General features: G+C 40.9%; 1 protein-coding gene, 2 long non-coding RNA genes and 1 other non-coding gene across 5 annotated transcripts; 2 read left to right on the top strand and 2 right to left on the bottom strand.

Moving 5' to 3' along the window:
* Positions 1 to 63,257: 63,257 nt before the first annotated feature.
* Positions 63,258 to 63,330, top strand: trnar-acg (transfer RNA arginine (anticodon ACG)). Its single transcript has one exon. It is a non-coding gene; the product is annotated as a tRNA-Arg (tRNA).
* Positions 63,331 to 73,910: 10,580 nt separating this feature from the next.
* On the bottom strand, positions 73,911 to 136,819 carry LOC143417078 (uncharacterized). Its single transcript, XR_013097303.1, has 3 exons — positions 136,543 to 136,819; positions 74,970 to 75,084; positions 73,911 to 73,970 (listed from the first exon to the last, which is right to left on the bottom strand). It is a non-coding gene; the product is annotated as an uncharacterized LOC143417078 (long non-coding RNA).
* LOC143416513 (uncharacterized) lies at positions 89,273 to 91,211 on the bottom strand. The gene is made up of 2 exons (XM_076881777.1): positions 90,728 to 91,211; positions 89,273 to 89,839 (listed from the first exon to the last, which is right to left on the bottom strand). Exons 1-2 carry the CDS (start codon positions 90,985 to 90,987, stop codon positions 89,569 to 89,571), a joined length of 531 nt encoding a protein of 176 aa, XP_076737892.1. The 5' UTR covers positions 90,988 to 91,211; the 3' UTR covers positions 89,273 to 89,568.
* Positions 136,436 to 141,952, top strand: LOC143417077 (uncharacterized). Of its 2 annotated transcripts, none has more exons than XR_013097301.1 (4): positions 136,436 to 136,568; positions 140,519 to 140,763; positions 140,892 to 141,023; positions 141,115 to 141,952. It is a non-coding gene; the product is annotated as an uncharacterized LOC143417077 (long non-coding RNA). The 2 variants fall into 2 exon arrangements; XR_013097302.1 differs by having other exon boundaries at positions 136,442 to 136,568; positions 140,622 to 140,763.
* The last annotated feature ends 2,227 nt before the right edge of the window (positions 141,953 to 144,179 follow it).

Genomic DNA, 144,179 nt, shown 5'->3' with positions numbered 1-144,179 from the left:
GCCCTGAAATGCGTCCTTCATTTCCCTGAATTTTAAGGCTGTGGCCCAACATATCCCAGAATGCACAGCGCGGCGATGGGTGTGGATAAATTTGCAGAAAAAAACGGCGGATGAGGGGCGCCCGAAGAGTAAACTTTAAGTACTGAATATTATGTCACTTATTTATGTGCAAATGTTTACTAGCGAAGAACATTAAACATTACTGTTGGCCACATGTCGGCAAAGTTATGTGACATTAGTGACGTTTGTACTAACTTGGTTTTAAAGCCTTTACTTTAAAATATACGCCGTTCAGTAGCTGAGCTTAATCTTACAGAGAATGATCAAAGCTCGTGTAGAAACAAACAAACTAATGAACAAAAGATTTTCTCCTTCATTTCTGTCAAACAAAGCTATGACACGTTTCCAGTGGTTAGTATTATGGTTGCTAGGCAACCTGGGCAGCGCAACGGAGGCTTTTTTTTGTTTTTTTTAACTTTATTGACAAACAACAGTATCAGCGCAACGGAGGCTAGACCGTCCCATTACACAAGCCTCGCACTTCCGGCCTTAGCGGTCTTTGAGTACGCGGCCCTTGAGGATCGTTGAGGCTGCGTACTTTAAGGCTGTAGACCCTGAATTGGGATACAGCCTAGGTGTAACTGGGAAAATGACTGAAGCCTACGGTGGCCCTGAGAGGCCAAACGGACTGCAACTTAAGAAAACAAGAAAAATGCTGCAAAAGAACACAAAACACAACAGAAATAGGAAAAACGACAACAGATTTTGGGGGGAGGGGACAGAATTAGGAAAAACAAAAACTGTAATAGGACAAAAGAACAGAAGTACAAGAGAAGTGTTTCTGGGGAGACAATAACCCGACGGACCAGCTGCAGGAACCAAAACATGCTAGGTAAGTGTGTTTTAATCTCATTATTCATATATAGTGATGAAGGATTTGTAGGCTAGAAGTTAGGCTAACACACTTACTTCACATCTTTTCTTTCCTCAAAAAAACTATAGATCCTCCACTTCTTTTAAGTGTCTCTCAGTTCAAAGTCTCCTAATTCTTAGCATAAATTTCGTTTCTGCAACTGGTCCGGCGGGTTATAGTCTCCCCAGAAACACTTCCCTTGTACTTTTGGAAATCTGTTTTTTCCTATTTCTTTTTTCTGTTTTCTTTTTTCCTATTTCCGTTGTGTTTTGTGTGCTTTTGCAGTGTTTTTCTTATTGCTGGCGTTTTCTTAAGTTGCAGTCCGTTTGGCCTCTCAGGGCCACCGTAGAAGTCCCAGTCACACAGGCCTACAGATGTGACAGTGATACCCTTCACTGCTTTGGTCGCTAGCATGCTCCTGTGATCGTTTGCAAACACTGGCCAGCTACCCTGTGAGCTGCAATGAAAATGTGAAATGTTGCATTCTTTGAAATATGTTGGTTGCAGTGCTAAGGCACAACAACTCTTACTCTGAAGGCAGTTTTTGAAGCACTTTATTAAATTACACTGCCACTCATTAGTAGTCACCAAGCATTTCCAGACGAACAAGAAAAACTTCCATCAACTGTGGCAATCTGCAACCAAAGGAACTACTTGAGAGTTTTTGATGCACCAGCTTCTTTCCAACCAATTTTATTTTAGCAACAGGTATCTCCACCATTACACACAAAGCTTTTATATACTTACTACAGATCGGACAGGTTTCTTTAAAAAAAAAAAACACCTAAAAACCTGGTGTAATAGTGACATGGGCAGTTTAATATTGGCATAAGTAAGAAAGTGTATAAGGGCTGAACACTCCAGCTCTGTCAGGACTGCAGCTACCTACTGTGTTTTTTTGGGAAGCAGCCAGCATCACACTTTCCTGAAAAGCCTAAATCAGTTCCTAAGGCACTTAAAATCTTAAACCTCTCAGATTGTGAGGCGAGGAGCACATAGCATGATAATCTCAGTGTTTAAACAGAGGAAATGGACAGGCAGTTTTTGATCCGGGCAGAAACGCTGGAGCCATTTATAGATAGATGAAAAATAAATGGAATGAAGTCAAAGAAACATTGTATGTAGCAAAAGGTACGACAACTGCCTCCTTAGCCCCATGAGATGAGAAGACGGGGAAAAAAATCATAATGCTCAAGTTTGAGTCTTATTTCTTTTCCTGGCCTTGATATAAGACATCCCCTGTACCTGCTGCTTTCATCGTTTCTAAATAACAGCTCAGGCTTCTCACTCTTGATATGATTTCTGGGTTTTGCTTACTTCACTGCAGCACTTGGGGTATGCACATAAGAAAAAACACACTCAACTTGTAATCTCCCTTGTGCCAAGAGCTGTGATGTGACCTTAACAGTACAATATATTTGAGTTTGGAAATCAAATTACATATGCCTTTCACATAAATATACATTCAAATCATGGGCAGTCTGGGAGAAAAGAAATGGGTAATTTACATTTACTGTATTGATTTCCCCAAAAGTGTCCTGGCAGCAAATCAACTTCTAAGCTCATATACTTTTCTTCGCCGTGTCGCCACTTACAGACAAAAAAAAGCAAACTGTTTTGCACTCTCGCTTTTATTTCATTTTGGATTCAGCATTTTTATCCAATTGGGGAAAAGATATTTCAATGGTGCAAAAAGTCATTCTGAAGAGTCAGTCATCTCTCAGTCCTCCCGCCTTCATCCCTGCTTTCTCTCTTGCTCTCTCTCCTCCCTGGCAGTAATTGTGTCCAGGGCTAATAGGTGCTTACATTAGCATGTTTATACATTATTCATACGTCTCTGTTGGAATGCACTGTACTGCTGATGTCTTATGAAATCAACATAACATATACTTCTAAACTCTACCTGAATTTGATTAACATATGGTTCGGGCCAGATAGGGCTAGAAATTTATGCTAGCTGGTGAAAAATAAACTTGAAAAAAAAAGAAAAAAACTAATGGAGAAAATAAATCAATTGGACTTTGGTAAGAGGCCGAAAGAATCCACCTGCCAAGCTCGCACTTGACGACATGAGTCCAAACCCCGTGTCCGTGTCCGAGTGTATTTACATTAGCACGTACATCTGTACACACGCGCTTGTGAAGCACCCCTGTCCCAGCCTGTTCGCTTGGTACGACACGTCTGACCTTGGTGTCCTCTGCGCTTGGCACTGAGACGAGAGCCCTGTCTAATCACACTGAGCCATGCCTCAGCTCCTGCAGGATTTGGCTCGCCACCACCCTGACAATTTTTGACTCCACATGGCCCTTCTGTGGCTCGACAGCTAAATACCAACACATGCTGCCATCAATAGCGTTAAATGCCAATTACATGCTCTCCCCCAGACTTTACTGGCAATTAATGGCATTGGAGCAAAGCTGTCCTGTTATAGCTTTAATTGATGTATGCTCCGTTCTGTTGTTGTTGTTGTTTGTAACCTTGCCACAGTCACGTTGACCTTATATTTAGAGGCTTGGACAGTACAGCTAGAGGCAGGATAATTAAAGATGAACTATTATACTCATTTCCACCTCCATATATATTTACTTGAGAGCTGTACCAGGGTAGCTTTGCATGATTCCGTGTTGAAAATAATCCCTATTAATTTGACGCCATGACTTGGTTCTGCCCCTCAATTCATCTACTGTCTGAAACAAGCCATTGTACTGTCCTTCCTTCCTACTATTTTAATAGTATATGCAGTATATGAGCAACCTATGGGACAGGCGTTCTAGGCATGTCCTACAAGGAAAAAATCCCAGGACACATCATCAGAAGAGAATACATCATTCAGCTGGCCCGAGAACGCCTCAGTGTTCCCCTGGAAGAGCTGAAGAAGGTGGTTGTGGAGTGAAGTTTGGGCTTCTCATTTCTAGGCAGTAGAAGATGGATGGATGGATGGATGGATGACATAAAATAAGGAAAAGGATTTGCCTTTTCATAGGCTCCAGTGCCCTAAAATTGGATAAGTGGAAGGTATTCTTATATGTGAAAGATATCAAGCTTGTGACCAGGTGGAGACACAAATCCCATCTGAGGGAGGGGTCATCAGCCAATCTACAACCAGTACGAATAAATACAAGGGTTGCATGAGTGTGAAGTCTGCTGTGGTGACCATTTGGGGAATAAGGGAGCAGCTGAGAGTCTCTTCTTTAATAAGTCTCCTTTAAACGTAATATATCCTGGATGATGGTGTAGTTCTTTTAAAACAAAACACTTTTACCTTTTAATTGACTTTTCAAATTCCCAACAAATCACACTGGAGGAATAACAGAACATGTTGCATGAGTAAAACGCTAAAATATGCAGAGCTGCTTTCACAAAAGAGCTTGAGCTCTCCTCCTCTTTAGGAAAAAGAAAAGCTGCGTACCATGCACCTTCCGGATAAATTTGCATTCGCTAAAAACTGTTTTTGTTTTCTTTAAGCATTTACACTGAAGACTTGTCCCATTTTCACTATTATGGCCATCAAATATAGGTTTTCCGAATGAAATTATATAAATGCATTTCTCTATTACAATGTGATTGTAGCCAGCCTCTTTAATGTGCCCTGAAAAAAGGATAAAATGAAAGAAGATCCTTTTGTTTCACTGTGAAACAATGCAGTCCTCCTGAGATTGATCTGATGCTAGAATAACTGCAGGCACGACAAATGGGTAACAGCTTATTTCCCCACATGGTCAGTAAAGATTGCACTGGACCAAGAGCGTCCGCACATGACGAAAGACACGTGTGTGTGTGTGTGTGTGTGTGTGTGTGTGTATTTGGCTGCCTCAATTGAATTCTACTGGAAATGTTTCCATTGGTTAAGATCAGATTAATGGGAGGCAGGAAAGGAGCAGTGGAGTAGAGCTGACAGAGCTCGAGCAGCTGAGCTAATACAGTGATTTGAAAAGTGCAGGGAAGACAACATTATGCCATGTTGGATGAAAAATCCAGTGCGTGCGCTGATGCATTTACCTATGCTTCACTTGTCAATAGAGTAGTGCATGAAAGTAAATTGAAAAATGCTGAGAATGTACTGACCAACTCACCTGGAAATGTTTTCTCAGCACTCGCACTTTCATAAATTTATTACAAAATATCTTTCAACCATGCATTATTTAACAGCACATTGATTTATCTGCACCTTCTTTTCAACGATGCAATCTGGAAAACTAACCAAAGCTGAGGCGTGCCTCTGTGCAATCTATACAGTTTGTCATTCACTCAAAACTGGCTTGATCCAGGCATTCACATAACAATGCCAAACACGGTATGCTGGGTGGGGGTGGGGGTAGAGACAGCTAGGAGACAACCGATGAAAAATATGGGCAGTAATAAGGAACAATAACACATGCTGGAAGGTGGTGCAGACTACACTGGCAGCCAACCTCCACTATTTGCTCGGGGGCCTGGCCGGTCCACTTGCCAACTTATTTTTCTGTCTGTGTTTGGGAGAGAATATCACGTCAAACTTTCTGCCAGAATTTGATGATTTAACACGTCCTCTGTTAGCAGAAAATATGGTTACTTGTAAAACAATGAGTGCTGTTTGATTTTCTGAAACAGACAGAGATAAGAAAACAGAAAGTGCGGGTGATCATTTTTGTCATCCAACACTGATTCCAAGAAAAGATGGAAAGTGGGGAAAAAAAGACAGAATGAAATGATTTTGACTCTGTAATTAAATTAAATTAAAAAGAGTGTTCAGAAATGTTTTTGCTTTTTCAAAATACATTTAAATTTGGTGCCAGCGACATGTTTGAAAATGGCAGAGACAGCTGCATGTTGCATTACCTCTTCTTTAACAATATTTTCTAAGCATTTGGGTTTCAATAAATTGTCACACCCATTTTCGTTTCCCTAACACACTAAAGAAATGATAGGTAGCTGAAGTCTTTTGCACAGTGCTGCAGCACAAGTTGGCCAGTTTTAATTATAAGATACGAAAATTATAAGCTTGAGTTGTCAATGAATGTATATACTAGGGCTTTAAGCGGTAATTAGGGGTGCAACAATACTCATATCGATATTGAACCGTTCAATACAGTGCTTTCGGTTCGGTACGCATATGCATCGAACAATACAAAATTTTTAATTTATTTTATCAATTTTCCTTCTGACAATGCTGTCTGTGTTGAGCGTTCAGTGGATCTGCGTTCGACTACTCCGCCTAGGCTGCACTGTCAAGTGTCACGCTACCCGAAATTGAGCCTCCCCCACCCTCATTCAGATCTGGCGTTTGGAACTATCTTGGTTTTCATGTGAAGCACGACCCTGATGGTAAGCACGTCACTGTTAACACGGTTATCATGATTAACACGATTAACATTTTTAACTCACTCGACCCATCTTTAATGCAGAATTGACGAACTTTGGACAAACTGTCCGAAATGCGTTGACAGAGACATTTCAGGGATTTTGAGCCAGTCTGCGCGATGGGTTCATTGTAAATCACGTTAGTTGTGATGACAGCATTAACGCGTTAATGCCGAGTAACCCCTTAAGTCGTTAATGCAGATTTGCCCATTTTAATGCGTTAATGCTGACAGCACTAGTTTAGACCAAATTTTACAGTAATGTGTATTTGACTGTAATCGAAAATTTAGTGTCTCTTATTGAGTGTCCACACAAATGTGATGCTATGACTGTGTTCTCTTGTGTATACAGTATGTAAATCAGATTGCATCAGCAGGTTTAGAGTAACATCACAAAGTTGGACTTTAATGTGTCTTTAACAGAGCTCTTGTAGACCTAGAAGTAACTTATTCTTTTAGTGACACAATCCTATTGTCTTTCAGAGAAAATGTTGCCAATAGCCGGAATGATGTAGAGCTCAGCATTTATAGAAAATACAGTGTATTGTGGCACAGAACTATCTGCAGGAGGTTGTTTGTGATTGTACAGAAGTGCTGCTCCATTTTTATCTCACAAGTTCCTCCAAAACAGCAGTGCCATCTGTCTTATTAGCACATGTGTGAGTTGGGGTGTGGATTCAGAGGAGAATCCACTCAGCAAGAAAATAATGGGGATCACTTTCTGCCTTCTTAGAGATGTTTAAACTCGGGGTAAAACTATGGAAATATCATACAATTACAGTGTGACATCCTAAAAACACAAAAGTACCAAAAAGACAAGACAAGCTGCAAGCTATTAGAGCAGCACCTGCAACTCTAATAGCTTTGACCTGCAGTGCAAATTAGCCAACTTCAAAACTAGCTATTTACAGCGCCAGGCTTGCTGACATAACTCATATTTGTTCTTAGGACGACAATGAGAAGAACAAGATAAGGAGAGGGAGTTAGGAAGTCGAATCCGGATTGTGCTTTTCCACTTGGTGAGGGTAAATTATGGAAAATCAGCTTACAGTAATCCCAGCACTCGTTGAAGGGGGGATCATCCCAAGCGACTTGACACCATTGTGCACTTTTGAAAATGATGTGCTTGTTAGTGAGGAGGCATGAAAAACAGTCAGTCTCGTGTTTGTACCTTCATAATCATTTGACCATATTTCTAATACTTTCTGCCTCACTGGTGTTTATTATGAGCGTTCCACTCATGGGCCACGTTGTTTTCCCCCTCCCTAAAGCTAAAGGTATTGAGCACACGCAGTGCATAAAAACAAGCGATTATTATCCACAGTGATTGTTTGTGTTAGTTGCCATCGAACCCAAATCAAGCAAACATCTGATTTCATTAGCTTTTGCAGCAATGAATGGACAACCTGTGTAAAGATGGCTGCCTCCTGCGCTTCCCCACAGTGCGACCAATAATTCTCAGTCTCCCTAATACCTTCTACCAGATGTTGACGCTTGCTCACAATGAGGGGGGTGGATTGCTGTGTCACATTAGAAGCCCACCATATGTCTACAACTAGGGCACATTTTCACCTGGTGTGTTTAAAGCACTTTGCTAAAAAGCAGCAGCATTAAGAGGAATAATCACTGTTTTGGTTAGAAACATGACAACAGTGCAATTTAAACTTTTGGCTAAACAGTGTAAACACAATGCGGAGTATGAACTAACATGACTGTTGTCCTACGTTTTAATTTACGCTCTGATATATATTCATGTCAATGGCATTCAATCAGGGCAAGCAAGGCAGACACTGCTTGCCCAGTGAAACCTAAAAACAGACATCAATTAAACTGTACCCCAAAAAGCATTCTTGCTCATGTCATTTTAATTCAGCTGTGATATTTTTATTTTAGAAATATATTTAATATAGTTTTTTAATCAACATCTAGTCCTGTGTTTCTTAGCACATTAAAAGCTATTTATTTAGATAGAGCTATCATTTTATAGATTATTATTAAATTCAACAGAGTACAAAGTATTTCAAATGACCTCAACATTAAATATCTGTAGCAATAATAATCACATATGACTGTTAGGGAACATTTTTCTGCAAAATTATAAAAATAGTTGCACTTCTGATATTGTATGTACCATGAGTAGTGAGGTCTATTCGTAGTATTTAACGAATACTTTCACTGCTAAGGAATAATTCTAAAGAATTCCTCCACCACTCATCATTCTCAACTAATAGTAAATATTTTGATGACTTCTGTATCTTGAATATTTTGACTTGATTTTATTTCCTATTTTTCTTTTGTTTCTATCGATTTCCTCTTGCCTGATTGTGGCCACCTGCTCCCCATTGGCTAATATTGTATGTCTGCATCTGTGAGTTTTTATTTACTGTCAGATATCAACACTACATATACCATGAGCACAAAAACATAGTAGGCCTGCTGACCTTCCCTGGCTTCTGTTACTCCTAGCCTACTGACTGGCGCTGCCCTTGAGCTGACTAAACTGAGGTCTGCTACCTGTCTCCCTGCTCCATTTGCTCAGTTAAATAACCATCGGCCTACTAGCTACTTAATTACGCCAAAAAACCAACTTTGAGTCATTTCTTTCCTTCTTCACTAAGCAAACAGTTGAGCTTCTTCAGCACAAGGTCCTTGGTTTCCTTGCTTTGTAGTCCAAAGTTGTCCCTTGTTACCCTGTAGTCAGGCTGCTACCTAAACCTTTGTAGTGATTCCAGTTGCTTGGTTTTGTTCCCTGCATTTTTATTCATTTTTTAACTTTGTTTTGTTTTTTACAGCCAAGGCTGACTGCAAAAGAATAAAGAACAAATACAAATATAAATGATATGGCAGTAACATGATATTGATCCCTGCAGACCTTCTTATCGGTGTTCAGTTTCAGTGCTTTAAGGAGTGATTAGGTAAAAATACTTTGCTTTTGCGCTGTAACACTATACGAAAAAAGATCTAAAACTATAATCTGTCAGTAAATCAGCAGTTGTCCATCCTTTGTATGCTTGATTTCTACTGGCCTTGCCTATTGCATCTTCCTTCAAGCTCCAGTGTCATTTTCTTTATGTGATAAAAGCTACACACCATCAGCATTAACACACAGACAGCTTTTTCCCCTGAGCTGTTTAATCTACCTGCAAAGTGTAAAGATAACAGAAGTCATTTCAAACCACCACTTTCATACCAGGCAACGCTCTGAAGCAATTGCTCCTGTTGTTAATTTTGATTTCTAACTACATAGTGCACATAGTTTGAAGTAGTGTGCTCTCATTCACTCAGATGGTACTTTTTTATCAGTGGCACAATACACTTTAATTTCACAAGGAACAGAGATTAGCACTGATTTAAGAGGGGCCAGTGAGCTATTGAACGCTTCTTTTTTTGTGTGTTTCCAAAAAGTGAACTAAACTATTGCAAGTTTTCATTTTCTTGCTTTACCCTCTGAGAGGGAGTTTTAGTCAACGGTAATTATGCCAAAAAAAACAATTGAAACAAAACAAGGGGACTCTGAGAGCATTTAAAAAGCCACTCTGCTGAAAGGTACTAAGTGTCAAATGTCTAATTACAAGAGAAGAATGCTTCAGTAAAATCTCTTGACCATAGCCTTGAAGTAAGTGCTAAAGACAGAAGAAACCTGCAAAGTAAAGCATTTCAATCCAGCATGATGTTAATGAAAATGATGTATAAACAAAATGCATTTAATTACTATAGCTGGGAAAGCACCCAGCTGTAAATGGTATTAAATCCATTGATGCAAACTTTGGAGGTTTACAATTAGAAACGACTGTCAAATGTATATCAGTAGTTCTGTGTCTGTTGTCCAAGTTTGGGCATATTTATCATATCCACTGTACTGTTTGATCTGCTTTTTGTTTATTTCAGATTGAGTTACTGTCTTGTTCTTTTCTTCCCCAACTGCGCTGTTTACAATTGTTCACTGAAAACAATCCCAGATTAAAAAAAATAAAAAGCTAAGCTAATTAAAAAGAGAGCAGATTCCTGGAATGCTTTTTGGGGATAGGGGAGCAGTGAATGTGGGCCTTTGGAGGCTGGGAATAGGAAGAGGGATTTCCTGTGGGTGTGCAGGCTGTTCTTTTGAAACGCCAGGATGCACAGTTGACATTGAGGTTCTGACCTTCACCGGGATGTTATGGAGGCAGTGCAGGTGAATTAGCTATTGTTAAGAGTTGTGATGGCAACTGTTTATATGGCTTGTGTAAGATTTTTCTAAAAGATGTTTTCACTTTCAAAATTAAAGAGATATTTTTCAAGTCTCTTTCAAAATTGTGAATAAAAGCTATTTAAACCCATGCAAACAGGTGTTAAAATATGCAGATTTACTCATGCAAATCCAAAGAAGATCTTCATATGATCAAAATGTTTTAGAATATACATTTAAAAGTTAAAACATATTTTATCTCATGTTTGAAATGTAAGTGATTTAATCAAAAACTAAACAGGAAGAGAGCTGGTGATAAATACTTTTCCTCTTTTGCATGAGCAAAAGACAGAAGTTACGTATATATATAGTAATATAGAGGTCTTTTGTGTATAAACCATTGAAAACAATATACCAAAATACATTATATATAAAGCTGCACTTTTTTTAGTGATCAGGTATAGGAAACTATTCCGCGTGTTGATAAAACAGGTCCGCAGCTCCGAACCGTAGTAAAGGGACCTCTGGCTAATACGTCGGGTCCCGTGTCGGGCTCGTAGCTGAAAACTAGCTTTACTTTGTTGTCTGGGTCAACTTCGCTAGCAAGAGACAGATATATATATATATATATATATATATATATATATATATATATATATGTATATATATATGTATATATAGAGAGAGAGAGAGAGAGAGAGAGAGAGAAGGCAGAAATATTTGATAATTTAGCTAGCCGCTAATACCCAATGTAGCTAGCTGCATAAAATCGAGTAAATGCTAGCATGTTGGTGTTTGTGGTTTGATGTCACTCCTGGTTTTTTCTTCCTGTAAAACCACTACTCCTTTTTCCCATTAGCTAAATATAACAGTTTATCACATATTAATCTTTCAAAGGGTAGGCTTGCATTCTGAGGCGCATGCTAGCGCTGCTATGTTTGCTGACTCACAGTGTGCAGACAGCGATATCAATGACTGAATAATGAAAGATTGTGACTTCTTATCTTATTTTTGCAAACGATTCCCTTATCAATTCCAGTTTTCCCGAATGACGTCACCACGTTGCAGAGCGCCACTTACCTGGCAGGAAACATGGCGGCTCAAACGCTCAAAACTTTGGTTATACTTTAGGAGAACAGATGACAACAGGGCAACTTGCAATACTTGCAAAGTAGATATTTCATTTAAGGGAGGAAACACTACAAATATGCAAAAGCATTTGCTCACAAAACACGCGATAACCTTAAATGAATGTCGTGTTTTTAATTCGCTCTGGACTCGTGAATCTCAACCCAGCAGCAGCGGTAACGTTTGCACGTCCTCTCCCGTTAATGCAGCAGGTAAATAATCAACTAACAGTGCATATTATGTTAGCGCGATCTGCCTTATTACAAAACCTGCCATTACTGTGCATTTAGGTGACCATGATGAGAGAGACAGACAGAGTCTGGCTGGCTCAGATGCTGGCAGTTCTCGCTGCAGTCTACTGGTAGCGTCTCCTTTCAGGCCAGGATAGACGAATGTCACCGAGCAGTGACTAAGTTTGTGGTCAAAGGCTTGCACCCATTTGCCACAGCAGATGCCCCCGATTTTCGGTAAGTGAATGTGTTTAATTGTAGGCAGGGACATTACTGGATATTCTTGTGTAATTGCTACAGAATAATTTATGTTATACTTTGTTATTGCTACAGAAGAATATTTATTTTATTATTTTACATTTACAATTTTTTTTTCCTGGGGACCCTGTGACACCCCATTGAAGAGCCGTAGGCTGTGGATCTCTTAAGATCTTGTTCAAAGAGAAGATATAAAACAAAGTTCTAAGCTAATCGAGCTTATTGTTCTCCTTTTTAAAAAGAATCGATAAGAGAATCAATAAAGAATCGAATCGTTAAACAGAATCGAAAATGGAATCTGAATCGTGAAAATCTTACCCATCCCTACACATACAGCATTTGAACACAGTGTCATGTACTGTATTAAACCATAAGCACAGTGACAGCAGATTAAAATTTCATTTTTAACTTACTCGCACGGTCTGTAATTAATTATCGACTGACCCACACGGGAATAGTGTTTCAACTAGCATTTGTCTAACACTCACAAAGGCAAAAGAACATTTTACGTTTACAGCCCACTGCGTTGTGAAGCCTGCTGTTTCAAAGCCATTTTGTTGTTGTTTTTGCTCATGCTCGGATTATACAGTAGCTTAAAGGGACAAACAGCGAGCCAAACCCAATAGACTTATCAAAAGTGAAAAGCAGCTTTGATATATCTTCACCAAAATCAAATCTGATCAGCATTTGGCAGTAGGTAATGGTTTATGAAGCACACTTTGTTTCATCAAGCCCCAGACCCACTGTCCTTCCCAGTGATAATACTTTTCATCTTTCTTCAACAAACTCTCTCCTTGCTGATTTCTTTTCTCCTCTTCATCCAGCTCCCACATACTTTTCCTTCATCTCCAGTTTCAATTTCCAGATCTGTATGTGTCTGTGTGTATTGGTTCTACTGGTTAAAACAGAAAAACTCAAGGCCCATGTGCCGTTCATAGGGAGGTATGTTTTTGATTGATGGACAATTTTGCAGTGTTCAGCATTTCCACTAGGGGCTGGCATACCACGTTTGGGGATAATATATGGAGATGTATAATCCAGTCGCTCACTCACTCACTCAACATTTACTTGCGGAATCAAACAAAGGTTTTCTTTCCAAGTTATCACACAGTGGCTAGTGTGCAATTTCACAGCTCACTAACACATTACCTGAACGTGTAAAAGATTTCTGTGTTTACCAATACGCTTTACAGCATCTGTTCAGCACAATATCATAGCACCTTGCCTTCTGTTTTTGAAATAAACAAGCGTGGGAGAGTGAGCACAAGCAATCAAGTTGCGCGTGACAGAGAAAATTCTTATAATGCCCTCATTTCTCACATTGATAACCATTTTTTCCCCAAACACACACTCAGTGTCACTCAATATTCCAGTTCTGATGTCTGTTCATTTCCACAAGAAAGTCACATAAAGTCATCTGATCCACATGCTACGCTTCCTTAGATGAGCCCCTCAAACCTCATGAATTGCTGATGTATTGCAGGTTTAACAGAGCAGCTCCAGTTCTTCCAGTTATAATGCCTTTCAAATGCTGATCCAGGATGCCCTTGCCACAACACAACCTGCAAAGCCGAGGAAGCCTCAGGACAGAGTGGGTTGCATAAGACACTAACAGAGAGCAGAGAAGAGAGCAAAGCTCTATTGGATAACTGCCTGGCTTTTTCCACACCACTTGACCCTGGCACATACAGACAACCCCCCACCCCTTTCCTCTTCTCCTCCACCTTTTTCCTCCTTCTTAGCACCGGCAAATGAAGTGTCCTAGCTCTCGGCTCTGATCCTGAGAACCTATGACAGCCAAAGCCTTCCTCCTCTCTGAAGTAAGCCTTCGCAGTGATAGGCTAGTTTACTATTCCCCACTCCAGCGCAAGCCGCAAGGCATGGACACAGCTGAGACAAAAGCCCTGTGACTGCAGTGAATAGAAAGAGTGAGCTAAATAATAGGAAAGAAAAAAGGGTGCTTGACCTTACCTGCCAGAATCTCCCTTTAAGTGTACTTTAGCTTAGAAACGCTGCACTCTCACGCAGGGATTTAATACGGGAAAGACAGAAAACAAAAGCCAGGACAATTAACTTAGCATGCTTTAAAAATGTATTTTTTTTTTTTTTTTACTAAATTCTGGTAAGTCATGTTCCATAAAGTTGAGTTTTTTTTCCATGTTAATAAATCATGCATTAATGTATTCTATTTAAAACCACAGTAACCCTTTTATTATATTTTAAAAGATTACACCCATAAAAAATAGATTTTTATGGACTCATTAGTAAGTGTTAATTGAACATTGCTTATTTACTACAACGTGTACAAATAAAACAGTTAGAAATGTCAAATACTTAAATCAATAATGTTTAATGAATGGTCGTAACATTAGCATCTATTAATTCTTCATATTTCAGTAATGAGTGATAAGGATTCTCTCTGTAATTCACCTATATTGTATATAAGAAAGTAAGAAGCCTTTTATTATTAATGTCTTTAAGATTAATTAAGCCCTTAATCGAACATATATGTTAATGTTAACATCTGTTATGCAGTAAGCCCTTTATAATGTATGCTTTCATGGTAAGGTGGCACTAGAGCTTATTGTTAAACATATAGCACTCACCGATGATCCGCTTGTTTTGTTCCAGCCCACGACTCTGACCGACCACCTGATACAACCCGTGTAGCCTTTACAAGGCTCCTTACAAACAGATTGTCATCAATCCAAAGTGGTAAGGCAATCATGTCTCTCTAAGACAGATTGCTCTGTTAAGGTGCTTCATAATTTAACATCCTTCTCGTTCTTCATCTCCCTTCAAACCCCCTCCACACGCACCTCCTCTCCCCCCGTCAGCCTGGCAAACTCACGCCGAGTTCCTCAAAATGCATTAAATTATGATGTGTCATGAAAGTAATTCTCTCTGCAGGGCATGAATCACATGACAAATTCCTCTCCGACCTTACCTTTGACACACTGTGTGCACATCGCAGGTTAATAGATTAAAATTAGCTTCAAGTTCCTTAAATTATTGACCCTGGCCCTGTTTTTTTTCTTACTTTCTTTTTTTTTTGCTTCCTGCCAGCAATCAGTTTACAGGGAGTGGTTCGTGCTAATGCTAAATGGAAGTGTGGAGGGAGGAATGGTTGGGGTACTTTACTTCACCTCGCTGTCAAACTGGCCCGTTAGTCTTTCCTAAAGACTTTTTGTCGAGCCCGGAGGAAGTGAATGGATGGGTAGGTCGGACTTAAGTTTCAGCAGCGCAACACTACATCAATGAAATGGCTTGTTGGTGCACTCTTAATAATGTACCTTTAAAAATTCATGGATGGAATTTGAATTAATTCAATTTTTAATAACCAGCATTTATTATTAAGCCTTTCCAATGAATATTTCACATCCTAATCTTATTAACAGGATAGAGTCTTAAGACTTTCTTTGCCACACAACAGATTTTCCCTTAACTCGTGTTTACCCACGACAAACCCATTCCATTCCAGTCTCTGGTGAATTTAATCAGATACAATGAAAAGATTGGAACACACGGTGCTCGTATTAAAAGGACATTCCTGCCAGTGCCAATTGATGTGCTTTATTAGGTCTGAATATGCGCTGTATCTCTCTCTCTGGCTGAAAATTTCAAGTCATCTGCAATGTGCAGTGGTATGAAATTATGCTTGCCCTTCAATGTGGAATACATCTGAATGCCAGATGATATATTTTCAGCTTGAGAGTTCTTCGGCCTCTTTTAAGCTGAATCTTTTTGGATCTAAATGCCTCTTTAGCAAAACATATACTCGAGTCATTTTGGTTCTGTTAGCTGGAAGGTTTAATTGAACTTTTCTGTATCAATTCTGTGCAACCTGCAGCAGAAACAAACGCTGCATTTTCTCTTTAATATCCAACTTCTTGGCTGTCTCCATAGACCTTGAAGATACCACAGGCTGTTTTCATGGATGTCATACTGTTTTCGCTCAGTTTTTTTTTCCCCCTCCTCTCAGGCGACAGAACATCTTTGTTTATGTGATGATATCCTCCTAGAGGGTCAGATCACCTGCGTTTGTATACACAGGTCAGATCAGTGGGGAGTTGTCACCAGCTCTCGGTGTCTCTAATGAACTCCAGCCGTTTGACTGACAGATGGGTTATAGGCCGGGAGTAAACTGCAGAGCGACGTGCCGAGCTGCTGCGTTTGTGTGTGACTGATTGGATACATTCTTAATGAAGACACACACACACACTGCACAGTGTCACAGATCTGTTTGAGGGTATGTTGGAATTGCAGCACTTCTGTGTGTCACGCGTAAATGTTTGTGTAGTGCTATTTACAAGCGCAGAAGAGAGAGAAACACACTGTATTTTGCAAATGTGTTTAGTGTGATAGTGTTCTCAGCTAGCTCGTACCCCAGAGGGCCACCTCTCCAGCTGCTATGGAGTAAGTGTAAAAACTATGGATCATCTAACTAACAAAAATAAATGAAGACATTAAAACACCTGCTTATAGTATATATAGTAAGCAGGTGGTTTTTCTTTGTTTTTTTAAACTTAAGAAAAATGCAGAAGCAGTGCATCATCATCATTCAACAGTTTGTAGAACCACCTTTATCAGGAATAACTTGAATAAATGATTTTCTGTAACACTTTTTTCAGCCATTCTGGTGCAGATTTACTGCTGTCCTTGGGTTCATTGTCCTGCTCATGACCCATTTTAGCCCAAATATTAGCTGACAGACAGGTGGCTTCACATTTGACTCTAGAAAGCTTTAGTATACAGAGGTGTTCATGACTGTCAGTGACTGCAAGGTATCCAGGTTCTGTGGCTAAAAAGAAGCCCAAATCATCACCCCTGCACCAACAGAGTTTACCATTTAACATGCTAACTGAGATGTAGCTTTTGGGATTTGTGTACTTTCTCTGAGCCTTGCACGGTCTTACCTTGGAGGGAATTTGGTGGGTCACTCCTGTGAAGATTCTCAACGGTCTTTTCCTCTTGTAATGTTTCTCACTTTTGAATGATGGACTATGTTTTCTTCTTGGGGTTTTGTTAACACATACCTGAATGCTCTAGAACACAGCTTGGGCTTTTACAGAGACGCTCACGTTTGCAGATGATCAAGTGTATTTCATCACCAGTATCTGTTTCAAACAATATTTTATCATTTAACATTTTTACATGTATATTGTATAATGTATATATTATACAATATATACTCCTTAACTCCTTAACTGAAGTTAGAGCACTAAAATAAGAAATCCTACAGGAACATCTTTATTGATTCTTGATATTGTAGCGATTAGTTGTCATCAGGAGATTCAATTCAGTTTTATTTAATTCCCAAATCACAACAACAGTCGCTTTAAGGCGCTTTACATTGTAAGGTAGACCCTACAATGCTGTTTGGGGTGAGAGAAGGAAGACATGATAAAAAGACATGCTGTGGAAGAGAGCAAGTACGATTCAGTGCAGAGCGGTCAATTAACACATAGTGAGTAAGAAAGGTGAAAAAGAAATCCTCACTAAATCACGGGAATCCCCCAGCAGCATTCAATTTTGGATTTAACAGGGAGCCAATGAAGATCAGACATGCGATGCTCATATCTCCGAACAGCAGACAACAATGTAACATTATAAGCTAACATTATGCCAGCAAATTTTCTCTCTTTAAGTACTGTTCCTCTGATAAAAACTTTTATTATATTCTCAAATCATATGAAAGTTTATTTGCTAAGTGCAAGTTTGTCCACATTAGATCTATCTTTAAAAAGGTTTAAGTAATAGCAGCGAACTGGAGCTAACAGTAGCTAACAGGGATAAAGACTGTAATGTTTGTCGACAGAAAAACATGGATACACTGTCATCAATCACACATGAGCTTGCTGCTTTTTCCACAATGTAAAGAATAATATACAGAGAAGTGTCAATATAATGCTGTAATAAAAATCAGGTAACTACCTTAGCAGTGACCAGTGACCTTGGTCCACTTATTCCAGTGACTGCGGTCTGTACCCATCTTTTTTTTTTTTTTTTTTTTTTTTTTTTTTTAAATGACATCAGAAACAGCAGTATGCGACATTACGTGATGGCAGAGCTTCAGTTCATCCTTTGTCATTTTTTTTTTTTTTTTTTTTTTTTTTAATAAATAGGACAGGGGGAATGAATGAGAGAGAGAGGGGGAGAGAAAGAAAGAAAACCCAAGGGGAGAAGAGACGGTGAGAAGGGGGGGGAAGAGAGACAAAAAAAAAAAAAAAAAACTCCTGGGTCACCTGTATGGAGAAAAAACAAACAAACAAACAAACAGAGGAGACAGCAAACAACAAAGAGCAACATAATAATAGAGAAAACAAAGCACCATCACAATAAACTAGCTAGTCATAGATATCAGTATTTACTAAGTAATAAACGATATTGTGCAGCACGCAAGATAGACAGCGCACAGTGTGCTTTGAGGCAGCAGCCAAGAAAGCTTTAGTCCGCGTCTGTGAATACCCATGTGTGCATACCTGTGTGGATCAGCATGCTTGCATTCCAAAGGTTTCTCCATGTAATGATCTGCTAGGGAGTGTGGGGGGGCCACAGCCCCGTCCTCCAGGGTGTGAAGCGGGTATGGAGGAGATCAAAACTCCAGACATCCAGAGGACCCCAGAACACAAGAGACCATGGAAGACCAACAGAGGGGCAGCCGCGCCACTGTTCCAGTAAGAGCTGAGGAGAGTCCCAGATGAGGGCTCACTCAGCAGCCGCGGAGCAGAAGCCAGGGGGGGTTGCAGTGACGCGCCCGTGAGCTCCGCCGGCCCCCAGCTGCGCCTGAGTGACCGAGCCCTAGGCCGAGAGGCCGGGGGCACCCCACCTCCAAAGGGGCCCGAGCGAGCCCCAGGCCCCAGGCCCCGACAAGCGGCCGCCAAGGAGTGAGCCGGTGTGTACCCGGACGCCCACCCCCAGACACAAAGAACCACCAACACACCGACACCTGAGGGAGTCCGCCACCGGCAGGGGAAGTGGTGGTGGGTGGAGATAGGCCTCCAAACCTTGGAGGGCCTGAGGTGTCCCCAGAGAGGTGGCGTCTGATACCCAACCTGACATATAGACACAGACATACAGGCACACACAGACACAAACATCCATTCCCACCCTCATGCTCTCATATGCACTCACTCCACACTCAACCAACGTGGAGACAGACATAAAGAGACGCTGTACACACAATCACACTCCCCAAGCGTACTCTACAAACCGGGTCTAGGTACCCTTGCCCCTGGAGGGGGGAATTGCACCCAGACCCAGGTGGTGTTACCCTTTTCCCTGCGGTGGGGAGAGGCAGACCACCCCGACTCCGCAGCAGCAGGGAGGCCCCACACCCCAGACCGCAGTCGGACGGCCAACTGTCTGTACCCATCTTGAAACAAACTACTAATAAAGATCCAAACTTTTGTAGGGCTTGAGATTTCGCCCGGTGTAATTTGAGGTGTTGTTGATAACATAATGATACAGTGTAACTCGTGTGGCATGCTGTCAGGGAGAGTGCCGGGGTTGCATTTAACATCAGTAAACACACTCGGAGGGACTAAGTAAACATCCATCTTCAGCCCCCCACCTTCCCCAGTTTCTTCACATAACAAGCGAGATGCTTGCCATGCAAGTGTTTTACTACCTCTGAGAGAATATATGCACTTGTTTGTTTTCTCATATTTGCCATAGTTTATCGCATCTACATAAGGTTTAGTAGGTTTTTTAGACACTTGGATTGCTACGCATCCAATATGGTCGACAAATAAATGTCACGTGATAAGTGATCATGTGCCTGCAAAATCTCAATAGAGTTCGGCACCACTCGTGGTGAGTGAGGAAAGTTTGGCCACAATGAAACACGGAGGTTTCTATTTCTGCCTAATTACTTGCATATGAATATAGCTATTTATGGCTATTTATAGTTTAGTTGTTTATGGGTAGTGCAAGGAGAACACAGACTGACATTTTAATAACAATACATAAAATCAGTATTATTCTTACTTCTTTAATGGTATGTCTACATAGGCAATTTGAATAATTGGAAGGACCCTTGGTAACCTTGGCAACTGAAGTATAAACACCGATCTTCTGAATCAAAAGTACATATGAAAGTACATCTTCACTTCAATTTAGTCTTTTTGTGTACCACTTCACCACTTCAGGTACAACCACTATTTTTAGATTGCTTGTACACAGTAGTACGGAAACCTAGGCTCACCCCATAGAAACTTTGTGCAGTTTTGTTATATTTGAACAAGCAAATACTAGATAATCTTTGAAACTGTCTACAGATACAGATGATTCGCTAAAGAAAATGTCACACAACTGACATTTTGTAGTCATTTTGATTCGTTAATTTTTTAAAAGTGGACTAGTCACATGGAAAGAGTAAAAACACCCACCTTTCAGACCTTAAAAACATTATAAAATTGCAATGAGGGATCCAGATCACTAGATAAGAATCTCCTTTCAGAATAACAGGTGGAAAAGGTTTTGTTTAAACACCCAACATATAAGGTCTGTAGTTAACGTCGATATAAAAGTAAAGTATGTGTAGATATGGTATGCCAAGATCTAAAGAACTCTATAAGCAGTTAGAAAAAACTGTTTGTGAATGCCTTTTGTCATGATGCCAGAACAACAGGGCTTAAAGCCTTTACACAACAGAACTAAGCTCGATTTACCGGATAGGAAGAAACAGAACAGACCAATCAGATTAATGCATTTGGCAACATTTAGCACAAAATGCACAAAATCTTAACAATGATCAACATATTCTCTATACTCTATTAATCGACTACATATCAAGCCTTCAAGCTAGCTGTAGTCAAACGAGTACTTATAAAGAGATCACTGGACCCAGCTATCTTAGATAATTATTCAACATGTGATAATTAGCCAACCTTCCTTTTATCTAAAAAATTCTTGAAAGAGTAGTTGTAAAACAGCTAACAGATCATCTGCAGAGGAAGAGTTTCAGTCAGGTTTCAGAGATCATCACAATACAGAAACCGCTTCAGTGAAGGTTACAAATGATCTTTTTACGGCCTTTGACAGTGGACAGTGGTTTGAATCATATCCATCTAACAGACTAAGGTTAATTATGGAGTTCCACAGGGTTCTGTGCTAGGACCAATTCTCTTTACATTATACATGCTTCCCATAGCCATATCAATACCATGCAGATGATACCCAACTTTATCTAACCATGAAGCCAGATAACACACACCAATTAGCTGAACTGCAGAAATGTCTTAAAAGTACAAAGACCAAGATGACCTCTAATTTCCTGCTTCAAACAACAGATAAAGCTGAGGTTATTGTACTGAGCCCTAAAAATCTTGGAAATGGTATCTAACCGGCTGCGTACTCTGGATGGCATTACCTTGGTCTCGATGAATGCTATGAGGAATCTTGGAATCATTTTTGAGCAGGATGTCTCTCAATGGGACTGCTTTCTTCCATAGTTCACTATTATGAAGCTGTACTAAAAACTCCCTGAAATCCTGAAATACCTTCAATTGATCCATAAAACAGCAGCAAGAGTACTGATAGGGACTAGCAAGAGGGAGCATACTTCTCCCATACTGGTTTCTCTTCATTTCAGTTCAAATCACATTGAATTGAACTGAACACAGTTTCAACTCCTGGAGCAAACCATGAAATTCTCCCTGCTGCTGCCTTCTACTGAGAAATGGACGAACCCAGAATCTCTGTTTCTACTTTTTTTTGTTTAGAAGCATCAGGACCAGTTCATTATCGCTTGATCTCAACTCCATTTGTGTTTTTAAGGGAAAAATATTCCATTGAAACGCTATATTTTAGGTGAAAAATACTGAATTTTATGTCTCATATAACTCAAGGAGGAGTTTCCTTTCGAGGAACAGGTCGTGTTTCACCAGCATATCAAGTCTGTGCTTGTGCCTTCACTGGAGGGGAAAGGCAGGCTATATCCAAAGGCCAACGAACGATGATGGAGAGTGGGTAAACAGGTGGGTTTAAGGTGTTTCAGTTGAGCGAAAGATTCCTTTAGTTTGCGGGAGGCGAACAACTTGGAATTACCAGATGAGTTTTCCTTTTATAGGTGAAAACAGCTTGAAAACTGCAATCAAAGAAATTAGTAGAAGTGAGGACAAGAGAACAAAGTCAAGACTCTGAAGGGAACAGATCACCCAGTTACTTAGCCTGATCAAAACCACACAGGTGATAGGTGGAAAACCTGAAAACCAGAGTGTAAAGTCTACTGTAAGGAAAGAAAACTGAACCAAAAATAAGTCTCCAAATGTCATTCAGTAGACGCACTATAATCACAAAGTGACTGCACAAATTTATCCTGCATGGGAGATGTGCCGGACTTCTGTCCAAAAAGAACATTAGAGCAAAAGTAGAGTTTTGGTAATAAATACAAAGCGGACTATTGTTCTCTGGACAGATGAATCAAAGATAAAGTTGTTTGGCCAGTAAACAACAGAAGTGTTTGGCACGCATCCAGCACAGCTTTTCAGGAGGAGAATCTCATATCAGTTGTGAAGTATGGTGGTTTCATGTGCTAGACTATGAATTCTAATGAAATGAAGATGAACCAAATGTAGACCTTTCACAGGACAGCAATCTTAAGCACATAGCAAACCCACGGAGGACTGCCTCAAAAAAAAGGTTTGGAGAGGCCAAATCAAAGCCCACATTTGAATCCCACTGAAAAGTTGTGGGAGGATTTAAATGGGACGTTACATTCAAGGAAATGTAACGCCCCCAAAAGCCCACTTGACCAGTTGATGTCAGAGACTGGAAGCTATTTCTAAGGTGCTAAGGTGGGGAAAGTAGAGCACGGTTTCTAAAGCCAATGGTAAATTAGATTTTTAAACAAATAAATAAATTATTGCCGCTGCTAATCGAGTGCCCTTGACTATTATCCATATCTGTGGGAATTATTTTCAAGAGGATGAATGATTTGCTTTTTTTCAAATGTGCCACATAACCCAAAACACATTTCCCTAGAGACTTACATTTTTCACACTACTCCACAGTGTGTGTGTGTGTGTGTGTGTGTGTGTGTGTGTGTGTGTGTGTGTGTACTACAGTGAATGGTTTAAGTTCTTTGAAGTTTACAGTTCTTTTCAGTCATTCCTTATTAGTCATTCAGTACATTTAGATGGATCTGATTAGTGAAAAAAGCATGAAAACAAGCCAAAGTTATAGATATATATGCAACACACAGAACAAGGAGCAATGGCAGAAAGTAACTTTAAAATCAATGCGAGAAAGGTTGTGCTATGCAGCTGAAAATGACATGGTTAAGAAAACTGCATCTGGCCTTTTATAGTTTAAATGAAGGCTTTACCAACAGCCTGGAATTACTATTGTAAAAAAAAGAAAGAAATAAAAGTAAAACGACTAAATCAATTGGTTTTCATTTTGTATGTACGTAATAGAATTGCAACTACTGGCCTCCTGTTGTAGTATCAAATCCTTACAGTACTTGTTTTTCACAGCGTGAACTTTGTTCTCCCTCTTTAAATCTGCAATCTAGGCGGCGCATTCGATGCACAGGACTGTCCTTGAAAAAGCATCACTCATATCTTTTATCAAAACAACTCTTTTGGCAGCTGACTCCGGGGAATCCAGGGCAATATAACAGAAAATAGTCAACATCTCATACTGTCGCTGTTCTGCTGCCACGCGTCCTTTTTCTTTTAACTCTTTCATTTTTTTTTCATTTTCCTCCTTTAATGACGAATACTCTAACCTCAGGTGTGTAGTACCTCAATCTGTGCGGCTTTGTTGTCTTGTCAGTGTCATGACTTTGAAGTCATATTTTATGTTGCACAATGCTCATTTCCTTTCTTTTCATATTTATTTATTTCCCGTGGCAGTCCAATATCATTATTTCCCCCCTCGAATGAAAGAGAATGAAATGATGACGATAAAAGAAGAAAAAGAAAGCAAAGAAACCGAGCCCGTGCCAACTTTTCTTCCGGTTCTCGACTCGTCTGAAAATTCAGTTACTCTTTCAATTATTCTAAACTAGAAAAGATCTCTCCAAAGGGGTGACAACACTGACAAAGCTAGTGTAACATCTATCAGCATGGAAATAATTTGATGTCAGTCACTTTTTATTTGTTGCATATCGAGGATAGTGGTGCTGGAATTGATTCGCCGTGACATATTTTGGGAGGCGGCGAAGGGGACGAGACGCGAGGAAATGAGAAAAAGGTTGTGATGTACTATGCAGCGATCCCTTTATTCTGTCCCTCAGCTTAATTGGAGTAGCCTAGCAAGTGCTTTACATAGCCCGTCAAATTGTTAGCAGTGAAAACAGAGACTTTTCAATGTTGTCTTCTTAAGAATTCTAAAGGTGTTGCGTTGCCCCCTCAAGGCAATGACGCAGCTTTGACTGAATTCCACAAAATGGCAGCCGCCGTTCAAAGCAGCTCGTCTTTTGGGGTTTGACTGGCTGACTGGAGTCCAGACGATTCAACATCACAGTACATTGGTTTACAGCAAGCTCTCGATTTGATTTGATGTTGCTCCGGCCCGGTTCATTGCAAAGATCTGAAGCCGGAGCAGAGACTGAACTGGAGAGGTTATCTTCTTGTCTGTGTGCTGCAGGTGTAGCTGGCACTAGACTCTGACGTGTGATATTTAGAGTTTCACTCTGCGAAACAAGCTGTGGACATAAACGCACATTAGCACTAACATTGCAGGTGCAATCGTAAACGTGCTTGCTGTTTTTCTTAGTCATGAACGCACAGTACAGTGTGCTGTATTCCTCGCTGTAATGACTCTGTTTCATTCTTTGTCCGTGGCTGTCCGACTCTGACTGCTGTTAGCGCTGCAGCTGCTGTGTTAACGGCAGATAAATGGCACCGCTCGTAGTTTAGATTACATTATATCTCCAATCAAGAGGTAATGGCCGTTGTCATGGCAACTAAATCGAACAGGCAGAGGAGGGCAGGCGGCGTGAGCGAGGTTGAATATGCCAGGACTTGAAATACATTACATGTGCAAAAGTCTTCAGCCACCCCTCATTTCTTTAGATTTTGTTTCCAGCAGCCAGACTTTCAACATCTCCACTGGACAAGCGAATGAAAAAAGGGCTATCTAAAGCAGATGACCACTATCTGAAAGTAATTTCCTTAAGAAATAGGAAAGAAAATCCAGCAAAGACCTGACACGGGACCTGAGAGATGCGCCAGACCCCTCAGTCGATCCATCTACTGTTCGTTGAAGCCTCATCAGAAATGGTCTCAGTGGAAGGCTGGCTGTCAAGAAGCCACTCTTAAGAAAGTGTGGGGTATGTCAATTTACACAAGAACTGGACTGAAAATCAGTGAAACAGGTCTGATGGTGTGATGAATCCATCAGACCTGTTGTTCATATGTACGGAGGAGGGTAGGGAAGAGGTACAACAGTGAGTGTGTATCTGTAAAAATACAATGACATCTAGAAAGCGCCCGATTGGCAATGGTTTTTATGCAACAATGTTGCAGAAAATGTAGCACAAACTCACTGCCAATGCAGTAAAACCATACATGGATAGAAAAAACACACAGTGGGACACTAACAGTCATGGATTAGCCTCCTAAGAGCCCTAACCCTAACCCTCAGTATTACTGAAGCAGTTTGGGATCATCTTTACAGAGAGTAGAACCAAAAGCAGCAAATATCCAAAGAAGAGCTTTGAATGTCCCTCAAAAGGAGAACTACTCGTGAAGACTACTTAAAGAAACAAAAAGAAAGCTGCCTCAGGCTGTGCTGACAAATACAGGTGGTTACGCCAAATGTTGATTTTCAAGCTTGTTAGAATTGTGTAAACTGCATTTTTGCCGTTATATACTGTAATTCCATATATATTTGCACGTTTCAATAAATTGTTGCGCCTATTTCCCATTTTCCTAGCAATCCCCTCTAACTTTAATAGAATAAGAAAACAAAATTCATGTTGTAATAAAAAATAAAAATGCATACTAACTGACTTATACAGGCCACACAAACATATACTGGTCCAAACAGATCCTTGTATCTGGGCCAAGCAGTTTAGGATGAATTATTGAATCTCATTCTTTTCATACTTCTTTTTTTATACATATCTGAAAAACTTCCACCCCTCCGGTTACTCTATACTGACAAACAAAACATGTCTGACTACCTCCTTTCAGGACTGTCTTTTATTCCTCCATTTGCGCTAACCCTCGCGGACTGACTTCAGGACAAAGATTCAGCACACACTGAACTGACAGCATGAAAGGCTTGATAATGTTTGCCCCCGCAAGATACCGATACATTTTATTGGACTGCTTTGTTTCACATGACCTGATGTAATGTGACAGGAAAGTGTGGGATTGTGTTGAACCAAGAAATGTGTTTGTAATACAGATGAGCTGTCTGACTGTTCTTTCTGGAAGTCGAGTTCTCGTGGAATAAAGACTACGACCTGAGTCCACGGTGGATTCCTCTGTCGCTGTGCTCCTGTGTGCACATCATATTGCATTCATGACAGTGCCACGGCCATATTTAAGCCTGCAGACATTCAGAGATCCTGCTCTAGAAAGGCAGGAAAATAATATCTAAATTCTCTTAACCAGAGTTGGTCAAGGATCACTTACTGTAATTCAGTATAATTGCAGGGTTTATAACTGACGTGTGTTTGGACTGAACTCTTTCTGCATGACAGCTGTCTCACGGACGCCTCCAGCCCAGGCCCAACAACTTGGACGGAGGAACTGCATGGGTGCTAGTTACCTACTTGAATGAGTCCTGGGTTTGTGTTTTTTCCCACCATGACTGAGCAAAAACCAAAAATTCAGGTTTGTCAGTTTCACTGAATAAAATACAATAGCTCTGACTCTTGAGCTGTAGCGCTGTTCTCTTTTTCTCTGAGGCCATTTTACATGCTGTTTTCATGACATGGTAATAACTACTTTCCCCTTTCACGTGGTATTTAACTGAGTAATTTATTAACTACTTCTCAACATTTGAATCAGCCTCTCAGATCAAACGATGGTATGTCCCCTCGAGGGACTGCCACATCGTACGAGACAAAGGTCACGTGACAAATGCATACAGCAGAAATACGCCGTTACTTTTGCAGTCAGGAAGTGATTAATGCCAGTACAGTAGGTCACATAGTTTGCATGGTTCCTGAAATGCTTCTGTAATTTCTGTTTCTTATGAGCAGTTTAAGATCTAATTACATTTTATTGAATGTGGCATACATATGAATGTAAAAACATGCATTTTTACTTAAAGTCATTGTGGCTTTGCAACTTCAAATCCTAGAATCCACATCTGCTCGATGTCCCCTTTAGTGCTCAGTGTCTCGTCTTGCGACTTCCACCAATCATAAACCAAATAAAAGATGGGCGTAGCTATCGTGGCTCCACCCCTTAATCTTTGAAACCACGGTTGCCATCTTGGTTTCAGAAAAGAAAAAAAAAAAACAGTGACAAGGAGGGGCGGGTCTAACTGTGAAACTGGATGCTTATCGGCCAATGATTTGTGATTAACACATCGTTAGCCAATGAGTGTACAGTTTCATAGCATAGATAATCGTTCATTTTATAGTAGCCAAAGAAAACTTTTCAATTCAGCACGACCCAAAACAAGTGAATGAGTCCATATACTTAGCAGGGAAGTATTTACAGAGGTCAAGACAGAAAGCTATTTATCCATAGACATTTACAGGACCGCAAAACTTTGTGTAACTACAACTATCGCCATCCGATGGCCAAACAGTAGAATGCAGGTTAAAGGCAGTTTTCTGACCAAGAAGCAACATCCATGGATTTTATTATGTTGAAATGCATGAAAGCATTGCTACATAGTGTTCCTAATTGTTTAAACATTTTTTTAATATGTTAAAGAAATTATCTAGATTTTTAATTCAACATATTTTTGTTTTTTTAATTGGTGGAATGGCTCTACTAAAAAATACTGTTTCTCTTTTCTGAGTGTCTGCCTGGTAAATAAATGCTAATCACTGAAGCAGAGGTGGAAATACACATGCAGACAGTACAGTATATTATCTCTGACGAATTGGCCAGAGAGGTGTTGTTTCGTATTATAAATTCACGCATTAAAAGCCAGTCTCTTTACAAGCTGTTTTTCAATTATGGATATTTTTTTATGGTCAAAACAGCAGATGCCCGGACGTAAAAATAAAAAAATGCAGAGAGTGAAGGATAGTTTCACCGTATCTACATTTGTGTGATTTTAAAAGGTGTGTTTACTTATTCAAGCAATTTCTAAAACATCTTCATTTGCACAATGTCTTTAATAAACACCATTTTCAGACCTTGACATTTACTTTACTGTTTTCATCCAATCAATGACAATAACTCTTTCAAAACTAGGAATAACTGCTTAAACATCGAGGACGAGATCCACGGTGCTGCTGACATCTGACTTGTCAGTCTAAATTCCACTGCAGCACAGATCCCCCCCCCCCCCCCCCCCTTTTTCTTTTCTGCTGGCAAGCGACAACAATGCGCATTTATCTCCTGCTTTTCTTTTTAACCGCTCCCACACACTCCTCTCTCTCTCTCTCCCGTCGTCTTCCTCTATCGCACTTGCGAGAGAAGATTACCTCAGGTCTCACCTTTCAAAATTTTGAGAAGAAGCTTGCAACCTTGACAGAAGCTCTAAACATTTTACCCCCGTGTAAATATTAGGCTTTGTGCGAGATTTAAATCTTGGAGGCAGCCGACACAGAGCCGGAGGGCAAACATGCAAATCTTGATTAACTTGTGTAGTGCCTATGTACAGATCTTTCTTTTTTCTTTTTCCTTCTCTCACTGCATAAATATGCTGCTTATCTATACACTGTATCTTGTATGTTTCATCTTGTTTTATTTCATAATTTAAAGAAATGCCACTTCAGAAGAAGGAGAGGAATGAGGCAGGGAACAATGGAAAAAGAGGAGTAGAAGAAGGCTGCTGAGAGTGACTATAGCATTACTGAGTATGAACATGATTGAAATTTTATCTTGCCCAATGTCATGAGGAAGTTTACAATGTTCCTAATATACTGTCAGATAGGTAATAGAATATGATTTCAAAGGGTTTCAAATGCACTCCTGTGTACCACGTCCATTCACAGTCACTCTGATAGAATGTTATTGGTGGGAATATACTATATCCAATATCTGTACTCAGGCAGCAGAGAGCATAAAATAAACCTTTAATCACCGAAGAGTGAATGCAATGTCCACAGAGCTGCTAAGCTGTCCAGATAAAGGGGCATTGTGTGTATGTGTGTGCCTCTGTCAGTGTGAGCTCATGTATTTTACATTATTTTGCCTGCTGCTGTCTATGTTTGTGTAGTACTGTGAATTCACAAGAGTCGTTTCTGTCTGTAACTTGAGCATGGATTAAATATTGTGGGCAAAGACTGCGGGAAAAATCACACAAAAATTTCACGCAGCAGTGAAAGGGTGGACAAGCTCATTTTGGTTGGGCAACTGGTGGTAGAGTGGGTCACTTAACAGTTAGAAGGTCCAAGGCATGTCAAGGTACCTTGGGTAAGATGCTGGACCCAAAAGCTTTGAGGTATAGATAAAAGCGCTGTATGAATGTGTATGTGACTGGTTCAGTGAGACCTAGAAAGTAGAAAGGTGTTATTTTCTAAAGGCGTAGGGTATTGTTACAGAAAATTCATTCACTTATCTTAGTTTAAGTGTAAAAATTCATCACCAAAAAACCCAAAAAATGAAGTCGACATCAGGCGATGATGAGCTGATCCTGATGTTTCGGAAAAAAGAAAAAGAAGAAGAGGAGATTCTGGGTTTGTCCAATTCTCCAGAGAAGGCAGCAGCAGGAAGAGTTTCACGGTTTGATCCAGGAGCTGAAGCTGTATGACGGCCCCTTTCGTACATATTTCAGGATGTCAGCAGGGCAGTTTGAGCTCCTGTTGGCAGAGTTGGGACCACATCTGAGGAGGCAGAGAAATCATTTCAGAGAGCTGATTGACCCGGAGCAGCGTCTAGCTGTGTGTCTGAAGTAAAATAGTGTTATTTTACTATTCATATATTGTTGTGTATTCAGTATCGGTGCACTTTTGAGCTGTGAGCACAATTGCTGCAAAATGCTGTGGTGTGATTGGCCAGAAAACTGGAAAAAAAATTGAAGAAAAGTTGGAAAAATTCATCTTAATTCGTTCAATGAAATTACACGATCAGTGCAAAAAGGCTGTTTAACAATAGGTGAGTCCAAGAAATACCTTTATGTCTGGTATTCAGGTCTTTTTCCTCCTGTTTTTAAGACTATTTGTGTGTGTGTGTGTGTGTGTGTGTGTGTGTGTGTGTGTGTGTGTGTGTGTGTGTGTGTATGTGTGTGTTTACAGAGTATTTGTGCGATGGCATCCAGTGGAATCGCTTCATTCTGACAATAACTAATGGACATTCCAGGTTCTGGCTGCAGTGGCGTGTCTAGAAAATTTTTGTTGGGGGGGCCAGGTAGGGGCACAGATTTGGAGAAGGGTGGCAGATTTAATTGGCAGATAATGTTTAAAAAAAAAATTCTACCAACCCTTAACCATAATTCAATAATCCTATAAACCTAATAACCAAATGCACTTTTAACTCTTATTAGAATGAGATTTTAACCACTACGGTGCAAAGTTTTTAGATACTGCGTTGATAAAGTACAAGAGATACAATCAGTGCTTTGTCAGTGCTTACTCAGCATTCAAGGACATCAATATTTGCATAGTATTTTTACTGACATATAGTGCACATATGTTTTGGGCAAAAACATTTTTGAAAATTAAAATACGAACATTTGTAACAAACAATTGACAAATTAGCCAATGCCAATGCAAAACTTTATCTGCCTGTTAAAAAAAGAAGATAATCTTCTCACAAACTGGTGTTTGATTTTGAAACAGGAAAAAAGTGGGGAAACAAATGAAAAGACTAACATTTGAATAAAACCTGAAAGCAAGTAAATACTTTCTATGCTGCCTTATGGTAAACTTTGGTAATATTGATAAAGAACAACACTGGCTGATGATAAAATACAGTCAGCTGGCATGGTGACACTGCCAGTATTAACCTGCAGGGCTGGACTGGGACAAAAAAATTGGGCATTTTTACTACAGACCGACCCACCAGGTATTAAAGCCATAAAGCCTTTGAATGAAAACAAATGCTGTTGTGACAGTGATGTACAGTCTTGTTGGTATATGTATGATTTCTATACATTTTACGTCAGATAAAAACTTTGGTTGTAAGATTTAGATAATTATTTAATAAAAACTAGGTATTTTAAATGAGAATAAGAAAGAAAAGTATTTCTTTGTGCCCACCTTTCCCTGTTAATGCCCTACCTGGCCCCCTGGCAAAACTTTGCTAGACCCGCCCCTGCACAGTTACCAGCTGTCAGCTACATAAAAAAGGATCCTGGTGTTATTTATCTCTCAGAAACAGTTGATAACTTCAACTCATTCATGTCACCTAAAAGGTAAACCTGTTTCTCCATCACCTGTTCAGCTCTGATGATTCAGTAAGGACATCTCCTGGTTTCATCTTCATGTTTCCCTCTCACCACATATCTAAACAGACATCATGACCAGCAGCTTTACAGCTGTGGCTCCAGCAAACATCAGCTGATACTAGAAATTAATATTAAATACATTCTAACAACAGCTGATCAAGCTTAAACGTGCTGCTGTTGTTTAGCGCAATATCCGCTGGTTTCCTCTTTCTGGCGCAAAGTGGGCGATAAACAAACAAGAGAGAAAAGCCGATCAGCTGATCATTGATCAGTTTCATGATTGAAGTAGCAACAGGAGAGGGAGGGGGAGAGAATGAGAGAAGAAGAGGCAGCTGTGCAGCGTAACGATAGAATAACTCCAGCTTTGTGCCTTTTTCCATTCTAGCTAAAGTCCAGGACAAACTGCGTCTCTTCTCAGCTCAATACGAAACGCGTAATATTTTCTCTGAATGAGGGACCATTCCATTTTTTTAAGGAGCCGTTGGCAACTCTACTAACCTTGTGAATAAAATAAAGTTCACTATCAGTAACATCATAGCACCCACCCAGCTGTATAAAAACTCCGTCAAACTGGCTAGAACGCAGTATGAGTTATTGCAACTGACAGTAAAAAGTCAGCACAATGAAAATAAACTCCACCTAAACTTGGTTTATATCTGACCCAGAGAGACTGCAGGTCATAACTTCTTACCTGAAGTTCAGTTCACCTGACACTCGGACTGGTGGCTGCTTCGGGTCTCTCCTCCTGCCTCCCCTTCCCTCATCCACCTGTTGCCTCTGTGGAAGCCCCGTCATAGCCACCACCAAACAACGGAGTTATTTCTACACATCGACCTGCATCTGGCCAATCCACCACCTCTCATTGTTCATGCCATTACAAAAAAAATAAAAAATAAGTCACTGGGGATATGCCCGGTATGCCCGATGGCCAGTCCAGCTATGTTAACCTGCAACCAAATCTGCAGCTCCATACAGCAATGTTACGACTTAGATTACATCTTATAACTCATAACTCTTATGTTAGCTGCCCTCAGTAGCATACTGTCTGAAATATTCCACAGCTGCAATAATTCTTTAAGTGTTATTTTTTCCTTGGTATTCTAATTTCACCGAAGTTTACTAAACTCAACAAACTTAATATTACTTACCGGGACATTTATTCTGTCCTCATTTTCTTTCACCGAAAAATTGTTTCCTGCAGTGCCATCTTTCGCGCTTGGCTCTCCTACCTTTGCTAACGTGATGCGCATAGCGCAGAAGCGATGCTGCATTCACTTACACTCGGATATCTGAGCGTCACCGTGAAAACATAATCGGACATTTGATATTTGATTGAATTTTATTGTTTTGCCTTTGGGGTGGCACCTGGGGTGGCCAGTCTGGTTTGGGGGGTGGCCTGTGCCCCCCCAGGCCACCCCGCTGGACACGCCATTGTCTGGCTGCCTAGGTAACCTAATGTATTTACAACCCTCTCTTATATCAATCAACAGCATCTCGCTCTGTCATTGGTAGTCGCTCCAATTGCTCAACTCAAAATTGGGGAAATAAAACTGGACCCATCCAGTTTGCGTCACCAGTGGTTACGTCGCCCACTGTCAGCTGAAGTTCCCGAATGTCTTTCTATGGACTGAATTTACTTCCTGTGCATATGATCCCTTGGGAAATACAGCATGATCTTTATCATGTAAGTTATTGCCCATTTGGAGATGTGGCGGAAAGTTTAGGGACTGGCTCCCTTGTGGTTTAGGGAGATGCAGTGGTTAGCAGTGGCGCCTCAGAAGACATCATAGATTCAAATCTACTGGCTGAGGATTGCAGGTGCTTCGTGTGCCTCTCCTTCCTACTACAGTTCAAAGAGATACTTTTGAGACTAATTGCCTGCTTTTTCTGTTGTTTTTCTAAAAAATAAACTCTGAACATGAATGGTTGCCTGTCTCTCCCTGTGTTAGCCTTATGACAGACTGGCAACCTGTTCAACAAAGGCATTATTCTTTTATGTCAATAATCAGTAAACTTCCTTAAAAGAAGCATCTGTAAATGTCATTTCTCTTCTATAGTTGCTTTCTTATTTACTTTTACGAGTACAATCAAAACTTATGATCCATACTGTGCATTATGCTGCTTGTATTAGCGCTGCAGTCTGTCACCTGCGATATAGAATTCAGCAAACAAAAATAACGCTTTGACAAACATAGACATCTTGTCTTACAACTGCCTTATCACCGTGTAACCTTTTCATGCAGGGACAGATGTTTCTAATTTGCAGTCAGATTACAAGTGATTTTCATATGCAGGCAGCGTTGCCAAACATAGACGCGTGTATGTTTTCTTTACAAATTCCAGTTGCACTGTAGTGTTTTCTGATTAAAGCCAAAGAGAAAGATTGTGACAGTAGGCATGTAATTTAAAGGGTGTGAATTAAACAGGCGTACGTTTTGACGCAGGCAGGCATCTACACCACCCGTCAACAAACTCACACATGGATGCATAGATGCGCTGACGTATGGCATTATGCACAGACAAAAACAGGTGCCATCTCCTTTGTTTTGGTTAAAACTTTCCAACCCCGCTAGGGCTCTTTCTTTAGCCAAAAAAGGCACAGTAGAAGACACTTGTTGGATGGAAAATAAGTGAGAGAAGTCAGCAAACGGGGGTAAATTGTACCGATTTCCCATCGAGCACTCATACACTGCAAGGAAATACACAGTATCACTAAAAAGCCACTTATTTACCTGCATATAGAGTCCATATTTTCACTTGTCACCGAGCTCATCACATGTGACATGAACAGAGAGTTCCTAATCAAAGGGTGTTTTCAGATACCTGCCCAACTACGCCTTTTGAAAGATGGTTTCATAATGAGAAAGTATAGTTCACAGTGGATGCCTGGCTTCTTTGTCCCCATGACAGGAATAATGCCTACCTTCATTAATTATGACTTAATGAAATACAAAATTGCCCCAGGTGCTGTTTGACTGACAGCTAGTCTTACAACAGAGAAACCCCCTTAAATGTATATAGGCTTCGCAGTACAATGTTACCCTCTAATTGGCAATTTACTGCCCGCTCAATAGCCAGGCTTGCTTTCTCGGTGTCAGTCGACGTATTAGCAATGGTGTTTTTCAACATCCAGATTAATTTCTTAAAAGCCTGCCTTTAAAAACTGTTGGGTTTGCAAATAAAGGGATATGATTTAAGGGGTAGAAAGTGCTCATGTTGGAAGTATTGTGAAAGGGCTCTGAGGAAGTGAGAGAGTGAGAGTGGTTGACAGAGCAAGACAGAGAGGAAGGCGACGGAGCAATGGAGAGAGAGAGAGAGAGACCGGCAGCATTAAACTCTAGTGAAATAAATTTGCTTAGCAGGTACTTCTGTTGGAGTCACCTCCGCTCAAAGAGGAGCTCAGTCTTGCTGGTTCTGCATTGCCATTTCATCTAATCCCTCTCCATTTTTCATGAGCTTGGGAATCTGTCATTCACAGGCCATTCATTTTAAACACACGTGCCATTAACAAAATACTATAAATACTCTAATTTGGCTTTCTATGGTCTTGAATTGCTAACAGATAAAGGGGAAAGACAGCTTCATTAATAAATCGCTGTTTCACTGATTATTTATGAAGTGATAACACTGAATGGATTTTAAATTATTTTCGTGATCGTTACCGCCCAAACATGAACATTGGGTTTCATATTCCATGACAATAAAAGTAACATGAATGAAAATAGGGCATCTGGATCATTTTCTATAAATCTCGTTTCATAACAAAACCCATGATACCCCTGTCCTCATGTCCTTGACTGTTTGTTTCCACCTGTGTCTCCTCACCCAATCAACCGCTGTGTGAATATACATGTCCACCTGTCCGTGTCATGTTATCTATTGTTTTTTTTTCCCCTTTTCACCCCTAGCTCTACTTATTTTGCTCTGTATTCTGCATTTGGGCTGCCTATAGATCCACATTAGACTTCTTTAATCTGATAGGAAGGTAACAATAACTGCAAATAACCACTTATAAAAAGGTATGCAGAAGACCATCTCTGGAAGCACATCATGTTGAATATTAAAGGAGCTACAGCAGCAGAAAACCACATTGGTTGCCACTCCTGTCATTTAACAACAGGAAACTCAAGCTACAATTCACATAACCCTTTCGCGCATAGTGGTCACTACAGTGTACAGTGAATGCCAGAATTTGGTGTGAATAACATAAAAGTATGGATCCATGCTGCCTTATATCAGTGGCTGAGGCTGCTGTGGTGTATTAGTGTGAGGGATGTTTTTGCTCCATTTTTGGGACCTTTAATACCAACTGATCATCTTTTAAACCCCACAGCCTACCTGAGTATTGTTGCTGACCATGTCCACCTCATTATGACCACAATACGTCATTTTCCATTCCAGAAATACTCAAATGAAGTGATTTAATCATGTAAGTTTATACTTCTTCTTACTCCTTTTGAATTTGAGTTGCTTATGAACAGACAATAAACAGAACTAGTGAGTAATATATTGGGTATTTTGCTTTGTTGACTATCCATATATGTCATTTTTATTCTTTTAAATGTTCAAAATAAACTCAGATACCCAAAAACTCAATACGTCCACAGTTGCCAGATCTCAGTTTAATAGAGCACCGCTGGGATGTCGTGGAACAGGAGACTCTGCAGCATTTGTCTGATGCTGCCATGTCAACATGGACCAAAATGTCTGAGGAAAGTTTCTACGACCTTGTTTAATCTGTGCTATAAAGAATTAAGGCAGCTCTAAAGACAAAAACATGGGTCCAACCTGATACTAGCACAGTGTAACCAATGAAGTGTCCAATGAGTGTATATTAACTGTTACAAATACATTGTAACCACTGGTTTACAATATGTGCTTTTTAAATGTGTTTGACTTTTGCTTTGTTTTTTTGTGTCTGTGTAATGGTTGATCTCTCCAAGTACTTAAAATGTAAATCAATAAGACGTAAACGATGGATGCCTTTCTTTTGTCTGTTTCGCAGAAACAACCACCGAAGCACAGCATGGCCTTCTAAAAATTCTGGTCCATCCTTCGCTTGTTGTTTGTTGGCAGTGGCCGAAACTTTTTTCTTTTTAGTGCACAGTAATTAAAAGTAGTGTGAGGTGAGTCAGTTGCCTTAATTAGTTTAGTCTTTCTTCTACCTCTCTCGTGGAGTCATTAATGTCGACGTGAACATTTTTCTCTCATTTGAATGCGTAAATAATGAAAGCAGAGTGACAGTTGGGAGGTGAGCTAGTCACAACCTTTTAAAGCAGCGGGAAGGAGGCAATTAACAGGATGTGACAACCCACACGCAAATACACACATGGAGGCGCACAACAAACACTCAAATAGATTCCATACATACTAACATAAAGACCTGCAGCTGTGAACTTTAGACCAGTGTATTGTTTGAGAACTTGGAACAAAAAAAACACAAATTTGCCGTCTGTCACTCCTGATTCACCTCGTGTGTGTGTGTGTCAGCCGTGTGTTTTAAATAACAGAAATCACATGTGTGCGACATATCCCAAGCTTGTCAGTTTGTCATTGAGATTTTAATCTTGACTTTATTTTCTGTCACATTGGGTCACCTCATATCGAGCAGCACCCATCCCAGCAGAGAGATAGATGGACGAAAGTTCAATTAACAAATCAAAGCTGTAATTGTTTGGATGCTTCTCTCCTCTATAAATTTAGCAGCGATAATTAATTATAGTGAGTAAAACCACTCATCAGGGAGATGACCCATTAGAGTGTTAGGTAAACAAACCATTATCTATTATGGGTGAGTGGCTAAGGAATGATGAGAAAAGTTTGATTTTCACACAAAAAAGCCTCGTAGCTTTATTTCAGCCTCAATACAGAGTCAAAATACCAGCAAGTCATCGTGATAAAGTTTTAATTGCATTAGTTATTTTATGTTTATCAGATGACAGAATGAATGTGTTTGCAGTGTTTGCTCATCGGTGAAAGTTTACCTGGCTGTCTTGGTGCTTTTGTTGTCTATATTAATTAAGCCGATTTTGTCCACTGTCTTGATCTTTCTTTCATAATAAGGCAAATGCACATTAAGGAGCGCTTAAGGTAACTTTTCTGACATTAATGGGAAATAACGTATCAATGTAGAACATATTGATGATCATTTGTTCTCTTTCATATCAGTTTTTACTCAAAGTTTCTTTAAGTAGAAACTGTTTTAAGTAAAAAGTTTTTTCAAACCAACTATTTGCTACTGCTTCTGGTATATCCAAGGATAGACCAAGGTATTGCCACCCAGCTTAGCACTGCATTTGGTAATGAAGAAGGTTATATTCTTCTTTGATTTTTAATTGATTTGATGCACACATAGAAGGAGCCACAGTGAAGAATGGGAGACTATTTTTTATCAACGTTTTGCAGTTTTCATTTTTCTTAAAGAGGTGTAAAGTTTTTCAACAGAAAAGCCATTTTTAGAAAAAAAATTACAATTTTCCTCACAATTAAATGTAAGTCACGCTTTTTATAAATTGATACAAAAGCGAAAATTAGCACAATTACATAATGGCTTGTTGTAATGAGTCCAAAATGCTCCAGTACTTTACAGAAATGACTGAATTAGTTTCCTTTCTGCATCTATCGCAAGTTTTATGGAGACGTTACTAAATCAGTTATTGCAGGTTTAGATATTTTGAACGTGTCGACAAATGTTACATTTACTGATTCTTAATATCTACCTGAAAAATGTATCTTACTGCCTAAAAAGCACTGCCTGGTTGTCTGGGTCGTTTCACATTCATTATTCACCGGGGACTTACCATAAATTAGCTAAGAATTAACACATGCAAATGTGAAACCCACTGTAGTAACATTCATTTTTTCTCCTCCACGATGAGCGGTTATCACATGTAATGTAATTAACACCTATTTTTTATTGTGTTTTATGCTTTAAACATAAGCAATAAAGGGTAGTAATGCTTAAGCTCTACTACGATGTGTCCCTAGAAGCTTATGTTAACAACAAAGTAATCCTTTTTCAGCAACATGAGTCATTACTCTTCCCTCTGAACATGTTACATTTTTTTGTCAAGATATTAAATTAGTTAATGCTCATTAGCCTCAACATTACATATGATGGTGAAAATTAAATATTCAGGTATCTCAAACCTCAGCAAAGTATGTCACCGAGAAAGAATGGGGACGAAAAGAAAGTTGAATGAGTGAGTGATGGCTGGCAGAGCCAGAGGGAGGCCAAAACAGAGGAGCGAGGGAGGAAAAATGGAAGAGAAGATGGAGACTGCTTGATTGGAAAATGGATCTGTGACAAAACGCCACAGCTTGGAGCTAAGATTAGGATTCCATCTGTCTTGAATGAAATATTCAAATATACGCTGACGAGAGGAGGCATATTACTAAAAGGATGGATGTGGAGAATATGTGAAACAATGACAGGCTCTTTACATCCAGAAGGGTCAGCGCTCACCCAGACTGTTATTTAGCTTGTGGTAGATGAGCTCATATGTTCCTTAGGCATATGTGCTGTTTCGTTTGTGAAGTGAGTAATAGGAACAAATTAAATGCGTTGAATGAAATGTTTCCATACACTGTTGCTGCAAACAGCTGATTATACTCAGTATGAGTATTTCATATATGGGAATTACTGCGCGTTCAGAAACAGAACATCCATGTGTGTCAAAAAAATGACAGGAACATCTTGCTACAGAATCTGGTGAGATCATTAAATATGAGCCAGGAAAACATAATAAAGTATTACAATTACAATAATCAAAAATCAGCATGATAGCTCCATGATTTATAAGATGTTTTGGATGACAAATCAGTTATAAACTCAGAGGAAGGATTTTTCAAATTTAAAATGGGACCACCGTGATCGTTTGTGCTGCAGGCCAACAGTAGAAATATGGAGTTCATGAAGGTTCTTTGGCTGTGTTAAAATAAAAACTGTTACTTAGCTCTGCAGTCCTGTGAAAATGTATTTGCCTCTTTAAGATCATTAAACAAATTTTAATATTGATAAGTTGAGTAAATGTACACCCAGGCACGATTACAGTTAGATCTGATGAATCAGGAAATCATGTAAATAGAAGCTGTCTGGCAAAGTAAAGTAGCCTGAAAGATCTCAAAAAGCAACAAATCATGAAACAATCTAAAAACTCGTGAAAAAGTCATTGATCAGTCTGGAATGGGTTGCAAAGTTATTTCTAGTGGCACTGTGATGGTGTGGGGCTGGTGTGGGGTGGTGGTGCTTTGTGACCTGGACGATTTGCCGTAATTGATGCAATCATGGATTCTGCTCTCTACCAGAAAATGCTAAAGCAGGAAGTTCAAGTGGTGGAAATCAATCAGGAAGTGAAGCAAATGCTTTTTGCAACACAAGGCAAGGCAGCTGATCTTAAATAAATATTTAATATCTAAGAGGAAAAAATGATTGAATTAATTAATGTACTCGGTTTTTTATTATTTTGACCAATTCTAGTATATTTTTGTTAGCATTAGCATAAGCCTGTGTCGAGACTTAGCTGTTCTATGGCTACATATCGCTGCCAAAACAAAAACAGCAGCAAATGTAAATGGTTACAATTTTACCAGTCGGCTTCAAAATAGAAGTCCTCAAACCAGTGGGGTATGTTAATCATTTATATACAGTCTATGCATAAAGATAATATATCTGTCAAACAGTTGCAGGTTTCTGACAGATCATAAATTATATTCTCCTTCATGAATGTCTGGCTCACTTTATTCCCAGCCACATCCTTTCCTTTTCTTGTAGCCACACAAAGCCCACACCACTGCACACACACAAATTGAGAGTTGTTAATGAAGATTACATGTTGTCTCCGATGAAAATAACTAGTGTACACTTTTGCTTCCCGAGCATGTTGATGCCAAAATGTTTGAGGAGCTTTTCAGTTCTGAGACACTGAAGATCATTATCAATCTAGCCACAAATGCACGAGTGTTGTCTGTATTTCACAGAAAATTATTAACTTTCTAATGCAATCCTTCTCCAAATGTTGTGTAGCTGCTGTACTAATCTCCTGATTTTGAAGCCAAAAATCAATTAAATCTGTCATTAATCATTTCTACTGCAGCTTTCATAAGGCTTGATATTGAGGGTGGGAAGCAGAATGAAAACAACCCCCCTTGGCATCATTGAAAAAATAAACACAGAACCCCAAATTATTGAAATGCGTCTTCACATAAGTTTAATATAATCAGATGTCTGCTGTTTGGCAAAGTGTGGCTAGCAATTTGTGGTGGATTTCCTTATTGCAGGATCAAGAGCACAGACGACCTCTGAGGTTATGACAAATCACAGAGAACCAAGCGTAATAAAAGCCCTGTATAAATAGTACTTTTAAGTGGAAAAATTAAAGGGCACCACTTACAAGAAATTGCTCAGACGTTCAACGTCATTGTTGAAGATGTCACAGCCACCACATGGAAAGTTGTTTAGCAGCCGAACCCTGACCTCCCTGTGGAGTATGACAGTCAATATCCATGTAGGTGGAGAAGGAGGTGCAAGGTGGGATTGGCTGGGTGGGTATGTGAGGAGACATAATTAGTGCTAAATACAAAAATGCATTTAGAAAAAGAAGTCGTGCCATGATATTCTTATTAGTTGCACCTTTCAGGAGAGCCTGGGCTTGGTCCAACTCATCAAGCATTAAAGGTGGATTGTGGACATAGTGATTTTCATGCTTTAAAGTAATTTAGGAGTGACCTTCAAAGAGAAAGCAAAGAGTGCAAAAACAAATAAGGCAACCAAAATGTCAGGACTGTTATGGGAGATGGGATGTCATTAGGAAATGCACCATAACAGATCCGCTTTAATTCCAGAGAATGGGAGTCTATCAAATGAACAGTGAGCTTTAGATGAGATGCATTGACACATTTCCAAAAAGTTAACATTGTATGAGGAGCTGCTGTGGTGTGATTTTAAATGTCATAATGTAGCTATGGGTGGATCATTGAGGACTATGAAGATTGTTATTATTATCATTGTTATTATTATTTACCACATGCTTTCAGCGGCGCAAACAATCCTAAATACATGGAACATCCCATCTCGAATTAACATAAAAAGGACTCAGTAAGTGTCTTTAACAATCCGTTACAATTTGTGATGTTTTACGTTTAAAAATTGTTTAAAGGATTAAATAATTAGCTAAAGTTATAACATCAATATAAATGAATGGTAGCTATGACATTATGGCCAATATCGTTTAGAGTCGTTCCTGGTGGCTAATTTTCATATATAACATTGCAAACACACATAGTTTTAGATTAGTTTGCAGGGTTTAGCTAACATTAGCAGTGCTAGTAGAAGTAGCCTTGTTGTCTTTCATGCTAGTAACCATGTGCTGGTGCAGAATGTGGCTGGCTATTTTCCACTTTATTCTGACAATGTTGACGAAGCACCTGATAGTGGCCAGTAACTCCTATTTTACATAAATAAAACATGAACAATGCATTTAACTTACATACATTTCTGGAACATGCTAGCAAATACAGAAATGTTAAAACATCTAGACAACTAGGTGAATAGTTGCACACATCACTAACAGCTATATGTATTTTTAAAAGCTTCAAAGATAGCAAAAGAGCTAAAATAGTCCTTTACACTTGCCTTATAAATGCATACAAGAAGATGGTCCAGTAAGTTAACATAGCCTCCAGTCTGTACTCAATCTAACGCAAGATGAAAAGCATTTTTCCTCAGACCATCATCATCAACATTTGCTCCTAGTAAGATGTTAGATATTAAATCAAAGAAATTCTTCTAAAAGGAGAGTGAACTTCAGGATAACTTTCCACACTAGAAACTAGGGTTGCCAACTCCCTGAAAAATAAATAAGGGACACCTCGTGGCCAGGGCCGGGCAACCTAGTTGTCTTCACCCTTCCCAGTGTGGTGAATTTTCTAGCTCTTTTTTTGTGTGTGAAATTATTTTTTTAACCATTTGACTTGAATTTGATTTAAGTAGATGTGTATTCTTTGTGATATGAACACATGTGAAACAAATGATCATTTAGCCATTTATTTTTAGCTCAAAATGACAACATTAACACGATAAAACAGGTCTCTTTCTTAAACAGAAGCCTGTCATGCTTAACTTTTGAGAATATAAGTAAATCTTTCTTTAAAAGAACTCTGTCCTGCTTAACTTAAAATAATAGAAAACAATAGAAAGAAAAATATTCTTGTAACAGTGCACATTTAGTGCATTTAGTACAATTGGCTTCAGTTGAGGTATTATTTCAGCTTTTCTAATGCTAATCAGCTGCTCCTGTTTGTAAACCCGCTTGTTCCCATGATTACGCATCATAACTCATCATCATTATTCATCTATGTATTACTTTTATGTATTAGTCATCTATTTGTTGTAATCATCTATCCTTGCAGTTGTTTATTACACAAAATAAATTATATTATCACACTTCTGGCCACATAGCGCTGATATTCACTGCACATGCCCATATTAACTTTTTCCAGCCAGGTGTTTTCCTTTTCCCATTCTTCCCTTTCTCTGAGGGGAACAAACATTGCTGCTCTAATGCTGGGCTCACACTGTGCGGTTTTTGGCCCATTTTGAGCCGATTTTTGAGTGATCAGACCGATTTTGGCCTTCATCGTGCGTCGTGTAGTATACGTGGGGTAACGAGAAGTGATTAACACCTCACGACCAGCTCCCGATCATCAATCGCTCGTGAGCCGCTCACACTGCTCGCGCGCAAACACGTAAACGCCGTGAAAAAGACGGAGCAGCACGGCTGTGCAGCGTGCGATCTGGACACAAGCGACGGAGGCACAACTTGGAGAACTTTGGAAAGCTCATCCGAGCCTTTTCGATGTGGCCTCACAAAATTATCACGACCACAACAACCGTGAAAACAGTTGGATTTACACTGCTGCTCATTCACAGCTGCCCGATCAATGTTTTTCATTAGCAATTTAGCAAAGTTGATGGTGGTGGTGTGTCTGTGTGAGTGAAAGACGGAGAGAGAGAGAGCGCGACAGATTTTCTGTTATAACCTTCATGTTATGGAGGCACAGTGTGAGCACTCGGGTCGCATCAGAGCATCGGGCGGTATAGTGTGAGACCTGCATCGTGACCTACCAACTTCTAACCCCTGCGAGTCAATCGTGCAGTTTGAGCAGGAGCTGAATAACGTTACTGAAAAAAATTGCACAGTGTCTGCCCAGCTTTAGGTGTACTGTCGTCCGAGACTTGCACCGCAGTGTCTGCGTTTGTTTCCCTGTTGGCCATGCTTCTTGTTGTGGTCATTTGTTGTCTTCCAGTATTTTCTCCGCAAGCGACCTTTCCTCGACCAATGAGATGAGCGGTAATCTGAATTGTCATACTCGAATTGTCATAAGTGTGCTGTCAGCTCATTGGTCACAAAGCAGGAGAGGGGCTGGGAATTATGTTTTCAAACAAAGCGTTAATTCCATTAACATTTATAGACTACTTTTGATTCTCACTGTATTACGGGACAAAGTGCGTCCCTTATTAGCTCAATACGGGACGTGTGCTTTTGTTTCGAAATACGGGACGATTCCGTTTTTTAAGGGACGGTTGGCAACCCTACTAGAAACAGGAATAAAGTTTACTGCTTGACTGAATTTCTTTTACACTGGTAAACAAGCAGCTTCCAGAGATAACACATAAATCTAGCCTTTAAAGGGGGCTTACTGTGTAATGTTACAAACAGTGTTAATGTAATTACTTAGTAAGCTTGTTGTTTATAAGTAGCTGAGACAAAATGCAATCACTGTATATGAGTAACCCATTTATCACTTAGCCATCAAATTGAAGCACGTAGTAAACAAACCAACAGGGCACAGTGACCTTGTTTGGGTGAATCAAAATGGATTTTAAGTGTTGCTGACGCCAACACAGTCCACAAATGTAACAAAAAAAACTTTGTGTAAAAATGAACAAACATACAAGCATAAAAAATATCAAATGTACTAATGTGTGGTACTAGGCAATTTGCACTTCTGACCATATCGTGTTGAAAACAAAAAGACAGTAATCAGCGCTGCTGCAATGTGTCTTGTGGGAAACATGACTGTACAGAATGTTAGAGATCTACACAAATAGGGTATGTGTAAGATATTTTACCTCCAGCTGTTATTAGTAGACATATCTAAAAGCGCACACACAAGCAGCAATGAAAGACAAAATAAGCTTTCTAATCTGTAAATCTGGAGCCCAACCAATAGAACACCGATATTAGCTATTTGCTGATATTTGAGTGTTGATGTTGCATAGTTTGTCCACTAGATGGCACTCCTTGTGTAAATGCCACAAACACAATAATCACCTACTCTAAGAGCCAAAGCATAAATGGCATATAAAAAAATACATATTTAAATGATTTTAAAACCACATTACAATGTTATCTTATTAATAACGTTGTTGCTTTACCAGGTGTAACAATTAAGTTTATCGGGGCGATCGTGGCTCAAGAGTTCGTCTTGTAATCAGAAGGTTGCCGGTTTGAGCCCCGGCCCCGACAGTCTCGGTTGTTGTGTCCTTAGGCAAGACACTTCACCCGTTGCCTACTGGTGGTGGTCAGAGGGCCCGGTGGCGCCAGTGTCCGGCAGCCTCGCCTCTGTCAGTGCGCCCCAGGACGGCTGTGGCTACACTGTAGCTTGCCATCACCAGCGTGTGAATGTGTGTGTGAATGGGTGGATGATTGTGTATAGTGTAAAGCGCTTTGGGGTCCTTAGGACCAAGTAAAGCGCTATACAAATACAGGCCATTTACCATTTAACATCCAGGCATCCAAGAAAACAGAATTTATTAAATTTAACAGAGTTAGAGGTTAGCAGGAAGTTAGCTCGCTAGTTTCCACCTAAACATGATGTAGCATGTTCTGACTGGGAGATATCTGAAAAAATTAAAAAGTACAGCTCTGCTATCATTTCCAACATAAATGAAGACAGAAAACTAAACAGTGAAGTTTGTAGGGTTACTGAAGTTGGACTAGCTGGTATATAACGATGTGCTATGTGAAAACTGGTCAGTAGAAGCAATTAATCACCACTTTTGAAGAAAGTATTTTTATTGTTCTATTTTGTTAGAAGAGTTTTATTTATTTATTTATTTTGAAATGAGCTTTTTTCCCCCTTCTATCCCACTCGATAAAAGCAATTAGACAATTCTGCACCCATGGATCACACATAGTTGAATTATGTCAAGGTGAACAATTATCCTTTTGAGATGAATAAATTAGAAGAATGTAATTACCAGCCCAATGCCAAATAGATGCAAACCCAAACTCTGGCATTTCGGAAGTGAAGATTTAATCACGGTTTGGGTGGTTTGAGAGACTGTGGCTTTCATTGGCTGTGACAACCGTGAGCCTGCAGGGGAGGAGGGCTGGAAGTTTTGGCAAAGCAAAACAGGAATAAGAAGCTGTAGAGTTGAGGTTCGGCGTTGGCCCTTTGCAAAGTCTAGACAGCAATCACTCAAGGTGAGATAAAGCCAGGCTGGCCCGGCTCTGGGGAGAGTGTACGACGGGAAGGGGGACTTCCATTACAACTCGTATCACCTGTGAGATAGAAGCTTCGGATAAGAGAGCTTCATGTTCTTTTTTTTTTCTTCTTTTTCTTCTTTTCTCTTAATCGTTTCGGTCCCCTCGTACTTTCATGTCAGCATTTGAAAACAGCAGCCTGTTTGGTGTTTTCTTCACAGCTTTCTTTCTACCGCACAACTCGCCGGGTACGTGCTCACCTGTAATGCTTCTTAACCAAACCGAACACAAGGCGTCTTTAAGAACAACAAAAAGAAGATGACAACAAGTAAACAATCTCACTTCCCTTAATTAATGCCTCTAAAGTGTATTTCCTTTCCGTCTTTGATAGAATCACTTTTGTTTACGCTTCTTCAGAACACAACTCTGCGATGTGAAAAGAAGCTCATATCAGTGTCACGAAAACAAACAAACTAGTGCTTCATTTGATCAAACTTTCTTCTGTTTTTTTAAGGGATGAATTTAAGTGTTTAATTTATGAGAATTTTCGGTTCAAAGAATGAAAGAGTACGTGTAATTTATTCAGCAGTCCAGCGTTCCGTATCATGTAGTGTTTTTGCATAATGCAGAAGTTGGCAAATAGTGAATTTAATATAATAATTTAATTGAGGTCTATTGTTCCATCAAATGTCACTCCGTTGCTTCTATTACTTTATACTGTGTTTTCTGAAGCAAAATGAGCCGCTGAGCTGTAAGTGCTCCGTGTTAACAATACTTTAAATGAAGCAAGTCGGAATCTTTTCAGTGGGTTAATTGGAATATTCACAAATGCTTAAAAAAGAAAAAAACTGCTGACGGTATGCTCTAATGGCACAAGAATGACTGACGCTGGCCAAGTGTAAAACACCTCGAACGCGCAGAGCCAGTCATACATTTGACCAGGCGTGAAGATCAATTTATTTATTTGCACTTCAATAAGGATGGAGGGGAAAGTTAAAGGTTTGAGACAGAGATGTGTTTAGTTTGTCCTTGGAGGAAATGTGAGGAACAATTCAAAGAATGTGGATACAAGACAAGAAATATCTCCGTAGCCCCCTCCTCCCCGCCTGGACCCAATGGAGTACTCTCAACTGCCCATGATCATAAATCCAGATCTGGGCTCTGCAATATAGGGTAGCTCCGTGCTTCCTCTCCGCCCCCCCTCCCGTTTCCTTTTTTACCTGCACCGTACCTGTTGGCGGAAGCAAAATACGTCCTACATATCAGCGAGGAAGAAGGGAGGCGAGCCACCAACTCAAAGGATGTTGATCACTTGTGTCTTATCACAGGCTGAGCCAGGCCACCCCTTGTGAATTAAAGGAGAAATAGTATCTCGCTCCCTCATTTTTCACCGCCCAGAGATGTTCAGTTGCTCCCTTTCTTCCGGCTCCTGCGCCAGAGAGATAATCCGGGCCCATTTCGGGCAGCAGAATCCATCTTTCTCTGGATACTGGACCGCTAGTCCTTGGCTCTCCTGAGGTCATCAGTGTTGCCAAGCAGAACCTCCTTTTTTATATATATGTATTGTTTTTATTCACCGGTTGTTTTGCTCCGAAAGTTTGGGACAGATAGAGCAAGGACCACAGCGCTGAATCTTTTAGTTATGTGCAGAAGGGGGAACTCATTGATTACATTTTTTAATTCTTTCTCACAAAGCCAAATCATTTTTGCTACATTTTACTGTAAGAGATATTAAAAGACAACATTTCATTCTGTGCTGGCGGAGAAATGTATGGAATGGAAATACATACTCTAAATTTTTCATAAATTGTCAGGAAGTCTTTTTTTTTTAATTTAGTTATTTAGTAATTAGAATGCAGTTCTGCTTAGAATGAACAGTTTACATTGTGCTGCATGCTTTTGATTATGTGGGAACAGGGGTTAAAGAGGGATTAGTTGTAGTGGTGCAGCGGGGTCATCGTCATCTGCGTTGCGAGCTTCATTGATACAGGCCATGATCAGCTGACTTGTGCTGGTGCCACTTTGAGAGTCACTGCTGAAATCAAATAGGTATAAGGAGATGTTACATGAGCTAAAAGGACTGACAGCAGAAATTAGTATAAAAGAAAGAATTCAGTGAGTCTAATCAGCACCATCTGCTTAAACTGATGCTCGCTAACCTTGATGTGACCTTACACTGGCCATAAACATCACAGCCTGCACTGGCGTCCAACATACAGTAAATGCTGCAAACAAAGCAGTTTAGTCTTCATCAAACAGCCTCATATTTCCTCATGCAGCCTATGAATAACACGCGATTATAGTGCTTCAGTTTGATGTTACACAGATCACTTCAGCACTGCATCATGTATAGATCCAATATGTGACTAAACAAGTGTAAAATGAATTAGGACACTACAAGAAAGATTTAAATTTCCAATGTATCAAATGTCACTTGCTGAGCAGTTCTCACTGATGAAAATGACTCCTCGTCTTCCTCTCCTGTCCTCTCTTTCTTACATCTTTCTCCATCTCTGATGGTGTCATATATTAGCTTTTATTCCTCTCTCTCCCTGGGAAATACAACTGTGCAGACACACTGTGGGCCAAACAGAACAGAAATTTGTATTTTTGCTGATATTTGTCACGCTGTTAGAAAAGTTGCATTTGAAATCACCCGTCACTTAAAAAACCTTACTGGCTTTATTGCTGCTCCTCTTCTGTAGTGGTAGCTAGATGCTGAGTACATCGACCAGTAATAAGGATGAAATGTGCTTACTATTCCCTGGAATAGCCTCCCACTGTCGTTCTCTAAAACCTAAAAGAGAATTATGGATTTGATCAACTGGTCTCTGAATGCTATTGACACCCTTTACTCAACGAGAAATCTGGGCTCGGGAGAGCCTGAGTGCCCTGGAGGGACTTTCCCTGCCGGATACACGATGGACGGGTGGCAGAACTGGAGGATCATGTGCCTGGCGGGACTGTCGATCGAGGACGCTGAAGATATCTATCTATTCGGAACCATGATAACAGGGTTCATGCTGATCGGAGTTGGCTTAGCCCTGGTTTATCGGAGAAATAAGAGAGCGGAACCGGCTGTTCAAACCCCCCCCCAAGGCTGCCCGCTGGAATCGAAATGGAACGAGGCGCAACCTCTCACAACGAACGTAATATGGTCAACACCTTGGAGACGCTTGCAGCTGCTGTGAGGCTCAAAACAACACCATTGAGCGTATGAGGGGAAACATCAGAGAGAGGCCTGCTCAAAATGAGACCCTTGAGCGACAGTTGGAAAACATCACGGAACGGATCACTGCAGCTGTGAGGTCTCAGAATCAAAAGAACGATAACACCATGGAACAGAAGTTTGATACCATCATGGGGAGGCTCGCGACTCTCCAACGGGAGATTGAGAGGCCAGTGTCGGAGTGTTAAAGAGCAGCCTGAAAAATTCTCCTGGGCTGCTCGCATGAAATTAACAAAACCAACATAAACATTGCGGATCCCCATCACGGCGCCAGCTGCAGGCCCAAGGCTGGAGCCGAACAATCACTCCCTGATAACGACTGTGTTACGGCTATTCTTCCCATCCCATGCAAGGACACCTGGATTGGCTGGAGGACTGTTTACTTAGCCTGATAGGCCGAAGGACACTGTCTCAGCTAAACTATGGACACGCACACACACACACTTACACTGATAAGCACTCACTCATCCCCCCTCCCTTTCCAACGCCTTCGATGCTTGTGCCCTACCGGGGAAGATAGCAGTCAACTGGACCAGCGCAGATGCTGCAGGACCGGATGCGCTGTCTACACTGGCTCTCTCTTACCCTTTACCCGCCCCTGTTGTCTTGTGTTTCTATGGTGTATTGATAGTCATGTGCTTTTGTGCTGAGGTGTTTTTTCTGTTATCAAACTGTTCTCCCACTAGGAGCTCAGTCTGAGTGGAGTTTTTTTTCTCCTCCTCTTACCTCATGTAGTGTATTTTCGTTGTTTTTTCCTATCAGCCTACCTTCTGACATGTCTGCCCAATGTGATGTTTGTGTAAAGTTGGTCAGAAGGTTCCTTTGTAAGTGCGCATGCGCCATTAGCGTGCTGCCTGCTGTAACCCTAATTTCCCTCGGGATGAATAAAGTATTCTGATTCTGATTCTGATTCTGATTACTTGCTAATAATCTAATCAAATCAAATCACTTTTTATTGTCACATCACATGTGCAGGTACATTGGTACAGCACATGCGAGTGAAATTCTTGTGTGCGAGCTTCACAAGCAACAGAGTTGTGCAAAATACAATAACATAAACAGGCAAAATATACGAATGGCTAAATCTGAAACTAATAAATAATAATAGGTTATTATTTATTATTATAATATTATTATTATTACAATATTATATAATAATATTATTATAATAATAATAGGTCAACGAAGCATGTTTATGTTTATAGTTATTATTAATATAGCTGTTAATTACTTCATATGGTGGATCAAATTATATATCATGTCACTTTTGTGTTATGTTTTATTGCCTTTTGTGGGTTTTTTCTATTGTGTCGACATATATTATGTTGACACAATAGAAAATATATTATGTATATATTATATTATGTTTGAATGAATATCTCCATGAAATATATCTTATATATTCCAGTTTTTTTCTCCTCTGTTTGTTGGTTGTCCTTTTAAGCTGGTATTCAGCCTTCACTGAGTGTATGCGATGAAGACTTTTTTGGTTGATGCAGGTAGGCTGTTTCATATTTGTATTATTTGTATTAAATAATTTTATTATTCCGACCAACATGAGAGCCTCAGGCATATTTCTGCTTTTATATATCAATGAACTACTTTTCAAATACATTTATATTTCGGTCACAAATATATGAATTGTGTTAGTTCATTATAAAAATGAGTAAATGTTGGTATGCAATATGTACAAAACAAAATGTGAGAGGAATCTTATAGTTTCTTTTTTCTGCCGGAGTCTGTTAGAGAAAGTGCTGTTGTTGTTTTCTTTTCTTTTCATTAACTTTACCTGCATAGAAATGGCTTCGTTTTGTTTTGAAAGTCTTGTCAAGGCAAGTTTTGTGTTCCTATGACTTGGAATTGGAGAATCTTTCCCGGCGGATCCTACTGGTGGTTCTACTACACAGACCCCCCCCCACACACACACACACAGTATCTAGTTGAGAATGACCAAGCTAACATCCTGTGTGACTTCCAGATACAGACAGACAAACTGGTGTTGGCCAACCAACCAGACATAGTGGTGGACAAGCAGATGAAGACGGCTGTAGTGATAGGCGTAGCGATACAGACCAATAGCAACATCAGGAAAAAGGAACACGAGAAGCTTGAAAAATAACATGGAGGGCGAAGGCAACAGTGGTCCCAGTGGTAATCGGAGCACTCGGTGCAGTGACCCCCAAACTGGGCGAAAGGTTTTAGTAGATCCAAGGAACAACATCCGAGATCTCTGTCCAGAAGAGTGCAGTCCTAGGAACAGCAAAGATTACTGCAGGACCCTCAAGCTCCTGGGCCTCTGATAGAGGACCCGAACTTGAAGGATAAAGGATATACTCTCTATATAGTAACTAGTTATCCTTCAATTGTTTATTCCATCATCTTCATGCAAACATCTGTGCGCTCTGCATCATTGCCCCATAAATATATATGTTGTTATTGTCTGCTGTCTACTGTGTAACGTACAGCGAGAGCAAAGAGCTGGACCTCGTGTGTGGACGCACACTTAGTCAGTAAAGCTGATTCTGAGCGTAGCTTTTCCTAAGTTAGCTGCTATAATATAATAACTTCCCAATTTTCTAGATAAATAAAGTGTATCTTATCTCAGCTGGCCTGTGCTCATGAAATTTTAGATTGTTTTTACTCCTTGGCAGGGACCTGCTATGTCAATTGAAAAGAGGTTGTTTTTTTTCCAACATTGTTCCAAATTTTGCTACAAACAATGCTATTTCATTCCTCCCCTCATTGGATTGTATATATTTTAATATAGATAGCTTTCCTTGCAGGGTCTTGCTCAGCTGACCTGTTGCTTCCACTTACAGAACAGGGAGATACCACTTGGTTGGAATTTCTTATTTATCTGTTGTGGCTGTAGTGTACAAAGATTTGTTTGTGTGTGATATATAGAAAAACGCAGGATTGACTGGATATTGCTGTGTGACTTGCTAAGCCCTTGTCCTTGGCTTCTCCTCTGACAGCAAATAAAAAAGTCAGACATCCTAGAATCCTGGATATCAGCACCTATGAAGCCGATGAAAACTGCCAGGATTGTGTGGGCGAGGGGAAAAGAGAAGTAAATAAATAGCTTGGAAAAGATATTTTCTTCTAAGATTTTATGCGTCTCAGAGAGGCGACACAGTTTCTTTGTAAGGGGAATATTGGTGTGACTTGACAGGAGTTTAAAAGATTTATGAAACACACAGTGAGTGGTTGTGTGTTCCTGTATGTGCAGCCTACCCTCTACTCCTGTAGAGGGTAGAGAAATATCTCTTTCCCCCTTGCTTTAAATTCAACTGTGATGCAAGTCTGGAAACTTACACTGTAAACTATAGATGTTAAGGGACAAAATGTGATTACTTTGGACTTGTGGACATGTGTTTTGCCACTTTCTATGCTTGGCTTCAGATGAGTGCTTTCAGGCCACTAATTGGACAGCAGAGCATGCCTGCTGAATGGCATATGTTTCTGCCTATAATGACCCTCCTGTAGTAGCTCAGAGTGGACAGGAGGAGAAGAGGGGATGCCGTCTGACCTGTAAATGTGCCAGAACCCCAGCTCATTGCATGTCTTTAATGTGGCATTTTGTAGTCCAAATCGTGCTACGACAACTTTGCTCCCAGACCGGAGTTCGTCACATGGACATGTACTATGTTTGTGAATGTTTCTGACTCCAATTTCAATAAAAATGCCTTTACTGTGCTGATTAACACGGCATAATCAATGGCCCTCGTCTCCACTCCAGAACTTGGCCCTAAATTAAGATGATATTCATTGTGAGAGTTGAATTTCAGTGATGACACTCCCTGCTGTGTCCCCTATTCAGATGTCGAGCGTGGATACATTATTGAAGGTCAAGATAGAGCCTAAAGCAAATGGTCTGAAAGGATAAGACAGAGAAAAGGGGAGAGAATAAAGATCTTCAGGATCTGAAGATTCTCTGTCTTTCAGCTTTCAGGCCTGCTCGAGGATGAGGACGGCCATTTCTTTAATTGGTACTCCAGATTTTTGAAGCTTTCTCCTTTTGCTCAGTCACGACACTTCATAGGATCATCTCAGCCAAAAAGACAGTGGAAAAACCGAAGGAATAGCGATAAAGGGGTCTTATAAAGAGATTAATACCACTAGGAAAATTACCAACGTTAGGTGCAAGTCTTCTTTTCAAACGGGGCTCTTTATATAGTTTCCCGCACAAGCATTTGCATTTGATTTAACGTGCCGGATGTTCAAATTTAAACAATGGCTGGAAGCTTTATCTCGTGGGAGAGCATTTGTAAAGGTGTCGCTGCACAAACTGAAGTGTCACAGCATGACAAAAGTACAATCATACACGAGCGCCACCATTCATCCAAATATCTGTCCAGGTATCAGCTCGCGAGCAGCTTGTTCCTTCAAACTGCTCATGCATCACGTGTAATCTTGAAGGAGGACTATCCCGTCAGTGTCTGCAACGGAAGAGGTTTACTGGCGATTTGCTCTGAGGTTTTTTTTCCATTAACTGAACTGTGTTGCTTCCTGAAATCAGAAGCCCCAGACTCAGATAACGCAAGTGGATGTACTGTGTATGTGAAGGGGAGGGGGACCACATGCAAAACAGAAGAGAGGCAGACTGAATCAGAGGAGAATTCGTTTGATTGGTTTTAGTTTAAATGCCAACAAATTAAGCAAAAACCGATGACTAGTGCTCCTGTGCGATATATACACATATTATTTTAACGAGTAGCGTCTTTGACACAGCTTTTGTTTAATCATTCATTTCCAGTCACATACACACACAAGACACACAGGTATGAAAGACTGTGCTGAGCACTCAAGTATTGACAAGCAGTGTCTGACAGCAACAGGAAGTAAGTTCATTCCAATAGAGGGAAAAAGATGGAGAGCAATGGACTAGCACCACCTTGTGGCCTTTGGACCATTTTCCTGACCAAGTAGAAAAATAGAATTTTCTCAAATAGCCACTAGAACCAGTTTTGTTCTGTTTGCGTGTGGAAAATGTGAATGTCTGAAATCTGCGGATGAGCAATGCATGATAATGATATATGGTATAATGTCACCAGCAGCAAAGGAGCTGCACTGGATTGGTCTGAATGTGGAGATGGCATCGAGGGTCAGGTAGCTCCATGTGCTGTGAGACTTGTTAGAGTGAGTATTTTTTATAGGCACAAGCTGCATGGCTTTATGACATCACTCAGTCTGTCAATCGGTCCGTGCACAATTTCAGTTCAAACAACTATTAAACATGGATTGCCATGCAGTTATATATATTCATGTACCCCTGAGGATGACTCTTAATTGTTAGTGAAGCCCCTTTTCTACCATCATTATGAGGTAGAGTATGTGTTTATCCCATTATGTCCACCTCACTGGTGCAATGCTTAAAATCTATCCAGAGATTAAGCATCATTTAAGCATAAGGTTTTCATTGGTATAAAAATGGGACAAAAGCATTGATTGGAATGAGATTTGGTACTCACATTCATGCACAACTTCAACTCATTAGATATAACTTTTGAGGTCCTTTGACTTTTTACTTGGTGTCACAATAATATTTTCTTTAAACTTTGTGATCAATAGATTGCAGCTTTAATTAAATTTCCATCAACATTTGGATGCATAGTCATGTGAAAAAGAAAGTTAAAAACAAATCTATGTAGTGCTGTGAAAAAGGAAGTAGCAGCCAGATGCTGAATATATTTGATGCGTTTGATTAACTGATCGTCAGGAAGTCCGACAACCTCTATAAAAGCAGAAGTTATGGCAGTTTGCGGGTCTGGAGCGTTCATGCGTGTATTCACACAAGGTCAGATTGTCAAGCTACATATCAGACTCAACAGGTTGCAGCCAGCATGTGTAATGTTAAAGTTCATGACAGCACAATTAGAAAAAGACTGAACAAGTATGACTTCTTTAAGACGCTTACAAGCCTCTTCCCTAAAAGGAACATCATGATTAGATCAGAAAGTTTCATTGGAGAACAAAAACAGAAGACTTCTGAAACACTGTCTTTTCAACAGACAAGACCGAAGTGGAGACATTTGACCATAATGTACAGCGACATTTTTAAGGAAAACCAAACACAGCTTATCAGCACAAATGCTTCATACCAACTATCGAACACGGTGGTGGAGGTGTGATGATTTGGGCTTGTTTTGAAGACACAGTACCTGCACCTTGCAGTCATTGAGTCAACCACAAACTCCTCTGTACACCAAAGTATTCTTGAGTCAAATATGTATCTGACAGCTAAACTTTGACCAAAATTAGGTCATGCAACAGGATAGTAATCCCAATCCCAACATGACTGGCTTGCTTGTGTGGGACTTTAAGAGAGTCGTGCATAATCGTACACCCGCAAACCTCGATGAACTGAAACAACGTTGTAAAGAAGAGGCCAAAATCCTCCACAACAATGTGAGAGACTCATAAAGTCAAAAAGAAAATGATGACTTCAAATTATTGCTGCTCAAGGTGGTTCTACAAGCTATTGAAGCAGGGGGGGGGCACTTAGCTTTGCACAGGACTGTATTGTGAAAATACTTTCTTTTTCACATGACTGTGTTGTTAATTGCCATTTAACCACACGGTTTACATAGTACCTACATGTATGTCAGCAATATAATTGTAAACAATGTTAGTATACTCATTGTTATTTAAGACAAAGCACCACTGTGCTGAAGCGTCTAGGGTAACTTCAAATATTAAGTCTTACAAGTCGATTTATTTAGACAAATAGTTTTTTTGCGTTAGCCACTCACTTTAATATATAGTATATTATTAAATATTATATATATCCATCTGCATTTATTCAGGGAATACAATACCTCGGTCTGTGTTTCAAAGGGTTCATGCACTCGATGCACAGTCTGCCTGATAGGCGGACACACTTGACGGTCAAAGGAGGCGGTTGTCACAATCCTCGAGTGACTCCTGTGATTGACAGCCAGATAACAAGTGTCACGCAGACCATTTGCAATTGTTCCATGTAATCAAGTCTTTACCTGGCATCTGTGAAGTGCCACTGTGGTCACTGGCAGCATGCTGTCTCAAAAACCCTTGACACTTTTGTTATGCACCTTGCCATTCCCTCTATTATCACTCTACACCTCCCGCTCTTGTTATTTACTCTCTAAATTCATCTGCATTTTTATTTATTTATTTTTATGACTTTTTTTTTTAATTTCAAAGCTGCCTCACATTACAAGCATCAAAAAAATAACCTGCACATTCATCATCTTTCAATTTAGAGCCACGAGATTCAACCTCCAAGATGCACTAATACTCCAACAGGGACACAGATATTTGCATTTTGATTAGTGGGGGGCCAACGTCTCCTGTCTCTCTCTCGTGTTCAATTCCACCGGCAAAACTGGCAACAGTCAAACGGCAACTGCACAGATTGAAATGATACAATTAAATAATGAATCCAACGGGAGGGGTGTTTCGGTGCCATGTTTGATGATTACTTTAGAGTAGTGTTTCCTTGTCATTTAGTGTCAAGAGAGACTCTTAAAAATCTCTTATGCGCTTGCTTTTCAGCTGCAGCCAGCTTTTTTTCCCCAAGGTTTGGAATCTGTGACACCTCGTATTGTTCGGCGGTTTAAATAGGGGGAAGGAGAGCAGTTGTTTGAGCTGTCTTGTGTCACTCATAAAAAGCACGCTATAGGGAAAAACCTGCTAAATTCAAACCAAACCTTGTGGGAGTCGTTTATTGCTTGTATTAGTAAGAGCTCTTCTTTGATGTTCCATCTCCTACAAGGGCTTGGATGGGGAGAAAGGAAAACTGCAAATGAAATAAAACAAAAGTTTTCATCTCCCTCATGCCTCGCCATAATTCAGTGTGCCAGAGGAGCTGCGCGCTGTCTCCAAATACTTTGTTTGTGTTGCATTAATTTCACAGGGTGTCTTGTATAGAGAGAAAGAGAGGAGAGAGAGAGGAAAAAAACACATCTCTTTCCAATCAAATCTGCCTGACAAATCGGTTCATTTGTGTATGCAGACAAGCTTTTGCTCACATATATTCTCAGCCAGACCTGCGGAAAATGAGCCACCCAGCCCGCTGAACAAAAGGCTGACCGTTCTCTTTAGGGAGCACAAAAGAAATCAGAGTGGCATGTGTCAATCAAAACTCCGGCGTTGCCATCTTGTAACTGTAATCGGGGTGAGCATGGTTATGTATCAAAGGATGGAGAGTGAAGTAATACATTGCCATATGTTTGCATAACCTTGGGACTCTGTAACCTTGAAAAAGACAGCTGTTTCTCAGCTTGGATGCTCAGTCATCGCGCAATAAGATTTCAATTACAAGGTGTGATTGCAGAATGAGAAGAATGAATTTCATGGCTCTTTCTTCAATGCCTCACATTCCCTCTGCTTATATTCATTGATTCTGACCAGAGTTTGAGTCTTTTAGCGACAATTATTTTTAATTAAAAGCCAGACGAGAGTTTTAGTTGAACTATGTACTATCCCTCGCTCTCTCTTTCTCTCTCGTCCTCCCAGTCCTTCTCCCTGAGGCCTTTCCGGTTCCAGTCGCTGTTTGTCTTGGGGCATTGTTTTATTACCTTCAAAACTCTACTGGGAAAATCTTAAGACAGCAGTTGCCTAGCAACAAGGACCTGACGGTTCCGCCACAGGAGCGGAGTGAAGAGCGGCCCGGAGCGAAAGGGAGACATGGAGGGGAGGGGACGAGGGGACGAGGTAACAGTCTGACTGGAACAGCAGCAATATCGTCACAGCCGGAGCCGTGGGTTAGGACCTGGTGAAGCAGCAACAGCACGTTGACCTGTCCCCTTTTGAATCGCTGGTGGAGGCAGAGAGGGGTGATAAGATGAATGTGAATCAGTTTATCTGGGCTTGTAACTGTTTTATCAGAGGGTAAGTGCTTTAAAGTCACTTTGTTAGAGGTATGATTACAGAAAGTTCAACGTGCAGCTATCGCCTGTTTTCTTTATTGATTAAGTCGTTGTTCAGGGAGATGAAGTTTTTTAACGCAGAGACTTGAAGCGAGCGAAATGAAATGCATCAATTTAGTTAGCTGTGGAGGTCCACAGAGGTTTGTTTTTCTTCAGACGGGTCAGTTATCATGGTATGTTTGTACATTGTTGCTCAATTTCAACAATTCTAGTGGCACAACCTGAATGTCGTACACTAATGATGTCCGCACGAGGAGCAATTCACTTGTCTCCAGTGCTGGGTGTAAAACTGGGTGTACTAAAATTAGTACTGCAACACAACTTCATCTGTTTGCTAGCATTTGCACAGGCCACATGCTAACACAAAAGCTAGCTGAGAGCCAACATCAACAGTTCACAAAGCCATTGAAGAGCTTGTAGCTGCCATTGGTACCTGTACGTGTTTCCACAGTATGGTCAATATGGCGATTGAGCCGCTTTCAACTTTGTGTTTTGTTGTCAGTTTTGTGTTCACACATAAAGAGAAAGATCACACATCTGTGCAGGCGCCTTAGCCTCGTGTTTATATAGTTAGCTAACAATTATGGGTCAGTGCAATTCAGGTGACGCTCCAGAGTAATGTGAAAGTAATGTAACGTGTCACTTTCTTCAATGCGTACTATATTACTTTAATACTTTACTGTATTACTTGCCACCACTTTAAAGGACATTGCTTTGTCACTGACACTTGGTTGCTAATGAATTTTCTAGTGTAAACTTCTAATATATTTAGCACCCTTTTACATGTCAATCAGTGGTATGCTGCACTCTCATTGGCAGTCGCTTTTATTGCTCATCTCAGGGCTAACATCTGCCCACTTTGCATCACCAGTGGTTATTTTGTCACTTGAAGTCACTCAATAAGATTGCTTCCCTATAACCACTGGTTACCATGACGCTGCAAATGACTTCCTGTGTGAATGGCCCTTAATACTAAATGATGACAATCAGCAGTGAGGATTGCACAGAGTTAGACACTATTTGACCGTTTAAACACTATAAGACAACATCTGGGTACTTGTAGCACATATTACGTTGCTGTACTTTTCAGGGTGAATGTATTTACACCATAAAAACAGTCAAGCGTAAATACAGGAGCACACTGTTTGATACTAAACACCAGATCTTATCATGGACATTGTGAAGGATGGATATGATTTCCAGGTTTAAACAGTGAGGCTAGTGCAGGAGGGCTTTAAGCCATCATTCTTAGTGATTGTCACCGAGGGGATTCCTCAGGTTGCAAGCAACTGTAAACATTTTCCTGATGAGAGTGTTTGTTAAATTGCTAGTTTTGGGTCAAGAAAACATGAAGTCCATTTTGTAAAGGATAAGTAAAAGTCAGAAAAGGGAGATTATCTAGGATGCCCTCATTGTGAGGACAACACACTCAGTGTGGGGTGTCCTTGGTTGCCCAATCAAATCTACTGGTCACGACATCCAGTTTGAAACTGGTAAAAAATGCTAGGCTTGGGGGACTTCACAGACCACACCGATTACATCATGGTGACTACATTCATATTTAATACTGTCTATGGTCACAATGTAGGTGTCTGTCTTGTCATCTAAATTCTACACGGCAGAACTATCTATCATAAGCTCCAAGTCTACTTTTGTTTTTTCTGACAAACAGCCCAAAACCAAAAAGACAAAAAAACAGATTTGCCATTTGCAGTTAATTGTCCTGTAGACCTGTTTTCTCAGGACTGGAAGTGTGAATTGTTTTATATTATTCTGACTATCACCATAAAATCAGATAAAAGACTTTTCCAGTGGAAAGTCAAACTCTTGACTCGCTGTCAATGTCTTGGATTTGTTAAAGGAGATGTCAGTGGCAACTGGTCTTTTTCAGTGAGGACCTGACACGTTGTCAAGCCAGGAGGCTTTCTCTTTAACTGCTGATGGAATTTGCATTTGTGCTACTTAAAGTCCCCCTCTTCCCCTGCCTCTGTATCCACCCTTGCTTTCACCCTTTTGGTTCAGGAGACTTTGATAAGCAGCAGCCTACAGGCAAAGAAAAATCAGAGCTGTGGTTACAAATTGAGGTCATGAGAGAGAACGCAGTGTTTGCGGGTGCACCTATTTAAGCTTTATCTGTGTTTACAAGCATGAAAACACAGTAAAGTTCCATGCATTCACTTCACTACATTGCCTTAAACCAATGCAGAGTGACTCCTTGACATTTGCACTACTGCTAGCTGCACTAGAGATTGCTTTGCTGGCACCACACCAGATATTTAATCATAATTAGCCAAACAATTACCAGGCTAATTGTTATTGGTGCGATATTGGAGTGCAAAGAGGACAAATGTCAGGTTTATTGGCAGGGGATGTTCATCCTCTGGCTTGCCTTTGTCTCACTTCACTTTAGAGTGTCAAACTCATCTGATTCTTCAACACAAACGTCTGTACAGACACGGCGCCACAAAAAGACAAGGTAACGCACATCTGTACATCGTCACCACTTGGTCGAGCCTATTTGTGACTGTTCTCTGAAGGAAATAGAAAAGAGGGGAAAAAAGGAGTAAAAAGCCATTTAAAGGCCAATGTGAATGGCAGCGCCTTTTGAGTATCAGCATTGTGTTTTACAAAAAAGAGGTCAGGCTCAAAACTGTGTGACTGATAAGTGTGGATGTTTCAGAAGGGTCACGCAGTGCTCAGTGAAGTGAGGCCTTTGCTCTCGCTATTGATAGCTCCACCAATACACCTCACGCAGGGTGGAAATCGATGTTATCTGGTGACTGTGAACTTTGTTTGTGCTTCTGAACCCCTGACTCACATGAAGGCCTGGAAGATTTTATCCAGAAAAGGTAATTATTTTTATTTACTGCAAGTGCTTCGCTTTGCTTGTTAAATGAAATAACCCAGCCTTTTGAAGATTTTATCCAGAAAAGGTAATTATTTTTATTTACTGCAAGTGCTTCGCTTTGCTTGTTAAATGAAACGGTGCACTTTTAGTAAGAAACTTTTTGCTCTGTGCAAAAAACAGTGGCTCAATTGTATTTTCTGTACAACAGAAGACTTGAAAGAGAAACTCTTCATTGTTCTGGCACATTTGCATTGTTTTTTCTTTCCCCTCATAAATTCTGCTGAGCTCTTACAGTTTACACTCACTTTGATTCTGCCTCCATCTGCCATTCCCATGAAACCCATAATTGCTCATCTATTCATTTTGTCAACAGTCTCTTTTAAAAATCATCTTTGTGAAACGATTAGCTAAAGCAGAGGAAATCATAGGAGATTTAAAGCATATGATTAATTCATTCCTTGTTGTTTTATCAAATGGAAGATGACAAGGGTGTCAGATGACAGTTTATTAGATAGATTTCCTTTCTCCATCGAAATTACAGGCTCATTGTCATTAGCCTTTGGGAGGCCGGTTATTGGTCTAAGAGCTAAATTGCATAATACTATGTATTTATGCGTGCTGCTCCACTATGATTTAAGCTCAAATTAATACAAAAGAACAAAAAAGGCAATATTTGCAATTGAGATTAGAGTGATGCAAGTAATGCATGATGGAGGCCAAATGGCGATCGAAGTTAGAAATGTGTGATTTAATCTTGATTATGACTTAATACACCATACGCTTCTTGCAATTAGCTGTCCGTGGATGACCCTCCTATCATTTGTTAAGAGTTCAATGTAGCGTAAAATCTGGGGCAGGTCAATCCCAAGTGTTTAATCTGTTCTTGGGTAAGGGAGATAAAAAAAAAAAAACGGCGACGTCAGCCGCGCAGGGTAATTAGCCGGGCGCATCATGTATGAGAGGCTGTATCCCGCTCCCGTTCTTCCATTCGGGCTCATGTAATGAGTTTAGCAGGAACGGAGCAGACGTGTTGAGAAAGGGGGGAGAGACGTAAAAGAAGCAGGAGTGCACAAGGGTAAGGGAGAGAGAGGTGCAGCAGAAGATGAGACATTCTCAGAAGACCAAAGCAGCTCTGCGGCCTGTCAAGAACAACTGTGTGTCCATCCCCATATCAGAGCCCCAGTGTTCCAATTCTGATAAGATAAATCCTCGTATTAGTTTTACTCTTGAACTGTATCACAAACATTGTTGCAGAGCTCATCAGCTCCGGATTTTCCTGTATTATCTGTTTAAAATGTAGGAAAAAAGGATCTGAGTACATGTAGTTTGAATTTACCCATTTAAAATTTCCATTGTGTATAAACTAAAAGTGATTTATGGGATTGTTGTCTCAGTTCCACAGAATGGGTTTAGAACGACCTATAAGTCCAGGCTGGATTATAATATGAATATGATTATTACAAAGGAAAATGTGTTTCTCAAAGATTCAAACATCAGGACAAAGCACGTCAGACACAAAACTTTTCTGCCTTCTAACTGTCAAAATGTGAGATCTCAGAGTACCCCATAGAGCTTTGTTTTCGTTGTTTTCTATGAGGATTTTCTTCTTTTGTTTACCTTATACACAAGTATGCTCACACACACACATATAGGAAGACTGTTATCTAGTAAGCCCAAAAAACGTATATATTTCCAACTCTGAATGTAAAATACTTTCAAATAAAGAGAACAGTAACCAAACAAACAAGCCCTGAGCAGAAAAGTATGAAATAAAAGACAGGAAAGACTCAATCCAAATTCTAAATATAACCTCCATGTCAACAGAGAGGGAAGAGGCTGTGTGTAGCTCGCAATCCTGGCAAGGAGTTAAAGGTATGAAAATGTGTATGTGTATGTAAATTGGACCAAATTTTCCTTGGTTTTTGTGACCATTAGCAGGACTTTGAAGCAAGCATAATTTAACCGTGTGCTTTTCCATTTTCTTCATCATGCAAGAAACCAGGAAACTAGGAGCTGTCAAATAAAAAAGCATACGAATAAAGAAACTGTAAAAATGTTAGTCCTGTGTGGGATTTGGGTGAGTCAAGTGCTGCATAGATGACTCTTTCATCTGGCCAATCCACAGTTAGCATCACCCTGGTTTTCTAGATAAAAAGCCAAACTACTTTTCCCATTGGAAAACAAATTGAACATACGTACATGTATCTTTAAATAAATCGACACCACATTTTGATTGTGAAGAAAGGACAATGTAGGGTCACCCACCAGGTGGGCCAGTGGTTCAATGGATAACACGTCTGACTACGGATCAGAAGATTCTAGGTTCGACTCCTAGCTGGCTCAATTCTTGAATCCAGAAGAATCTTAAATCCTGGATTTATGGCTCCGGATAAAAGCAAGTGTTTTTAGCACATTACTTCATCATCGAAGATTAGATTTCCATACCAAAAGAGCAAAATTGTTACCTCGTTTCCAGTTTTGTTACTATAATATCATCAGGAGTTGAGGAACCAAACTTCTCATGTGTGTACATCTTATGTCATCAATATATATGACTTCATCATGTTGCCTAGCAACTACCGAGAAACACGCTAACAATACAGATTTTTAGCATTTATGCATCTATATCAACTGATTTAATTTTTATGGCAGTAGCATCTCATTAATAGCCACTAAAGTTATGTTATGCTATATAATATACTATGATAGTATCAATTTTCCTTGCAGCCATATTGCAGTGGGTTAAAAATTACCCGTTTTTAGCATCTACCATCGATATTTTTCTGCTTTTCTCAGCGTGATCAAGTATATCAGCCTGTGGTCTTAAATCATGAATACAAATTAATAAATAAAAGTTTCAGTAACTATTTTGCCAAATGCTTTCAGACTTTGCAGACACAGTTTTGGTGCAAAAAGAATTCCTTTTCCTAAATGTGTGTCAGCCGATCCAAACATCTGTCAAAACAGTTAACAGGCAATCAAAAAGATTAAATTTATAATTAAGTATTTATCTGCATGCGACCCATATGGGAAAAAAATCAGTAAGAAATATTTGTTTGATGTATATTTTGTGTTCTGTGTCTGTACTAGACTTACAAAACCTTTATTCTGAAAGAGTTACTACTGCAGATAAGGGATAATTGTGCTCTTTTTCAATATAGGATGATTTAATCTTTACTCCGGTCATTTGTTCCTATAACTCTGCACTGCCTCTTTGATTAACTTGCACAAAGTGAGCGCTAGAAAGTTGGTGTAATTCCTCGACCAACTTTGCAGACCTGACATGACCAGTACAGCCACCAAACACGAACAACTCCACAGCGATCGCGTTCTTCAACCTGGCCCAAAAGCACGACGACAGCAGCTGAGCCCCCTCCCTCCTCCGCACGCTCGCACCCTTAATCAAGGTTGGAAGATGCATTTGGTGAATTCAGAATTTCAAGCACCTCTCTACTCTACCAGTGTCTCGACTTCGCCTGATTAAAATGATAGAGGGGCTGGAGAATGTTTGATCTCCAAATCAATTTACATTTAAGATTCAATTTTGCACCTGCAAGACTTTGATTTTGGAACTTTACGCCTTCCCCCCGTCTTGCGAGGACGGAGATTAATCTACACCAGCTGTTGAAGGAAATATTGTTGATTTTTTTTCTCTCTCCTCTCTTTTACTCACAAATAAATTCAAATAAATTCTCACAGATGAATCAGCCTGTGTGATATGTTAAACTATTTTTTTTCCCCTCGATTAAAAACGTGCCTTTAAAACTTTGTCTGAGGTGAATATTAACACGGAGTGTGATCTAAGACTATCTGCTGCTTACAACTAATATACCCAGGGACACACATAGATGAGAACATGGAAACTCTCACACTCACATGCACAGAGAACAAAGAAGCAATCCAGGTCCTTTGAAGCATAGAGGGAGTTATTTATTTGGGAAAAAAAAAATCCAAAGGGGTGGAATGCAATCGATGCTGAGAGGTGAGAGAAGAGGAACTGTGGGTGCAACAAACAAACAACAGGGCCCAACACTAAATCAGAGCTTACAGTCTTAATGTACACCTCCAGGGGGACATATCTGTTTTAGAACAACCCCAATGACTTATTGATCCTGGAATTGAATTACCCGTGCCCTCTCCCCCTTTATACAAGCCCACAATATTAAGACATGTTTGATGTTTGCATGCATTTAATTAAAACAGTTCTCAGGAGAAACACTTTAAGAGCTCGATTTGCAGTGTTTCAACAAAAAAAGAAAAGAAAGCAAGCTTCACTTCATTGCTTCATGATTGCAAAATTATTAATAAATAAAGTTAATACTATAAAGCAGATATCCAGTTAGTCCTTCAGCTGAATTGTGGGAGGAATGTAATTGCACTGTTTTATTTTTTAAGTCTATTTTAAATGTTCTGTTTTGTCAGCTTGGAGCTAAATTATAGTTCCACCTCTAAAAAGAAAAATAATCGCAAAGCAGTGTTTTCCATCATGGAATAAATGGTATGCTTAGACAATGATTAAAAAAACAGAGTTTCTTATTTGTTTATTTAATGCAGTTTGGTTTTGGCGTGGACGTGATTTACAGATTTTTATGTCAAGGATGCTTTTGATTGATTTTTCACTTTTCCTACCCGAATGCAGACGTTAGATTAGACCGAAAGGTTAAAGCTACTTTGGAGTAAATATTCCTGTCAAGTTGACTTGACAGGGATTTGATTTGCAGTTTCGCTGGGAAATGTTGGTGAATTTAAAGCATGTTACAGAATATCATAACTAGACTGAGAGGTCTTTAGCCATGATTGTAGCTCTGCGCTCTTTGCGCTGACAAGCTGCCAATAATAAAGCTAATATGATGATGTTAAGCAGGTAATTACCATGGTCACCATTTTAAAGTGGCGTGTTTTAAGCCAAATATTGCTGAATAATGTGTAATTATTAGTCAAGGCAAGTAGGCAAGTACGTCAGGGCTGACTGGGATTTGTTTCATGAACGTGCGGTAAAAAACAGACTCATAAACATGAAGCAATCATTTTGAGTAAAATGCAGCTGAAATATATAAAATCAAAGGTTTATTTATTCAAATAATTTACCATTAAGGAGAATGTGCTTGGTATACCGTAAACTCAATTTATAAATGTTGAGGAATTATTATTTTCCCGATTTATTAAATTGTACTTACATACAAACATGTGTTAAAGAATTTGGGGCATAAATATTGTTTGGGGTGAAATACGATGAATTAAAAACCACAGTTCATCTGGGGGATGTAACGGGGATGGATGGAAATTTCCTTTCACACTAGACCTTTCTCTCTCATGGTGAATTAAAAGCAACCAAAGAAATTACGATATATCATCTGCCAATTACAACATTAAGCACAAAATTCGGTGCTAATCTCTCTTGTTATGAATTAAAATTGCGACATTACTGTGGCAAAAACAAAAGAACGATGTGCAAGATATTCCTCTTGGAAAAGGACTTTTTCAAGTGCTTTTTATGACCTTGTAGTGCCATATCACCCTATTAGAGCGCTCCGCTCTCGCTCTGCAGGCCTACTTGTTGTTCCTAGAGTATTTAAAAGTAGAATGGGAGGGAGAGCCTTCAGTTTTCAGGCCCCTCTTCTGTGGAACCAGCTTCCAGTTTGGATTCGGGAGACAGACACTATCTCTACTTTTAAGATTAGGCTTAAAACTTTCCTTTTTGCTAAAGCATATAGTTAGGGCTGGACCAGGTGACCCTGAATCCTCCCTTAGTTATGCTGCAATAGACATAGGCTGCCGGGGGATTCCCATGATGCATTGAGTTTTTCCTTTCCAGTCACCTTTCTCACTCACTATGTGTTAATAGACCTCTCTGCATTGAATCATATCTGTTATTAACCTCTGTCTCTCTTCCACAGCATGTCTTTTATCCTGTCTTCCTTCTCTCACCCCAACCGGTCGCAGCAGATGGCCGCCCCTCCCTGAGCCTGGTTCTGCCAGAGGTTTCTTCCTGTTAAAAGGGAGTTTTTCCTTCCCACTGTCGCCAAAGTGCTTGCTCATAGGGGATCATATGATTGTTGGGTTTTTCTCTGTATCTATGAAGCGCCTTGAGGCGACTTATGTTGTGATTTGGCGCTATATAAATAAAATTGAATTGAATTGAATTTTCATGATTGAAGTAGAAACGGGAGAGGGAGGGGGAGAGGATGAGAGAAGAAGAGGCAGCTGTGCAGCAAAGACACAGAATAACTCCAGCTTTGTGTCTTTTTCATTGTAGCTGAATTACGGGACAAACTGTTCCTTTTCACCTCAATAAGAAACGCGTAATATTTTCTCTGAATACCAGGCGGGACAGTTGGCAACTCTAATAACTTATGAACAAAATAAAGTTCAACATCATTAACTTCATAGCACCCACCCAGCTGTATAGAAACTCCGTCATGCTAGCTAGCACGCAGTACGGAAAAAGTCAGCACAACGAAAATAAACTCCACCTAAACTTGGTTTATATCTGACCCAGATAGACTGCAGGTCATAACTTCTTACCTGAAGTTCAGTTCACACTCGGACCAGCGGCTGCCTCGGGTCTCTTTTCCTTCTGCGTCCCCTTTCCCTCCTCCACCTGCTGGCCTCCACCACTTGCTAATGTTACTGAATCTGTGGAAGCTCCGCGATAGCCACCACACGAAGTAACGAGTAACGACCCTATCTAAATCCCAGTAACGAGTAACGCGTTCCTGATTTTGGCATAATAACTAGTTACCGTGCTCGTTACCACAATAATAATGTAGTTACTGTAACGCGTTACTTAATAACGCGTTAGTCCCAACACTGGTAAACATGCATATGTAAGCAGTTCAGAGTGGCAGACTCCTCTCGCTACAACCCACCATGTCACAGCACAGACACAAAAGGAGACCATATGTGTATCTGTGAGATGCCAGCTGCCTTGACAAAAAGGCAGTGTTTGACTGGGAATGAAGCAGGCTGACACGTCATGGCATACATGCTCGAGGAGTCAGCCTGTTCGCTGTGTGGACGGTGCTTAAAATGTCGGGCTGCATGCCCTTGTCATCATGGGCAGGAAACATAACTTTCATATTGATCCATCAAGTCATGCAGAAGTGAAAATGATGAGTTTTATGTAGTTTATATATACAAAAAAACTGTTTATTGTAAAGACTTTTATTCTTGAAAGGTGTGGAGTAGGCTGATGTTCTGGAAATTTATGGAGGATGACAGTTAATAATGTGTATAGGAATTACAGGAACCAGGAGTTGTATTATCTTTAAAAGTCAACCCACTGTCAAAACTCTGCACGCAAAGAAAGAACAGATGACCACAGAGTCCTAATAATCTCCCAAGTTAGCAATTATCCTCGCAGACAGATGTTGTACTGGAATGATGACAGAATGTGTGGGTGGCCATAAGGCTGTCTTATGATCATGGCTGTGCAGTAAAGAGTATTGGGTCTTCAAAATCAAACCCATTTGGAGCATTAATGCACACACGGAAAATATTACGAGTTGTGAGGTACAAGTGTGGCATCTCACTGACACTTTGAATATCGTCAATATTTGCCTCTCTCCCTCCTGGGAACACAACAAATGCCTTGCCAACAAAGCTATCAGTGTTTTGTTGAAAAGTTAAGTTGCCTAATGGAAGCGCTAGAGAAAAGGACGCACAGTCACCATAATCAATAGGGTTCTTCCTACGAGATGGGTGAATGTGAGCCACAAATTTCGTGCCAGCCTGGCCGTTTGCTCCTTAGATCTGTCAATCATCAGTACTGAGGCTGAGGACAACGAGGTCATGCAGTGTATAGGTTTTTCTTACCATGATTAAAGTAATAACTTTTTTTAAAGACCTTGTCTGAATGATGAAATGGCTGCATTTATTGGCCACCCACCAATACTAGTGTCAAATGACTCTTGTTTTAGGTTGACTTTAAAATGTTCCCCAAAGGCTCGTGTAACCCAAAGATTTAAACTGCATTATTTATTAAGTATTGTAGCAATACTTGAACGTCTATCACTGATTCTAAGGAGCTTGGAAAGAAAAGCGTCTGGACTTGTTTAGGTTCCTTGAAGATGTGTCACCTCTCATCTGAGAAACTTCTTCAGTTCTAAGAGCAACTGTTGGAGAGTCCCAGATTTTAGGCACTATGGGAGTTTCCCCCCCAAGACGGTCATGGACCCCTATTGATCCTCTACCTAATCACACGAGCCAAGGTGTGAAAACAGGTGTGGGTCACAATCAGCCAAGGATTCAGGTGAACCCATTGTGAAACATAGCCCCACCCTATCATGTGATTTACTGAGGTCAAAAGGCCCAGGATGTGAGTGGGTGTTGAGCAATGGTCCCTCTAAGCTGCGCGCGTGCACAATCGCGTGCTGCTGACACGGTCTCTGCACCCAGAAACTTTGCGTTGCGCACAAAAAAAAAAATCTAACCTGAATTGCAATTAAAATAATTATGTTAACAACTCATTCTGTTTTGCAGTGTGAGTCAGCAAGTAACCGGTGACTGGCTGCTCCAGCCAATGCTGCGATTCACATTCGTATTTAGGCAGATAATCAGCGTCGTTGACAGGCTATGACAGCGTCCTTATGTGCCGACACCGGTGTTTTAGCGAGCAAAGCAGTGTGGCTGATGAGGAGTGAAGCCACGTCAATAACAACGTGTACAACCATTGGAGTTGTGAGCAGGACAGACGGAACAATTGACGGGAAAAGTGTGGACTTTACACCAGTTTTTAAATTGTGTTGATAGGCCACGTACAACCAGAGTTATGATAAAAATATGCAATGTTTGGTTTTCTTCCTGAATACTATCGTTGTTTATATTTACTGCAGAAACAGTAAAAACTGCGTTTTATAAGGAAAACGCTCGAAAGCACTCTCCACCTGTGAGAAAAGCCAAAACCAAAAAACCCCGCCCTTTCCTATTGGTGGAAAAATGTACCATGTCCACCAATCAAAAAATGATATGGCAACATGGCATTTAGTTGTTTAGGAAGGGGGGAAGTTTTAGGAGTGACGGCGGTGTTTTGAGATGCGAGAGATTTGTGACGTTTAGCGTGTTTTGAGTCTAAAGTTAGTGTGTTGTCTTGTGTAGTTAGTGTGTAGTGTAGTCAATAGTTTTGTTGTGTGTCAGAACAATGAGGCACCTGCTGAATGTTACAGGTGTTACAGGAGTGATACATCTCCTGTTGTCAGGCCTGCAGGTATCAGGCTGTTGTTCTCCTTTATCTCATAGTGGACAGAAATTATTTTTTGTGGCACAAATAATTTGTGTGGCATCAAATTTGATGCAGAACAGCTGATTGTTCTGTAAATAGATTGAAATGTTTATTTAAAAAACACCTTGGCTGCATTTTTAGGTAAATAGCTGCAAAAAACTTTGTTTGCAAAACTCAGTAACTTTTTTGAAGAAGTAACTATATAATTAATTGCCCAACATTGGTCATTACATGCTGTATTTTGCAGACAGAGAGTTACAGGACTCTCTCCCAGACCACAGACTCATAATACAAGTCACAGCTTTCAAAAAAAAATAAGAAGAAAGTTGTGTTTTTAAAATTGGAGTTCAAGTTCTTTTTACTTCCAATAGTGTTAACATACTACACAGGTCGTGAACAAGATTTAATTTTCATTGTAAGTGGGCTAAAGCAGTTAATTAAAAGTAGTCTAACATAAATGTAAATGCTGTAATTTGATTATTTTAATAAAACATATAACTTAGATGGATTTGATGCTGGCGTGACCACAGTGCACACGTCTGCTGTTGCTCACAGTGGTCCAAGGGACCGCTCAGGGAGTTTGTGTGTTCGCTCAGACACATGAAAAATTAGAGGGAACATTGGTATCGAGGCATCTGGGAAGGGATCTCAAAACTGGATTATAGATGGCACACAGTTGGTGTCGTAAACCCCCGCCTCTGTTCAAAGATGGTCGCTCACAGTGGACATAAATGGCTTATTTCACTCCTCTTTCAAACCATCTGTCTTCTCTGTCCAAAATGTGAACATTGGCATCCTCGAAAGAGTGTCCTTTATCCATAAGATGCAGATGGACAGCTGAGTCTTGTCCCGTCGAGGTGGCTCTTCTATGTTGTGCCATGCGTTTATGAAGCTCCTGTTTGGTCTCTCCAATGTAGAGGTCTGAGCATTCCTCGCTGCACTGCACGTAGTGTATGCTGCACAGTGCAGTGCGGAATGCCAATGTTCAAGGAAATACAGTCTATAAAATAAAAACAGACTTTGTACAATCCTAATGTGCTTGAAAATCAATGGTTGGTATGACCACCTTTATTCTTCATTGCAGTCTGAGCTCTCTTAGGCGGTCTTCTTCTCATTTAAAGGCTCTTCTTTGGATGTTGGCTGCCTTTTCTTCTGTTCTTTGCCAAGATGATCCCACACTGCTTCAATCACATTGAGGTCAGGACTATGGGGAGGTCAATCCATGACTTATAGTGTTATATTGTGTGTTTTTCTATCCAAGTGTGTTTTTATTGCATTGGCTGTGTGTTTGAGATCATGGTCATGGTGTAAAACGAAGACAGTCAGATGCTTTCTAGATTGCATTGCATGGTTGGTCAGAATCTAACATTAGTTCTCTGTGTTTATAAGCCCATCAGTTTCAACACAATCTTCAACACCCACTGACACCAAACCATGACCTTCATTGTGTTTTATAAATGGCTGCAGGCACTCATCCTCTAACCTCCCCTATACATAGTAACAATTTGAAACACCTGATAGAGTCAACTCAGTGCATTTAGACATCTTGACATGGTCAAGACCTACTGAAGTTGAAACCAAACATCAAAATTGGGAAGAAAGGTGACTTTCATCGTGTTATGGTTGTTGGTCCCAGATGGGCTGGTCTGAGCGCCTGAGAAACCTGTTAAAAGAGAGATTTTCCTTCCCACCATCACAAAGTACTTAATCATAGGGGATCGCTGGGGTTTTCTCTCAAATATTGGAGGTTCTTTACCTTTTAGTATAAAGTGCATTGATATATAAATAAACAGGAATACTTTCTTGGCACACTTCGGGCCCCATCGACCTAACTGAGCATCACTTAAATCCCACCGCTTACCTGAGTATTGCTGCTGACCATGTCCTTCCCTTTATGACCACATCTTCTGATGGCTGCTTCAGAAAGGATAACTCACCATATCACAGTTCAGATCATTTCATACTGGTTTCTTGAACATGTCTGTGAGTTCACTGTACTCAAATGAACTCCACAGTCGCCAGATGTCAATATAACAGAGCACCTTCGGGATGTGGAAGAACGGGAGATTCTCATCATGGGTGCACATTTGCAACTGGCATGCAGCTAATAACACAGTTCACTCTTAAACATACAATTTGGAAATTATTGTCCATCAAAATATAATAAAAATTCTTATTTGAACTCATCAAACTGTGACAAAGATGATCAATGGCTTTTATTTGCCAGACGCAAATTCTTTATTACGTTATTTTGATGCTGCAGAAGGTAAATTGCCTCCTATTTTTGGCCAGTAATTTCCAAATTGACGCCCTGCATTGTTGAAAGCCAAGCCGGAGCAGCGACAATCAAAATATCAGCCTGCAAGGTATTATTTAGAAAATTATTTTTAAGCCATGTTTGCCTGTTTGTTAGAGAGTACAAAGTGAAAACAGGCACAGATGATAGGGGAAGAGTGTACGAGCACAGAGAGCATGTAGGGCAACCGTGGTCATGAGTCAGACTCAAACTTAAAATGCACCCAGGGATGTATTAGGGTTTCCCAGAAGTGTCCCAGAAGTGTTTTCACAGAAATAGTCACCAGTGGTAGATTATTTGACACTTTGGAGATAAATCCAGATGTAGAAAAAGACCAAATGATCATCACTTAAACCGAGAGTTCCACAGATATGTTTAAATTATTGTCAGCAATGTTAGTATGACAGACAAACTTTCAGAAATATTTCAGTTCTACTTTTAAACCCATCATTATAATGAGTTGGAGGGCCTTGAAGGTTAATATACTACACTGTACTGTCCTATTCTACTATACTGCACTATTCTACTGCACTATTCGGTGTGATCCCGAAGGAAACATCTTTTATCTAAATGTCGATAGTCTCAGAAAGAATTCACTGCAATGTACCTGCAATGAAACTCATTTCTGTTTAAATTATAACTATAACAGTACTAAGAACCCAGATAGGCGTTCTTGCATTCAGAACATCTACTGGCACATTACAAACCCTTTCAAAAGGCTATTTTCTAGCTTTTTTTCCAGGTTTTTGCAAGTTTGAGGAGGCGATAGGTATCCCTCTCTTGTCTGAAAGTTGAACCAGTTAGCTTAGCTTGATCCACAGATAAGCTCTGTCTATCCAAAGCCAAGCAGTACCTGTAAGCCAAGGCAACAATCAAGGACCCTGTCCATGTGATAGTCCTGTAAAACCTCAATGTATTGTTCGTAGTTAAATGACCTGTTACATGTTCACTGTCACATGCACAGACATGCAGCTATAAGTTATATGGCTCTTATTTCAGCAACATGTTAGCCATATTATGTCCATTCTAATTGTCTTAACTAAATCTTGTCAAGAAAATGAAACAGCATGGGTTTTAAAATGCCCAGCTATTTTTTAGCTAATATGCTAAGTTAGCCAGGCTTAGCTTAAATGCTGCACAATGTGGAATGAGCGATTTTTACCAGAGTAAAGTGCAAAAGTACATTTGGCCCCATGACGCAATCGGCAATCGTGCAGCACTGCATACATCTTTATGCCTAGTTTCACCAACTGCCTGCCAGAAACCTCCAGCAACCAGTCAGGGAATACACATTTTTTTCCCAGCAGCCGGTGGTTACTTGCTGGTCACTGACTGGTCTCTAGGTCTGTGTGACTGGGGCGTTAACCAATATGTAGTATACATTACCAGAATGCTAGAGTTTTATGGGCAAAATCAGCTTCCTTAACTTGTGGCATTCCAAGGCAGGCAGTGTTAGCTCAGTCAAATCTAAAAATAAACACACAAATGTGAATATCACAAATAGCACATTAGCAAGCAGAGCTTTGACAACAGACAGGATACGTAAAAGCCAGTTTAATAAAACAGGCAAGGTGATAGGTGCAGGCTCAGCCAGCACTTTCTGTTTTGCATATCTGAGAAACCAGTACTAAGTTTCAGCAGCACACCACCTTCCCTTTATCTCCCTGTAGATACAGACATCTGACCATATCACACCCCTTTAATTCACCTGTTTGTTTGTTTTAATTATATTTTAGTATTGTTGTTTTAAGAGATGCAGGCCTGTGTTTTCAAATGATTGAAAAGAATGTGATGCATAACTGCAGACTGAACAGAGCAGCTCAAGCTTAACCATCTGCAGCAGTAATACTGATCCATACAACAGTAATGGGGAACATTTATCTACAGAATAAATACTTGTACTTTTGATGCTTTATGTACAACTTTCCAGTAATGCAGTTTTATGTGTAGTGTTTTCATAGTGTTTGCTAAACGGATAGTGAATAATTTTGGCAATACAGTAGAGATAGTATTTTCCAATTCTTCAGCCAGGAGGAGTTCAGAAAGGTGAAGACGTCCAGGAAGAGAGCAGCGAGCTGTAAATATATTTGGCATAAGCACAAAATAGTATTTTGGATTTTTTTTGTGTAAAAGTCACGCTGCCTGTAACATAAATACAAGATAATAGTATTGTTTCAATTCAGGTCTGATATATTTCCAAAACTTTTTGTCTACAAACACTCATATTTAACCAATTTTACTATGACAACAGGGAGTGAACAGACTTTCTAATCCCTATCTGCATCAAATCACTGTATCCACTCTTATTAAAATGGTAAAGTTTTGCAAAAAAAAGTAACTACACTTAATAAGTGAATGCATAATTAAATACATGCTATTTCTGGCTTTACAAACTTCCTAGCCTATATTGAAAGCATTTGCAGTTTTAACTTAGTAAAAGATAACTTTAAAGGTTAGCAAACTTACTCTGTTCTTGATCAGCCTCATGCTTTATTCAGCCTCATATCAACAAAGTAGACCATGTGACCCGGGGTTGAGTTGACTCATCATCAAGCCAAAGCCACGTTTTCCTTCCTTTCTGCTGATGGGAGCAAAAAATAGATTTCAGTTGGGAGGAGAGAAAGACTGTCAAGGATGAGAGGGAGCGTCAGTTTGCCAAGATCAATAGGTGAATCAAAACCACTGCTGATGTTTCACTCTTCAGTATCCCACTTTCATGTATTCACCTTCCTTTTTCTCTATCAAGTCTTTCTTCATCTGATGCTGCCAGAAAGCCAAAACTGCTGACAAACAGTTGTCTGGGTGCTTCCAGCATCTTTATTTGCACTCGATCCAAGAAGAAGAAAAAGAGGAAGATAAAGAAGAAGAAAAAAAAGCAACCTCCAGCCGCCCTACACCTCCTCTTAAACACTTTGTCTCTCCCACACTCTTGCAAAGCTGCTCTCCATAGGTGAGCGAAACTTAAGTGCTTGTGCCCCGGAGCTGAGGAACACCCTGGTCCCAAACCTCTGTGCAACCAATTCTCTTACTTTGCTTCGGTCTCGTCTTCAAACTTTCTGTTTCTGCAGCTAGCCTTTGCTTTGTCCACCCACACCGCGAGCTTGCTGTATTGATCAGTGTTTGCCGTTATGCTTCCTTAACGCATTTTAACAAATTAACTTTTTGCTTGTGTAACGTATTTTTGCTCCTATTATTAAAGCTTCCCCCTTTTGTCTTGAAAAAAAAAAACACAAATTAAGAAACAAACAAGTTCTGAATTAACTATGGAGAGATTCACATATGTTAACCATGCAGGGCATGGAGAAGTGACTGTCATTTAGCAAAAAAAAAACCCCAAACAAAAACAAAAAGACCTACACCTACACCGGAAGAATAGACTATTGTTTCCAGGCTTTCGTTGTCACTGCAGTTTGAAAGAATTAATACAAACCAAAGGGGTGTGTGGGAGACACTCACAATGCTTGATCTGATTTTCTTCAGGGAAGCAACCGTCCTAAGCTACGAGCCAGCGCCTCCTCCACCGGGCTATTCACGCTAGCGTTGCTGTTTTGACAAATGGGCAATAACAGCTAGTCTGCTTTTCTAACTGAAATTGAATTTGTATAGAAATGAGTGGAACAAGGGTGTAGGCCCAGGACAAATAACTTAACTCCATCAGATGCTCCTGGCAAAACTGCATTAATTTGAATCTATTAAGAAGAGAGGATAGAAAGAGGTGCAAGCGGACCACACTCCTGCTTTCAGTTCCCTGTAGTCGCTTAACAACGAAAGGTGAAACCGTCTTATTGGTCTTAAACATGACCATAGGATGAGTTTCACAATAAAAGATTCTGCATATGCAATAACTGCATAAGAAAAAAATACAGCATATATATATATATATATATATATATATATATAATCTCAAGATATATCGTGAAAAATTATAGATTTATGTGACACAATGACACAGTGCAAGCCACGCTATATATTTAAAGGCTAATAGGTTATGGGCCATCACAGGTATGTGGCGATCCCATACTGTACCATAAAGCACTTTAAATGCAGTACGTCCTGGGGCAGATGGATCCCATAAATGGCCTATATTTTTGAATTCACACATGCCAGCACACACCTGCAGATCATTGTCAGGTGAAAAGCTTGTGTTGTGAAAATTTGAAAGAAACAGGCCCTTTTTAAGCCATCCTGCAAAGCTTAGTAGATATTCTCTTATATTCTCGAGAATTTTAAGATTAGCTTCTAAGACATAACTAAAATGGATATATAAGGACTTTTTGTGCCCTAACCGTCTACGCTGACCTCACTATGTGGACACACGTTATTTTATAGCCTTAAAAAAATACTTTAACATGAAATAAGCCTTTCACATATTGCCCCATGCCATTTTATTAAATATTCAGAATATGAATGAATTATTCTGAATCTCATCATCTGGAAACCCCCAGGTAAAACAGCCTGCAAGGTCTTACTGTATGTTCATCTTACTAAGGCTGTGAGGAATAACTTGATAAGTAGAACAAAATAAGGGGGGAGTTAATGTTCACGAATTGTAGTGATATATATACATGCATGGTAAAAAGAAAGAACACACTCTTTCATTTCTTGGGTTATAAATAAAGAAAATTGTTCAGTCAGATCTTAAAAATTATTGAAATTCGACCTCAGATGAAGAACAACACATGAAATATTACACCATGTCATTATTAATTGAAGAAAAAACTGAGCCAAAGTGCAGAAGCAGCATGTGGAAAAACTAACTACACCCCATGATTCAGGAGCTTGTAGAACCAACTTTAGCAGCAACAAGTTGAACTTATTTCCTGTTTGGCTCGTGGTCCACTCTTTTTTACAGCATTGCTTCAATTCATTGAGGTTTGCAGGAATTCATTTATGCATATCTCTTAAGGTCCCACCACAGCCTTTCATGCAAGGTTGAGATCTGGACGTCGACCGGGTCATTGCAGCACCACGATTCTTTCATTTTTCAGCCGATCTGTTATAGACGTGCTGCTGTTTCACATCATTGTCCTGTTGCATGACACAGTTTCAGCCACCTCTTAGCTGTCAGACGGATGATCTCAAGACCTGCTGCTGCAAAAGAAACACTAATATCACAGCTCCAACCATGTTGTGCTGATATGCTGTTTGGTGCTGTGCATTATGGCCAACCATCTTCACCTTGGTCTCATCCAAAGGACATTGTTCCTTATGTTGAGATTTGCTTAGATGCAACTTTACAAACCTAAAATTACAAATAATTGTAATTTTTTTGAATACTACTTGTTTTTTGTTTTTTTTGCACAAATGGAGCCAATGCAACAAAATCTCATTGTGTACTACAAGATGTAAATTTGAATGACAATAAAGTATGTCTGTGTTAAAAAGGCTCTCTCCTGATAGGCTTGTTCAGTCTTGTCTTAATTGTGCTGTCAGGAAGCATAACAACAAATGACAAAACACACCATGTACATGTATGTTCATGTATATAGTGTAGTACTGGAATTATATTACTGGTAGGGTGCAGTAGGGTAGTAGTGCACTGGGGCTACGACATACAAACAGAATGAAAGAACATAAAAAATGATTAAAATCTTTAAAAAATAATTATGCTACTAAATGGGTTAGACTTTTACTAATGAAATGAAAACAACTGTGTGACCTCGCTCTTTTGTTTTTACCTTTGAGACCTTACCTATCCTTTATCTGGCATCTGGAATAATATGGCTGTAGTTCACTAAAGGGAGCATCTGTTTCTGTTTGCAGATGTTCGTGGATAGATTCTGCAGATGTGTAAAAAACCTGCTGGTGAGCCATATTAAACCGACCGGTAGTAGACTTTGCCTTTATTACAGTAAAGTTGTGTTTTTATTCCAATTTATTTGCAAGAGATGTGAAATTGTAAAGTGTTCACCTCCAGCAAAGTAAAGCAAAAGGAGATCCAAGCACTCTCCTTAACTAAACAGCAAGCAGCTCGTCAGTGCAATTACTCTGACATTACCGTTAAAAGGATTTCATTTATTTTTTTGAGAAAGAAATTCAGGATATTGGATCTATCCTGCTCACATTATAGACTGCACATGCATTTAATACAAGAAAACTTTATATTGAAAAAGATATAACCTTTTTACGCTGTAATAACACTTTCAGTGTTCCCATGACTCATAAGAGCTTTAGCATACTGACACAGTAAGGAGTCATTTACAGCATAGTTTGGCAAACATTGCCCCCAAACGACTTATAGAGCGTCATTAAACTGTCCTTATGGTTGTATATGATCTCATTGTTTTTCTGGCTGGACTGGCAGCAGCGCATGATTTGTTTTCTTCTCATTTCCTTTTCATGCCGATTAAATTTGCATGTCGGAGAGAGCAAGCTATATCATCTCTTGGATTTGTTCCAGTGTTGAATGTTTTTCTCTTTTCCTCAAAATAGAAATAAAGTGTATTGTTTGCACCATGGCGTGAGTGGATAGTAGGTGTTTTGTCCATACTGAAATTGGACTTGTGGGTAGCTTCTATTGCTGAAATGGAGCTAAATCCAAACATATGGCTAAAATAGAAATTGATAAGAAAAATGAATAAATGTGGTAGGAAACGGTGGAGAAAATACGGAATTAGTGAAGCAGATTTGGAAGCGATGATAGGTGAACTTTAAATTTAACACAGAGGCACCTTCTCACACAGATGGTTTATCATGAAGCAGTAGCATCATAATCCAACGAATGGATTAAAGTGATTAAGTTCCAATTGTGGAGCTAAAAACAGACTGCACACGATTCCTCTTGACAAAAGTGTGTGTTCCTGTGAGGCAGAGCGAAATCCGTGCCCCAGTTTTGGATTCTTATCAAATTTAGACAAACCTTGTCACATCAAGCTTCACTTATCTCTCCGAGAGCTCCGCTCCCCTCTGTCCTGATGAGACCTCGCCCCTCCCCGCGACACATTTCATCTTTTGACCTTGTCACCGGTTCACACATGACCGGCATTGGCCTAAACCCCTGTCAACATAAGCTTTATCTCTTCCGATCGCTAAAGTTTTTGACAGACATACGGGTCTCGAAGAGCCACGGTTGGGATGAATCTGCCACAATTTGACCATGGATCATGCTTGATCCGGGATAAAACACTGCAATCTTGGCCCTGTCATGAAAGCTGACAGATCTCCTTTGTTCGCGGGGACCAATCGGACAACCAAAACTCTTTGCCGTGGCAACAACTTTGCCTCCATCTTTGGGCCACAGGGGTCCATTTGTGCTGTGAGCTGTCGGTTTGACGGCGCCCTGGGCGCACCGTGGGACTGGAGATCCACACACTTTGCACAGAGTTGTCACTCTGTCAGAAAAATGTGCCGCTGAGTCGTCACGAGCGGTGGCTTGTGCGCCGCCGCCAATGTTTTTCATCAGATGCGGTTCACCTCACACGGTTTAGGAAATATGTTTAGCGGAAAGCGCAGGTTGTAGCCAAGGTCAAAGGTCGTGATGAAAGTCATTGCAGCTTATCTTGATCCGTGAGCACTCCATCTGACTTCAGCATCAGCTCGAGATTTCCTCGCTGCCGCTTGCTGAGAATGACATCCTTGGAAATTACGATTTTTTTCAGGAAGTTAACTAATACTGCAGAATGAAAAACACTCTGAAATCCTGAAAAGATGGATGGAGATGGAGAACGAGAATTATTCAGAGGTATGGAGGAGAAAAAAAAATGCACCATAAAAAAAATATATAGGAAAATGTTCCCACCTCTTGGTGCTGCAGTGTGCACCATCAGATTCTTCACCCGGGGACTGTGGAGCACTTAACTCCGTGCTGTCGTGATTTCTCCAATTACGGGTGACAGCTTCCAATCCGCGTGGGAGGTGGATCACCTCTGGAAGTGCCAGGCAGAATACGAAGCGCACCACAACATTAATAATTCACCGGCAGAACATTCATATTCAGTCTAAGCACTGCAGTTTGGGGCCCATTAGAGATAAAGGCGAGCCGACGCTCCCTTATACCTTTCCGCTTGATGTTCAATCGCAGGTATAAAGCCCACATGTTTGACTTTTAAGAGCTGAAATGCTTTTATTTCATTGCCTCACACCAGGATGCAACCACGGGAACAAACATCACGAATGCTCCTAAGACTCCAGACTACAGGTACTAAAATACTGCAGGGAAAGTTTGTTATGATCCTAAATGGGGTTGAATGATTTGTTAGGCACTGTTTTCACTACGGACACCAAATTAATCCATCAGTGGCTTAATTATTTACAGAAAGAGAAGTTTGCAAAGACAAAATAAGTCACAGAGAAGTTTGAAAGACATGCTGAAGTTAATTGTCTGTTGGTAGCGATTACTGGCATCGACGACAGACGGCATCGGTTCCCAGCAAGTACATGATGTACCCAACCAACTGCCTGGGCTCAGCAGGCTGCAGCACACATTGCTTTTTCATACAAAAAGAAAAAAAAAACAACACACCTGTTCTCCAGAGGACCAGAATAAAACGAGCTGAAATACAATACAGAGCAGGCATGAAAAATGGATTGCGTGTGGGTGCGCGGGAAAGAAAAGCTGGGATGGCAGTCATAGCAAAGCGATGAGCTTCGGTCTAGACGAGCTTTTAAGCAGCCACGAGTTTAAATTATAGCCACGACACTTTCGAAGTCGGCCTTTAGGAAAGATGTGAATTATGTCTCAGAGTTACATTCAGTTAGAACCTGTTTTGTTGGGTATTTGCAAAATCAACAATTACAAATCTGAATATAACAGTTCATAAACCGTTAATAATTAAGTGTGTGTGCAAACACTTTACATTCTTATTGAGTCCTTCGAAGTATGACCTCAGGCTACAGCGTTTCTTACCGTCTCCTTAGTCAAAGTAGAAGTTTAGTTGTTCAGTGAATAACACTGACAATAGCTCTGTGCCCATGTAAACCCTGACAGTGAAGCCTGCACGCACTGGTGGACCTTGAAACGCAAAAAGAATTCCTTCATTTCACTCATCATTTCTTTACACCTATGCTTTTTCTACTGTGACATGTCAAAATGTCTGGTGTGAAGAAGTAGAAGACAGCTAATCTCGGTCTGTCGCAAGAAAAAGTAGCGTTGAAACTTCTGGGAGACTAAATGTTCTCGAGCTGCAACTAATTTGCTTGATGAACGCGTTTTTGACAAAATGCTTTACGTGTTAGCAAAAATGCCCCCGCGTTCGGCAGGTGTGATCTGCACGATGAGCTGCAAGCGTGTGGGAATTTAGGGGTTAATTGTGTCAGTTAATAAAAATGCAAAGAAGTGAAGGGTTTACAAATAGCCAGACAATAACTGTAACGCAAAATAGTGTCAAGTGCAAAGAAGTACAATTTGCATACAATTTCACAGCCTCAGCACAGCTGTACCGCCTGTGTATCGGCTTATTTATTACTTTTCCCTTGTTGTGTGTGTGTGTGTGTGTGCTTCTCAGTTTTTGTATAGGCTCCTTTGTTGTTTGCATTTCAGAGGATGGACTTTCCGTTAAATGGATAAATGTTCTAGTGGTGGGGATTCGGCTCCATTACAGTGCTTGTCACGTTAGCCGACATTACTTTTAAGACGCGACTGGTAGCATCCTATACAAATTTTTAAAAAAAGTATAAAAAACTATTTAACAATTTATTTTTTTCCACAGCAGCCGAGTTGTTTTGACCAAAAAACCCAAATTAACTAACAAAAGCAACAGACTATTAATCTAATACGGCCACAGGTGGAGTCTCCCAAGTAAGTTATTTTGAGCTTGTGCAGGCCACCCAGGACTGAGAGAGATGAAGCAGCAGCCTGGCTGCCCACCTCCTTACTGCCCTTCCTGCAGGCCCACTCATACCTCTCCATTCCCACAGTGAGAGAGATGGAGCAGGAGGGCCTATTTTCCTTCCATGTGTATTCCCCTGACAAATCACTACACAGATGATGTCCCTCCCCTGTTAGAAAGGACACTGAAGAAGAGCTAAGGAGTCGAATTCTGCCATTAACCCCACCTTTCAGTAATGTTCTGGGCTTGTTGCTTCCCCAAAAAGCCAGAGAGCAGTGCTGCAGGATGAAAAACCCTGTCTCTTCAGGGATAATGACTGTCCCTCAGTTGAAGGAACTAAAAATATTATCAGCTTTTTAAAAGTTTTTTTATTTTATTTCTAGTTTGGCACAATGGTGCAGTAGTACTGTAGCCTCACAGTAAGAAGATTCCTGGTTTTAACCTGATGAGCTTTTCTGCGTGGTCCTCATCACTGCCTCCCCTCCAACACAACAACACATTACAGCCTTTTCAATATTGTGCCAGACTATTGGCTTGACTAAAAGTCACGTATTACAGATTACTCATTACTTTCTTAAAAGCAGTGCAGTACATTATTACTCACTGGAGTAAATTAATTTTGCGCGACTCCATCAAATGGCCTGAAACGCACACAATTATCAGTTAACAATGTAAACCTCAGTCCTAACGAGGACACACACTGGAGCTTTGTTGTAGTTTTAATGTACGAACACAAAGCAACGTTGAAAAGCAGCTCAAAGAGCCTTTAAAGTCACAGTGATTCTATTCCAGAAACATCCAGGAAGAAATGGAGACCATAATGCTGCAGGCCTGGCTTCTCATCACTGCATATGTTACCTGTTGAAGATCAGACTGGTTGCTGAGTTGGAGTTGACATGCAATCTGGGTTCTTGACTAGTTTTGTGTTAGCAGTGTTGTCTGTGCAGATGGGTCCAAGAAGTCATGGATGCAATTTAACTTTACCATCATGCACTTTTGTGCAGTAGAAATAGAAATAAAATTAATTTCCAAATCTTCATTCCTCAAACGCTGTAGAGCACAAGTTTTTTTTCTTGTATTAATTTTATTTGTGTAAGTGTGATATATTGACATTTTGCAACTATTAAGCTGTTCCCTCCAAAGGAAGTTAATGCATGTTACCCCATATTTGAAGCGTCACAAAATTTAATGCCTGTTATTAAATAGGCTTGTCCATGTATCCTGTTCAGTCCTGTTTCATTTATATAGTAGCAGTTGACAATAATAGTCATCTTCCATGACCTCTCCATGATAAATTACTCATACAAAACATAAACAAACTGTAATATAAGTGCGCGCCAGGAGAGATTAGTCATTATGTGTGAAGCAGTATACGAGGATGAAAAATGTTTATTATACTGAAGGCACTTTGAAAATGCCAGTCAGTTATCGACCTAGAAGAGTAGTGACTACTCTCTGTAGGAGCTTACTAGTTTTTTAATTCTAACCAGTTAAGAACAGGCACCAATTAAATCCTGCTCCTGGTGATCATTCACTGATGAGTCCTTCTGATGTGATAAGCATTCCCCATCAGTCCTGCCGATGCTTATTATTAATTACAGAGCAAATGACACAATATATCGGCATCCACTTCACACCTCAGATGCATTACAACAACTAATACAAGAGCCACAAAAGAGCGTTCTTGAGCAGCATGCTCATCCCAGGACAAATAAACTACCTCCAAACTGCCTTTCATGCCACGAGCTTGGTTACTGTTTCAGAGTTACTGATGGGGAACAAACAACCACTGCGCTATCCTCATTCATCAGAGCAGAAAAAGAAAACACTTGAGCACCCCAGAGTCACAGATAAGTGAATTTTGAAACCTATTTTTGCTGCCAGAATAAGTCATTTTTATGACAAATGCTACTTCATGAACACAGTTTGGCTGGGAAGGAGAGATTTCTGACACCGGTTACTGAGTTACACTTTACAAAGTCCTTTTTTTGCAGTGGAAATGTACATTCATTGCGAGCAGGGCTTCGGGGCTGGGAATGCTAATCCATTTACAGGTCCAGCACTTTGGTCCAAACCGACATCTCAAGAAATCGGATGGTTTTCCTTGAAACTTAGTACAGACATTCATCATTCAGTGCAGTGGTACGCAGTGACTTTTACAGAACGGCAAGTAGAGACGATGACCTCACACAACACTTCCTCCACTGTTTAGCAAGACAAATTGGTACAGTTTCATAATTTTGTGCTGCCCAAATTTTATTTGTTTTTATATACATTGACAACCTTCTGCATCTTGCTGAGCCTGTTCCACTTACTTGCTTAATTAAACCCGACAAGACAGAAGTTTCCCTCTGTATCACCAAGTCTTTCCTTTCTAACAGAGTTATTAAAAACTTCTTCACACTACAATATAACTCCTTTAGATCACATGCTGGGCAAGTTGGTTAGCGAAACCAATCTGTTAAGATGATGCATCACACTTGTTTACTTGTCGATGGTCGCTCTATTTCCACATACTGTGCAGATCCTAAATCAGAGTAGTGAAAGCAGAGCCAGTGACAATCTATCACCAGCCTCCTAACAAAGACTAAAGGTTTATCCATAATGTGCATGCACAAACAACCAGTAACCAATATAATTAGAAACAGACACCCAAATCAAATCAGCAGATACTACAGATTCCAATGACTCAAAGTCAAGCAGAATTAATCCTGCTTCCAGAGACAGCAGCCAACTGTGGGCACGCGATGGCAGTAATCTGTAGACGACGCCATCAACATGGCCCTACACTTCATCCTGCAGCATCTGGACTCCCCAGGAACCTACGCCAGGATCCTGTTTGTGGACTTCAGCTCTGCCTTCAACACCATCCTTCCAGACCATCTCCGAGGCAAGCTTTCCCAGATGAATGTGCCTGATCCCATCTGCTGGTGGATCACTGACTTCCTGATGGACAGGAAGCAGCATGTGAGGCTGGGAAAGAATGTCTCGGACTCCCGGACCATCAGCACCGGCTCCCCTCAGGGCTGTGTTCTTTCTCCTCTGCTCTTCTCCCTGTACACCAACTGCTGCACCTCCACCCACCAGTCTGTCAAGCTAATCAAGTTTGCAGATGACACCACCGTTATTGGACTCATCTCGGACGGGGACGAGTCTGCCTACAGGAGAGAGGTTGAACGTCTGGTGTCCTGGTGCAGCCACAACAACCTGGTGCTGAATGCCCAGAAGACAGTGGAGATTATTGTGGACTTCAGGAAGCACACAGCTCCACTCCCCCCCATCATCCTGACTGACACCCCCATCACCTCTGTGGACTCATTCCGCTTCCTGGGTACCACCATCACCCAGGACCTGAAGTGGGAGCCCACCATCACCTCCGTCATCAAGAAAGCCCAGCAGAGGATGTACTTCCTGAGGCAGCTGAAGAAATTCAACCTGCCAACACGGACGATGATGCAACTCTACACTGCAATCATCGAGTCCATCCTCACCTCCTCCATCACCGTGTGGTACGCTGGAGCCACTATCAGGGACAAACAGAGACTGCAGCGTGTTGTGCGCTCTGCTGAGAAGGTGATTGGCTGCAGACTCCCATCTCTGCAGGACCTGTACACCTCCAGGACACTGGGGCGTGCAGCTCGGATCTCAGCTGACCCTTCTCACCCTGGACACAGTCTGTTTGACCTGCTCCCCTCAGGCAGGAGGCTCCGGTCCATTCGCACCAGAACCTCTCGCCATAAGAACAGTTTCTTCCCCTCTGCTGTTGGACACATGAACAATAACCATATGACTGTTCCCACCACTAACACATGACCCTACGCTGTGTTCACTGCATCATTCCATGTTTGGCACTGATCACCACCTGCACTCATGTATATATCTTTCTACGTAGCACTCTTAATTCTTATTCTCATGTATATATCTCATGTATAGCTCATGCACATATCTTTCTACGTAGCACTTTTAATTCTTATCCCTACTTTTATTTTTTCATGTCTATTTAAGTGCTATTTATGACACTATGTTTGCACTGAAGCACCGCAGCAATTTCCTAATGTTATAAACCTGCTCAACATTTGGCAATAAACCCCATTCTGATTCTGATTCTAATTTAAAGGACGGAAACAGGCCAGATGTTTTTTTCACAGAATGAAGTTTGAGATGCAACGAAAAAAATTGCTTTAACTTTTTTTTTCTTCGTGTAATATCTTCCAACCAGAAGTGGATATGGTGGCATGGTAGAGTAAGGTCTTTGTGGTCCATGCCTGAAACCTGAAAAAGTATGGGATGGATTTGGTTTAGGCATTCATGTTCCTCTCAGGGAATGCAGCATCTCCTGAGTTATTAAGGACTATTAATACATAGGGCTGTGCGATATGACCAAAATCTCATATCCCGATATAAGACATCTATCGTCCCGATAGTACGGAGCCCCGCAGGGGACATGGGAGAAAAAAAAATTAAGACTGACTTTTGCGACATCTCGCAAAACAAACTCGGGATCTCGCAAAAGTTTTAGCCGCATTCTTCCTTCGACCTCCCATTAGCTTCGAGCTGACGGGAGGTCGAAGGCCGAAGACCTACTACAGCCGGGAGGAGCACCGCTTTCCTGGCACATCGTGCCTCGACCTCCCGGTCGGCTTCGAGCCGGCGTCCGAAGAATGCGGCTAAAACTTTTGCGAGATCCCGAGTTTGTTTTGCGAGATCTCGCAAAAGTCCGTCTTAATTTTTTTTTCTCCCATGTCCCCTGCGGGGCTCCGTACGTATGTTCTAACGTTTGAGTCTGAAGTTTATTTTTTAGCACCTGCCGGCTCTTTTTTGCTTCTCATCTGTAAATACTTTGTGTCATGGCTCGCTGCGTGGCAGGCAGGATGAGGACCCAATCGCAAAACTCACGGACTCAAGGGATGAACTCAAAAGGCAGCTTTATTGCTGACAAGCTGACAGGAAAATACAAAACTAAAACTGGGAACAATAAACTAATACTCGGAGAGAGACACAGGGAAATCCACGCAGCATGAGGGAGAACGCGACACAGAACTGAGGAAGACGCAGACATAAATACACAGAGGGTTAACGAGGGAAGTGGGAGCACACAGGGAACACAGGTGACACTGATAATCATAACAAGACACGGCAGGAGTGAACGCAACACTAACGGGAGACGGGCAAAGTAAAACAGGAAGTACAGAGGTTCAGACAGGAGGAGAGAGAGCACGGGGAGAACACAGACATAACGGGCTGGGGAAAACATGGAATAAAACACAAAGAGAGACGAGGGCTCATAAATACACAGAGGGGCACACAGGGGGTAAGAGTCACGAAGGGAAAACACTTACGGTGTGTTCACACCGAACGCGATGGACGCGAATAGAGCGTCAGGTTTACATGTAAAGTCAATGGAAAGGCGCGATGACGCGCGATTGCGGGTCCCGCGAAAATTCGGAAGCAGATTTGCGTCGCAAAAACGCCAAAACGCGTGAAACGCGCGTCAGTGTAGCGCGTCTGGCGCGTTTGACTCGCGAATAAAACCACGCGCGTGAGTTTTTGTGTTGCATTTTGTGCATACGCGCGTTTCGCGTCTACCGCTCGAGTTGGAAAAATCTGAACTCCAGCGTCAAATCGCGCCGCGACAACCAATCAGGAGCCTGGTGACGTGGCTGTTACCTAGGTCAAAGGGGCAGATCCAGTCAAAGCCTTTCATACTTCAATGGAGGGGAAGGCTAATCAATGCGGTAGCAAACAACTCGGAGCTGTACAACACCAGCTGCTTTCAGTACCGAGACAGGAATAAAAAGGACCGAGCTTGGAGGAAGATATGTGAAGAGATCGGGCAACCTGGTAAGTTCATTCATTTCTCTTTTGAAAGTTTTCACTGACCCGGGGAAGCCGCACAAAAGCTAGCAAGCCACCGCTATTTTCCCACTGACGTACAAATACCGTTCTGCTTTTATGCATGTTATCATTTAGGAATATATTTTATTGTTTATTAATAAACAGCACACAGTGGTCCCGCTGTTCATCCGTCACTGCTTTGCTTTTTCGCTGATTTTTTATTGCACAGTACAGCATTGCATTCTGCAGCCTGATTGACAAATCTGCTCCGTGCCGTGTCTCCTGCGCTTGCCAAATTTATCACGTTTGGTTTTGATAACCTTCGCGTCCAATAGAAAAAACAGCACAAAAACACCCATAACTATGAGCCTCATTCGGAAATAGACACCTGCACCGTGAGGGAAAAAGGCGCACGAAAGTGGCGGGCAGATGAAGACAAACCGCGGCATAATAATACTTTTACGTTTTGCAATCTACAAAGGTTTGCACTTTGAGAATCAATTGTGAGAACTGTGACCAGGGGCTAGTTATTCTGAGAACCCCTGCAATAAATGAGGGACCACTGTCTACTCTACGATTATTATATCCAACCTGTTAACATTTAATACTGTATTGATAGAACCAACTGATTCTGCAGCAGAGCATCCCCAGTCCCTGAGCTCCTGCTGCTGCACCCACAGATATGTACAGCAAGCACTGATACCTTTTTAGTCGGTGGGATTCCCTTGTGATCACCTTTACTAAATATCTACAACCAATCTGATTATATCCTGTTATTGGTTTTTTTTTTTTTTTCAATGTTGAAATTAAAATCTAGTAGCAGCCTTCTCATTTCTTTGTGTTTTGTGCTGTTTTACAGGCCCACAGAGGAGGACGGCTCCGAGGCAGATGAGGGACGGGTCCCAGGACGGTCCATCGGCGGTGGAGCTGGCCATCCTGGAGTCCCTGAAGAGGCCACACCAGTCTCCAATGGAGCATTTCCTCCTCAGCCTTGTTCCTGCTCTGGAGAGCAGCTGGTCCTTTTTATTCCTGTCTCTCTGTAAATTCTTATATTTTATATATTTATGTTTAATGTTTTTCTGTTTGAGACTTTTAATATTATTTCAAATAAATGTTTATAATGACTAATGTCTCAGTTCTACTACACAGCAAATGTTGGCACACAACTTGACACATGTAGAATTTATTTCATATTATACTAATGACAAAATATACTGATACAGTGGGATGCAGAAGTTTGGGCAACCTTGTTAATAGACATTATTTTCCTGTATAAATCGTTGGTTGTTACAATAAAAAATGTCAGTTAAATATCATACAGGAGACACACACAGTGATATTTGAGAAGTGAAAAGAAGTTTACTGGATTTACAGAAAGTGTGCAATAATTGTTTAAACAAAATCAAGCAGGTGCATAAATTTGGGCACCACAAAAAAGAAATGAAATGAATATTTAGTGTATATCAATGTGTGTGTCTCCTATATGATATATGGGGTGCCTTTGTCTGGATGTGCTTCCCATCCAGAGCTGCACAGCACAGAGGAAAGTTCCAGCGCTCCTGGAATCCCTCTGTGATGGACCGCCAGTCTCCAGGTGAAGGCACAGCCATGAAGTCGTCCACTAGACAGTCCCAGATGGACGTCGCTGCCTGGGGGGTGATCTGGCTCACCGTGGACACACCGACTCTGAAACTGAACGCGATGGTCCTGAAGGAGTCCCCGGTGACAAGGAACCTGGACAAAATTGTTCAAAATCAGTATTATGTGTACTGCAGTTACAAAATATATTATTCAAATTCCAAAATACTTTTGTGATGTCAGATTTAAATCACAAAACATGAATCTTACATAAAACCTTTTGTAATTATAAGGATAATTACAAAATGTATATTAGATAATATCTAAAACAGTTGTGTTTTGTTTTAACTTTAACATATCATAATTTGATTGGTAGCAACTTTCACAACTACAGTGAGCCAATCACTCATAATTCCTAAACATGTCAATCAGGTAGGAATGAAGTAAGACATTAATAGAAATAAAGAGTTGTATGTTGACATGTAGCCCTTTCCTTGCTTAAATCATTAATATTTTTGAAAAATTAATCTGTGATAAGACAGCTTATCAAGATAGAACCATGTAACTAGAGATGAACCAAACTGTTCACAGTTTTATCTAACTCTGTTTTAATAAAGGCTGTGACCCCTGCTATAGAGTCTGATAGCTGCAGGGATTATATACAAATATTCAACTATCCCAGAATCAAACCAGGTCTAAATAAAAAGGAGTGAGTATCACTACAAAGGTTAACTCAGTGGTCCTAATGCTACAGTTTGATATCAGCAAACACCGAGCGCATACATTGATGTGACACCACAGCCATGCTATCATTCAAACACTGATAACAGCATAAATCGAATTAAATCGGGACTTGATGAGACCTTCTGAGTATCACTAGAAATATTATAAAGAGTCGTCTCTGTACCACAGTTTGCTTTCAGTAAACACCGACAGCATTCACTGTTAGCATAGCACATCCATGTTAGCAGTGTATAACTGGATGGATTAGCATATTAGCACAGATATCAATAAAGGACTACCGTATTAAATAGTTTTACTAACCTCAGGCAGACGGACAGGCGCTCTGCAGGTGGGATTGAGCGTCTGTAGTTGGTGTCTAGGCGGGCGATGCTGGGACCGACGAGGGAAAGCAGGTCCTCAAACTGGCCGACGGTGATAGCGCTGGAATCGGCCGTCATCCAGGCGCAGCTCCTGGAGCAAGTGGTGAAACTCACCAAACTGCTCATGCCTCTGGAGGACCTGATGGACCCAGGTACGGCGAGGACGTCTTTTACGCTGCTGCTCTGCTCTCCACAGTACATAGAGAAGGGAGACTCTCTCTTCAAGCGCTAGCTCGATAGCTGCCATCTTGCAAAGATACCGGTCTGGCACAACTCCCTCCCACATTCCTCCCACATTTCCGGTTCACGCGCGTCAAAATATCATATTTTGACGCGCGATGGATTTTTCTTGGACACGCGTTGAGACGCGAATGTACACGCGTCAAATTAGGGGCGTTTGGGGCGTTTTATTCGCGTCCATCGCGTTCGGTGTGAACACACCGTTAGGGAACAACACAACAGGGCAACTCAGGAAACATGGCCTAAATAAGGAACGAAATACAAAAATGCAAGGAACTAAGAATACTGGGCCCACATGGCCCAGGACCATGACAACTTTGCATACTCTTTCACGTGATTCAGTTTATTTTGAAAAGTCTCAACAGGATCTTGAGCTTTATTGTGAAAGGTTTATGTGGAAAATAAATAAGCGGACACGCGAGGGTTTTACCGTCGTTGTTGCTAACAACAACGCATAAAAACAGGCGCTTGTCCGTCTGTAGTGTGGTTATATGAAATATAAGAGAAAGAGAGAACTTTAAGAAATTAATTTAGCCACTACAGTGACCATCAAAACGATGAAAAAATATTGCCGTAAACAGTTTATTTTGCGACACCACGAAACAAACGATAGCGTAAAATGAAACGATAGACGTTTTTATATCGTCATATTGAACAGCCGTATTAATACATGATATTCTACATTTTTTCCAGTATTTGTTTACACACCCTATAAATGTCTCATCAACCTTTGCTTGGAAACATTTAAACGCTACGGCAAATGTTAGCATTGTAACATACTACAATACTGTAAACATACTAATGCTGTTAGTGATATGATTTCTAGGTGTTTCTAAGTGTTGCTAGCATGACTTCTGCATTGTTTATACTTTCACCAACGTGCCAAACACAAGAGTAATATCTGCATTGTGTGTTTGGTAATTAAATCTTTCTTAGTTTTACTGGCATGTTCATTTGTACTCGGAACGTCTGAATTTGACCTAATTAGTAATACCCATGACAATGTTAATTCGAAAAAAACAGACAGGAGAAGATAAAGGAGAGAGATGAATATACTCTTACCCTGAAATTCATGTTAATAGATGCCCTCAGTGTGCACTGTTATGTCTCATGTACGCCGTTTCACATACCCACGGCTGAAGAGCACAGAGAATGTTTTTAATAACAAAAAAATATTCCTGTCGGCAGTGTTTAAAGCCGTGATCTCTATAGATGTTGCACTTTAAAGAAAAAAGAAATCTGTGTTTCTTTGGATCCCTAAATGAAGAGCTCGATTTACTCTTTTTGACATAATTATACATTTCATCGCGTGTAGCATATAGTTTACATATTGCGCGAAGATACTGAAAAGAGCATCGCATGGCGATGCTTTAGCCACGAAGGCGTGTAAAAAGAGTCATTACTAAGTTTAAAGGAAAGTGATGACATTCGCCTGTCAGCAGGTGAGTGTGAGCTCCATGAAAGCCATATGACCTTTTCACACAAAGCCTGCTCTCCACTTAGAAAGGAGTGAAAAGGGTGAAGAAATTGCAAGAGGAAGAAAAATATTTCATTTAAGATTATGAACTCCGTATCAATGGTGGCTGCATAGCGACACCTGATTCTTAATAACATGATTTCTTCAAAGGTATTCAGCAAATCGCAGTGCATTTACATTTCAAAAGGAGAAAAATTGCTTTCATTTCACTCTCCCTGTACCCCCCCACACACACACTCTCCTCCTCTAAAGGTGACTTTTATTTCTGAAAGTGTGTTTTTAAGAGTTTATCTTAAAGTAGGTTTGTCACGAGTGATGTCACATCAGCATATGTTTGGGACTATCTCTGGAAAAGTCCTTGGGAATCATCGCAAAACAGTGACACAAATTGGTGGCTTTTACATAAATGAGCATTGGTTCAAACAGTTTTGGGGGAGAGATTTAAAGAGAGGCACGAGTACACATTTTCCTCTGCCGGGGTTGCACAGTTTTAAGTGTTACTTTGTGCAGCACGACACGATCTAAATGTACTAAAGTCTGCTTGATCTGGCAAAGCCATATTCCACAGTCATGCTGTATGTGAACTTTACCTTTACTTAGGTAGTCCCTATATATGTCTATGACATAACTGAAAGCATGGTTTAGCTTCTGTAGTGATTACAAGTCGCTTTTGCATAGGCTCTGCACTTGAATTCACAGCACTGTTTCAGACAAGTAGCATCACGGGTTCTGAATATGATTGCTTGAGGTTGAACGAGGTGTTTTTAAAAAAAGGAATACATTTAAAAGAGTAATTAATCATCTTAATCTCATGGATGCAATGCTCCACTTTGGTATTTGCCTGAAACGCTGTGAGCTGTTCATCAAAGCCAGCCATGTAGGTAATAATTTCCTCAGTGCTTTAACACCCTTCCTGAATTTGCATTTAGATCGCAAGATGATCCCAAGCAAGCTCTTCATAATGTCCATTCATCCCTTATAAAGCTGCAGCCATGCGGTACGCCATGCTGGGTGGATACATACTGTAGTTTGATACAGCAGTAAGTACATAAATGCCAATTGATTTGTTCCGTCTATTGCTTGTTTCTTCCAGGGCCGAATGAAAGGTCTGTTGTACCTTTATGACGTGCATCGTAGCCGGTGAGTAAGCCTTTGCGGGTAAATGTCACCAAAACAATATCTTGTGTTTTTATATATCTAACGCAAGACCGAGCAAACACGGAGAGCTGACAGGCGGGCTGTGTGCAGACAGGTGAGAGATCGTGACACGCTCGCCATAAAGAGAAGCGCGCAGCTGCTTAGAGCAAGCAGTCAACAGGGAAATCACCGCTTTTAATTTCATCTTCGCCAGTTAAACACATGCGCCTCACTTCCTCTTTTCTCCTTGTACTCAAAGAGAGGCACGCTGGGGGATCGTGCACTGTTTTGTGGGTCGTTACAGAAGGTCACAGTCATGGACCCGTGCCAGCTTATGAATTGTGCCAGGATGTTATGGGGAGAACAGCCTGAAGTGTTGCTGGTTGACAGCACGCGTTGGATTTCTGAAATCTGATGGTTTCTTTAGTTGTGTATGTGTACTGTGTGGCTTAATACAAAATTAGACAGCCAGCAAAGCAAGCTAACTCATATACTGTTACTTGATAGGGACTAGCATTTGCATTAGCTGTGTATAGAGTCAGGGGTCTGTTATTTCTTTAATAAATTTATAGTTTAGTCAATGCCTGCAGTACAGTAGGATTAGTATCTCCTACTGCAGGCATTTACATTTGGCAAATGGGCTCTGTTCTGTGCATAGCAGCAAGACCCCCTATATAGAGCAGACCATGCATCACTGACAACAGATATCAAACTGACACAGCATAAAAGAGGCGCGGAGGTTGAGGCAGGTTGTAGATGAGCAGTAAGCTGGCTAAAGCAGCTTAAATAATGCGCCTTATAATAGATCTGTCAATTGGATGTGCAGAAGGATATCAGTGGAGTCATCAGCTGATGGCACTGCAGCTGATTTTCATGGATTCGATGTAAAAACTCTATTCAGCGTGGCGCTAAAATGTCATACAATTTGTCCGACTCCACAAGAAACAACCGCTACACAAAAATATCACTGAAATATTATTTTAGCGTAAATTCTTGTTTTATTGAAACTGAACTCTTTCAGTCTTCCAATTCAGTGCTGTTTCTTGAATGAAAGTAGTACTGTTTTATCACTCTGTTCTTTTTCATTATGGTAAAACCTTTTGCATCCAAATACGTTTCTGCCTTTCTTTCAACTTGGCCCCAAAATGTGTTATATCGTCAAAGAAAGTATAGTCAAGAAAATGAGCTGCCGAGTTAGTTAGAAATATACTGCTATTGTACAATATATATTATATAATCAGCTCAAGTTATTCATGTCCAGTTATTTACAAATCAATACCTATTATCCGTCACCTACTCCTACATAATGTTTGCAGTAAAAATATAATACTATTCCCTTTAAAGTAAATATTGTGCAGAAAGTGAGGGGTTTGCTCTCTCTGAGTGCTTTTTGTTCTATTCTGTGATCTCTCTCTTTTCTGACAGTCTAATTTACCTGAAAATGTTGACTTTAACATTTATTCCTCAGCTTTAGAACTTTAACAACAGGAAAAAAGTGTCCCTGTCGTGTAGTGGTTTAACAAATGAAAGATCCTGAGTTTGATCCCGGGAGGAGACATGTTGTAAATCCCTTTGACAGTTGCAGCAGGAAGGGCATCTGGTGGAAAAATCTGCCAACTCAAACATGCAGAGTTACCTGCTGTGGTGACCCCTTGTGAATAAAGGAGCAGCTGAAAGTAGTTTTACTGTAACAACAGTCAAGAAAAAATAGAAAATGTCTATAATAATACAGGAAACTATAACAAGTCAGTGTTATTTGTGAATACAGTAAAATACTGTAAATGTTGATGAAAAAATATGAACCCACATGCAGGTCGTGGATTGTTCACGAGTCAGTGTTGAACATATTGTGAGTGTAGCAGGTTAAAACAACCTGCTGCACAAACTCAGGTCTCGCTCTGTTTGAATCCACCCAAAACCCGTCTGCTCAAAATCAGGCTCACTAATCAAGCCAACACACACTCAGCACAGACTGAAGAAAGTGCAAACTACTGTAACAATTCGAAGAGGCAATTTTTGTGCTTGCAAGCTCAAAGACTGTAACACCCACTTAACTAATAACTTATTACTGGATTTTCCGGACAATAAGGTGCACCTAAATCCTTTAATATTCTCAAAAATCGACAGTGCACCTTATAATCCGGTGTATGAATTCTGGCTGTGTTTACTGACCTCGAAGTGATTTTATGTGGTACACGGCACTCAAAAATCTATCAAAAAAGTTTTTAGTATGACTTTGGTAACCTACGAAGCCGCACTGCTTGATGGATTGTCGGAGCATTTTGGCTACAGCTTTAAATGAGCTAGAAGTTAGCATGAAGTTAGCTTGCTAGTTTCTACCTAAACATGATATAGCATGTTCTGACTGAGAGATTTCTGAAAAAATTAAAACGTACAGCTCTGCTATCACTTCCAACATAAATGAAGACAGAAAACTAAACAGCAGTGATGTTTGTAGGGTTACTGTCATGGTCCTGGGTCGTTGACCCAGCGTTTTGTGTTTTGTGACTATTTCCCTCTGTTCTAGTTATTCTGTGTCCTCCCCCCTTGTGTCCGGTTCGGGTTCTAGATTTCCTGTTTTACTTTGTAGGTCTGTGTCTCGTTATGCCCATTAAGTTCCAGCTGTGTCCCCTCCTGTGTGCCATTTCCTCATTACCTGGTGTGTGTATTTATAGTTGGTGTCTGCCTGTGCTCCTCGTCGGCTCGTCTGCACTCATCCGTGTATTTCTGCGTATCTCTGCATTCATCTGCGTTCCATGGTGTCCTGTCTCTGCGTCCCTCTGCCCCGCACGCCCTTTGTACGGTCTCAGGTTTGCTATTTAGTTTCTCCCAGTTTAGGTTTCCGTTTGTAAAGTACTCATACCTCGTTGCCTGTTTTTGTCACCGCCACCTTTGTAAATAAAACATCACTCGTATCATCAGTTTGCTGCATCTTGGGTCCTCCTTTTCCTCCACACCACACGGCTCCCTCCGCCAGCCGTGACAGTTACTGAAGTTGGGCTAGCTGGTATATAATGATGTGCTGCGTGATAACTAGCGTTACAGCTATGTTAGCATAACAAAAACACAGTGAAGCTGGAGGATGAATGCTAACTTTTTTCAACTCGATAAAAGTTAACGTGAGGGTTCCCGATGGTTAGGGACAAATGCAACTGCATGGCAGGATGCTGTAAACGGACCAAACTTCAGTCAGGAAATAATCCATCCATAATATGAGGTTAGTCAGTAATATACTGCAACAACATGGGAATAGAGCAGTTGCGAGAGAATTGAACATTAATAAATCGATGGTATGGAAGTGGAGGAAGCAAGAAGAATGAGTTGAGTAAAGTTTGACCTTTCTGACGGTTTTGTTTCGCTTAATGCGCCTTATGGTCCAAAAATACGGTAGTTAATAAGTTCTGGTTTTGGCCTGGCTAAGAACAGTGAACGTTCAACTAGCACTCGATCACCAGATCACATTCAGGCAACCAAAGCCAAAGAACTGACAGTATGATACCGTAAAGGCACTGTTATAGTTTTACAATAATAACAGAATAATCCTGTAAATGCTTAACTTCTTAAACTTCTTACAGTATAATGGAATTCAATTCAATTAATTCAGTTTTATTTATAAGGCAATAAATCACAACAACAGCCGCCTTAAGAAGCTTAATCTTATAAGGTAGAGACGCTACAATAATACAGACAAACCCCAACAATTACACGACCTCCTGTGAACAAGCACGTTGGTGACAGTGGGAAGGAAAAACTCCCTTTCGACAGGAAGAAACCTCCAACAGAATCAGTCAAGAATTAAAGCCATGTAGATCCTTAACAATGACTAATATTTGCTTGGTTTTCCAGCCGCACCTGCAGCTTTTATTTGACTTTTATTTGATCATCTTTTATAACTCTACTGTACCTTAAACATACTGAAAGAATACCATACTGATACACAGTGTGACTTTTCATTTGAACTGTTCCTCAATACCACTCATGAAAGTTTCACTATAGTTCAGCGTTTGGATTTGATAGTGTTGTGATAAGATGTGAACACTAATGCTGTGCTGAATCTGAATCACTGCGGTCCTCGGTGTGATTTAGTCACTTCATTTGCATAGGTTAATTTCAAACAGCACCTCAAATTAGGCTTGAAAGGGTAATTACTTAATCTTACCTCTACTCTCCTTTTCCCCTTCTGCCTCACCGCTGTATCTTTTTTCCACCCGGGTTATGTAAAGGAGTCCTCCAACATCTCCTTTCCCCAGCACCTGTTTTCACGCACGGACCAATCCCGGCTCTACTCCTCTCTCCCTCATAATATTGGTTGGACTTTCCTTTAATTCACTCCCACTCATGCACTCTCAAGCACATTGCCTACACAAACCAGATCATTTTCTCAGCATACCTGAAGCCATCCGCTGCAATTTGACAGCACAAGGGCAACTCCATTTCCATTCAGTCGCGAATGCAGCGAATACGCACATCTGAGGAGAACAAGCACGTTAACTTAGTTGCGGTCAGTGACAGTAATTGTCATTCTTTGAGCAGCAGTCGTGCAGCATTCATCTACGTTTTTCTTTAGAAGAAACTCCGCACGTGTGGGATGAAAGGCAGATCCGTCCTCAAATCTCAGACTACAAGGAACGAGCAAGACACAAAACAGTAATGTAGATATAAAGAATTCATTGACGTGCTCGCTGTACTTACTACACCACACTTGTATATGCTTAAACTCGTATTGATGCCAAAAAAATACACAAAAACAACTGAACAAATATTTTAAGGTCGACAAAAGTTCACTTTTTTTTTATTTGGCATGAAATAGATGAACTTTGAGTATGCTCCAGTAACCCTTTTTGCAGTGCTGAGATGACCTTTAACCCCTTCCACACGGCCACAATCACTACAGGACTTTAATTATACAACAGTTTTGATAAAAGAGCCCAGAATGCAAAGCATTCAATAAATGCCCCAAGGCCACAAGATCCCAAATTCTTAAGTAATCAGACTGTATAGAGCGCAGTACCTCCATTTCTTTTGATGAAACGTGTGCATTATTACTTAAAGTTAAAACCTTTGTTCTTTGTTTGATTTGACACGAGATCGTTGTTGTTGGGTTTTTTTTCCCTCCCTCCTCAGAAGTTAGCAAAGCTTCAATATTCCCAAAGTACCTCCCACACTGCCTGTTCCCTGCTATACTGGTGTTAAGATTCAAAAAGATGATGTTTTATCATTCAGACTGAAGATCCAACCTATTTACAGTAACAGCAGGTAGCCACATCAAGGCCTTCAGTCTGACTGCCTTCATCTTCAGTCCTGAAGTCAACTCCCGTATCAGTGAAAGGAAAGAAGGTGAAAATATTTTACGTTGTTGGAAGAACTAATACTTATTGTATTTTAACAAAGAAGGTGTACTGTATTATTCTGGGAGAGTGGAGACCAGAAGCTAGGTGTCTACTGCCACTCGTCTAAGCGATGGACATTTAACGTGTCCCCACTGGAAGGGCGACAGATTTAAGCAGGAAACTCTTAGTGTAGTCTCCGATTCAGCAGCTGTTTTATTTGTCTGAAAATCTTCACAACTACTAAAGTACATAGTTAAGTCCTTGCAACTGTGTGTTTTGTTTGTGGTAGCCTTCAAAGATAAAGTATAAAGCAGAGATGTCCAAGTCATTTGTCCCACATACAGCCCAAATGACCAGAAGTGGGCCAGAATGGTAAAACCCTTTCATAAGAAAGCACAGTTTTAAAAATGAGATGTCTGAAAACTGAATTTAATTTATATTTCTTTCACAGTACTGTGCAAAAGTCTTGATTCTGCTCTAACTGCTTTATATTTGCTTCCAAGGAGCCAGACTGTCTTGTCATTTTTAATAAGAATGATTTGGAAAATAGTTCTCTGGGCTCTCTGAAGAACTTTCAGCCATTGTCCAAATTTTTTCAGTGGACAATGGCTGCTTTTTCACTGATTTTCAGTTGAATCCTTGTACCTGACCTTTTTCAGGGGAATGTTTTTTTTTAGTCTTTTAAGCCACTTTAATAGGTCACACTGACCTATGACTCATTCAAGCATAAAACAGCACTTAACTCGGTGGATAAACCAGTGTTGTGTCTACGCATGACGGACAATTTAGCAAAGAATCAATTTTAAATTGTATCTTTTGGCACTTTGTTACTAGCAGCCTTTCACAAAAATACATAAAGAAAAAAATGAAGAAACTGAACAAGTAGAGGACAAAAGAAGAAGTGGCAGGCCTAAAAATATCTACAGGAGATGAACAGTATCTGAAAATCGTGTCTTTAAGAAATAGGAGGTAGAGACAGGGATGTATCTGGACCTTTAGTAGACACAGCCACTGTTCACTGACGCCACATCAGAAATGGTCTCAAATGGTCTTCTTTCATAAAGAAGGAAAACAAGGAGAAAAGACTGAGGTGTGCCAAATGACACAACTGAAAATCAGTAGCAACACGTCTGATGGAGTGGTGAATTCAAACTTTATGTCGGCAGCCTTAACCCAATTTCATTCGGGGTCGACCGTCAGGATCAATAAAGTTTTATTGAATTGATTTGAATTGAGACACCTGAACAAAATTGAGTGTCTACAGCCAAGGTACACTGTGGAGGCTCCGTTATGGTTTGGGGCTGTGTTTAAGCCAGTTTTGGTGGAGAGCTTTGTCAAAATTGATTGAGTAATGAACGCAGCAAAGTACCATTTTGATCTGTCATGGAAAACCATCTGAAAATGATCCGATCGGCAACAGCCTCAATTTTCATGAAGATGATCCCAAACACACTGCCAATGCTGTAAAAGCAAACCTGGATAGAAAAACACCCAGTGGAACATTATCAGTCATGGATTGATAATAACTCACTAAATCTATTGCCCATTTCCTTGCAAAATATAAATGCCGATGGGGTAGTTTTAGACTTTTGCACAGTACTGTACAGTACAGGCATCACATGTAAACTATTAATATTCATAAGCAAACACAAGACAGCCAGATGATTGGTTGCTGGTTGGGTTTTGACTAACTTTTAATTCATCTCAGAAATGGGAATCAGCCTTCCCAAAGAGGCTCAGATCAGTCAAAAGTCCACTTTTTTGTCAAATCCACAAGTCAACAGACCACTTCTTCAGAGTACTCTTTTAAGCTTATAGAAACTGGAGGAAAGACAGAAAATGTGGGATAGAGGGAAAACAACTGTGCCTCCCACTCACAAGTAAATAACAATTGTCTGTTTTAACCCAGGGACATAAGTCAGCAGTTTAGCGGGCAAACATCGTGATGAGCCACCTGCAGCTCTCCCTGCTAATACTATCATTACAGGGTTGATATACACTTTATCACTTACCACCCCCACAGACACCATCTGTCCCAGCACACATAAACACACATACGATTATCCAAAGACAAGCAGCCCCTGCATTGCTTTGGTCAGAAATTAAATCTTAATCACATTGCTTAAAGGAGAAACAAAAAGAGACAAAGAAAAGTGTCTTCATTTTTATCCTGGCTACCACCCTGTGCTCGACTCTCAATGATTTGTTTGCTTCTCTTTGTCCTTCAGGAAGCTAATCTTCTGCACCCACACTCTGTGGAGATAGCCAGACCCTCCGAAAGGTTTGTGTGTCGACGTGACGCTTCCTTCGCCACATACGTATGCGCTCCATTCACCTTGCAATCAGAGCTTTTGCTTGTCCAGACCCCGAGCGCAGGTGGTCCATACAAAGCTCTTCATCAGGACACGAGATGAAACCCCTGAAAACGCCCGTGCTGTAGCCAGAATGGATTTGTGTGCTCACAGAGCAGCAACACTCATTTCAATTTGGGGCATGATAACACAGTCGTTTAAAGTACAGAGAGAAGCTTCAGTGTCATGTGATGTTGGCATTTTGAGCTGTTATGCTGGTATGTGGTGCATTTGAAATACGACACAGCATAATATGGGGAATTGTAGGCCATCTTTGTCTGCTGAGAGATGAAGCATCCCCACATGCTGCCGTCTCTTTCTCAGCCCTTTTATGTGCACACATCTGACAATGGGCCTCGGGCACAAACCGCAAACTAATTTACTCTTAAGTGATAAATACATGAGATCTAAGAGGGCTTGCCAATATGTGACGAAACAATGTGTTGCTGAGAGTTTCGGCGATGTTGTTTCTTTTGGGTTTTTTATATGAATATCATCATTTTTTTAAATCTCGTGGATCATTTTTATTTATGATGCTTGCACAAGCACGAGGTTTTGTTTATGAGGGTAAAATACGTTCAAATTTCCCATATTTATCTCCTTACTCCACAACTGCTCCTTAGTCTATAACTGCTGAACTACATGCATGGCGTATACGTAGTAAATGCCCAGTCCTCAACTCTTGATGAATGATCCTACAATTCCCATTTAGATATAGTCTTTTTTCTTCTCCCTCCTACCCTTCGGACCAGTACAACAGCAATCAATAATTCCCCGCTGAGTTGTGCATTTATGAGTTCTTTGATCCACTTTGGAGATTATGGATTTCGTGTCAAACAATGTTCTGCGCATTATTCCTCTCCTCAGTGACCTGTGATAAAGGTAGACTGCAGTTTGGAAATCCAAGTGGGAAAACCGAGAAGTTGGAAATGCCACGGATGAGAAATGGCTCAATGAAAGTAAGTAAAACGCCTCAGAACAAACAGTGAAACTCGGTGGGAAAAGGTGATCAATACGCAGTGATTAAGAGTGCTAATTCAAATGCAAATATTCGCATCACATGTCACGGCTCAGTGCGTGTGCTCAGAAACTGTGGAGAAAAAAACCCCGAGTGTGTGTGAGAGAGGACGGAAAAATATGGCATTGGAAAAACAAGCGGTCTGACCACCAGGGTAATTAGTCAAACAGACCGTTCTCCTCATCAAAGAGGGCCAGCGGCCATGACTCTGCTGCCACATTATCAGCCTCGCCTTTGTCCTCAGAGGTAAACAAGCAAACTAAGGCCAGACAACATCAAAACTAAACTCCAGAAATCGCTGCCTATAACGAATGGAGAGCCGGGGGGCAGCTTTTCTCTATCAGGTATGCTAACAGGGTAATTTAGAAGCAAACAACAAAGTAGATAAAATGGCTGCTATGGCGACGGCACTTTGCTGTTTGCAGTCAGTGTGTTTAAAGAGATGTGGTATCCTCTAAAAAGATTTAGCATTCTCCACGCACGATCCAAAGAAGTAGAGATAAGTAAAGTCGATTTTACTGTAAATCGTGTTAGATTTCCAGTCAAAGGACAGGTTCAATATCAGCTGCTCTAAGGAATAATCAAGCCACAGAAGGAGTGTTTATGATAAGACACTTAAACGCATCACATTTCATTTCAAGGCTCACTTGACGCTGACCCACTTAGGCTCGCTTTAGCCTCGACGAATGTTGCCCTCACACTTCAGCAACACAAAGTGGCTGAATGAAGACTTTGGTGGGGGCATTGCGCTCACTCTTGAAGGTCAAGAAGGTCGTGGCAGAAAGTGACAACTTGAGGTGAGATTGTCTCATTTACAGGTGGCAGCCGAGGTGGAAATCACGCGGGACGTCTCAAGGACAAAATCTTTAGCTTTGATTATGGGCCTAGACGGATACGCTCGATAGTGTCTCTGCTTTTAGACAGTCTGTTCTGTGCTACACTGTCGAACCTTTTATATACTTTTTAAACGACACAAGAGAGAAAAAAAGTCATTTCCATTAAGCAATAAGCTAATTCAGTAAGTCTTTTTGAACTAAAAGCAGGTACAATGAAAAAAATTGTCTTATTTGATTTCTTGCCAAGACTTTGATGAGAAAATAAATACTCACTAAAATATTATTACACACTGTTTACAGCCCTGCACTCCTACCAGAGCCCCGAGGTCTAGAAAATGACTGTCGGGCATTGCTACATCCAGGTTTAACAACAGCTGCAATACGGTCTATGTGCAATGTTAATGTTAAATGCAATGTTAAAACAAAGTAAATACAAGCAATTTTAGAAACGTATGTTATGATATTGAAGTTGGTGTAACTGCATTGTATTATCAGCTGTAACAATTTTACAGTGTAGATGTAAGTGTTCTTCAAAGGTTGATTAAAGAGGGGCTGTGGTCGAATATTTCCATGCTAGTGTTACCTCATTTGGAACTCTGAGCGGACATTAGTGGTGTGCGGATCGATACTGACATATCGATTCCTCCGATACCAGTCATTTATGTTGTAGAAATGATTCTCATATTAAAATATCAATATTTTAGTAATTTGGGGTAAATTTCTAGTTTATCATTAACAGGAACACAGTGGAAAGAAACGATATCGTTCGGATCGTCTAGCTTGGAAGGAACGACTTCCTTTTCCGCCTTTCTTAGTCATATGCGAAATATGACTGCATAAAGGTGTCGCAGCCCCTTGGCACACACACTCACGAGTCATGTGTGGACGTATTTTACCTCCACAAACAGCCAAGACGCGGTTTGCGATACATGGCAAGACAGTGAGGTGTTGTGGCACCACTAACCTCGTCAAACACCTCAGAGTAAATCATATCACAGAATATGATGAGCTTATGTTGAGGCGAACTGAAGAGGAGGAGAGGGACAGGTGCTGCTAGGGCGAGACAGACGTCTCTCGCGGAGTCCTTTAGTGCTGCAGGCAGGTGTTCAAATAGTGCACAACTCCAGGTTTTTGATTTCTATATGATAATTCTGCATTATTTAGCAATAAGAACAAGTAGTCTGATGTCCTGTAATCATTATGAAGCTATGATTTGAAAAACAATAAAACATCACGTTTTTGTATAAAGTATCGATAGCAGATCAGTATCGTCGATACCACCCTGAATTTTACTTGGTATCGGATCGGAAAGGAAATCAGTGGTATCGCACATCTCTGGTAAACATTAGGATGACAGCAACCCTGCGTGCAGTCTGCTTTGGGTGCTAGCGGACTGCACGGAAGACACCGCCTTACCTGCAAACTTTCTCTAACTACTCACCAGCGACTAATGCACCTGTGAAAAGTGCAACTGAAAACTGGAAATGGAGACTGCCCACCTACAAAGTAAAAGCTGCACCTTTTAGTTTTTATTTTGTTATCGTATTGCCGTCATCAGAAATAAACAGGTAGTTGACGGAAACTATGAATAAAATTGTTGGTCAGCGAAATTAAGACTGGCAAGTACAAGTACTTAACCCATGTTTGCACAGAAGTCAACACCAGTATGGGCAACTACAGTAACCTGCAAGCAGCCAGAGCGATTATAAGGAGGTTGTAAAAGCAGTGTCCTACACCTACACCAGGAGATGCCGGACTAGAGCAGCGCAGATACTGAAGGACCCGTCCCATCCTGGCAACAAACTGTTCCAACTTCTGCAATCTGGTAGAAGGCTCCGCATCTTCCGGGCAAGGACAGAGAGACTCAAGAGGAGCTTCTATCCCCAAGCCATCCGTGCCCTAAACACACACACCCGCCCTCTCACATCATCTATAATTGACTGAGACAGGACTCTCTTCCAGACACTAAACCAAGGCACAATGTACATTTCAATTCCTTTAATTTTAAATACGTTTATATTGTCTATCCTGTAAAATAGTCAGATATCTATTCATATTAATGTACAGAATTCACCTGCTTGCTGCTACTACTGCACATTCACCCAGTGTATATAATATATGTATGTGTGTATATATATATATATATATATATATATATATATACATATATATATATATATATATAATGTTCTTCCTCTACACCCCCCCCCCCCCAAATTTTTGCACATGTCGTGGAGCGTGTCAGGCTACATTTCACTGTGTGTTATACTTGTATAACTATGCATGTGACAAATAATAAAGAACCTAGAACCTAGAATCCTGCAGACAGCTAGCAGACACTTTCCTAAGCTAGCTCATGAGTACCTAAACTGTGAAAGTCATTTCTAAGCAAAGAACAAAATAGTATCTTCATTTATTACTACAATATTCAGAAAACTCTGTATACTTTTGGTAATGATTTGAAGTCCTGTCCTGTTTTGCTGGGGATAGTAAATGCAGATTTGTGTGGTGATATCCACAGCCTTACCAACTGAAGTTAGAGTTATTTATCTGTGTAAGGCTAGCACATGATTTGACAGCAGAGAACTAATATTGTTGTGCAACATGCCATGTAATATGCCTCAGCTTTTGCCCACTCCCTCATCATCATAATGAGCACTTCAGAGGCTGCTGGCTGCCAGCGTGTTTTTGTTGCGTCCTCGTGTTCTGAACTGAACACTTCAGCTATGCTGTCTGTGCTCACTGGCGCTGGTGCAGTCTACAGGGGCATCTGTAAGCCTGTCTGGGTGTACTCACAGGATTAGCCCCAATAAGGCACAAGATGGTGGTGAGACTGGATGTAGGAGTGTGTGTACATTTACTCTCACACGCTGCCACTCTGGAAATCCATGCACCTGAAGTACCTTAAAAAAACACTGTTATTTTTAAATCTGCACATTTTCAGCCCCTCATTTTCTGTTTTGCTTTTTGTTCACAGTCAATGACTAACCTGGGCTTTGGGATGCTCTAATCCCCTTATTATGTAGCAACTGGATTTTAGAGAAGCATGTCTGTATCTGTGTGTGTGTGTGTGTGTGTGTGTGTGTGTGTGTGTGTGTGTGTGTGTGTGTGTGTGTGTGTGTGTGTGTGTGTGTGTGCCATTGATGCTTTGTCACCCACTGATCAACCTACCGCTATTTCCAAAGCCCATTCAGTGTGTGAAATTACAGTTAAATTTCACTTTCCTTTTATTTCAAAGGTTAGATTGCAGATTACAAAAACCAGTGACTTTAAAGTTACAATTTTCTATATTTTTACCATGGAGAAAATTTTCTATATTATTTTGATAGCGATGTTCCTTTTGTAATGTCACATTGCAAAGGGAACATCACTTATAACGCTGAGTCTTTAGAGAATAAACAACCAAATTTGCAGCTTCCCACGTTTCACCGAGCTTCACGGCACATTTTAGGTCACCTGTTTCCCTGTGGTGTCTTTTTTTCCCCCATCCTCAGCAGCTTTCATCAGCGACAAAGAAAAATCACATCCAAACCACATGTACACAACTTCATACAGTACAGTACAGTACAGCCAAATGGCAGACTGACATAGTTGGCAACTAAAAATCGTGTCGCCTGAGTTTTTTTAGGCTAATACTAGGTTTACAATTATGTCAAAGCCATGCGCCATTTTCTCTATTAGGTTACCTGGATAATGGCCATATACAGTAAACATAACACATACAGTTGGAATATACAGTCCTGTGAAAAGTCCTGTGTCCCTGCTCCTTATTAAAGGCTATCCAAACCTACGTGATCCTTTGTGCCTTTGTAAATCATGAATTAACTATGATTAACCATGTTTTCTGGAAAGCTAAGTTCAATTTCACTAGCAACTGTCAGAACTATTGAATCAAGAAATCCCTTAAATTGAACCTGTCTGACAAAGTCTCTCGAATACCAACACATCATATCGCGATCTAAAGAAACAAACTCACTGACATCTAAAATCAGTGTTGGGAAGGTTACTTTAAAAATGTATTCCACTACAGGTTACAGAATACATGCCCAAAATGTAGTTTGTAACATATTCCGTTAAGTTACTTAATGTGAGTTTTGTATTCCGAATATTTTGGATTACTTGATATATTGCAGTGCTTTTTACAACTACATGAATGTACTATTGCTGTGTCATTTATTACTATTACTGAAGGCTACTTGCCACCGAGCTAACATTGTTAGCTAGCGTTAGCTGAGGTTAGTTCACAGACCTCAGACTGTTAGACTTGAGGGCGTTAACAACCTGCTAGCTGGAAATAATCATGTATGTTCTGAAAGCAACACCAACTACATTTTTAAATCTTAATATAAAATGAGTAACGGTAGGGTGGACATTAGGTAAGGCTGCATTTTTTGCAGTGATCTCATGTAGAAAACTATTTCTGTTGCAGTAACATATTTCTTTATGTCTGCTTTCAGAACTGCACATGATTATTTCCAGCTAGCAGGTTGTAATGCAGCCTTCTTTAATAGTAATAAATCACACAGTGATAGTACATCAAAGATACTGAAGTGGCACAAAACCCAGGTAGCTACCACAACTAAGGTAGCTGCAGTGGGCTAATGTTAGTTTTTTTTTTTAAATGAACTTCCAGATGTTTCTTTAGGTTGGAGTCTTTTGACGCTTAGAGCAGCGTGGTTGCTGGCAAACAGAGTTTGCATTGCACGGTCAGATATCCAGTCAGAGCCTCTTATTTTTGGTTTTGTTTGGGTTCCCGGCAATAGAGAAATGCCAGCCTAACATATGAAACAGGTAAAGACCGTTGTGCAGTCCATTTATTTCAACAAAGTCACTGTATTCTAATTATCACCTATTTACACTGTAACTGTAACAGGATACAGCTACTCATATTTTGTATTTTAAATATGTAACGCTGGTACATTTAATCCATTACTCCCCAACACTTACCAAAATTAATCCAAGAGCGCTTTGACGACTCATCCAGGAGGTCACAAAAGAACCCAGAACAACATCTGAAGAACTGCCGGGCTCACTTTCCTCAGTTAAGCTCAAGACTTCATGGCCAAAAAACTGCCAGCTATCACAAATGCATGATTGCACTTCTTGCTGCCAAGGGTGGCGCAAACTTAGTTATTAGGTTTAGGGGCCAGTTTTTCACTCCGCACCAGGTAGGTATGGAAGTTTTCTTTCCCCTTAATAAATTTACTCAGGTTATCTTTGTCTAACATTAAACTTCATTTGACGAGAAACGTGTGAAAAATATGAAAAAAGGAGATTAAGAAATCAAGAGATGGGGGGGCAAATACTTTCTCACAGCACTTTAGGCGAGTGCTGTTAAAACTGTAAATTAATAAAACTGGGAAGGTGAAAATGGTAGATGGGTATGGAGAGTGATGTGGAGTGCAGGTGAGAAGCACAAAGAAAAGGAGCTGGCTGGGGACGTCAGTGGTTGGTTACACCGATACGCCCACATGGATCTGTCCAGGGGATTGGGATCAGATACTTCATTTGAGCAAAGCAACACTACATCAAAGACATTCAAATGAAGTAGTCTTCTATTGCAAATTAAGCTCCAGGGGTGTGTATGTGTGAGGATGTGTGCGCAACTGTGTGCTCGAGAGTAGAGAGCAAGTGACGAGAAGCAGGGGTGTGAGGCAAAAATCAAGAGAGGAAGAGGCTGAAAGAAAGGTGTGTAGGCCTAAGCTCTTTATCCATATCTAAAAGATCTATAAGAAGTGTACACACTTCATGTCTGTGCTCAAATCTCTGTAAGATGTTGAGAACAGTATGCAATGCGTGCCCGTGTGAAGATATAAAGCACTTTGATGGGGGAAATTCTCGGCAAACAACACAGAGATTTGACCGTGAAAGTGTTTAAATAGGGAGATTTATTCATTCTGACCCACCAGATATTAGTTTTTTTGATAGTTTTTTTTCTTGATGACTTCGTCACCTGGACAGTATTACATGTCAGCACATTAACGTAGACGATAATGCACGGCTGCTAAAGCCCGGTGCTCCTCTCTGAGGTAAATAGATCTACAATTAATTCTGAATGTGTATTTAACGTTGGGGGGGGCGGGGGAAGCTTTAGGTGGCAAAGTAATTTCCACATTCCTGCCGCTATCTCCCCCACGCGCCTCCACGCCAGATCAATAAGCTTTTAACTGATCAGCTCTGACTCTAGCAAGCAGCCAATCTTGTGGTTTTTACACAGAGAGCTCAGAGCAAGCATAAAAGCTACTTGTAAACTTTTACGAGAAACAAGGAGCAAATCCTGACATACGGCGGAGAAATTTCACGACTTCTTTGCTCCGAAACGCGCTGGTTCTGGTCACTCGGCGTGGGCGGTAAGATTCCTGCTCTTTAGAGGGAAAAGAGGTTATTTCATTATTAAGCACACTGTTCAGAGCTGCCCCTTGGAATATTAACACATCCAAGGGAGGCCTCGAGCAGGCGCTAATCGGCTAAGGTGCTTTAACGTTTTTTGCTGAGTGTGTCATACAAAATGCCTTTTTCTTTAATATCTCCATGTTCAAAGTAAAATGTCGACTAAATAGGCCAGTAATAAGTGTTTATGGGATGTAGGTACGTGACAGAGAGAGAAGCTTAAATCCCCCAACCCCCACTTTTAATGTTTATTTCCTCCTGAAAGATTAAAAAGTACATAAGCAAACAGGACTGGGTGTGTTTTGACTGGCCCCCACCTTGGCTAATGTGCTCTAATCGCACGAGAAAACACCCGTCTCCTTGTGATGCGTGACGAGCGTCCGACTGGCCAGAAACTTCCCGTGTGGTAGTATCTCGGGCAGGTAATACCATCCCGTCGCAGCTTTACACCTTCAAAGCTCCAACGCTATCTTGTTTCACCAGAGACAATCGCAGGATTTCAAAGGAGCTGCTGGAACATTTACAGTACACACACACACACACCGGAGTAAATCCTTATATTTCTGACGGAAAGTTAGAGAGGAATTTTTGGGTGCTTGAGGAATGCACCTCTGTGCTTTGGACCTGCAGATAAACCAGCAAAGAAACTAATCTTTTAGTAATTTACACAAAACCTTTTTACTGCCGGCGAGCATCTCCCGGCACGATTAGCAAAAGGATTTATTTTTATATTCACCAGACTGGGAATTAATATTTAAGTCCTCCTGGTAGCAGCATTGTGTCATTTCGAAGCTGATAAGTGTATGGATGTGTCTATGAGATTTCTCTCCACTTGCTGGTGGCACAGAGGAAGTAATCTTCCTCTGTCTTCAGTTTAGACGCGTGAATTTATTGTGGCATTTATGAGTTGTTGTTCTTTTTTTTTTGTATTTTAATGAAAAGTCGCTTTCTTTAAAGAACTATCAGGATAAGGAAATGTCCTCGCATTTTTACCGGCTCGTGTTTTGCGAAGCGTTTTACTGGCTCGCTTACATCGGTTTCGGAGACGGGTGAGGGAGGGGAGCGTGTTGTAACTCTGTAATCTGCTCAAATAAGCAACACGGTTTTATCACAAGCTCTTTAGTCATGCATTAAAAGTAAACACGAGTCGCATTCAATATACTGATTAGATGGAAGGTCATAAAGAGGTTAGAGTTCTCGTGTTTACCTTAAGATTGCAAGTCTCTTTTGCATGGTAGACACACTTCACGTTGACTGATGAATCTTCATGAGTGGCACCTTAAAGGTCTTGGAAACGTGTGCGGATAAATGGAGAGAGAAGAAAAGACATCCCCCAGAGAGATGTGAGGAAAAGTGCATGGAGATGGAAATTAGCTTTCAGGCGTGGTGCATTTCTTTGTGTGTTTTTTGTGATGGCGTCTCTGCGCGCATGCAGTTGCCTGGATGTCCTTTGAATCCATATGCATGCAGAGCGCATAAAGAGTATGTTCAGCAGTGTCAAGCTCAATGGCCCTTTTGTTAGATACACCATTCTGGTACGGGATTGGACCTTCTTTGGTCTTCAGAGCTGTCTTAATTCTCCATTTCACAGATTCAACAAGGTGCAGGAAGCATTCCTCTGAGATTTTGGTCCATGTTGACATGACAGAATCACACAGCTGCTGCAGATGTGAATTTTCCCACATCCCAAAGGTGCTCTGTGGGATTGAGATCTGGTGACTGTGGGGGTCACCTGATCACTGGTTTGCTGAACATGACTCGTTGTCATGTTCAGCAAACAGTTTGATTTGAGCTTTGTGACATGCTGTGTTATGCTGCTGGAAGCAGCCATCAGTAGATGCACGACTACACTGAGGTCATAAAGGGATGGACATGATCAGCAAAAAATACTGGGTGATGGAGCCTCGGCCTCTCCGCTATCATAGGGCGAGAAGTAGAATACACCCTGGGCAGTTCACCGGTCTATCACAGGGCTAACACAGAGGGACAGACACCCATTTACAACTATGGGCAATTTAGAATCACCGATTAACCCACTCAACCCACAACTCACTCACTCAATCTCTTTCAGACCAGTGTCTGTAAACTCTACAGAAAATCCCAGAAGAACAGCAGCTTCTGAAAGGCTCAGACTAGATTGTCTGGCACCGACAACATCGGCACACTCCTTAAGTCGCATAACATCTACCCGTCGTTTAGCCTGTCTCATGTCTTTTATCCTGTCTTCCTTCTCTCACCCCAACAAGGTCGCAGCAGATGGCCGCCCCTCCCTGAGCCTGGTTCTGCCGGAGGTTTCTTCCTATTAAAAGGGAGTTTGTCCTTCCCACTGTTGCCAAAGTGCTTGCTCATAGCAATCAAATGATTGTTGGGTTTTTCTCTGTATGTATTATTGTAGGGTCTACCTTACAATATAAAGCTCCTTGAGGCGACTGTTGTTGTGCTTTGGCGCTATATAAATAAAATTGTATTGACTGAATTGAATCTACCCCATTCTGATGCTCAGTTTGAACTTCAGCAGGTCGTTTTGACCATGTCTACATGCTTAATGCATTGAGCTGCTGCCATGCGACTGGCTGATTGGATATATATGTTACTGAGCAGTTGAACATGTGTACCTAAAAAAAGAAGGCATTTAACAGCAAAAATGTATATGTATTAAGAAGGACTAGGTGGTCAGATTTAGTTATTTTACAAGGAATAAATAAATTTTGTTTCACTGCATCTTTAATTGTCATAGTTTCGTCCTTCATCAGCTATGATGTTATTTCTCATTTTTCTACGAGAGCTCCTCCTGAAAACTGTGGAAACTGCTGCAGCACATCTGAAGGGCACACAGTTAACAACCAGACAAAAATAATTTGCTAAAGAAGACACACAAATATGACAAATTCTCAAATCCAGAGTTCAACCAGAAAGTTAGTAGATGACCTGATTTCACAGTACCGGTAACTCCTTTACTTTAGTTTGATCTTCAAAAAGTCTCGTTACCCTTTTGCACCTGTGACTCATTTCACAGGCTCCTCTTCACAAATGAAAGGCGTTGTAAATTAATGCGCGAATCACAAAGTTTGTTTCGCTTTGTTGTGTGCGCGTCGAAAGTACTGCTTTCTTTTGATCAGTCAAATGTGCGGAAAAGAGTTTAAAGACCAAATTATCTCGTGTTCCAAGTCGCAGCTCGTGTGTCGCAAATTTGGCGAAACGAGCTCGTGTGATCCTGTGACCTCTTGCTGTGTTTTGCCCTGCTGGGTTTCTTTTAAGCAATGTCACCGCACTCCAAGGTCCCAACAGTTATCTTAATGAGTGCAATGTTGTTACTAATGATAAGACATAAAGGGACACTCAAAACACATAACCGTATATAAATGTGCCTTTCTTTTCTTTAGGGGAGCACTACTCAGCCTGTAACAGCACTCTAATCTCTTGATTGTGGCTAAGCTTTATTAGGCCTGAGAAAATAACATTGATTAAGACATCAAAATTATCTGTGGTTAGACCTTACATTCTCTTTTACATATTTTTAAATTAAGATCTGTTTTATAGGCTGGAGGTGTGGTCATTTTTAAACATAAGGATATTTAACAGTGTCAAGCAGTTTTGAAGCTACATTATAGCTGTTTTAACACGTGAACTGAAGACAGTGTTGAGTTTTTCCTTTCACATATGAGACACACTACAGTAGATAATCCGCTTCAGAGCAGGGGCCTCAAACCCTTGGCTCATTCACTCATCTCCTTTGACTTCCTGTGGTTTTTACAATAAAACTAGACGAATAAGAAAATTAACCTCTTAATTTTACTGCACGTGGTAGGCTAAATTATATTTACAGCTGCTTAGAGTGTCACCTTCGTTACGATATGGTAAGAAAGGACAAGATAAACATTTTTTGATAATAAAGTTTGCCGACTTATGGCTTTAATCAAGAGGCAACTTATGGGACTGAAAAATGAGTCCACCACAGATGTGCTGTAAAATGCAGTTCATGATGTGGCCAAAAGTGAGTCCATCCTCATAGACTTTTATATTAAAATGTCGGTTTTGGTCTCTATATCTTCTGCCTTGATAAAAACTGGACATAGACATGTCTGCCTTTACTGGCTGGTTGCAGGAGCCAGCAGCTCTCTGCTCTCTGGACTTGCAGCCTCTCTGGACTTGCAGCCTCGGGTGAGGACGCCGCTCTACCGGGCGGCGTCCTCACCCGAGGCTGGTGCGCCAGCAGGACCTGCCAAGCTGGAGACGGAGGTCATTGCCCGCAGGGGTCCTGCCAAGCCTGAGGTCGGCTTGCTGTCCTGTTCGGCCTCTCTTCCATCAGAGGCTAGCACGATGTGTGGTCCTCTGCGCTGGCCGCCTGCCGAGCCGCCGGGGAGCCTCAACTCACAGTCCTTATCTGCTAAACTTTAGTCCTTAAACTGGATCTCGCAACCATGTTTGCAGTCTTGGTGCCATTGGATAATATTGAAACCAATTATCTAGCATATAACAAGTTTGGGCGGTGAGTGAAATTCTAGCATTTTATTAGCCTATCGGTTAGCAAAAATTAGCCGGTGTCATTCCAATGCACCCATGAATGCTGTTGCTAACCAGGCTTGCTAGAGTCAGGCCTAAATATTGTTACGTCTGGTTTGAAAATAAAATAAACCTCTATAATAATATGAGCAGGCGCTTGGCGACAGTGGTATGGAAAAACTCCCTTTTAACAGGAAGAAAGCTGACTTTTGATGAAACAGGGGTAAATAATGGGGGTTTCCCATACCCGTTTGAAGCGAATGGTCCAATCCGCATGCACCCAGTATTAAAAATGTCTGACACAGGACCGGTTCCCTACACCCCAGAGCCAAGCTGCTTGTCTGCTCAGTTACACAGTAAAGGTTAACAAGGAATAACGAATCCGGCATCTTTACTAAGCATCAAACATGGAGGATGTGTAAAGCGCTTTACAAATACAGGCCATTGTGGCAATTTTGTACCACAGCAGAAGCCTGGCATGTTAAAAATCGCTTAATTTCTGATGCAATTGTGCTAGAACATTTCCGTTTTCCCAAGCAGCTCATGTCAAGAAAGTCAAAGCTCTTATGCATGTGTGAACACAACGTTTTGTGAAAATGAGTTAGAATCTCAGCAATCTCGACCTCAGGGTCAAGGTCAGAGGTGAAGTTTTCTAAAAATCATGTGAACGCAATAACTCCATAGGTGCATCTACTAGAAGGGCTTTTTTTCTGTCTTCAGTTCACCATCTTTATGGAAGTGCTATACTTACAGTAATGACTGGAGAGCCCATTTAGGTTCTAATAAAACCCGATTATCCTTTAACTTGCTGTCTGTACTGACACTGAACTGAAAGTGGCCTAAGAACCGGTGGTAGCGGGATGTAAGCCACTCATCAGCAGCTTCTGTTGCTGTGCTGATACTGCTCACACTGCACTCCTCCACACCAGAGGCAGTCGTAAAGTGCTTTAAAATAATAAAAGCATTTAAAGTGGCCATTAAAGTCAATGTCACTTCAGATTAACACGTGCGCCCCTGCGGTGTGCGCGCGCATATGAAACAGACATGACGCTTCATTTATTAAACACAGTCACAGCTACAGTGTCGACTGATCTGCTGATTAAAAGCCGCAGCTAGATGAGGTTACACGCGCGCGCGCGTTCACGGGACGAAGCAATCGTCAGCACTGCTGAAGTGCATTTTAATTGAGGGCAAATTTGCACGTTCTCTTTCCCCGAATGTATCGCCGCTGCGTCCCTCTCGTCGGCATGGTGGGTGGGTGATGAACTTCATCATCTATCATCGTTCTTCCTCCCGTACCATCTTGCTTTCTTGCATGAATTAGAATAATAACTGAGCTGACCGAAACTGGTAGAAAGGCAAGAAAGTGTGGAAGGGGCAGGGGGCCCCACTTCACACTTGAAGAATTTCTATGCTGGACACATTGGCTGATGCCAGCCGAAACACGGATACAAATGCTGCGAGACATGTGCCCGGACTATTATACGTTTTCCTTACCACCGTGGATTTCTTTCTCTTTTTTTATGCTACAAGTTTCTCTCTTTTTATCTTTCATATTTTTTCTGTTTAAAATCCTCTCCCTCAAGTTGGACTTTTTTCTCCTTGGATGAATTTTCTTTTTCCCCACTATCCCTATATTCCAAGTTACAGCTTGCAGACTCTAAACTCTCTCCTCCTTTTACTTTCTCAACCTCCTTTGTCCTTCTATCTCCTTTTCACATCCTTATCTAAAGGCTGTGTCTGATAGATGGATCCGCTACATTTACTTGAATCTGACAAATGCAGCGCTTCTCTTCACAAATCATCACACGCTGTGGTGTGACGTGGAGGGCGGACAGTAGAAAAACACAGCATCGTCGGCACCTCCATGAACATGCAAACAAACACCGGGGCTCTTGGAGGTAGCTACATGCGTGCATGTTTGTGTATGCTCCACTGCCTCCATTATCAGAGCTTTTTTCTATTATTTTTGCCCTTTATTTGGCAGCATGCTACAAAAATATGTTTTTTTTTAGCAAACTAAATTATTAAAAGCTATTAATAATGCAACCTTCAAAGCCACAGTGATTCAATCCAAGTTACATTCATTTCTCATTCATATCCTTTGACTTCACTAAGCAACAGCTTAATACATACAATAAACTTTTCAAACAACTTTTTAAACATTTTAATTATTTGATTGTGAGGGCTGCCAAATGCACACCATAAAAAAAGAACCCAAAAAATAACAGTAGAGCAGGTTCCCCTTGTAATTGTGCACTGCTGTTTATTTCACTGAGCTTCAGGAGCAGTAACATTTACACCAATCAGCCACAACAATAAAACCACTGAGAAGAGAACTAAATAACCTCCATCATCTTGTTGCAAAGCAAGGTAATGCTTAGAAACCCTGAGTCCTGCTTGCATTCACTTTGAGCTTGTACCACCCAAACATTGTAACAGACAAGCTGAGGGGCAGGGAGGGGTGCCCAGCGGCATAATGCACCACAAAGACTCCTTAAGAAGAGCTCAGGGAACAAAACAAAGCAGTAACACAGGCTCCAACCTCTCTAGACTCCAGTCGGGCATCTAGTGTACACCTGAACCAACCCACCCCACAATGAAAGAAAAGTCTTCTTTCCGCTGCTCTCTTTAGGGGTCACCATGGTAACATCATCTACCTCCACCCTATCCTCAGCATCCTCCTCTGTCACACCAACCCTCTGCACTTCCTCCTCCACTACATCCATGAAGCTCTTCAACATCCTTTGTCCAGTATATCCACTATCCCTCCTCCGCACATGTCTCTAACTTTGTCTCCAAACTGCTGAGCCTGAGCCGTCCCTCTCATGTCCTCATTTCTACCTTTGTCTATTCTGCTCACTTCCAATGAAAACCTTAGCATCTTCAGCTCAGCCTCATGTACGGTAACCGTCCCGTATCTTTACTCCTTGAATCTTCACTGTTACACCTCCCATACGGAAAAGAAATAGTAAAAACTTATATGTGATTACTCATGAAAGTGGCCACTTTCATGAGTAAATCATATAAGGCTTACATGATTTACTCATGAAAGTGGCCACTTTCGCATTACTTTCATACATTGTTTTAGTAAGTATCCAAAACATACAAGTTTCATTATATAATTTTTCAACGGATCTTATATCTGTTTTCACACTTATATGCTTTTCATACAAGTTTCACACAAGACAGATACAAACTTTATAAGATTTATATATATCTTTTCCATATGGGCTGTCTCTCCCTCTCATTCACACTTGTGTTTACATTCTGTTTTTTTTCTGTTGACTTTCATTCTTTTCTCTCTCCTGGGCATACCTCCACCTCCCACTGCAGATCACAGCGTCGTCTGCAAACATCATATTCCACAGAGACGCTTGCCTGATGTCGTCTGTTGGTCAATCGGCCCTGCAAACAAGAACGGTTTCAGAGCCAAACGCTGAGTAACCGTGTACTTTTTTACTCTAAAATGTTGTACTTTTGTATATTTGTTATGTATAAGTTGCAGATCTCCCGACACAGCCGTGAGGTCCTCAGCCAAGGCCCTTGTAGTCATCCCACAATCTCGGCCAAGGATGATCGGGGATCTGATGGGTGAGTTCACTTTCATCTTCTAAATCCCTTTTAAATACCTATTTTTATTAGCAGGCTTTTTCTGTGCTTCCATTTTAACTTATTGCTACAGTATGTTGCTCTTCATAATTATTTTATCACCTTCTCATAGTGATCTTTAACTTATCTTAATTCTTCTATATTTGCTTTTAATTGGCCTTTTTTGTTTTGATTTTCTTTATTCCATGTTTTGCATTTCATTGTGTTGCCAGCATTCATACACCTGATGTAGTTTCACCTTCATCTCTTAAATATTTTATTTGCTGTTTGTTTCCTATCGATCAACCACTCTGAGTTTAATTATTGTTAATTATTATTTATCTCTGGCTCTCTTCCACACCGGATCTTTTTGTTGCCTGATTTTTGGGGTTTTCTCTGTTTATTCTAGAGTCCTTATTTTAAAGTATAAAATGCTTTTCTATATAAATAAAATTGAATAAACTGAAATTGTTTCAGACTCATTTCTCTTGTTGTTGTTTTTTGCACTTGCTTCAGCCTCCTGTACTCAGTCCTGGACAGATGGCCACCAGAGCCAGAAGTCCTTCTGGTTATTGTGCATTTATAGTGAGTTCCTCTTTTAGGTCCCTCATCTACTTCACAGTAGCCACTGTTATTGTCATAGAGAAAGCTGATGTTACGGAGACCCTCCACATCTGTCTGGGGATGTCAGTAACTAGGGTTAAAAGGTTTCGCTTGTTTAACACGTAGGTGTCGTACATGTGCCCCTCGTTCAAGCTTATCAGCTGCATGTGCATGTGGGGTAGAAGACGGTAAGAGAAACTGATGCGGGGCAGTAAATAGGATGGTGCATAATGGGTAAATTTTTTCCTATATGTTGGTTTGATTTCCTTTGACCAAAAAAAGCGCTTTAAGTGGATTTTGGAAAGACGGGATTTTTGAATGAGGGATAAAATGATGAGAGCATGACAAAAGATTATGCACATACAAATGGAGAAAGCCATTTTTAAAACAACTAAAGCACTCAGTGTGAGTCAGAGACAATAAATCCAGCAATTTGACAACGTGCGTGAAAGGTGCCATTTGTAGCATTTTTTCCATTCGTTGTCATTTTGTACTTTAAAACATTTAAGACACAATAGACAACCTGGCCGTGACAGCGGTTGGTAGCTTTTATTTCAGGGTATTTTTTAATTTGCTTGTTTTGTTTTCTTGGTTATTTTAGTAATTAAAGCTCCGTGTCTATTAAAACATTTCCAGTTTTACCCCCTTAATTACTCAAAAACGTGCTTTTTCCTTTGTTGATTGCTCGTCAGTCTCTTCAGAAACTGCAGAGACTTCTGCATTTTTTATAAAATTCAATTGTCAGTAATAAATTCAGTTAAATTAATAATAATCGGATTGCATTTTTTTGTGCATAACATCATAACTTTAGCTCTAGAATGAATTAAATGAATGCATGTAGTTTGAAAGAGGTAGTCTGCAGATTAATCAAGGTCTACGTGTTGGTGTTTACAACTTTAGTAAGAGGACAAAGAAACTTCTTTCTTCTGGTCACACTAAGAAAAAATGTGGGGAAAAAGATGTAGGTTATGATGTGCAAATGACCTGTGAGTCATGGTTCTGTGTCGTGCCCTCAGGTGTATCTGGTCTGGCCCGATGAACTAAAAGCCAATAAAAAGGAGGCAGGACGCTGGTTCTCTGTCTCTCTCCCTTGCCTCCTCTCCCTTCTGGCCCCTGAAACAGCAGCAGTTCGTGCTGATTTAGCCTTTGTTTTGCTGTTTTTTTCTCTTTGATCCATCCTGAAGTCCTTTACGTTTTCACACTGGGTTAGGTTAGAAGGAAAGACAATCAATCTTATGGAGCTTTTATGGCTGGTCTGACTGGATGAGCAGCTTCTCTTATTTTTGTTAATTTTGACCACCCCACCAGTCTTCTGTTGATGTATGGTAATTCTTTACTTGATTTTAATAACAATAAAACTTGTGGCTTTTTTGTATTTCTTTCTAGTACCGAGACCTCTGGGGGCTGATAAGCAAAAACCAATTACAGCAGGCTGATTTTTGTAGCTTGCAGTGTATCTCACTCTAGTATCTGTATCAGTATTGCTAACCTATCTGGTTAGGACATATTTGATCTTTCTGCGTCTGGTTTGCGAGCCACTTCCAGGGCTGGATTCTGTGTCTTGGAAAAAATAAAAAATCCCATGTAAACATCTGCACACATTATCAGGCAGCAAAGCCAAAATTCTTTATTAGGTACACCTTGGTATCAGGTCGGGCCCATGTTTTTGCCTTCAAGACCGCATTAATTCTTCACAGCGCAGATTCAACAAGGTGCTGTAAACATTCCTCAGAGATTTTGCTCCATATATAAATGTCAGCATCACACAGTTGCTGCAGATTTGTCAGCTGCACGTCCATGATGTGATTCCCCTGTTCGACCACATCCCCAAAGGTGCTCTACTGAATTGAGATCTGGTGACTGTGGAGGTCATGAGTACTGTGTTCAAAGAACCAGTTTGAGTCGATTTGAAATTTGTGACCATCAGAAGATGGGTACACAAAGAGGTGTTCGACAATTCTTATGTAGGTCGTGTTTAAATGATGTTCAGTTGGTACTAAGGGGCCCAAAGTGCGCCAAGGAAATATCATCCACATCATTACACTACAACAACCAGCCTGAACCGCCGATATGAAGCAGCAGGCTTTCATATTGTTAACAAATAATGTTGCAGCAGCAATTGAGACTCGTCAGACGAGGAAGCATTCCTGCTGTCCACTGTTGGTGAGCCCGTGCAAATTACATCCTCAGTTTCCTGTTCTTAGACAGAAGTGGCTGACTGGTGTGCTCTTCTGCTGCTGCTGTAGCCCACCTGCTTCAAGGTTCAACATGTTGTGCATTCAGAGATGCTCTTCTGCACACCTTTGTTGTAACGAGTGTCTGTTTGAGTTTCTGTTGGTTTGAAGCAGTTTCGTAATTCCCATCTGACTTCTGGTATCAGACATTTTCTCCCAAAGAACTGCCACTCGCTGGATTTTTGTCCTTTTCTTTCTCTATAAAACCCAAAAATGGTTGTGTGGGAAAATCCCACAATATCAACAACAGTGACACAGTCAAAGTCATCATGATGCTCAGTTTGAACAACAGCAGCGCATATTGTCCATGCCTAAATTGAGTTGCTGCCATGTGTTTGGCTGATTAAATATTTGCTTTAATGGCCAGGCAGTGCGTATATATGTATCGCTCACATTATATACATATACATATATCAAGTCTAAATAAAGTCTGTTTGAAAGTCTGCACTTCTACATAGGTCTAATTACTCTTAGCCCAACAGATGGAGCAAACTGTTTTAAAGGAGGAAGAACTGCACAGGGAGCACTGGGGTGTCATGTACGACTGAGCAGGGTTGGCTACATCTGGGTGCCATCAAAAATGTGTTAACACCATCATCAAACAGCCAAACCCTAGTTAGTCACTGATTCACACTGGCATCAGCAAAAAACTACAAAGAGGGAATATAGGACTTCTTCTTGACATGTGTGAGACATGAGCTGATCACCTTTCCCACTTTGCATGTAACATGTCATTGTTGTTGTTGTCAGGCTTGTTCTAGGCTGAAAAAGAAATCACATTACTCCTTTAAAAAAAAAACGCCACTCATGCAAATAGCACTGAAATTCTCATATTTCTTATTATCTGTCCAAAAAAAGTGAAAATACAAACACCCCCGTGTTCCTTATCTGACACCTCATAGCAAAAAGCAATGTGAGCGCCGCAGCTCTGTGCCTCCCATGCAGCGTCTGTAGCCAGTAAATGGGCCCTCGCTGCGCTGCTGCTAGTTGTGTGACCAATTTGACCAAAAAGCCCTATCAAACCCCTGCCCCTCTTGTTCCAAAAGGTCACAAGCACTTCAAAGGGGAACCCTTATTCAGCCAGCAGTGGGGATATGAAGGAGTAAGTTCCAGTGCGCGAGCTTCCTGCCTTTTCCGCCGCCGTCCAGGCTGTATTCAGAAGCTTCTCAGGGGGATATGATCTACAAATCAAGCCTTGCTCGTGAGTCATACCACCAGCCGAATCCCCCGCCCACCGCCCGGTATTTTTTTTCTCCTCTTTTTCTTTTTGAGCAAACAAAGGTGTTTTGCTTTTCATCTCAGCTGACATATGGGAATACAGAAGGAGAGTAAGGGAAGAAGAGAGGATTTGTAAGTAAAACACCATGGGGGGGTCATGAGATAGATTGTGAGAAAAAGTGGACGGGGTATTTTATATGCTTAGGAGTTAAAAAAGAAATACAAGCAAGCCCCCTCCATTCTCTCCGCAGATCTGCTATAGTGATTGCAGTCTGCGTGGGTTGGGGGCATCAAGTTGATGCTGCGTGTATTTGTGTTTAAAGTGTGTGCGAGATCAAACCCACACCAGATCTCAGGTCGTGTTTGATCAGATTTTCAAGATAATCAAATGCGGGGATGACAAGGTGATCCAGGCTGCACGTAATAAAGAACAAAAAGGAGGATTAAACGACCATTAATGCAGTTCGCTTTGGATTCGATTCCCATGAACGTCACTTTGCAGTTTTCGCACCGTGCTCACGCTGCACCAGCACACTGTGTTCTGCACATCCTGACTGAGGAGTGCACGTCTTGTCTACAGGTGGGAAGATCGATCCAAATATCAACCGTATCGATACCAATGCATGTATTAGTATCTGATCAATACTAGCCTGGTAGGATCGATCCTCTAAGTTCAGTATGTAGCTCACTGAAATTTTCAGAAATTAAAAAGTTGAGTGTTGACTGTGATGTCTAGTTTACTTACAGCCTACGGCACATTTAAACAACGGAAGTCGACCCAAAGAGCCTTTGAGACAGGCACATTTACATTCACGATTTCCAGAAAACTCAGTTTCAAAATACATGAAAAGCTGGAAGTTCTGTTTTGTTGAACTAATTATTGTTAAAAGTAAAAATCGCAGTGATTTAGTCATAATTAATATCTATGCATAAGCTGGTATCAAATCGATACCAATATTTGAAGTATTGCACTGCACCAGTCCTGTTATATGTGTGTGTGTGTGTGTGTGTGTGTGTGTGTGTGTGTGTGTGTGTGTGTGTGTGTGTGTGTGTGTGTGTGTAACTCCAGTAAGAGATTTTAGTTGGACAGCCTTCACGTTGATTGACCCACTAGCTTCCAGTAAGGCCCAGTCCAGTATAGAAGTGATGGGAAGAATTCATCAGCAGGAATTTAAATTATTGCAAATTCTGCTTCATTTACTTTTTCAGGCCAACCCCCTTTGTGTTCATTTGTACTTTGGAATTTTATTCTTGAAATACTTTGGTGGCTCTCTGTCATTAACTCGGGCTTAATTGCACGCCATTAGTTTCACAGGAGACTTCCCTTTTTATTTGGAAAAGCAGAGAGGCAGTTCTGCAAAGGAGGGAAAAAAACGCTACTCAGCATCTTAGCTCTCGCTAAAATGCACCGCTAATACAACATTAATTAGAAAGAATTAGTGTTTGAACCTTTTTTTAAAGAGTCGCTCTTGCGGTAGATCGCGGTGGGGAAAAATCTTTACCTGGAAATTGATTTGTGAATGGAGCCAAGTGTAACTATTTCATTAGACGCACTGTAGCACCGAAAGAAGCTCCACCATCAGTGACTCAATTTCCAGAACCCTCTTCTTCTTTTTTTATATGCAAGTAAATTTGCACATTTAAGCATCAGAATACACACAGTGAGCATTAAAGGGCTTTTCTGCAGATATCTGTGCTTCACTTCGTCCCTGTCCGTGTCTCCAAGAGTGTTAAATACACCCAACTACATCAGCAGACCATTTTCTGCCTCCGTGTATCTCCATAACCCTCCCCACCCTCCTGTCAGAAGACTGGACCGCACAAGCTTCACCAACACCAGCTCGCCTTGTGTCACCTGTCCCCCCCCCCTCTGCTCTCGCGCTCTCCTCTCTCCGTCTCTCACTTCTTTCTTGTTTGTTTTGTTTGTGCCCCTCTCCTCTCTTCCTCCTCTTTTCCAATAAGAACAATAGGTTATGGAACGCATTTTCCTGCGGCATTACTCACAGGCACCAGCCGCCACATGCCATTAGCCTCAGCCGAGGGGAGAGAGCGAGAGAGGGGAGCGTTGGGCGGATGGCGCTTTTGGGGCATATCGTTTCTGCCATCTAGTGGTGCGCGAGCAGAAGTGAACGCAGAGAAATGTAGGGAGGGAGAGAGAGGAGATTGTGTTCATGAGCTGGTTTCTAGATGGCAAATTTCCATCCAATTTGTTGAAAGCAGAATACAATACTTGTTTGTCAAGTTGTTCTTTTTTCTCCAGCTGAACAGGTATGATTGGATCTAGCTCCAACCCGTGCCGTTGCCATGTCAGCCTCTATTCAAAGATATTGCAGCTCAACATGGTTTTACTTATTACCAATTATTAAGAGATATTTTTTAATGGGATACAGATCCATTAAAGCAGTACCCCACCCCCCAACCCCACACGTGTTTTTCCTGATTTTCTCAAAATTAAAAAAAAAAACAACACACACTCAAAAAGCTGGCAAACAGTATAAATTAATTCTCGACTGTGACATTTTAATGACATTAAAAGGCACCATGGGGATTTCAAAACAAAAAACCCAAACATTTCATGATGTCTTGGGGTTCATTAAGTATAATTTTCCTGTCACATATCAAAAAATACCTTCAGCACGTTGGCAATTTGTAATCAATACCGTTAATGGCTGTGATTACTCTGCCTTGAACTGAGCCCGAGTTTTTCTGATGTCACTGTCCAGCCCACACGTGCACAGAAGCCTCTTCTGTCGGTTGTTTTCCTGCAAACTGCACGCTACTTTCCGTGCATGAAATCAATTGTTTGGTAATTTTTTTTGTACCTGCAGAGATCCATTGACTTGCACAGCGGGTGGGTCGTTTAGCATAAGCCAAAGCTTTATGAGTGGAAGGATAAAAGCTCTGTCATATAGGAGATATTATGTTCAGCATGTAGCAGCTCCCGCTGATACACATTGTGGCCACTCTCCAATAAATATCACTTGTTTTGTCAGGGGTTTTTTTGTTTCTGGTAGCTTATGAAAAGCACCTGCCTGAACATGACCATCAGATTTCAGGACTTTATTATTAGTTTGTTTGACTATGCAACTTGGCTAAAGCACCGCATTTGTGCTGAGTGCTGCAGCTTGGGTTACGGGGGCAGGGTGGGCGGTAGCTGTATGGGTCTTTTTTGTGGAAGACATCTAGACGTGACAGCGGTCGAGGCCAAATCAAATGAGTCATAGCAAAAATTCGCTATTATTAGAAACTTGTTATTTTCCACTGTCACACTGTTCTGCCTTACTGGGACACTTAAATAGAGAAAAGATCCATTTACTGATTAGCAGCACTTGTGTTGACAGTTCAGGCCTTTAGAGCCAGTTTCACACTATCACATGTTGCACATATTTCGAAATAGCCCAGTTAAGACAGGTTTTATCATTGCTGGAACAACTCTGTGTGGGGTTTTTGTGAGGGTGCAGAAGGCGGGACAGTGGAAAATTACACGTTGGCTCACACTGGTGCAATCCAAAACATCACCCGGACTTTGGACAAGGGAGCCAGCCACTAAACAGGGAAAAGTAGCGTATGTCTCTAAATAGCACTCATAGGTGTGGTTAGTTTTGCTTCATGTGATTTGCAAAGGTTGCACAGTTTTCTAAACCAACTTCATTTTCACATCAAGCACAGAAAATAAGTGGTGCTTTTTTCAGTGTTAAATATCGGTGAAATTACCAGTATTAACGCTAATGCTAATAGCGCACCCAGCTTAAATATTCTCCTCTCTGTTTTGTGCCATGACAGAGGAACTGCCAGAAACACAAATGCAACATGATCAGTTGTAGTGCTGTACGATAATTTTGGTGCCAAACTGATACAAAGAATATACATGGCCAGTATTGATGATACCAATACCGATACCAAATGAGCAGTTTGTGTAGGGGTTTTATTTATGAGATGAATCATCATCAATTTCATCAATCACTATGATTTTTACTTTCCACAATACTTAGATAACACATGAAAACACACATTTCAGCTTTTCATGGATTTTGAAACCATGTTTTTTGGACTTTGGGTCAGCTTCTGCTGTTTAAAAGTGATATAGGCTATAAACAATACATGTGACAGTCAAAACAATAGGTTCAGAAATTATACATAGTACATTTTCATTTATTTAAGACAATTCTGTGGAACTTAAAGAATAGAAACAAAGTATCGATGCTATTGGGCGAGTATCGATCCAATATCGATACCAGTGTTGGTATCGATATTTGTAAATACAACTATGATTTTTTGTTGTTGTTGTTTTTATGTCAAAAAGGCATAACGCATTAGTAAATCTGGGCCTTAATGTCTGAGGCAGCTGCATTTTGCACCTTTTGCTGTTTCTGGCAGTTAATCGGGTAATCGTGTCTTTAAAAGTTTCAGGCTCTGCTGCACATGTGAAAGTGGCTTCAGTTGATGGCCTGCAGGCTGCTGGTGCTGGATCATAGGTCATGCTGTGACATAGCAAATATGTCAGGCTGCACAGAGGATAAATACAACAGAATACAAGTCAGTGCAATGTTCATCAGAAATGTTGAGGCTCAGTGTTACGTGAAGTGGAGAAAGCTACGTTTCACTTTTTTTTGTTTGTTTGTCTTTAAACATATTGTCCATAAGCCATTTCTTTCATAGGTAATTATTCCTTCTCTTTCTTCTCATGTTTGCTGTTTGCTTCAAATGGTCGACCTACCAAATAGAGACAAAATGTAACAAATGGATCTTTGGACGCAGGATTACATGTACTTAAGTTGTGTTTTCCACATTATTTGTAATAGCTTCAATATTCTGGGTCTCCATTAAAAGGCTAACATTAGCCAGCTGCAATTTCTGCTGCTGGGAGTTTCAGGTTCAATCATTTTAAAAATATAGGGCCAGTTACGCACTTACAGTTTAGTCACTCTGAGACCATGTGTCTCTAAAATCTTCTATTTACTCTTGAATATGCAGAGAATCAAACAGGAGTTACCCCCACCACATCTGACTGCTGGATTCAAATCACATCAATTAGAAATTGTGTGTGTGTGTTAAAGCTGCATGAGCGAATGTGAGCAAGACACGGAAAATGGGTGTTAATGTCAGCAGAGAAAGAAAAAAGCGGCGCAGCACCCCTGAGATGAGGGAGGTGGGGGCGTGTGCAGACTTCTCAGCCCCCTGTTCTCGTTAATCTGACGGGGAGAACAATCCACGAGTGAGCGTCAGCAGGCAGCCTGCAGACAGTGGGTGAGCTTTTTCTATCTCCCTCTTGTTTGGCTCCCCTATCTCTTTCCCTCCCCTCCCTCCCCTCTCCACTTATGCCCCTTCTGCCTCTATCTCTTTCTTTAGCCTTGCCTCTCGTCTCTTTCCATCTCCTCTCCCCCTCTTGCCGTCTCCTCTGATAAATCTCCCCCCCCTGCTGCTTTTCTCCTCCTCTGTCTCTCCCCATCTCTCTTCTTCCCTCTGTTGGCCGCTCCCATCTCGCCTGTATCTATTGCTTTATCTCCTCCCTTCCCTCCCTAAGCCTCTCCTTTTGTTTCATCCCCCCCACCCCGCACATCTCTCCCATCCCTTCGCCCGCTCAACGTCTCTTCCCATTTTGCGTCCTCTCTCCTTCGCTCATTTCCTCTTTTCCTCTCTTTCTCACTCGGTCTCCGCCTGCAGGACTATTCAGTAGATTAAGTTCAGCGGTGGCGGCAGTGTTGCTGATTCAGCCATATTCTTTCAAATGACCTAAATCCTCAGTCTGGAGAAACCTCACACTGATTGCATTCTTCTCCTTCTGTCTGTCTCGCCTTCTTTTCATGCATGCAGTCACACACAAATACACACCTCTTATTGATCTCAGAGAGTTGGCCTCTTCCTTTTCCTTTTTTACATTTTTTGGCCAAATCCTCGCTCTGTTTCTAAGCAGTGTGCGTGTGTCTGCGTGTTTGCTCTCTCTACAGTTGCTATATCAATATCAGTAGCAAACCTGGAGGCTTATTTCAAGACTATTTTTCTTCACCGTCTCCAATCTTCTTTGTTTCTCCTGATCACAGTCGAGCTGCGTTGGCATGTTCATGAAGATAAGGCCATATTTTTCCCCCCTCTTCAGCCGCAACGTCAAAGCTGCTTGATAGAGAATGTCTTCACAGCCGTGTCTAGAAATGAGTTTTGAATACCGCACATTGAATGTCACTTGCAAATTGACGCCCCGACTACATACATTTTTGCTTTCTTTGATACACCCCATATTTTGCTTTTGTTCTGTCAGGAACATGGCACTTTTATTGGCACGACTTGAAAGGAAACAAGAAACCAAATCAAAATTTGCATATGTTATTCCCATGACATTAGACAGCCCCGCGTCGAACGCAAGAGAAACAAGAGCAAGAAAGTTTTACAGAAAGTTGCTAAACTAAAGAAACAAGTTGTCACCACCAAACTGCAACTCTGCTCCGGTAATAAGGTGCCTTGGTCAAGCGCAGACTCATCGCGGAGTGTCGAACAGGTGACAGCAGCAGCTCTGTCAGGCTGTGTTTAGGCCTGCGCTAACATGACCTTTCACTGAACCCAAAATTATTTCAAGCACATTTCTAATATGTGGTTGTGGGAACACTGCAAATGTTCAGTCTGTAGCTGCATTAATAGAAGTGTGCTATAAATGGACTACATTCATCTACGCATAGATGGAAGTATAAAACGTACCACAGCAGGTGGGGCTTGGAGGACCAGAGTATAATTAGTTATGGAGTGAGACTAATATAATGCACAGAGTTATATAGAAGCAAAACTTTGCTCATACTACAATGCTCTTAGTTCACTAACGCTAAAGTCATACTGGTGACAACAGATGTGTCTGTGAAAGTTCTCAGTCATCCAGGTCATCGTAGTCTAAGGAGCTTGCAAAGAAAAGCGTCTGGACTTCTTTAACTAGCATCCCCAGGCTTCTACCTTTCTACCTATAAAACCCGAGAGCAGTCAAATGGTGGAAGTGGAAGCTAAATTGGCTAGTCATTCATATGTATATTAGGTCGTTACCTAGGAATTCTGGAGGGAGGGGAGTGGGGGTGAGTGATTGAGGGGGGGGGGAGCTGCTAAAAGCTGTGAACTTCCTTTTGTGTTTCATCTTGATGCATTCTCAATCATCCAGGGAAATAAATCTCCAAAAGTCACCAACTTGGAGTGTTTCAGTTTGCCATCTTGGGGAGAAATCAACACACATGGGTGTATGTCCTTTGTTGCTGACATTTATTGATAAAAACAGTACAAAAAACCAACCATTTGTACACATATTTACAAATAATTCAACATTGTCAGCAATCACTCACAATCCTGGCACTGCCACGGTATCTGTCGTCTGCATTTACCACATGTGTACCTGTAGCAGTGAACACATCGCACAGTGGCCTGATTTTTTTTGCATCTGTGTTTGACCTGACACGTGGCCCTTTTTCCAGGGCTCGGTGTGGAGGGTTCTGCCCGAAGCAACTGATCTTTTCTTGCCTTCTTCGCAGCTACATGAGAGTGAGCCAACTCTGTTGCAAGCGCCACCAGGAAGTCCACCCGTCTTTCCTTCGTCCCGGTGCATGCTTGATACAGCACATGTGCATTCAGTGCTGCCATGTCAATCATGTTATAAAACACGGCGACTGGCCAGCGCCGTGTTCCTTTGCGGACAGTGTACTCCCGAACCATCTGGTCCATCACATCCACGCCACACTTTGTTTTGTTGTAAAGGGTGACAGTGTTTGGCTTTCTTTTGGTGGTGTTATCAGTCTGAACCACGCTGTGCATGCTGCTAAGAATATAGACTGTCTTCTTCCGTTTGGCCGCATACGCCGTCAGCGTGGCAGCAGAGGTTGAAAACACCTAAGAAATAAGATAAATTGTTATTTTCATAGCCCTTTTACACACAATGAAACACATAAACATAGAACCACAAAAGACCTGCAACATACCTGAGTGGTGAATTCATTGCGATCTGTCTGTCCGTACACCAGAGGATTCTTCTGGTGTACGGACCTCCTCTCCAAGGAAAGAAAATTCATCGCCCTGCCCTGAAGAATCCTCTGGTGTACGGACCTCCTCTCCAAGGAAAGAAAATTCATCGCCCTGCCCTGAAGAATCCTCTGGTGTACGGACCTCCTCTCCAAGGAAAGAAAATTCATCGCCCTGCCCTGAAGAATCCTCTGGTGTACGGACCTCCTCTCCAAGGAAAGAAAATGCAGAGAAGACTCACCACTCAGCAAGCCTTGGAAATGATCCTGACGGAGGTCGACCCTTGTGACTCGGATGGAGAAGACCTAGCAGTTCAGCCGGATTCGGACTCAGAGCTGTCTGATCAGTCTTCCGGTTAGTTTCATTTCATGTTATTTCCTTTTTCATTTCAAACAAGTAAGTGGATGTAGTTAGTAAGTAAGATATTTCAGACATTATTCTGATACAGAGGAGGAGATACTGGAATTATAATTAGTATCTATGCATGCATTTGTGATTTTCCCATTTTCCCATTTTCCCATTTTGCTCACAATTTGAATTTGTTCACACTGCAGATGAGGAGACTGCTTCTCCACCGAAATAGAGACCTTGTTTGGGGACTGAGACAGCGAAAGATGGCACAGTGTGGCGTGAAGAACATGTGGGGACCTGTCTCCCTTTCACCCCAATAGAAGCGTACGCTGCAGATGGAGAGCCAACGGCTAAGGCCAGGAGAAGTATCTCGACTCGCCTTCAGAGCTTCCTGTGTTTCGTCACTCTTGACATGCTTCGTAGCATTCAAGAATGGACTATTCAACATGCACAGGAAACGGAGGATGTTCATTGGTTCATGGACCTCCCTGAACTAATGGCATTTATTGCAATTGTGATCTTGCGGGAGGTTTGCAGGCTTCCATCGGTAAATGACTGCTGGTCAGCAAACCTGGGAAACCCACAGATAATTGGAACTATGGCACGAAACCGCTTCCAAAACATCATGCAACACCTACGCTTTGATGACAAGTCCACCCGCTGTGATCGAGCAAAGACTGACAAGTTTGCTGCAATTTCCAGTGTGTGGGGATCATTTGTCACCAACTGCATCACGTGCTACAACCCTGGTCTGCATATCACCATTGATGAACAGCTTTTCCCATCAAAGACTCGTTGCTGTTTCCTGCAGTATATTGCAAGTAAGCCGGACAAGTTTGGGATCAAGTTTTGGGTGGCTTGCGACCTAAAATCCAAGTACATTTGCAATGTCTTCCCATATCTTGGCAAGGACCCCAGTCGTCCCACCGGGGAGAGACTTTCTGAAAATGTAGTAATGAGGCTGATGGAACCATTCCTAGACAAGGGCAGAAATGTTACCACGGACAATTTTTTCACATCGCTTTCACTTGCGCAAAAACTTCTTGGACGGAAAACCACCATCCTCGGCACAGTCAACAAGATTCGCAGGGAAATTCCTCAATCCACTAGACAGACAGATCGCAATGAATTCACCACTCAGGTATGTTGCAGGTCTTTTGTGGTTCTATGTTTATGTGTTTCATTGTGTGTAAAAGGGCTATGAAAATAACAATTTATCTTATTTCTTAGGTGTTTTCAACCTCTGCTGCCACGCTGACGGCGTATGCGGCCAAACGGAAGAAGACAGTCTATATTCTTAGCAGCATGCACAGCGTGGTTCAGACTGATAACACCACCAAAAGAAAGCCAAACACTGTCACCCTTTACAACAAAACAAAGTGTGGCGTGGATGTGATGGACCAGATGGTTCGGGAGTACACTGTCCGCAAAGGAACACGGCGCTGGCCAGTCGCCGTGTTTTATAACATGATTGACATGGCAGCACTGAATGCACATGTGCTGTATCAAGCATGCACCGGGACGAAGGAAAGACGGGTGGACTTCCTGGTGGCGCTTGCAACAGAGTTGGCTCACTCTCATGTAGCTGCGAAGAAGGCAAGAAAAGATCAGTTGCTTCGGGCAGAACCCTCCACACCGAGCCCTGGAAAAAGGGCCACGTGTCAGGTCAAACACAGATGCAAAAAAAATCAGGCCACTGTGCGATGTGTTCACTGCTACAGGTACACATGTGGTAAATGCAGACGACAGATACCGTGGCAGTGCCAGGATTGTGAGTGATTGCTGACAATGTTGAATTATTTGTAAATATGTGTACAAATGGTTGGTTTTTTGTACTGTTTTTATCAATAAATGTCAGCAACAAAGGACATACACCCATGTGTGTTGATTTCTCCCCAAGATGGCAAACTGAAACACTCCAAGTTGGTGACTTTTGGAGATTTATTTCCCTGGATGATTGAGAATGCATCAAGATGAAACACAAAAGGAAGTTCACAGCTTTTAGCAGCTCCCCCCCCCCCCTCAATCACTCACCCCCACTCCCCTCCCTCCAGAATTCCTAGGTAACGACCTAATATACATATGAATGACTCCAGCATTTGACTGACTGCTCTCCGGCTTTTAAAGGTAGAAACGCAAAATGATGACTCCGCGGGGGTCTAAGGTAGAAAACCAAAATGACTGCTCTCCGGGGGTCTAAGTGTTATTAAGTTGCTTGAAGACATTTCACCTCTCATCCGAGAAGCTTCTTCAGTTCTAAGGTCAAATGGTGGAGAGTCCTCCACATGAGCCAAGGTGTGAAAACGGGTGTAGGTCACAATCAGGCAAGGTTTCGAGTGAACCCATTGTGAAACCTAGCCCCACCCTATCATGCGATTTCCTGATGTCAAATGACCTGGGATGTGAGTGGGCGTTAAGGCGTCTGGGAAGGGATCTCAAAACTGGATTATAGATGGCAGACAGTTAGTGTTGTAAACCACCACCTCTGTTCAAAGATGGTCGCTCACAGTGGACATAGATGGCTTCTTACACTCCTCTTTCAAGTGTCTTCAGACCTCGAAGACAAAATTATAGTGTGCAATTAACAATCTCAATACTCTTAAAATGATTGCCTCATAGATTTGGAAATTATGCCACAAATAGTGATGCATTCAGCAACCTTGCTATTATATAGGAATATAACCAGAAAACCACCAGTTGAGTCCCTTACTGTAAAGAGGGGAGCACAGTTGTGCACATCGTGGAGGCTGGCATGTAGGCAGTCTGTTTGCATTTATAAATCTGACGGCAGTTGCTTGGAGACCTTTGCTAATCTATCTGAGAGTGATCGCAGTCAGTCCAAGCTGGAGCACAACTGTTTGGAGACAGGTTCCCTTCCACCAGGCGACCTGTGCAATGGCTCTGCAATCAAAGCGGTCATTCATAGAGGTTGCGGGTACTGTGCGCTGAAGGTCTTGGTAACCAGATGCATTCAAAGCAATCACCAGGTAACCACTAATTTTCCATAGCTGATCTGTGTGTAGTTGTCCTATTTTTACTTTGCAATCGGTAACTGAATGCAAAAAATTCAGTACAGATGAGAAAAATATAGTTTTATTATCCTGTATATATCAGTGCAGTTATGTTCTCAGACAGCTGCATATGTTCACTGATTTACTCCAAAGACAGGTGCCAGTGGAAAAGCAGTAGTGTAACCAAAGTGGTTAAGGTGCATTGCTGAAATGCTTTAAACGTCCAAATCCATTTTTGGAGCTGTCTAAATAATTGGGTGTGATCTTTGACCTGCTAATAGCACTAACTTAAGTTTCATGGGATCAAGAGTTTATTCAGTTTTCTGAGCATCGATTTTCTTAATGTCATTTTTGGCATTCAGTACAATCAGTCAAGCATTTTACTTAGAAACCAAAAAGTCGCCTTGTTGATGATGTTAGAGAATAACTAATTATCAGAGGCTTCAGGGTTCCTTCTCTAAGGAAAATAAATGCTTGCAGTTAAATGTTATGGTAAGTCGTGTAGCTGACATGTTACAATGTGGGCCAGGCTGGTAGAGTCTGACATTTCCATCCCTGGAGCTACACTAACAAAATACTTGAGTTTTCTAATGTTGCCTATTTATTGTTAAAACAGCCTGAAAAGCACTTTTCTCATCCAACACCAATTATTGTCAAGTTGTGAAAGCACTTAAGCCACAGTTGCTAAAGTGCTTTCCAACTGTGACCAACCAATATCTCTGATTAGTAGCACTTAAGGGTGTTTTCACACTTTGGCTAATTACATGAGTCTGAACTGAAGTCAATATCTGTGATAATACAAATATCATTTGTTTGAGTCTTTCGGACTTATTCACTCATGCTAACTAGGCACTGAAATTGAATATTTGAAACAATCAGGTCGGCTATGTTCGTCTAACAAAACCGTTTAGACATTAACCGTAGCGTCTGAATGTGGAAACATTGTTCAAATTCCTTAATTTGATCTTTACAGAAGAAACGTCATCACTTCTAACACATCTAACCCTTTTGTCCTCTATTAGTATGACTTTTTCAAGCTATCCTCTGATGAAAGGAGACACTTGTTGGTTCTGTTTCCATGTTGGGCAACAGTTCTTCCCACCCCGCCCTCCAATTCACTCCTCACACTCTCATTAACATAAGCGGTCATGGATACATACACACACATTCCCCCCCCCCCCCCACACACACACACACACACACACACACACACACACTTGAAAAGTAAAATTGGGCAAAATTGGGCTTGGCATACATGAGCCAGGTGAGGAAACACTATCACACGGAGCCGTCTGCACCGGGAGTTGGTCACAGATCGCAGTCTCCAGGCCGGGCACACAGCTGGAGGGAGGCAAAGAAGCCCCCCAGCTAGGCCTTTGGTTATACTGGTAGACGTGCCACCAATGAGGAGTTGCTAATATAATATAGGTATAAAAGACAGTGAGGGCAATGCAGAAGTGCTTTAAACCTGCATAATTGCTATTGGACAACAGAAGACAGCTCCCGTGGATATAAAATTAAGTCTGATTGTACACAAGTCTTTGATTAAGTGTTCCTACTTTGATTTATGACCGCAGTAAATACTTTCATGATCAGTTTTTGATGTTGCTAGTGTCAATGATTATTTTTTTGTCAACCCAGCACTGCATTCATTTTCTAAACCAGGGGTTTACAGCTGTCTAAAAACTAATTTCTAAGTCAAATTAGAGAAAAAACAGGACAACCTAACTAAGATCAGCGGTTGCCCAGTGCATTGAACGTTTGTTCCTTTTGGCAACTGACTGCAAGTAGCTGCAGCGACCACTTTCCATCACAAGGTGATTGGACAGCTCGGCTGGTGGGAAGCAACTTGTTTCAACTGAAGTCTATCTCAGACTGTCTGGTCTGCAAATGATCACTGTCTAATTTATAAACACAAAGTTAGTTTGATACGGGATATGTCCCTTTTTAATAGGGGACTCAAGTAAACTGGTGTCCAACTGGTTGGACTGTGGTTACATTCCTATATAAAAGTAAGGTTGCTGAGCCCTGTGTCATTTTGCAGTTTATTTGGCATCTAGCAGCAACTATTTCACTATCTGTGGAGGAATTTCTGTTTCAAATCTCTCTGTTGACTGTTCAGTCTCTTTACACATTATTAAATATGTGTTAAATGATTGCTAATGCACCTTGTGAAACCTTCAGCTGCTGATTAAAAGCGATTACCTGCTAAAACACAAGCTGGCTTTTATTGAGAAGCAAGTCTGTTTGGCTGTAAGCAGACACGCTAGTTTGCTCTTGTGTTGAGTTTCTCACCACTCAAGTTTTTGATTGGGAGTAAACAGCTAATGTTATTGTGGTAACCACAGGTTTCACGAGTGGCGGGCTGCTTGTCAGGTGTGCCGAGACATTTCCGAGTGACTTAAGGGCTGTTTTAGCTTGAATCATCAATTTGATGTTATAGCAAAAAGGAGCAAGTTAACAGAGCTCCTAGAATCCATGCATAAGATGTCATCTCGACCGTACACTGCTCACGCTCTCACTACAGCCTAAAAACACACATAGCCTGACGATGGAAGAGACATGGAGAGTATCAAGATGCAGACCGAGATGTAGCTAAATACTGAAAAATAAATGCGAGTTATGGACCTGGCCAGGCAAAAACAAACAAAAAACAAGCTAAAACTAAAGCTATTTATATTCAGTCATCAAGCAAAAATATCAATTTGAACATCTGACATACAAAACAAACAGCCTATACCTTTTAAACAGATAATAAGATACAGAGTGAGAACAGTGTCTGCATGTGTGCATTCATATGTGCTTTGACTGGTGAGTTTTTGGGTGCACCCATATCCTTTGAACACTTTCAAAACCCAGTGTTCATCTTTAAGAGAGTTAGTATATAACTATACTAGTACGGATGATAGACGTGTTATTAAAAAAAAAACTACATTCAAAAATATAAATTACAAATTGTTCTTTTTGTATGCTTTTGGAGAGTTATTGGTACCGACTCTCTCTCAAGTTCCTGTCACTCATACTTTGAGTGCAATTTAAATGAAATGGGCTAAATTAAAGGTGAATTTTACTATTACTGCTTTTGTTCTTTTTTCCATATTTTCTGTAGAAGGTATCTAATATCATTACGGTGAATTAATTTAAATGGTCATGTAGAGAAACTCGGAGACGGCCTTAAATTGCAGGCCTACATAGTTGATTTGCATTAAGAGATTTGGCTCGAGTGGAGTTGAATTTCCAGCCTGAACTACTGGGTGTCACCAAATTAACAGTGACTTTTAAGGACTAAAGTTTTAAAAGGAGAATGTGTGTAAAATCTCACCACTAGATGTCAGTAGATTACAGTCACTTGACTTCTGTTTTCTTACTGCTAGCAATTTAACTGCTAGCTATCGATATATGTTCACGTCTATTTACTCTAGAGGAGGCTGTAAAATTTGGTGAAATGACTCTGATACAAGTTGATGAGTCAGTAAAACTTACTTCTGTCTGATGAGAGTGATATTGAGGTGAGTTGCTGAGCATATACGTACTTTTTCTGTCCATAAGCGCTGCTGTTTTTCTTCTGTTACCCTGCTAGCTGTTGCTAGCCGGTTTTAGCTGACGCTAATGAAACTTTCTTTGAAGTGGCTCAAACACTGTAGTCTGACTCGGACACTTGGTGAATAAAATTTCATATGATGCGAGAATGTAATAAAACTAGGGATGTGTGAATTTAGCAATTAAAGTTAGCTTAGCATATAACCAGCTATTGATGCTATTTAGCCGACTCCTTGTCAGCGATCTGGAGACAGGAGAGTCACTCGCCTAATCTGCTGACAATAAGTAGTTTTGACAATATCGGGAATAAATAAGCATGTTATACAAGTTTTTGTGTATTAGAACTTTGACTTAAATTCAAAGCAATGAGGCATGAGGTGAGGAGGAAGAACCTGAGGTGGAAACGAGAGAAGAGCAAGAGCAGGGCTGGAGGAAGAGAAGGAGATAATATACCTGTTCAAATGTTAAATGGTCATATATTGTTTTAAAAAGAGCTATTTGTGATCTTTAAATTAAAAGTAACTAATAAGGTATGCTACATATGTATGTGGCCAGTCTCAAACAACACAAACAATTCGCCGCTCCAATGTATTTTTAATAAATTAATCCAAAGTTAATGAGAATGCGTCAGTTTGTTGGAAGATGTTAATTAGCCATCAATCAATGGATATTTATAAGTACAACGCTCTGTTTTTTCTATTAAACAACTTCAAATTGTGCAGATTGTAGCTTTAAGAACTTGTCTACACATTTAGAGAAGTAGAAATCATTGTGAAAGAATGTGTTTCCAGGCTGCATGCAATTTCAGAAATTCAAGCTCAATTTAAACTCTTCGGGGGGGGACTAAAAAAAAAAAAATCTCATAGTGCTGCTAAAAGAATGATCTAATGCTATGCATGGCAGTGGTGGGAAAAGAGAGCAAGCCATTGCTATATATTCACTGGATTTGATATGTGGAATGTGTAAGTTCACTCTCGCTTTCAAAGGAAACCTTAGTACAGCAGTCCGCCACATACTTGAGACCTAATGCAATTCAATTCCCAGGAGAGCCTGGACAAGGTTAGACATTAAGAGAAAACAGCAGGAGCTCGGGCTGGTGTCGTACCCAGAAGTGCTGTAACGTGTTCATAAGGACAACCACTCAGCGTTGCTTTGAACACCTCTCCGGATCACCACCTGCTCAGTCCTCTCCAGCTTCTGAATGATGATTAGCTAAAATTCTAAGATTTAATGTAAATTGTCAATGAATACTTGACTGTGTGTGTCGGGCTCGCCCTGCCGCTCAGCCCAGCATGGTACTCGCGCTATGATCCGCTTGATGCAAGACTTGCCGTTTGAAAGCAGAGCCCTGTGCCACATGGATGCTCGCAGCAGGGTTATCTAGCTGGAAAACAATAGCTGAACAGTTGACCCTTGCATACATGTAGACATGCTGCAAAAAGAAGGAAAGAAAGCAGCGTACGCTCAAATGCACATGCCAATACACAAACACATGGGCGTCCCAGCTCTTGCTTGATTTGGGGCCCTCTGTTGGCGTTTTGATTGACCAGAAGGGCTCCCTGTGTCTACACCATGCTCCACTGGAAGGAACGAGGGGCCTCTAAATGTGGCAGAGCACTTTAGACACTTCGTTTAATAGGAAAACAAAAAATGTTTGATGTCAGAAAACTCAAGCTAAAAATCTTCAGCCTTTTCTAGAGTTCACTAAACTCTTTTTTTTTCTTCTTTGTTTGGCCAGGCAGCTTTCCCCCCTCCCTCTGCACATAAATGTCGTTTTTCCTCTTGTGTGATATACTATCTGGGTTATTACCAAGCGTGTAGGTGTTAAAATGGAGAGGAATATAACAGAGAGGAGCGACTATGAAAAAGGCAGAACGAGAGTGAAGAAGAGACAGACGAGGAGTGTGTGAAAAAGTGTCAGAGGGGCGCGGGAAGCCGGGGTGGAAAAAAAAATACGAAGGCTCTGGCTGTCCCAAATTCAATCAAACATCGAGGAACATTCGGAGGCTTTTTGATCAATTAATCTAGCAGATGGCACGAGTGCAGTCAAGAGATAATGCTGAATGAGTGAGCAGGAGAGAGGGAAAGAAGCAGGTGGAAGGTGTGAAAGTTCCTCCTTTCATGTGAAAGCAAAGCTTCTCTGCTTTGAGACGCGGCAACTGATAAGACAGAAAGAGAAGTGTCATGTGACAGACAGTTAAGAGCAGCTCGTGTTGTCGTGCGTGCATATTCTTGTACGCTTCTTATGGTACATTTGTACTCGCCTCCTATGTCTGTTTGTGTGTCTGTCAGGAAGGGGCGCAGCAGATTGCTAATATAGCGGGCGGCCACAGAAAGAGCGCAAACATCCAGCGATAATCAAAGGAAGACGAGGCTGAATTAGTTCTCTCCCGCAGAAGCTACCTGCTGGGCAGAGCCTGCCCTCCGCTAACCCCCTCCCCGTCACTACACAGAGTTTAGCTGTGGAAGTGGTTCGAATATAGCCGCTTTATATTATCATTTGAGTGGGCTAAAGAGCCACTTATGATACAGTCAATGGCAGCGAGGGAGCGGCGCGAGCAAACCCGAGAGGCACACCTGAGATGCAGCTCCACGTTCACCTGCGAGTGTGAAGGGGACGCTGCTGAAAAGACGGGAAGCAGCTCGAACACCCACCTCTCGTTTTGTCTTTCAACGCTTCGCTTTTTCACCAGACAACTCGGCTCAAGAGCGGAACCAATCAGGGTCAGGCTGACTGCATGTTGACCGCTATCTTAATTTAAACCCCGCGCATAAGTAAAGACAAAATCAAAACAAAAACAAAAGCGAAAGGCTCTGCCGGGTTCTGGATTAACCACAGGCTGTTTTATCTGCGAAATAAATTGCCTTGTAGACAAAAGAACTAATTCACAGGGTTAGAAAAACAAGAGGAACTCAATGAGGAGCATTCTCCCTGCACATCAGCTCTCTCCCACCGACGCAGCGTCTCTAATCGATGAATATTGAGTGGCTCCCGCCATCAGCATTTTAAGGGGGGGGGGAAGCACCCACCTTAGTTCATATCTCATATTGATATTTTCTTGTCCTATTTTTTCTCTCTCTCTCTCCTCTTCCTTCCTTCATGCTCCTGAAACCTCAGTCAGCGGCGTTAAAAGTTTCTCCGCTCTAATAACTGTTCTAACTTCCCAGCTGTAATGACTGTAGGTGTTTTGCTCAGTTGAATTTTTCTTCTCTTTTTTCTTCCCTCTCGCCGTTTTTCCTAATGAAAAGGTTGCAGAGGACCATGTTCCTCGCTGTTATTTACTTCGCCTGCATTTCTTTTTCCTCGTGTTTGACATTCACAGCTCAGTGGTGCAGCAAGCCTGAAGCACGACGGCGTAGGCTAGAGCTGCTCCTCCGGGGGGGGGGGTGCAAGAAAAAATTTATCAAGGAGTACTCGTTTGCAATTACATGAAACACACGGGTGTGTGTTGAACACACGTGTATTCGGCGCACACAAGCCGGCGCCACTGAGCTGAACCAGATAGAGCATGTACCGCTGGTTAATAGCCCAATTTATTCAGAGAATATTACTTATTAATTTGCATAATGATTCCGATGATTCAGACATTTGTTAGAGGCGGAGTACTGTGATTGATGGAAATTTAATTATGACACCTCTTAGTTATTAAACGGTAATCACGCTAAGCCACTTATCTTTAATACTTACCTTTAGCACACGAGGGCTGGAAGAAATTAATGGCAGGCAGTCACAGGTCTTAAACTCATAATTTCTTTCTTATATGTTATCATGCTTTCGACAGTACGCTGGTTTCAAATTTAACTACGGCACAAGGAATCCCGCTAATTAAAGACAGGCCACATTGTGATTTTTTTCTCTCTTTTTTTGGGCCTTTGTCTGTTATTGTTGTGCTTTTTGCTTTCACATTTCCCCATGCAGGAGAAGAAGTGTTAGGAAAAAGCCTAATGGAGAGGTTCAACCTGTTGTACCACGTTCTTGACTGAACCTCTTTAAAACGGAGACTCGCTCTTGTGCGTTTTAGCTCGCTTAAGAGGAAGACGAGGCTCCCGCCGAAAACACAAATTGCTTCGACAAATCACCGTTGAGCTGGGGAGGCATTTATCTGCCCGCGTGCAGCTAAACATGCAGGTTGCGATATGGATACCGCATCAGGACTTCAAAATGTAAGCAAGCACAGATAAAATGGCAGCGGCTCAAAGATGCAGCGGCGGCTTTGCGCGCCGAACTGAAAGTAATTATGCAGTAATACCGTTGAAAATGTCACATATCTCCCTGTTTACATTCTCCCAAGGAGCCGTTGTGAGAGAGCTACTGTTGGCGAGGAGTGAAAACGCAGCAGTCCTGAAGCACAATAGGAAGAAGCAGACCTTTATGCGGAGGAATAAGTCGTGCTGGGAGAGCTTTGTGTTCCCGTGACAAGGAGGTCTTATGCTGAGCATTTACTCTGCTCAACCCAGTTTTTCCCCATTTGCCTCCTAATTCTCTGTTTTACCATCTTTGCTACTATTTCTCAGGATGTCTGTGGCAGCCACTGAGGTGGGTTTTTCCCACTCGGAAACACTGCACATCCTGAACTGGTCCATTTCACTGATTACTCATCGTGTCTGCAGATGTCTGTGTGAACTTGCTCCACCTGCAGATGCTGTGATACCGCAGCATTTCTACGGATTTGCTTATGATTGAGCTTGTATAATGAAAGCCCCAATACTCACTTTTATATACTCTTCTAACTCGGCGTGCAAGGTGTGTGAAACTGCAGGTAACCATAGCAACAATACTTCTTCATGATGTGTTACCAGTTAACTGTCACTGGATCAAACTAACAGCTTTACTCCTTCATTTGCTGATGCTGGTAAGCAAGGGTTTTAAACCCTCATGCTGTATGGTGTAATTCAGTTCAGTTTTATTTATATAGCACCAAATTACAACAATACTCATCGTAAGGTGCTTTATACTGTAAGGTAAAGACACGATGATAGAGAAAAAACAGCAATCAGATGACCTCCTGTGAGAAAGCACTTAGCGTCAGTGGGAAGGAAAAACTCCCTTTTAACCAGAAGAACCAGCTCGGACTGAACCCCCCGGCTGCCCCCTGGCCGGACAATAGACACACTGAAAGAGAGTGTATATATATATACACAAAGAGCTATATTTTCTATGTTTTAAAAGATGATCCTACTGAGGTGCACATTTCTTTGAATTTGAATATGCCATTTTTATAACTATACAATATTTGTTTCCTTATGTTGTAAATGTCCCTGTGCAGTCTCTTATTTTTCGTTTTTTTATTTTATATTCTTTACTTTAGTGTGAATCTGCATGCTCCATCGGCCTGTCACTTTGCTGCAGGAACACCTGAATATCCCTAATGAGGGACAATAAAGGACATTTCTGTTCTTCTTTCTTCTTCTTTGATGCATAGAGAGTGAAGAAGAAGCACTCAATGCATCATGGGAAGCCACCTGCAGCCTAGACCTATTACAGCAAAACTAAGGGAGGATTCGCGGCCACTTGATCCGGCCCTACCTGTATGCTTTACCAAAACAAGTTTTGGTAAAGCATACAGGCATATTGTACCACCATCTTTCTGATTATTAGATGATCTGCTCTGAATCTCGAGCTATGCAAAAGATCCCCAGTTCAGTTCTGGGAGACACAAAACCCTTTAGGATTGTGTCATGAACAGCTACTCATTGTAGCAGCTTGTTGAAAATAAGGGAGCAGTTGAAACAAGTTTTCCTAATTGCTTTTTAAAAGCAATATAACAGTAGATTAGCCAGTTATTAGAAATTGTCATTTTTTCGACTGATCGCCTATGACCAGTGATCTGGAAGACTTTGCAGCGATGCACCTACATGAACACACATCACAGCGTTTATAGTCTAAATTGCTGTGCCTGTCCTTAGTCGAGCTTTTAAAACAATGAGAAGAATCTGTGCAATAAACTATACAATACAATAAATTAAGAAATGATTGTGGATGCTCGGGGGATCATAAAGTAAGGCCGAGATATTCTACCTCCGTTCTAATATTCACCCATTAATCTTTAAATTGAAATTTCACCACATGTTTTTTATCATACTGTTTGTTTACTTCCACACCGTTGCAGAATTTCGTCTGGCCTTTGTGATTAATTAAATAAAATAATGAGCTTTCGAGTTCCTCAGTTCTTTAAAAACATGCTTTCACAAACCTTTATAGAGCCACTCATACGTTTTTGAACCGACTGATTTACCCAAAGGTGGCAACGACTTTTTATTTAAGTGTTTGTGCTCTGTCAGAAACTTGCCAGCAATACCCATAACTATATTCATTAGTTCCTCATGACTATTTTTCATAACATTTCCTACTGCACTGCACTTTGTTTAGTTCATTGAGATTATTAGTAGAATAGCTTCCACACAGGTTTTAGAGTGGCTTTTTTCCTCGGCGTTGTTGACAATAAAACCATGTTGTGATCAGACAAGTCAACTAAGAAATTGTATGATTTAATAATTCGTACTTCTCAGTTTGAAGAAATTAAATCTATTTGTCACCTGGAAGCTTTTGTGATTTGTGTAGAAAATACTATACTATACTATACTGTTGGTCTTCCATGGTCTCTTGTGTTCTGGGGGCCTCTGGATGTCTGGAGTTTTGATCTCCTCCATACCCGCTTCACACCCTGGAGGACGGGGCTGTGGCCCCCCCACACTCCCTAGCAGATCATTACATGGAGAAACCTTTGGAATGCAAGCATGCTGATCCACACAGGTATGCACACAGGTGTACACATGGGTATTCACAGACGCGGACTAAAGCTTTCTTGGCTGCTGCCTCAAAGCACACTGTGCGCTGTCTATCTTGCGTGCTGCACAATATCGTTTATTATTTAGTAAATATTGATATCTATGACTAGCTAGTTTATTGTGATGGTGCTTTGTTTTCTCTATTATTATGTTGCTCTTTGTTGTTTGCTGTCTCCTCTGTTTGTTTTTTTTGTTTGTTTGTTTTTTCTCCATACAGGTGACCCAGGAGTTCTTTTTTTTTTTTCTCTCTCTTCCCCCCCCCTCTCACCGTCTCTTCTCCCCTTTGGTTTTCTTTCTTTCTCTCCCCCTCTTTCTCTCATTCATTCCCCCTGTCCTATTTATAAAAAAAAAAAAAAAAAAAAAAAAAAAAAAAAAAAAATGACAAAGGATGAACTGAAGCTCTGCCATCACGTAATGTCGCATACTGCTGTTTCTGATGCCATTTAGGAAAAAAAAAAAAAAAGAAAAAAAAAAAAAAGAAAATACTATACTCTTGTTTTTATCAATGTTAAACTTCAGATTCATGGGAAATAGATATTAGTCATTTCTCAAAATTATCATAAAATGTACTGTCACACAGAGGAGGTACAGCCGCGCACCAACTGGGAGATGAGATGGCTCAGTCACACTACAGCAAAAATAGGAGAGCAACCTCCTTGTGACTAGGAAAAAAATCAATGGTTACCTGGTGATTAGATTGAATATTTTCCCATTTGGCGATCGATTCCAAGTAGTTCAGGAGAATTAGAGGTTGAGCGTGCAACACTCTTGACCACTGTGTGACCACTTTA

This window comes from Maylandia zebra, linkage group LG3 (assembly GCF_041146795.1).
Source record: "Maylandia zebra isolate NMK-2024a linkage group LG3, Mzebra_GT3a, whole genome shotgun sequence".
Taxonomy (NCBI): domain Eukaryota; kingdom Metazoa; phylum Chordata; class Actinopteri; order Cichliformes; family Cichlidae; genus Maylandia; species Maylandia zebra.
Note: the sequence above shows the minus strand (reverse complement) of the source record. Positions and strands in the feature narration are given on the sequence as shown.

Bases quoted from the DNA above. Each gene is read 5' to 3' on its own strand.
- LOC143416513 (XM_076881777.1), bottom strand. From the start codon at position 90,987: ATGTACTGTGGAGAGCAGAGCAGCAGCGTAAAAGACGTCCTCGCCGTA. The intron at 89,840-90,727 runs GTTAGTAAAACT...AATTTTGTCCAG, and splicing joins CGCCTGTCCGTCTGCCTGAG to GTTCCTTGTCACCGGGGACT.